We start from the raw sequence: 139,651 nt of genomic DNA on the forward strand, positions 1-139,651 counted from the left end.
AACTGTGTGAGCTTAGCCCTGTTTCAGCTGAGACAGGCACTGAGAGGCTTAACTGGCTGTCCATCAAGTCCACATCAATCAGTGAATTGTCATGTCTCTCTTTGGCTTTGTCTTAAGCACCTTTTAGAACAGATAAGAAGCAGTCTTTAGAATGTCAGCACAACTGAGGGGTGTAGGTGATCAAACCTCCGGGGGGCATATGACTAAGCTTTCATTTCTGAACAATTGTGATAACAACAATTTCAGAAAGTGCCATTTCTGGAGCTTTTACTTCTGACTCGAATATTTTGCCAAGAATTTACATGCGTCTTTATAGCCAGTGATCCTCATTTACAAGAGTGATGATCACTATTATGACCATTATTCAGAAGAGGCAGCTGAGGCTCAGTCAGGCAGGTTAATCACTGTACCCAGGTTGAATAGGGCACATCCACGGCAGAGCTATAGTATGGAATCGACCTGTCTGCTGAAAATACTCGTGTTTTTAACTGCTATGCAAAACAATGTATTTATTAAAGCAAAGCCATTTTTAAATCAGGTAGGAATATATACATTTATGGTCCATAAAACTTAGAAGTGTTTACCTATTGTTTCTTGAGTTTTGTTCTGGGGTGGAATCAAGGACACTGGCTCTGAGGATGGCCCTCCAGCTCATTGTCAATCCTATCTGTAGCCACTCCTCCACCCTCTGCCACAACCACCCTCAACCATTTATATTCCATCACACTTTGTGCCTTTGTTTAAACTGCACCATCTGCCTTAAATGTCTTCCTCCTGTTTCACCAGCCCAAATCCTGCTCATTCCTTACAGTCTGGCTCAATTGTCACCTTCACTCAGAAACTGGGAGCTAGAAGAAGGTTGAAGGATGGTTGTTTGAGTTGTGAACCTGGCATATATTTTGGTAAATCTGACACTGGTGTGAGTGAAGTTATACTGCATTAGAGAATCCTTGTGTTTGCTAAGTGAGGGCGGACCATTCTGATTTTCTGTATCCACTGTGATTCTCCAAGAGCAGAAGAGGATTTCTCTCTAGAACGGGGAAAGCAGGGCTGCAAAGCTGCCATTCCAACGGCGAAATCTGTAATTTCATTATATGCTAGATAAAATGTAAGCATGAAGGAAGCTGCTATGTTCTTACATATAAATGGGAAAAGTACTAAGAATGTTTAATAAATAAATCTTTGATCCCTCTTGAAATTGTTGATATTCTGCTCCTCTTTTTGCAGTTTGGATTTGTTAGAATTACCTGATCAATGGCATATTGGGTTTCTATGCCTTCTATAAGGAAAAGGAATAAGCTATACATGCATCTGTGGGTAAAGTATTGGTTATCACATTAGTCAGCTTCAGTGCAGTCATAATCCCTCCAAATCCCAGTGACTTAACCAAAACCACATGCTTGTCGCTTGACTTTGCACATTAGCAGTAACTCCTCATCTAGGCAGCTCTGCCTGATCAGTCTCATTGGAAGTTGAGAAGCGCTCATTCTGGGGACTAGGCTGAAGGAGCAGCCCTTATTTGAGATATATGGTCCTTGTGGCAGAGGGAAAAGAGTAAGATAGCTAAAGAAAACAATCAATGGTTCTTAAACTTCTGCTTGGAAGTGGAGTGTGCACATATGCTCACTTTGCACTCACCAAATCAAGTAACATGGCTGAGCCTGATGGCAATGGGGCATGAATATTTATCCCATCCATTGGAGGTACTGCCAGTCAAATTGCAGAAGTTGAGGACATAATCTTAAAAGAAGGGCAAGTGGCTAGGCATAGTGGCTCACGCCTATAATCTCAGCACTTTGGGAGGCCAGAGCAGGTGGATCACTTGAGCCCAGGAGTTAGAGACCAGCCTAGACAACATAGAGAAACTCTGTGTCCACAAAAAATAAATAAAAAAAAATCAGGCTGGACATGGTGGCTCATGCCTGTAATCCCAGCACTTTGGGAGGCTGAGGCTGGCGGATCACCTGAAGTCCAGAGTTCGAGACCAGCCTGACCAACATGGAGAAACCCTGTCTCTACTAAAAGTACAAAATTAGCTAGGCGTGGTGGCACATGCCTGTAATCTCAGCTACTTGGGAGGCTGAGGCAGGAGAATGGCTTGAACCTGGGAGGCGGAGGTTGCTGTGAGCCGAGATTGCGCCATTGCATTCCAGCCTGGGCAAGAAGAGTGAAATTCCGTCTTAAAAAAAAAAAAATTAGCTGGGTGTGGTGGCACGTGCCTGTAGTCCCAGCTACTCAGCGGGTTGAGGTTGGAGGATCACTTGAGCCTGGGAGATTGAGGCTGCAGTGAGCCAAGATCATGCCACTGCACTCCAGCCTGGGTAACAAAGCGAGACCTTGTTTCAAAAAAAAAAAAAAAAGACAAAAGAAGGGTCAGTGAGTTATTGTTAATGGTTATACAGTTAATCATGACTAACTTAGATATTACTTATAATGGGTGTGATAGCTATTAATGATTATCATAGCCTGAATTGTGTCCCCTCTCCAAAAAAAATTATGTTTGATATCCTAACTCTCAGTGCCAAAGAATGACTGCATTTCAAGATTGGACCTTTAAAAAATAAATAAGGTTAAATGAGTTTGTTGGAGTGGGCTCTAATCCAATATAACTGGTGCTCTGATAAGTAGAGGAGATTAGGACACAGGTGCAGAGGAAAGACCATGTGAAGGTGCAAGGAGAAGATGGCCATCTACTAATCAAGAATAAAGGCCTCAAAACAAAACAAAACAAAAGGCCTCAAGGTGTCAACCCTGCTGACACCTTGATCTTGGAGATCTGGCCTCCAGAATTGTGAGAAAATAGATTTCTGTTGCTGAAGCCACCCAGACTGTGGTACTTTGTAATGGCAGCCCTAGCAAAGTATACACTTGAGTAATAAATTAGTAGATTTGATGACATTGATATTTCCATTATTTATTTTATTCAACTAATACCTCTAATAACTATTATTATATTAAACACTTACTCTGGATTAAGTATAGCATGAAACATTCTACATACATTATCTGTTTTATTCTCTCAAGACAATTCTGTCATGTAAGTACTACTTTTTTCCACATTTTATATATGAGAAAATGTCACTGATGGCTAGAAGGGTTTCAGAAACTTGCCTAAGTTGACCTGCAGGTGGGGGGCTGTGGTCTGATCCTCAGTCATCTGATTCCAGAACCAGCTTTCCACCACCACCATCAAGGGACACTAGGATATTTTGTAGTGTTTATTAAAATCAAGAAAGTTAAGAGAATATAAATATGAGAGGTCCATGATGCCCGTCTTGAGGAGTTCACATTCAAGTTGACAAAACAAGAGAAGAAATAAGTATAATTCTAGAGAAGATAAGGTAAATGTCATGTAAAACGCTCTATCCAGAACTGATATTTATAACTTGGATGAGGGAATTGATGGCACAATTATAAATGTTGCTGGAGATGCAGCTGGAAGAGGCAACATTATTCCTTGGATAACAGACTCAGAATGTTTAAAAAATGATAAAAAAAAAACTACCTTGTCAGGCTGGAATGATTGACCAAATCTAGAGAAATGATGTGCAATGAACAAATAAACTTCCAAGTACAAAATAAGCTGGATCAGAACAATAACAAAATAATGTAGCCTGTTGTGTGAACAAAGGTCATTTTAGTTTTATATTAGTCAGCTGTGTCACTCATTGTGGACTGAGTCATTCAACAAATATGTATAGGGTGGCTCCTAGGAGCAAGTGGAAGGAAGTCACTGCTCTCAAGGAGCTGTCAGTCCAGCAGGGAAAGAGACAAGAGGAAATCATGATCAAAGAATCTGATGGGGCTGGGCAGGGTGGCTCACACCTGTAATCCCAGCACTTAGGGAGGCTGAGGTGGGCGGATCACAAGGTCAGGAGATCAAGACCATCCTGGCTAACACAGTGAAACCCCGTCTCTACTAAAAATACAAACAATTAGCCGGGCGTGGTGGCGGGTGCCTGTAGTCCCAGCTACTCGGGAGGCTGAGGCAGGAGAATGGCGTGAACCCAGAAGGCGGAGCTTGCAGTGAGCTGGGATCATGCCACTGTACTCCAGCCTGGGTGACAGAGCGAGACTCTGTCTCAAAAAAAAAACAAAAAACGAAAAACAAAAAACAAAAAAAAAACAAAAACAAAAAAGAATCTGACGGATGCTTTTAGATGAATCTGAATAAAGCACCTCGGTAAATGAGAGAGAAAGCAAGTAACTTTTTATAGGGTCATAATAGGAGTTGAGTTGGAAAGGAGTTTGCTGGGCAGAGAACCAAGTTCATGATAATCTAGGAGGAAGAACCAGTGAGTAAATATTCAACTGTATGCAAAAGCTCTGCCCTGTTTGAAATGGCTAACATTTAAGTTTAAACACTGGCAGAGGCATAGGATGAGGCTAAAATTTTGACTGGGACTGGGTTTTGAAGGGCAGTCCAGTTAGTGCTGCTGAGTTTGGCCTTCCTCTTGTATGCAACAACAGGATAATAAAGATTTCTAGAGAGGAAACATGACCACATTTGATTTTTTGGAAGGTAATTGTCGCAAGCAATATACAGAAAAGACTGGAGAGTGGAGAGAGCAGTTTCAGGGAGACCAGTTAAGGGGCCGTTGCACTTTCCCAGTAAGAAAAGTTGCAGCCTGAGGAAAGCAGGCTCTGCTAAAAATACTGATGCTAATGGAACAGCTGTGGCTCTTTCCACTGTCCTGGCTCAAAGTGAAGTTTTGAACTGTTTTAGTTTTTGTTTTTTGTTTTTCCGAAACCACCCAAGTTGAGCAGCTGGTTCTTTCTGCACTACCCAGTCCCGTCAGGCATTCACAGTTCTACCCTTTCTTTTAGGGGCCTTAAAAAGTGCTGGGTTATTGAAAAATATTTATAGTAGAGTTGAGATGGGCTGACTGAAACATCAGGATGTGTACGGGTCACATTTCTCCTGGGTGCTCATGGAGTGAGGTGCAAGCAGCGATCAGAGGAAGACCTTCACGGGGGGGCAATGAAGGCAATGCTGGCAGTTCTCCTGGCAGGACGGGGAAGAGCACCCCCCTGAACAGTGGTGGACAGACTTCAGCGTGGCTTGGTTCCATCACCTGCCCAACTGCCCTTGGTTTGGCTATAATGGTCTTCTTTAGGGCAGAAACTGAGTTCTTTCCAAGTATGATCTCTGCTCCTCTCTGTGTGATCCCTCCAAGCCATGCAGGTCATCCTGACCTCGTTCTTGTCGGGTTCTCTATCATCCTATTGACTCCCTGGAAAACCCCAATCTTAATTGTTTATTTGTAGGCTAATTTTATACCTTTATCTTTCAAATCTTTGCCTTTTGATTTTCAAAAATTATTCTTTCAAAAATCTTGGTTCTTATAAACTAACAGCTTTCCAAGCTATCATCTTTTATGTGGACTTCAAAAAATTGACTCTCTTTGTTTTTCTTTACTTTTTTTTTGAGACGGAGTTTTGCTCTCGTTGCCCAGGCTGGAGTGCAATGGCACGATCTCTGCTCACTGCAGCCTCTGCCGCCCAGGTTCAAGCGATTCTCCCGCCTCAGCCTCTCGAGTAGCTGGGATTATAGGCATGAGCCACCATGCTGGCTAATTTTTGTGTTTTTAGTAGAGACGGGGTTTCACTATGTTGGTCAGGCTGGTCTCGAACTTCTCACCTAGTGATCCACCCACCTCAGCCTCCCAAAGTGCTGGGATTACAGGCATGAGCCACCGCGCCCGGCCGACTCTTTTTCTTTGTGTTTGAGCTAAATAAACTTTAAACCTCTGTTCTCACATTCCCCTTAAAAATAACTCTTAACAGTTTGCATTCTCTTTGTGTTTGAGCTAAATAAATTTTAAACTTCTGTTCTCTCATTTCCCTTAAACTAGCCATTCGTATCCCTATATAGAGACATACATGATCAGACAGGTATGGAAAAGAAAAGCATACTAAATTATTTTCTAAATATAATTTATTACAATAATTCTTTTAAAAGCTAACTAAAATTATGATATCCTAGGAGGATAAACATTACTAAAATGGACTCAAGAAGAAACAGAAAAAAGAAAAGCCTAATTCAAATGATAGAGATGCCCAGTTTTATGCATGTAGCCTTTGAGGATTATATATAACACCTATGATTATTTTTTAAATTGCTCTGAAGCATTACTTTTCAAAATATTGGCTGGGCATGGTGGCTCACTCCTGTAATTCCAGCATTTTGGGGGAGGCCAAGGTGGGCAGATTACTTGAGCTCAGGAGTTCGAGACCAACCTGGCCAATGTGGTGAAAACCCATCTCTACTAAAAATACAAAATTCAGCTGGGTGTGGTGGTGCACGTCTGTAGTCTCAGCTAGTTGGGATGCTGAGGCACAAGAATTGCTTGAATCTGGAAAGTGGAGGTTGCAGTCAGCTGAGATTGTGCCACTGCACCCTAGCCTGGGCAACAGAGCAAGACTCCATCTCAAATAAATAAATATATATATGCACAATAATCACTTGGGGAGTTTATTAAACATATGAATTCCTTTCTCCTCTATCCCCATCTTCTCTTTGGGACTTTGATATAGTAGTTATGGGATGGGATCTGGGAATCTGAATTTTAAACAAACAGATGCTTAGAGAACCATACTGTCCTTAGAGAAACATTTTCTAAAGCCATAGTCTTTTTAAATATGAAGTTTGCACAAAAAATTCATTAGGATGGATTAAACAAATAGAACTTTAGTTATTTTTCCTAATAAAATAATAAATTTCAGTTTCACTTTAATAGCATTTAACTGCTTGAGCTGGCCCCCTCTCTAAGTTCTTATGTCAAATGGCCAATTCACATGCATGGTCCAACAGATATTCTTTTTTTTTAATTATACTTTAAGTTTTAGGGTACATGTGCACAATGTGCAGGTTTGTTACATATGTACCCATGTGCCATGTTGGTGTGCTGCACCCATTAACTCGTCATTTAATATTACGTATATCTCCTAATGCTATCCCTCCCCGCTCCCCCCAACCCCAACAGGCCCTGGTGTGTGATGGTCCCCTTCCTGTGTCCATGTGTTCTCATTGTTCAATTCCCACCTATGAGTGAGAACATGCGGTGTTTGGTATTTTGTCCTTGCGATAGTTTGCTGAGAATGATGGTTTCCACCTTCTTCTATGTCCCTACAAAGGACATGAACTCATCATTTTTTAGGGCTGCATAGTATTCCATGGTGTATATGTGCCACATTTTCTTAATCCAGTCTATTGTTGTTGGACATTTGGGTTGGTTCCAAGTCTTTGCTATTGTGAATAGTGTCACAATAAACATATGCGTGCATGTGTCTTTATAGCAGCATGATTTATAATCCTTTGGGTATATACCCAGTAATGGGATTGCTGGGTCAAATGGTATTTCTAGTTAAAGATCCCTGAGGAATCGCCACACTAACTTCCACAATGGTTGAACTAGTTTACAGTCCCACCAGTAGTGTAAAAGTGTTCCTACTTCTCCACATCCTCTCCAGCACCTGTTGTTTCCTGACTTTTTAATGATGGCCATTCTAACTGGTGTGAGATGGCATCTCATTGTGGTTTTGATTTGCATTTCTCTGATGGCCAGTGATGATGAGCATTTTTTCATGTGTCTTTTGGCTGCATAAATGTCTTCTTTTGAGAAGTGTCTGTTCATATCCTTTGCCCACTTTTTGATGGGATGTTTGTTTTTTTCTTGCAAATTTGTTTGAATTCCTTGTAAATTCTGGATATTAACCCTTTGTCAGATGAGTAGATTGCAAAAATTTTCTCCCATTCTGTAGGTTGCCTCCAATAGATATCCTTGAAAGAAAGTGTAGGTGCCACCTGGTCCCCTCACCAGTGTGTTTGCTCTTTAAACACTTCCAGTTATGTGGGTTATATCATATAGTTGTCACTAAAGGAATCCTCACAAAATGAACAAGTGGCATGATTATATTCCTGAAGAGAAGCCACAGATTGAAGACAGAGCACTACTAGATGATGCTTTTCCTATTTGTAGTTCAAGGAAAAGATTTCATCAGTCACATTACGAGTCAAACACAAGGATGATCTAATCAGGTATGAAAAGCATTGGCTCAGTAATCTTAAGTGATCAGAAACGTTACTGGAAAATAGAGATCCATACACAGTATCAGCAATAGCAAACCTTATCTTAATTGGATATTGTACCTGTGATTTAACTAATAAAAGGATGAGGTCGGCCAGGCACGGTGGCTCATGCCTGTAATCCCAGCAGTTTGGGAGGCTGAAGCGGGCGGATCACGAGGTCAGGAGATCGAGACCATCCTGGCTAACACGGTGAAACCCCGTCTCTACTGAAAATACAAAAAATTAGCTGGGCGTGGTGGCGGGCGCCTGTAGTCCCAGCTACTCTGGAAGCTGAGGCAGGAGAATGGCGTGAACAAGGGAAGGCAGAGCTTGCAGTGAGCAGAGGTCAGGCCACTGCACTCCAGCCTGGGCGACAGAGCGAGACGCGAGACTCCATCTCAAAAAAAAAAAAAAAAAAAAGATGAAGTCTTTAGGATGCTGAGCACTTAAAATCTAAGCATCCAGAATATTATTAAAATAATTTTAATTAGAGATATGATTTGTAAATAAATGAAAATTCACATATTGTGGTAATATTTCAACAGCATTTTTTTTGCTGATAAATGTGCATCATTAAACATATTAAGGGTCTTCTTTCAAGCAGCACTATTCAAAGTGTGGTCCATGGGCTTCTGGTGGTCATGAACTATTTGTTACAAGTTCATGATAAATATGGCAATGAGAGTCAGCATTTAGAGACTTTTACAGCAATTTGGTAGAGTAATTTAGTGTCTATTGAATGTAATCATAAAGAAATTAAACTTTTATTTCGATTGTTTGTGGCTTCTTATTTTACTTTTCTACTAATTTCTTTTTGTTTTGTTTTAACCAAAATAGCAGTACCTGATGGATGGGAAACTGCAAAAAAGGATTTCACACAGATAATTTGAAAAACATTGTTTTAAAGCATAGAAAACAATCCTAATTTAGGTATAATGTATAATATCCTAATTTATTTTATAAATTAGCGTAGTCCTGAAATCAAAACCTGACAAATATCCCACAATAAGAAACCTACAATTAGGTTATGAGTAAAATATTAGCAAATCCATCCAGTCTCTAATTAAAATACTAATATGCTATGACCAAGTTGAATTTTGTTTTTTTTTTCTTTAACTTTTAAACTGCAGTGATGGTTTAATTTTTAATAATGTGTTACTTATGTTATAGTATTGGCTTAAAAGAGACAATAATATAAGTACGCTGCTAAATATTCATGAAAAATTATTTCATCAAGAAAACAGGATATTAAGCAGTAATGAGTACAACTTTTCATAATCATATATTTACATAGTAGAAAAAAATCTGAAATATTATAAACTAGAACTTTTACAGTGGCTGTTTTTGATTTATATTTTCTTCTTTTGTTTATTGCTATGTTCTAAACTTTCAATAATACCTTTTTTTTTTTTTTTTTTGAGACAGAGTCTCACTCTGTCGCCAGGCTGGAGTGCAATGGTGTGATCTCGGCTCACTGCAACCTCCACCTCCCGGGTTCAAGCGATTCTCCTGCCTCAGTCTCCCGAGTAGCTGGGACTACAGGCGTGTGTCACCACGCCCAGCTAATTTTTGTATTTTTAGTAGAGACGGGGTTTCACCATGTTGAAGAGGTCAAGAGATCATGAGGTCTCCCAAAGTGCTGGAATTACAGGCTTGAGCCATTGCGCCCGACCAGTACTTTTTTTTTTAAGAGACAGGATCTTGCCCTGTCACCTAGGCTAGAGTACAATGGCATGATTATAGCTAACTGCAACCTTGAAGTCCTGGGCTCAAGTAATCCTCTTATCTCAGCCTCCCAAGTAGCTGGGACTACAGGTGTGTACCACCACTCCTGGCTAATTTATTTCTTTATTTTTTGTAGAGATAGGGTCTTGCTATGTTGCCAAGGTTGATCTCAAACTCACAGCCTTAAGCGATCCTCCTGCCTTGACCTCCTAAAGTGCTGGGACTAGAAGCGTGAGCCACTGTGCCTGGACTATAACATATGTAATTTTATGTAATAAGTTAAAAAATGTATAGTCATTATCAGTATAAAACATTGTGTGTGCCTGGAGTCTAAATTCCTATAAAACATGTAAGGATTTAATATTACTCACTTACAGGTTTACACGTTTTCCACCAGCTTGTTTTGGAAGTAATTTCCTCAATGGCTCATTTTAGTTTCATCTTCAGGAATGAGCAGTTTGTAATTGACAAAGAAAAGCAATAAAAAAAAAAACCCATTAGCATCTCTCAAACTACTGTGCATTACATGCATTTGCATTGACAAAGACAGACCAGACTTTTTGTTCTCTGAAAAGTATCAAGTCTTTTTTTTCTCCCCACCCTGTGGCCTTATTACTTATTTCCCAGGTAACAGGGTGGTAGGTCCGGTCTTCTTCCCTTGAAATTTCCCTCCCCCAATGGATCTGCCTTCTAGATAGTTCCTTTCTTTGTTTATGTGATTACTCTGAACTTCCCACCCTTCTTTACTGCCTACCTGTCGAATGCTCTTTCTAATAGTTCTAGTCATCGATAATCATCTTTGGGTTTGACTCATAATGTGATTGATGAAATCTTTTTTTTTTTGAACTACAAATAGGAAAAGCATCATCTTTTTTCTTTGAACACTTAAAACACATGATAGCATTATTTATTATAAAATCACTAATACTCTTTAAATGTCTTGCTGAAATAATTTAGTTCAGTAGTCCCTTTCCTTTCATGTGTATTTAGACTAGATTCCTTAAAGAAATCATAATTTCTTTTAGAAGAATACTTGTCACACACACCAAAAAACAACCCAAAGTGATTGTGTTGAGTGAAAAGAAGGTGAGAAATTGTGAATGTATTTAATAGTATTGCATCTTCATTCACTCTCTCAAAAGAATATTTGCTGAATATTTACTATGTGACAGTTACTGCTCTAGGAGCTGGTGATATGGCAATGAACATACAAGATGGGATCTTTGCCATCAAATTGCACACGTTTACATGCATGCATATGTGCATATGCATAGACGTAGAATAAAACATCAGTCTGCAACAAAACAGATTAAGAAAACAGAGGGTGTATACTGGTTATTCTTCATCTATCTAGATCTATTCTCTGCCCTTTGCTGCTTGGCTCTTCATGGCTTCTGTTTTCTATTGCTCATGAAGAGCGAATGCTCTGTTCTTTAGGAATACATTGTTGGGCTTTTAGATGGTGGGCCAGGAAGGCAGATCCCATTCTCTGTTATGTGACATTTCATCAGAAGTGAGTGGAGACTTGGAACTAATGGGACTTTTGCAGATTACTGACAGTTCTGGGGACTCAACAAAGATGTCAGTGGTGTGGCATGGTCCACATTCAGGAGAGGGGTGCCACATTTTAAACAAAGGAAACAGTCAAGGGAAGCTGAGATTTATGTTCAGTACAGAAGGCTTTCTGAGGAGGTGCCATGTAAATTGAACTCTCATTGAATTGAGAAAGTGAGTCATTCAAATATCTGAGTGAAGAGTGTTCCAGACAGAGAAAACCACAGTGAAAAGGAAAGTGAGGAGCAGCAAGAAAGCCAATGTGGCTGATGAAGTGACTGAGGGGGTAGTGATAGGAGTTGAGGGTGGAGAAGTGGCCAGAAGCTGGCTACATAGAGTTTTTTAGGCCATATTTTGAAGACTTAACAAAAAATTATGAGTGAGGTTGGAAGGCATTCGAAGGTTTCAACTTTGTGATTTGAAAGTGACAAACTATGACTTACATTTTAAAAAGATAACTGGTGGCTGCGTGGCAAATAGACTGTCAAGGGCAGAAGTGAAAGCCAAGAGGCCTATGACACTAGAAGACTAGGTGACCCAGGACGGAAACTTGTACCGGGGTTGCAAGTGGTGAAGGTCGTGACTGGTCAGATTTAGGAAATATTTTGAAGGTAGAGCTTGCAGGATTTGGTGGATTGAATGTGGAATGTGAGAGAAAAGTGCGAAGTTCAGGATGGCTATAATGATTTTGGCCTGAATAACTGGAAAAATGGAGTTGGTATTTATTGACATGGGGAAAACTATGGGAAGAATTTGGGTGGGAAATGAAAGTTCCATTTTGGACATATTAAATTTAAGTGCATTTCATATATTCAGTGCACGTGGAGAATAGACAGTTGAATATTTGAATCTGAAGTAAAATGGAGAGATTGGTGTTGAGGGTAAGATGTGAAGCTTGTTGCTGAATGTGGCATCTAAAGCCAATTGGGTTGGACGAGATCATTTATAGATGAGCACTGAGCAGGTGTTTTGCTGCATTCTGAGGATGGGAACAGGGCTTCATGGGCACAAGATCTTTGCAATCATGCAAGACCTCTTGCTTAGAAGGGCCCCATGCTTCGTTGAGTGCTCTGCTCTCACTATCTTGAAACTTTTAATAATTTTTGGAATAAGAGCCCTGCATTTTCATTCTGCACTGCACCCTGCAAATTATGTAACAGGTTCTAGTTGGGAACATAAAGATCCAGCCAAAGAAAGAGCCAATGAAGTAGACTGAAAACCAAGCAAGTGTGAGGAGGTGTCATAAAAGCCGAGGGAGTAAATTGTGTGACAATGGACAGCATGACCCACAGACTCAAAAAGATGCTGCAAGGTCAAATTACCTTAGGACTGAACATCAATGATTGGATTTAGCAACTTGGGTGTGCTTGTTGCCCATGTTGGAGTGGGTTGAAGAGAGAAGAAAAGAAAAAATGTTGAATGTGAACAACTCTTTTTTTTTCTTTCTTTTTTTTTTTTACAGTGGCCCTGCCTCCCCACAGCTTTCTTTCAGTTTTGGATGCAAAACAAAAAATTTTAAAGGAAAATGTGACTTCAAAGGAAAGGAACAAATTTCCAAAGACTTGGGGGAGTGAATGCAGAGCCTGGTGCGGAAGGACAAGGTCTGCAGACGGAGGGCAGAGGTGGTTGAAGGGGCCAGGGAGCTGCAGGCCTCCCCCTGGAACTGGGACTGGTGTCGGTCTGCTGACGTCAAGGTCAGCTCCCCCACAAAGCTGACTTCAACAGCCCACAGCTGTGGGGCTTCAGCAGCCACGCCAGCCCAGCCCAGCTCTCATTACGTTTGGTCTTTCATGCTGAAAAATAAATAATAAAGCCTGTCCCCTGTCTACTGCCTCCCCCAACTGCACAGACGCCAGCCTCTAGGTCTGACTGCCGGAGAGGTGGAAACACTGGCCACCAGCCCGGCAGCCCCTACAGGCCCCCCAGATGGGCTGCCTCAGTCCTCCTCTGAGAGCTGCAGATCCTCCAGCTCGTCCTCAGGCCCCTGGGCCAGCTGCTGCAGCTCCCCAGGGGCCAGCCCTGCCTCTGCGTCTGGGTCTCCATCTTCTGAGTTGCTGCTGTCCTCCTTGCCCTCCTCCTCGTCCTCTTCATCCTCTTCCACCCCATGCCAAGTGCTCAGGGGCCCCAGTATCCCTCTCTCCGAGAATCCCTCAGTGTCGTCCTCTTCAGAGCTGTTCAGGTCAAAGAGGTCTTTAAATTGCTTCCTGTCCTCATCCTTCCTGTCAGCCACCTTCCTTCGTTTGATCTCAGGGAAGTTCAGGTCTTCCAGCCGCTCTTTGCCACTGATCTCCAGCTGGATCTCCCGGTCACACAGCTTGTGCCAGTGGCTGTAGTACAAGGTCGGAGGGTACCCTCTTCCCGGGTCAGCTTCTCCCAGGCTTCCACTGCCTGCCAGTCAGAGACGCCGAAAGAAATCCTCTGGCAGTGGCTGCAGATGTGTTCGGAGTTCTCCTGAACCTTCCCAAGCAGCTGCTGCACCTGCCGGCAGTAGTTGGCCACCTTGCATTCCCGGAGGAATGATTTCAGCTGCAGGACCACAGGCAGCGCCAGCTCTGGGAAGCTGATGCAGTGTGCCTGGCTGTGCAGGTACTCCAGGGTGAGGTCGTACAGCTGCTCCACCAGGCTGTCCCGGTACACCTTCTCCTGCAGGTTGACATTGGACAGCTTCAGGATCACAGAGAAGTTAATGGGCTTGGAGCTCATGCGCCCCAGCGTCCTGTTGAAGTCGACCTGCTGGAACATCTCCAGGATGAAAGGCAGCACTGGGATGAAGGCCCCCGAGCTCCTGGAGAGCAGTGTCAGGGCACGGATGCAGTGCATTCGCAGTGGATAGAAGCGGGCAGTGGGGATGAGCTTGATACAGCCAATGATGACCTGGGCAAGGGGGTAGACCAAGTGCTGGAGGGCTTCGCTGGGGCCCACAGTGCTCAGGACCTGGCACCACAGGAAGAGGCAGTGCACGTCCTGCCAGTTGTACACAGACTGGTACGTTTCCTTCTTGCGGGTGGTCATGGCGTTGCGCAGGTGCATGGCGAGCTGGCGGATGTAGAGGAAGGCATGCTGGTAGGCCACACCCAGCTCCAGGGCCAGCAGCTCCGTCAGGGTCCGCTGCATGAAACTGATGAAGGGGAGGGCACCAGGCGAGGTGAACTTGCAGTTCCTCACATACGTGATGTACATTTGCTTGAGGACAGGGCCAAGGAAAGTGTCCTTCTTGTGCCGGCAGACTGCTGAGGACCAGGAAAGCCGGCACCTGCAGGGACTCCTCCCCTGTGCTCCATACGACCATCATTCTCTTAAGCAGCATGCGGCACTCCTTGGGGAAGGTCAGGAAGCAGGGCACCAGTACGCTGATGTGCCGCAGCACGGCCGCCAACACCGTTGTCTCTGCCAGACAGGACACCAGCTGTATGACTGAGCCCAGGTACGCCTTGATGTCCACACGGAGCTTCCCCCAGAGCTGGCTGCTGGACAGCTGCAGCATCCTGCTGCTGTCCTTTGCCACCTTTCCAAACAGCAGCTTCTGGAGACAGCCAATAAGGTCTCTGATGCAGAAGGTGACCAGAGCATTGAACACAGCACTGTCCGTGACCTGGACTTTGTTGGCCTCAGCACTTTCCTGGTCCCCTTGGGTGGTGGCCACAGCTGCTTGGAACGCCTGTATCACTTCATGGAACAGCTTTGGAGTGAGGCGTTGCTTTGCTGCCTGCTTCCATCTCTCAACCACGCCGAGGGTCACAGGAACACAATTCTTCTTCCCCTTCAGCCCTCTGGGGACTCTGTCCCCATCTGCCCCCTCCTCTGCTCCATCCTCCTCCTCACTGGCTTCCTCCAGCACATCTGGCAGGGAGTGGAACGGCTCCTCTTCCTCCTCAGAGCTGTCCGAGTCGCTGAAGTTTAGCAGGCTCTGGTCATTCTCCTGCAGGAACTTGTAGAACTCCGGGTCTCTATCCTTAAGCCGAAAGAGCTGATCTTTGTGTTCAGAGGCACGGCCTTTACGCCGGCTGGCCGAGGGGCTCCCGCCCGGCTCATCGGGACTCCAGGCAGCCTCGCGTGCCTCCCGCGTCTCCGCTTCTGGGGAGTTTTTGGACTCGGATTCGGACTCGGAGTCAAAGCCGGAAGCTAGGAACTCATCCACCGTCAGCTCCGCCAGGCGCCTCTCGCGGCTCAGCGCAGCTGCCGTGAACCAGCCCGCAGTGTGCGCGCCACTTCCGGCCCCAGAATGCCACGCGGCTGCGCAAGTCCACCGCCCAGGCACCGCCCCGTTCCCCGCCCCGCCGCGCCACGCCCAGCCGAGTGGCTCTAGGGTTCTCTGACCGCGGCGCCGGCGGCCTCCGGGCGGGAGGGTGCGTTCGCATGCTCGGTGCTGGCAGCCCCGGTGGGGCCCAGATGCGCCTCCCGGTCGGCGCCCGGCTCTGTAGGACGCGGCAACGCCAGTGTCCGCCCCCCGGGAAGAGAGACCAGGAGTCCCGCCACGCCCGCAGCCCACCCGGCGTTCCGAGGGCACGCTGCTGCGAGGACCGCCAGGCTGCGAAGGCGGGGCCCCTCTGCAAAGAGCTCCCACAAATCAACAATAAAAAGCAGAGGGTCCAGTAGAAAACGCGAGTGGCGGTGGGAACCGCACTGATGTCGCTAGCTCGACAAAAGACAGGCGACCCGAGGGCCAGGCTGGCTTCGCCTCCGATCCGCGGAGACCGGGCCAGCGCCACGAACACCACGCAGGGCGCTCGTCGTCCACGGCCCTCTGGGTGCCAATGGCGGCTCTTCCGCGGCCCTTCCCGGGGACGCCGCACGGGGTGAAGGCAGTGGGGAGGCCGGCGCCTTCCTTCCCGCTACCAGCCTGACACCTGGGCCCCTGAGCCTGGACAGCCAGACCCCGCGACAGGGGCGCCCCGGGGCGCAGGCGCGGATCCCCCAGACCTGGCGCTGAAGGGGCGAGTGAGGCGGACGCGGGCAGAGTGGCCTCGGGGTCCCATTCGGCCTCTTGGTGCTGCAGGGCCCTGGGGCTCCCTGGAGGAGAGCAAGTTAGGGGGTCTGGGGAGTGGGGATGGCTTCCAGGGGAGGAGGAGGACGAGGCCTGGGGGGCTTCTCGGAGGAGGAGGAGGGCGAGGCTTAGGGGGGCTTCCCGGGGGAGGAGGAGGGCGAGGCCTGGTGGGGGGGCTTCCTGGACGAGGAGGAAGGCGAGGCCTAGGGGGAGCTTCTCGGAGGAGGAGGGCAAGGCCTGGGGGAGCTTCCCGGAGGAGGAGGAAGGCGAGGCCTAGGGGGGCTTCCCGGAGGAGGAGGAGGGCTAGGCCTGGTGGGGGGACTTCCTGGAGGAGGAGAAGGGCTAGGCCTGGTGGGGGGGCTTCCCGGAGGAGGAGGATGGCGGGGCCTGGGGGGCTTCTCGGAGGAGGAGGAGGAGGGCGAGGCCTGGTGGGGGGCTTCCCGGAGGAGAAGGATGGCGGGGCCTGGGGAGCTTCTCGGAGGAGGCAGCGGACCCGGGGTGCAGCGCTGGAAGGATGTGCGTCCAACCTCTAGTCCCCGAAGCTTCTCGGGAGGTGGGGCGGGCAGCGCCCAGCGAATGTGAACAACTCTGGCAAGCACTTTTCTTGGAAATGGGAAGCTTAAAATTGGGTAGGAGCTGAGAAAGATAGAGGTTCAAGAGAGGGCTTTTTTAAGATGGAGGTATGTGTTATAAATGAGGGATTAAGTACCTCTTGTGGAGTCCTTAAGGAACATTCCAATAGGCTGTGGAGATGACATTGGGAAGGCATATGAATAAAGGATTTACTGTACTCACAGGTTCCAAAGAGGGAGGCACGACATACCTTGTGGGGATCACCTGGGCAGAGCACCAACAAAGCGGGCTCAGCCAAGCGGGTGGGGAGCCAAGGGCAAGCAGGTTCCTGTGGACAGTTGCCCTTATTGGGCATCAGGGTGGGGTTTACCAGCAAAGGCAGGAGGGGATATCACGGGTGTGCTTAAATGTCACTAGGCCATGGTCGGGGAGAGCAAGAAGGGGGACTTGTGACAGGGACCAGCCTTGTCACATTGGTGTACCTGGTCATCTGGGAAAGGTGCCCACAGCCTGTTTGTGGAGATATTGAGGAATCAGGAAAATGGGAAGTTTTTAGAAATTGCAATTCAAGATGTTACGGTACATCATTTTTCTTGGCAATGACTCATTAAAAAAGAAGAAAACACTAATGAGGCAGGAATGGAAATAATCCCAGGAACAAAGTCCTTTAGGAGGAATGGGGAACAGGATCCAGTGCAAAGTTGGGGGTTGGCCCTAGGAGCCAGGGAAAGCCGAGTGCATGGAGACAGATGTCTGTACAGGCCTGCTGCATTTTGTAGAATGATCCATTCTGATTTCTCCTGTGTCATAATTGAAGCCTTCAGCTGAGAGCGAGAAGCAGAGAGGAAATGTTGAGGTTTGAAGAAGAGAAGAATATAGAACGGTCGTCTAGGAGGATGGGCAAGCAAGGAGACCAGAACTGGCAGGCAGCGCAAGGGCTGCTGAACAGCCTGAGCAGTGAAGTGGCTGAAATAGGAACATCAGGTGTCTCTGGTGATTATTTCTTTTTTGTAGTTTTCTGATTTTCCAGATGTTCCCTAATAGGCATATCTTACTTCCACAGTTATCCTTTTTAGACTGTTATAGAGGGGTGAAAAATAGAACATATAACGTATGAGAGAGGACTTATGATTTGGGGAGGTGAGTGGGGAATCAGAAAGAGATAGAAGACCTCATTCTGTTTGCCTATAAAAACAATGCCTGCAATAGGTGAAGAGAAGTCCAGTTTTCTGCAGAAATGTACAAAATATTTTTGACCTTTTACTCCATTTCTAGGTCTGAGCCACCAGTTGGGTTTCTTCATTGAGTCTGAGTGTTTGATAGGCCAAGTGGTGGAAACTGTTCCCAAGTTCTGAAACTAGGGGAGCCTCCATTCTGGGCTCTGCAGTGGTGAGGTGCACTCTCATCCCTGCCACATTTTAGTGGGAAGCCTGGTGAGCCTCATTCAGGGCCTATGAAAACATCTCTTACACCAGAACCTCACTAATCTTGTAAAGTTTGCTTATTTGTTAAAATGATTAAAAGTAAACATTAGAAGTTGAGGTCCTTGATATCTGTTTTCAGAGTGTTTTAGCCACTCTCTATTTATTATGTCTTAATAGATTTGCCTGAGTTTTTTTTAGATTTCAAATCAAGGTCACTGTTGTGAAAGGGAATTTCAGAGATAATACATTGTTATGAAGGGCCGGGCGCGGTGGCTTACACCTGTAATCCCAACACTTTGGGAGGCTGAGGTGGGTGGATCAGGTCAGGAGTTTGAGACCAGCCTGGCCAACATAATGAAACCCCGTATCTACTAAAAATATACAATTTAGCTGGGTGTGGTTGTGCACACCTATAATCCCAGCTACTCGGGAGGCTGAGGCAGGAGAATTGCTTGAACCCCGGAGGTGGAGGTTGCAGTGAGCCGGGATCATGTCACAGCACTTCAGCCTGGGCGACAAAGCCAGACTGTGTCTCAAAAATAAATAAATAAATAAGTTCCTCTGAGTTATTTACCCTCATCTTTCTGTTGAAATCTTTATTGGAATTATAAATCTCAGCTTTCAGAACAAGATGTGGGAATTAAATCCTATGACTGTTAAAACACCACATGGAGCTCAGCTGTGTGGACGCAGAGTAACTCTGCCTGGGGTGTGAGGTAGGGTGTGTGTTTGGAACTCTAAGGGTGGCAAGTTGAAGATTTCAGAGACAAGGGAAGCTGCAGAAGTCCTGAGTTTTACACTAGAACAAAAGAGAATGGATTTTTCTCTTATGATGTAAAGAACATTTAACCCAGCAATATGTATTTAGATGATGTCATACTTTCTTCTTGAAATATACAAACTCTTTGATGAATTTCTTTCATCTTTAAACTCTTTCATAATGAATCTCTTAAATAATAAATCTTTCTAATGCATTTTTCAGTCTTTGTATTCATACACCAATGTAAATTCTTTTTTTTTTTTTTTTTTTTTTGAGACAGAGTCTCGCTCTGTCGCCCAGGCTGGAGTGCAGTGGCACCATCTCGGCTCACTGCAAGCTCTGCCTCCCTGGTTCAAGCGATTCTCCTGCCTCAGCTTCTTGAGTAGCTGGGACTACAGGTGCCCACCACCACACTCGGCTAATTTTTAGTAGAGTCGGGGTTTCACCGTGTTGGCCAGGATGGTCTCGATCTTCTGACCTCGTGATCCACAGACCTTGGCCTCCCAAAGTGCTGGGATTACAGGCGTGAGCCACCACACCCGGCTGTAAATTCTTAAAAAGACAGCATATTTATTCTAAGTTCATGTGTTATTACTATTGGAAACAAAGACACAGTAGATAAGGAGTATTGCATGAGCACTGGATCTGAGTTGAAAACTATGCTTGGAAGACGCTAACAGAACTATCTTTAAGTCCGTTGAAGGGAATTATTTGCAGCCAGGCATTTTTTTCCCTGAAGTAATATCTATGACTTCTTAGTAGATGGTCTGAAGTGGTAAGGTAGGAACTTCAGTTATTGTAGGTGAAAACCTCAAGCTATGGCTGGACATGGTGGCACATGCCTGTAGCCTGTACTCAGGAGGCTGAGGCGGGAGGATCTCTTGAGTTGAGGAGTTTGACGCCATAGTGCATTATGATCACTCCTGTGAATGGCCATGGCACTCCAGCCCGGGCAACATAGTGAGACCCCATCTCTAAAAAAAATTGAAAATTAAAAACTTTCAGATATGCTTAGAAGCAGATTTTTCAAATCCCATGGGGAAAGGCTTTAAGAACAGTATGATCAGTAACCAGCTAAACAATGATTAAAGCATCGTCTTTAGAAGATGATGAACTAAAGGAATCTAAATCTTATTGCCTGAAACTCTTTGCAGTCAGGCAGCTTAATTGGGTGTCTTTGAGAAAATTACTGTCTCATTTATCATATTTGTGCAATGAAAATAATACCTACATTGTACGCTTGTGGAATTTAAATAACAAAATATTTCATATATCTACATATCTCCTGGATATGGTACAAGTTTAAAACATTGTAGTTTATTATCTGTTTCCTGAGAGATGGCACCAATGGCAAAACGGTCACCAAAGCTATTCCTTTAGAATTAGAGGACAGTCTCCACTTCATGGACAACATGTGAGTCTAAGCACCCGTAGCATCCGTCAGCCTGTCCTCTCTCCTTTTTTAAAGAGCAAAACAGGAATTCTGTTGCGATTGAAGGACTTTCTGTCCATCCCTGGAATCCTAGATGCTTTGAGATACCTGCATAGAAGTTGCAGACTTTTCAAACACTGATGGAATAAAATACTGTCATTGCCTCCCTTTTTTCATAGCCAGCATAGAAGACTGATCTTTTGTTGGGGGGATTGGGTGGGTGGCAACCTCATCCCAGGATGGGGCTACGTAAGTCGTAGAAGACTTTGCCAATCCAGGTAGGTTGTAACTTTAGGCTCTGTGTGGCTGGTCAGGGAGTCAGTCACTGGCTTGACTCTGACCTTCCAGGGGCCTGGCAGTTGAAGAGGATCTCAGGGTGATCAGATAGAGAACTGCAGAAGGTGAGAGTCAAATTAGCCTCTTCTAGACTTATTATAGTCCCCTAAAGCATTAATGACCTTTTTGCCTAATGCCGATACATGGACATTTTTAGTTCATTGACCTTCAAATAATTACAGTTGTTTGGAAAGCTATTGGTCATAGAAACTGGTAGTACTTCCAAACTTTTCAGTGATGTTTATCATCTTTTTTTTTTTTTTTGAGATGGGGTTTTGCTCTTATTGCCCAGGCTGGAGTGCAATGGCGCGATCTCGGCTCACCACAACCTCTGCCTCCTAGGTTCAAGCAATTCTCCTGCTTCAGCCTCTGGAGTAGCTGGGATTACAGGCATGCGCTACCACTCCCAGCTAATATTGTATTTTTAGTAGAGATGGGGTTTCTCCATGTTGGTCAGGTTGGTCTCGAACTCCCAACATCAGGTGATCCGTCCGCCTCAGCCTCCCAAAGTGCTAGGATTACAGGCGTGAGCCACCGCGCCTGGCTGATGTTTATCATCTTAATAGCATCTGTCCTTTAATCCTGCATGCACACTCCAAAAAAGTTAACTAAAAGAGACAATGATTAATTTTATATTCTGATGTTTTCTTATGAACACATTTGTGGCCACTTTAGTGTCCAGCAAAGCATTTCTTTGGCGAGTGATTTAAGGAGGGGTGGAAAGTGGAATGGAAGAAGTCTCTGGAAAGTCTTTAACACTGAGTCGTATTTTCTCCCTGTTTGACTCCAAGGAATTTCCACTCATGGAATCTGGCCTACTATAAATAACTTTTTCCTTTTGTACTTGATTCAACTTAATAAATTATGTTAACCAGCTATGGTGAATGATGAGCCTTCCTCAAACCACAGAACAATAGACTTCATCGCTGAAGCTCTAAAAGAGCAGGAATCTATCTGTTCCAATTCTCTTCTGCTGGGCACCATCTTCTAGCTCTGCTGCAGTCTCTCATTCATAATTCTTCCCCTAGACCAAGTTCTTTTTTACTGACCTCTAGGACACCTGGCATGCATTCCTCTTCTGACTGCCTTTGTTGTCTGATTGCTGAAATAACATCACTGAACTAACCTCTCCTAAAGAAGACATTTGTCATTAGAGGGAAATCCTCAATGAGGATTAACCTGTCTTTAAAAGATCATGAGTAACTGGCATATGAGATGGCATGAGACTAAGAAGTGTTCCTTTGAGGTAGACCCACAATGGTCTGTGTGCTTGTCTGTCTGATCATATCACCAATTATCAAATCCTGGTGCACCATCGCATCCCATATTTCACACATCTGATTTTTCTTAAATAATTATACTGTTCCTTTGTGAGGATTAACCTATCTTTAAAAGATCATGCGTAAATCAGCACAATCTGAAAGATTCAGAGTTTTTTTACCTTTCTCTCGGCTGGGCACAATGATTGCCATCTCCAGCCTTGTTCTTCACAGTCATTCAATCATGGTCCTTGCAGTTTTGCTTCACTCCATATATACCATTTCATTTCCCTTCCCACAGTCACTTCCTAGAACAGATCCTGCTTTGCATGCTAATGAGGGACCACAGAAATGACTGCAAACAGAAAATGGAACGCGATCTCGTGCATCAAAGGGGAATATTCCGACTGTTCTGTGACTTTTAAAAATATTTTGTCAAAACATTAAAAACTATTGTAGGTTATACATGTACAGGAACATTTTCAAAAATACTAAAATTAATATTTATTATACTGTAATTTAAAACATCAGAAACATGAATCAATATTTTATTTCTTTGTAAAAATCTTATGGAGTATAGTTTGAAGGACGCTGGCCCTCCTCTTCTCGTAGTACTTACAGTGCAGAGTGAGCTATACCTTGACAAACGGTCATTCTCCTGCCTAAGTTTGAATCAGCTTCCAACTATTTATTCTTTGTGCTTTCAATGTCATGAAATATCTCTGATAATTCCTTTAATGTGAGTTTTGTTTGTTTTGTTTTGCCAGTGTCACTTTCCTGGGACATCTTTATCCTAAAATGAATGAACACATCTATTTTTATTTATGTTGTTAAGTCTGCCTTCCCTAAGTTCCTCTGGAATGCCTCAAACAGTGGCAAATTACCTCTGATAACTATTTCTTCCATAGCTCCATTTACACTCAATTTGAATTTCACTTTCAGAGTATATTAGTCAGCGTTCTCCAGAAAACAGTATATGCACACACACAGAGACATAAATATTTATTTCATCTTATATGTATGAAGATTTATAAGATATATAAAGATTTACATAGGTATATATGAAGATTTATTTTATTATGGAAATTGGCTTACACAATTAGAGAGGCTGAGAAGTTCCACCATCTGCATTCTGGAGAACCAAGAAAACCGGTGGAATAATTCAGTCCAAAGTCCAAGTCCAAAGGCTGGAGAACCACAGTGCCAGTGTCCAAGTGCTGGAGAAGATGGATGTCCCAGCTCAAACAGAGGGAGTAAATTTGCCCTTCCTCCACCTTCTTGTTCTATCAGATGATGCCCACATTGGTGAGGGTGATCTGATCTTTACTCAGTCTACTCATTTACCTGATAATGTCTTCTGCAAACACCCTCACAGACACACCAGAACTAATGTTTTACCAGCTGTCTGGACATTCCTTAGCTTAGCCAAGTTGATGCCATAAAATTAACTAGCATTCAGAGTTCTCTATTTTTGTTTATTTGCTATGCTTTTATCTTTGTGACACTTCACTGTTGGCCAATTTTCTCTTTTGATTAGACATTTTTGAAAATGTTATGCAGGTTTATCACTGGAAGAAAAGGAAAAAACACAGCTACATGGTTTGCTGCCAGTGTGTGAATTGAATAAAAGATGTGGGGCTGGGCGCTGTGGCTCACACCCGTAATCCCAGCACTTTGGGAGGCCAATGCGGGTGGATCACGAGGTGAAGAGATCGAGACCATCCTGGCCAACGTGGTGAAACTCTGTCTCTACTAAAAATACAAAAATTAGCTGGGCATGGTGGCACCTGCCTGCAGTCCCAGCTACTCGGGAGGCTGAGGCAGGAGAATCACTTGAACCCGGGAGGCGGAGGTTGAGTGAGCCGAGATCGCGCCACTGCACTCCAGCCTGGTGACAGAGTGAGACACAAGACTCCATCTCAAAAAAAAAAAAAAAAAAAAAAGATGTGGTGACCAATCACCAATAGATATTGAAAGAAGTGACATGATTGGTCACTGATCATAATGCACCTCTGGTATATATGTAGCAATTTATGGGTTGAAGGTCTAGCAGCGAAGTTTCTCCTTTATGCAACTATTCATAGTTAATAGACCATAGCAACTGATATCAGAACTATGTTGTTGGGGGACTGGTGTCATTGGACTAAACTGTGGTAACTGAAATCTGTCTAACATTGGAGCTGTGCTAAGCAAGGATGGACTGATTATTGCTAGGACAACTTTCTGGCTTCTCTTTTTATTTTTAGTGCATCTAATTCATCTGACATTTAATCGATCCAGATTTTCTTCCAGGATGATTAATACCTTAGTCATCTAACCACTCAAGGACCTCACAATATCTTACATGTAGTTTTCACCTAAACTAGGGTATAACAATTATAACCATCTTCCTGGTCATCCTAAGCATGTATACTGCAGTTATATCCTAAGATTTAATCTCTATTAAGCTCCAGGGAGTAATAGGTGTTCTTTAGCCCTCTGCAGGATTAGAGAATTGAGGCTGCTTTGTTACTGTTGTTGTTCACAATAAGCTTCCATAGGAAGTGAGTTACAATACTCTAGACCTTTATTAATCCTGAAATTTCTGGGCATCTCGTCTGAGTGATATATCTTCAGTAAAGTGTATCCTAGGAGCTGTCCTTTCTGTTTCCTTGGCCTTCTTCACAAGCTTGCTCTCCAAATATCCCCACATCTGGGAGACTGACTACCTCCCAAGTTGGAACACAGAGCTCTCAAGCTTGTTGCTTTGTAGGTGACACCAACAGAGGTACTTCTGCCTAATGTTCTATCTGCTAACTCCCAAATCAGAGTCTGGAAAGAGTAATCTTGCCTTGCTTATTTAGTCAAGGATACCCCTCTTCTTGGCACTGCTATAGAGGGATGTAAATGCCTCTTCTTCACAGTTGACTTCGGTAGCTGGGAAATACGACAATATCTCTAAATTTTTATTTGTATGTAACACAAAACTCCTGCAAAAGAATAAGAGATAAACAGGCAGAGACTGTTCTGCGTTTTTATTCTGAGCCCCCAAAGAAAAACCTGTAGTGTCATGCTGGGCAGAATTTTGTAACTATTTTGACAAATACAGTATAATGGAAGTAATGCCATGGTGTCCTCCAAGCTAGATGGTAAGAATGCCTTGCAGTTCTGCCTTGCCTACTTAGGACATTTGTTCTTAGAACCCATCTGCTATACATGCTGTGAGGAGGATAGAATAACCCATGTGCAGAGGCAGTTTGGCCAGTAGTCCCTCTGAGGTCCCAGCCAATAATCAGCATCAACTACCAGGCATGTGAATGAAGATACACACAGGTGATTCCTGTTCCCAGCTGCTGTAACACCTAAACTTTGAGTCTTCCAAGCAAATGCCCCAGCTGTGGCATAGCAGACATATAAGCAGTCTGCCGTGTGTCCAGACTAAACTCCTGACCCATAAAATCTGGGAATCCAAATGTTGTTATTTTAATACAATTGTATGGCATTGAGATTGGGGTGGTTTGTTATGCAGCAATTATAACTGGAACAAGAACTTGACCCTGTAAGACACTTGAAATTATATGAGTTATGACATCAGTAAAGTATCTTTTCTTATCTATACTTTCTATCGTAACCACAGTGCATATGGATAATTCGTGGAGTCAATAAGGACATGGTGAAGGACTGATTCCATGTGGCTGGGAGAGGGAAGGGTGTGCTGCATAGATTTCATGTCCTTAGATGCTAGTGAGAAGAGGCTGTAACACATTAATCACTCCCCTTCTCTCACTCATATAATGGTAGCACTAGTAGCACATTATCTTTTCTTGTGAAAGTGTTGCATTAAGAAATTTCTTTTGGAGTAGCCCCCAAACTGTAACAGAATGTGACGTGATAATTTCCCACCCTCTTCAAGTACTGCCAAGATGTAGAAGTCTCCTTACTCCTTGTAGACAAATGGTTGATCCTTGGAGGGGCCTATTTGAATTTTTTTTTGTTTTGTTAGTCTTTTTTTTTTTTTTTTTGAGACAGGGTCTCACTCTGTTGCCCAGGCTGTAGTGCAGTGATGCAACCACAGCTCACTGATGCCTCCACCTTCCAGGCTCAGATCCTCCCACTCAGCCTCCTGTGTAGCTGGGAATACAGGCATGCACCACAAAGTCTGGCTAATTTTTTGTAGTTTTTCATAGAGATGAGGTTTCCCCATGTTGCCCAGGCTGGTCTCGAACTCCTGAGCTCAAGCTGTCCACCTACTTCAGCCTCGCAAAGTAAGCCACCTTTCATCTCCCCATCTCATCTTATGACTCTGTGCTTGAACTGGTGTATTTAAAGATTAAGGACCTTTCTGACCAATGTCAAATGAGCCATCCAGATGGTTCTGGCTCTCAGAAAGATCAGAGGCAGTCTGAATAGCAAGTAAGGATCAAGTCAACCACCAGTTCACCAAAGAAAGCCAAAACATTGGTGTCAAGGAATAAGCCAATTGCTGACATAAGTACCTGCTGCCCCAGAAGTTACTTGTTTCAACTATTTGAGTTCAGCACATCATTGCAATTCTAAATACTTAAGTTATCTTCAGCAAGTGAATGCAACTTATAACTTATTCTTCCATCCTCAGGGAGGTGGGGGAACCATTTGCCATTTTCAGAGTAGATTCATCTGAGTTAGAAGGAAGCCCCCATAACATCAACAGAAAGCAAATTCTATAGTCAAGTCTCTCAACCATTAAATTTTAGGATTATATTCTAGTGGTACTTCCTAGAAAAATGAAAGAAGTAAAGTTTCACCTATGAGATAAATTAGAGGACAAAGTGTTACTTCCTGTCTTCTTGCAATCTTGGCCGGGCACGGTGGCTCACGCTTTGTAATCCCAGCACTTTGGGAGGCCGAGGCGGGCGGATCAGGAAGTCAGGAGCTCGACACCATCCTGGCTAACAAGGTGAAACCCCGTTTCTACTAAAAATACAAAAAAATTAGCCGGGCGCGGTGGCGGGCCCCTGTAGTCCCAGCTACTCCGGAGGTTGAGGCAGGAGAATGGCGTGAACCCAGGAGGCAGAGCTTGCAGTGAGGCAAGATCGCGCCACGGCACTCCAGCCTGGGCGACAGCGAGACTCCGTCTCAAAAAAAAAAAAAAAAAAGTTTTCTTGACCATCTTGGGATGAAATAGCTGGAGATTAAAGGAAGAAATGGCCTCCGGGCACAGTGGCTCATGCCTATAATCCCAGCACTTTGCGAGGCCGAGGTGGACAGATCCCAAGGTCAGGAGATTGAGACCATCCTGGCCAACATGGTGAAACCCCATCTCTACTAAAAATACAAAAATTAGCTGGGTACGGTGGCATGTGCCTGTAATCCCAGCTACTCGGGAGGCTGAGGCAGGAGAATCGCTTGAACTAGGGAGTCAGAGGTTGCCCTGAGCTGAGATCGCACCACTGCATGCCAGCCTGGTGACAGAGTGACACTCCATCTTAAAAAAAAAAAAAAAAAGCAGGGGCGGGGGAAGAAATGGCAAGGTTCTGGTAGGAATAAAAAGAGAAAAACAAAACAAAAGAAAGAAAATAACCAGAATTATATCTTTGTTAAATGAGGGGCCAAAACCAGAAAGCTTTAGTGTCTTGGCAGCAAGCATTGCCTTTACAACATAAAATGTCATTGCAATCATATGGTATCAGTAACAAATGAATTACGGCCAGAACACCTAGAACCTGTTCTTCTAGACTTTAGATGTGAGTTCTCCTTCTCACAAATCTCAAATACATGTTCATTCTGAACACTGGCTGGTTTTTTGACCCTTTTTGCTGACCTGAAAGGGTTATATAGCTAGAGTAAGACTGAAACTATTGCCTGGAACATCCCTCAGAGTGGCCAAAATATTTCCTTTATGATCATAAAGCAATTCCAATTCACATTGCTTTCTGTAATAGAGCTTTCCTTTCCTTCCTTCCTTCCTTCCTTTCTTTTTTTTTTCTTTTTTTTTTTATTATACTTTAGGTTTTAGGGTACATGTGCACAATGTGCAGGTTCGTTACATATGTATCCATGTGCCACGTTGATTTCCTGCACCCATTAACTCGTCATTTAGGATTAGGTATATCTCCTAATGCTGTCCCTCCCCCCTCCCCCAACCCCACAACAGTCCCCGGAGTGTGATGTTCCCCTTCCTGTGTCCATGAGTTCTCATTGTTCAATTCCCACCTATGAGTGAGAACATGCGGTGTTTGGTTTTTTGTCCTTGTGATAGTTTACTGAGATTGATGTTTTCCAGTTTCATCCATGTCCCTACAAAGGATATGAACTCATCCTTTTTTATGGCTGCATAGTATTCCATGGTGTATATGTGCCACATTTTCTTAATCCAGTCTATCGTTGTTGGACATTTGGGTTGGTTCCAACTCTTTGCTATTGTGAATAGTGCCGCAATAAACATACGTGTGCATGTGTCTTTATAGCAGCATGATTTATAGTCCTTTGGGCATATACCCAGTAATGGGATGGCTGGGTCAAATGGTATTTCTAGTTCTAGATCCCTGAGGAATCACCACACTGACTTCCACAATGGTTGAACTAGTTTACAGTCCCACCAACAGTGTAAAAGTGTTCCTATTTCTCCACATCCTCTCCAGCACCTGTTGCTTCCTGATTTTTAATGATGGCCATTCTACCTGGTGTGAGATGGTATCTCACTGTGGTTTTGATTTGCATTTCTCTGATGGCCAGTGATGATGAGCATTTCTTCATGTGTTTTTTGGCTGCATAAATGTCTTCTTTTGAGAAGTGTCTGTTCATGTCCTCTGCCCACTTTTTGATGGGGTTGTTTGTTTTTTTCTTGTAAATATGTTTGAGTTCATTGTAGATTCTGGATATTAGCCCTTTGTCAGATGAGTAGGTTGCAAAAATTTTCTCCCATTCTGTAGGTTGCCTGTTCACTCTGACGGTAGTTTCTTTTGCTGTGCAGAAGCTCTTTAGTTTAATTAGATCCCATTTGTCAATTTTGGCTTTTGTTGCCATTGCTTTTGGTGTTTTAGACATGAAGTCCTTGCCCACGCCTATGTCCTGAATGGTATTGCCTAGGTTTTCTTGTAGGATTTTAATGGTTTTAGGTCTAACATTTAAGTCTTTAATCCATCTTGAATTAATTTTTGTATAAGGTGTAAGGAAGGGATCCAGTTTCAGCTTTCTACATATGGCTAGCCAGTTTTCCCAGCACCATTTATTAAATAGGGAATCCTTTCCCCATTTCTTGTTTTTGTCAGGTTTGTCAAAGATCAGATAGTTGTAGATATGCGGCATCATTTCTGAGGGCTCTGTTCTGTTCCATTGATCTATGTCTCTGTTGTGGTACCAGTACCATGCTGTTTTGGTTACTGTAGCCTTGTAGTATAGTTTGAAGTCAGGTAGGGTGATGCCCCCAGCTTTGTTCTTTTGGCTTAGGATTGACTTGGTGATGCGGGCTCTTTTTTGGTTCCATATGAACTTTAAAGTAGTTTTTTCCAATTCTGTGAAGAAAGTCATTGGTAGCTTGATGGGGATGGCATTGAATCTATAAATTACCTTGGGCAGTGTGGCCATTTTCACGATATTGATTCTTCCAACCCATGAGCATGGAATGTTCTTCCATTTGTTTGTATCCTCTTTTATTTCACTGAGCAGTGGTTTGTAGTTCTCCTTGAAGACGTCCTTTACATCCCTTGTAAGTTGGATTCCTAGGTATTTTATTCTCTTTGAAGCAATTGTGAATGGGAGTTCACTCATGATTTGGCTCTCTGTTTGTCTGTTATTGGTGTACAGGAATGCTTGTGATTTTTGTACATTGATTTTGTATCCTGAGACTTTGCTGAAGTTGCTAATCAGCTTAAGGAGATTTTGGGCTGAGATGATGGGGTTTTCTAGATATACAATCATGTCATCTGCAAACAGAGACAATTTGACTTCCTCTTTTCCTAACTGAATACCCTTTATTTCCTTCTCCTGCCTGATTGCTCTGGCCAGAACTTCCAGCACTATGTTGAATAGGAGCGGTGAGAGAGGGCATCCCTGTCTTGTGCCAGTTTTCAGAGGGAATGCTTCCAGTTTTTGCCCATTCAGTATGATATTGGCTGTGGGTTTGTCGTAGATAGCTCTTATTATTTTGAGATACGCCCCATCAATACCTAATTTATTGAGAGTTTTTAGCATGAAGGGTTGTTGAATTTTGTCAAAGGCCTTTTCTGCATCTATTGAGATAATCATGTGGTTTTTGTCATTGGTTCTGTTTATATGCTGGATTACATTTATTGATTTGCATATGTTGAACCAGCCTTGCATCCCAGGGATGAAGCCCACTTGATCATGGTGTATAAGCTTTTTTTGATGTGCTGCTGTATTCGGTTTGCCAGTATTTTATTGAGGATTTTTGCATCAATGTTCATCAAGGATATTGGTCTGAAATTCTCTTTTTTGGTTATGTCTCTGCCAGGCTTTGGTATCAGGACGATGCTGGCTTCATAAAATGTGTTAGGGAGGATTCCCTCTTTTTCTATCGATTGGAATAGTTTCAGAAGGAATGGTACCAGTTCCTCCTTGTACCTCTGGTAGAATTCAGCTGTGAATCCATCAGGTCCTGGACTCTTTTTGGTTGGTAAGCTATTGATTATTGCCACAATTTCAGAACCTGTTATTGGTCTATTCAGAGATTCAACTTCTTCCTGATTTAGTCTTGGAAGGGTGTATTTGTCGAGGAATTTATCCATCTCTTCTAGATTTTCTAGTTTATTTGCATAGAGGTGTTTGTAGTATTCTCTGATGGTAGATTGTATTTCTGTGGGATCGGTGGTGATATCCCCTTTTTCATTTTTTATTGCATCTATTTGATTCTTCTCTCTTTTCTTCTTTATTAGTCTTGCTAGCGGTCTATCAATTTTGTTGATCTTTTCAGAAAACCAGCTCCTGGATTCATTAATTTTTTGAAGGGTTTTTTGTGTCTCTATTTCCTTCAGTTCTGCTCTGATTTTAGTTATTTCTAGCCTTCTGCTAGCTTTTGAATGTGTTTGCTCTTGCTTTTCTAGTTCTTTTAATTGTGATGTTAGGGTGTCAATTTTGGATCTTTCCTCCTTTCTCTTGTGGGCATTTAGTGCTATAAATTTCCCTCTACACACTGCTTTGAATGTGTCCCAGAGATTCTGGTATGTTGTGTCTTTGTTCTCGTTGGTTTCAAAGAACATCTTTATTTCTGCCTTCATTTCATTATGTACCCAATAGTCATTCAGGAGCAGGTTGTTCAGTTTCCATGTAGTTGAGCGGTTTTGAGTGAGTTTCTTAATCCTGAGTTCTAGTTTGATTGCACTGTGGCCTGAGAGACAGTTTGTTATAATTTCTGTTCTTTTACATTTGCTGAGGAGAGCTTTACCTCCAACTATGTGGTCAATTTTGGAATAGGTGTGGTGTGGTGCTGAAGAAAATGTATATTCTGTTGATTTGGGGTGGAGAGTTCTGTAGATGTCTATTAGGTCCACTTTGTGTAGAGCTGAGTTCAATTCCTGGATATCCTTGTTAACTTTCTGTCTCGTTGATCTGTCTAATGCTGACAGTGGGGTGTTAAAATCTCCCATTATTATTGTGTGGGAGTTTAAGTCCCTTGGTAGGTCACTCAGGACTTGCTTTATGAATCTGGGTGCTCCTGTGTTGGGTGCATATATATTTAGGATAGTTAGCTCTTCTTGTTGAATTGATCCCTTTACCATTATGTAATGGCCTTCTTTGTCTCTTTTGATCTTTGTTGGTTTAAAGTCTATTTTATCAGAGACTAGGATTGCAACCCCTGCCTTTTTTTGTTTTCCAGTTGCTTGATAGATCTTCCTCCATCCCTTTATTTTGAGTCTATGTGTGTCTCTGCATGTGAGATGGGTTTCCTGAATACAGCACACTGATGGGTCCTGACTCTTTATCCAGTTTGCCAGTCTGTGTCTTTTAATTGGAGCATTTAGCCCATTTACATTTAACGTTAATATTGTTATGTGTGAATCTGATCCTGTCATTATGATGTTAGTTGGTTATTTTGCTCGTTAGTTGATGCAGTTTCTTCCTAGCCTCAATGGTCTTTACAATTTGGCATGTTTTTGCAGTGGCTGGTACCGGTTGTTCCTTTCCATGTTTAGTGCTTCCTTCAGGAGCTCTTTTAGGGCAGGCCTGGTGGTGACAAAATCACTCAGCATTTGCTTGTCTGTAAAGTATTTTATTTCTCCTTCACTTATGAAGCTTAGTTTGGCTGGATATGAAATTCTGGGTTGAAAATTCTTTTCTTTAAGAATGTTGAATATCGGCCCCCACTCTCTTCTGGCTTGTAGAGTTTCTGCCGAGAGATCAGCTGTTAGTCTGATGGGCTTCCCTTTGTGGGTAACCCGACCTTTCTCTCTGGCTGCCCTTAACATTTTTTCCTTCATTTCAACTTTGGTGAATCTGACAATTATGTGTCTTGGAGTTGCTCTTCTCGAGGAGTATCTTTGCGGCGTTCTCTGTATTTCCTGAATCTGAATGTTGGCCTGCCTTGCTAGATTGGGGAAGTTCTCCTGGATAATATCTTGCAGAGTGTTTTCCAACTTGGTTCCATTCTCCCCATCATTTTCAGGTACACCAATCAGACGTAGGTTTGGTCTTTTCACATAGTCCCAAATTTCTTGGAGGCTTTGTTCATTTCTTTTTATTCTTTTTTCTCTAGACTTCCCTTCTCGCTTCATTTCATTCATTTCATCTTCCATCAGCGATACCCTTTCTTCCAGTTGATCGCATCTGCTACTGAGGCTTCTGCAATCTTCGCGTAGTTCTCGAAACTTGGCTTTCACCTCCATCAGCTCCTTTAAGCCCTTCTCTCCATTGGTTATTCTAGTTATCCATTCTTCTAATTTTTTTTCAAAGTTTTTAACTTCTTTGCTATTGTTTTGAATTTCTTCCCGTAGCTCAGAGTAGTTTGATCGTCTGAAGCCTTCTTCTCTCAACTCGTCAAAGTCATCCTCCATCCAGCTTTGTTCCGTTGCTGGTGAGGAACTGCGTTCCTTTGGAGGAGGAGAGGTGCTCTGCTTTTTAGAGTTTCCAGCTTTTCTGCTCTGTTTTTTCCCCATCTTTGTGGTTGTATCTACTTTTGGTCTTTGATGATGGTGATGCACAGATGGGTTTTTGGTGTGGATGTCCTTTCTGTTTGTTAGTTTTCCTTCTACCAGACAGGACCCTCAGCTGCAGGTCTGTCGGAGTTTACTAGAGGTCCACTCCAGACCCTGTTTGGCTGGGTGTCAGCAGCGGTGGCTGCAGAACAGCGGATTTTCGTGAGACCACAAATTCAGCTGTCTGATAGTTCCTCTGGAAGTTTTGTCTCAGAGGAGTACCCGGCCGAGTGAGGTGTCAGTCTGTCCCTACTGGGGGGGTGCCTCCCAGTTAGGCTGCTCAGGGGTGAGGGACCCACTTTAGGAGGCAGTCTGTCCATTCTCAGATCTCCAGCTGCGTGCTGGGAGAACCACTACTCTCTTCAAAGCTGTCAGTCAAACAGGGACATTTAATTCTGAGGAGGTTCCTGCTGACTTTTTGTTTGTCTGTGCCCTGTCCCAGAGGTGGAGCCTACAGAGGCAGGCAGGCCTCCTTGAGCTGTGGAGGGCTCCACCCAGTTCGAGCTTCCTGGCTGCTTTGTTTACCTAAGCAAGCCTGGGCAATGGCGGGCGCCCCTCCCCCAGCCTCGCTGCCGCCTTGCAGCTTGATCTCAGACTGCTGTGCTAGCAATCAGCGAGACGCCGTGGGCATAGGACCCTCCGAGCCAGGTGTGGGACACAGTCTCCTAGCGTGCCGTTTTCCAGGCCCGTTGGAAAAGTGCAATATTGGGGTGGGACTGACCCGATATTCCAGGTGCCGTCTGTTACCCCTTTCTTTGACTAGGAAAGGGAACTCCCTGACCCCTTGCGCTTCCCGAGTGAGGCAGTGCCTCGCCCTGCTTCGGCTCGCGCACAGTGCGCTTCACTGACTGTCCTGCACCCACTGTTTGGCACTCCCTAGTGAGATGAAAGCGGTACCTCAAGCAGAAATGCAGAAATCACCCGTCTTCTGTGTCGCTCAGGCTGGGAGCTGGAGACTGGAGCTGTTCCTATTCGGCCATCTTGGCTCCACCCTTTCTTTCTTTTTGACAGAGTCTCACTTTGTCGACTAGGCTTGAGTACAGTGGCACTATCTTGGCTCATTGCAACCTCCATCTCCCGGGTTCAGGTGATTCTCCTGCCTCAGCCTCCCAAGTAACTGGGATTACAGGTGCACGCCACCATGCCCGGCTTGATTTGGGGGTTTTTAGTAGAGACTGGGTTTCACTATGTTTGCAGGCTGGTCTCGAACTCCTGACCTCAGATGATCCACCTGCCTCAGCCACCCAAAGTGCTGGGATTACAGGCATGAGACAGGCATAAGCCAGTGCCCGGCCTTTAATAGATCTTTGTGGACTCTGAGTTCTGCAGTATTTTCCTGTATGATTATTTTCAATTTCTGTTTCAAGACTTGAGTTAGGCTCTTTCAATAAGGCCCAAACACACTACCAATTAATAGCGTTATGCTGAGCTTCTGATTTAAACTTTGGTCCCAGAACCCAGAAATGGGAGCCCACTTCTATTATCTATCTCATTTTTAGTGGTCTTTGTGGTCTGCATGGTGAAGATGTAAAAGTTTTAACTAAGATGTAGGAATGGAGGAAAGAAAACCAGGAGAGGACTTGCTTACATTCTAAAAAGTGGGTTGTAGGGGAAGAGGAAGCAAAGCTGAGACTTCTGAGTAACTGGACTTATGCTAAGATGCCTAACTGAGGTGGGGGATGATTTAGTTTTGGATGGTTACACGCTAAACTAAAGAAAAAAAAGTATTGAAGTGAGACAAACATCTAAAAACTTTATAATATCTTCATTTGATTTTTTAAAAATTATACTTTAAGTTCTGGGATAAATGTGCAGAATGTGTAGGTTTGTTACATAGGTATACATGTGCCATGGTGGTTTGCTGCATCCATCAACCCATCATCTACATTAGGTATTTCTCCTAATGCTATCCCTCCCCTAGCCCCCCACCCCCTGACAGGCCCCAGTGTGTGATGTTCCCCTCCCTGTGTCCATGTGTTCTCATTGTTCACCTCCCACTTATGAGTGTGAACATGTGGTATTTGGTTTTCTGTTCCTGTGTTAGTTTGCTGAGAATGATGGTTTCCAGCTTCATCCATGTCCCTGTAAAGGACATGAACTCATCCTTTTTAATGGCTGCATAGTATTCCATGGTGTATATGTGCCACATTTTCTTTATCCAGTCTATCATTGATGGGCATTTGGGTTGGTTCCAAGTCTTTGCTACTGTGAATAATGCTGCAATAAACAAACATGTGCATGTGTCCTTATAGTAGAATGATTTATAATCCTTTGGAAATTTAAATCCTTATAATCCCAGTAATGGGATGGCTGGGTCAAATGGTATTTCTTGTTCTAGATCCTTGAGGAATCGCCACACTCTCTTCTACAATGGTTGAACTAATTTACAGCCTCACCAACGCTGTAAAAGTGTTCCTATTTCTCCACATCCTCTCCAACATCTGTTGTTTTCTGACTTTTTAATGATCGCCATTCTAACTGACGTGACATGGTATCTCATTGTGGTTTTGATTTTTTAAAGAATTCTACATTAAACATCTTGATGAATTACTAAAGGAATTTCTGTTGGTAAGAGAAAAAGCATGACTACTTTCATGGAGAGTATTCAGTACTGTTCTGGTTTTATTCCCAGTGCAATATGACAAGAAAATATAAAATATACATACTAGAATTAAACATCAATTACACAGCCACTGATTTAATTTTCAGAAAATGAAATTAAAAACTAATAAAAAATGAGTTGAGGACAGATAAAAGATAAAATGAAACTCAAAAGAATTCTCATGAATCAAACTGAATCAAATTGAATTAGTACAAGCAAAAAGTTTCTATTCACATTGAAAACTCTAAAATATCTTGATATACACTTAGAAAAAGTGAGTATTCCTTATGCAGATGAATCTACAGAATGTTACTTGGACTACAAGAGTTAATTAATGGAGAGACATCATCTGACTAGATGAGAATATCCAGCATTATTTATATGTTGATTATCTCAGCCTCCTCCAAACTAAATATGTTTAATAAAATTTTAATCAAATTATTGTTTTTTTTTTGGAACGTCAGTGCTTGACTTCAGATTTCTTTTGGAAGAAAAATGTATATGAATACCTTATATTCGATAAGAATGTGAAAAGATTTGCTCTACTATGTATCAAAAAATGTAAAGCTAATCAAAACAAAATTAAGGGAAAAGCTATATTATAAATTTTGATTAAAATCATTATAAAAAGCTTCTTTAATGGAATAGTAGGCAAAGCATTTCAACAGACAAGTCACAAAAAAAGAAAGAAAAGTAGGCTCTTCAAATGAAAAGCTGCTCAACTTTCTTCCCACAACAAAGATGTGAAAAAGATAATTAGGGTTTGATCATTAGTTCTTTTGTTTTGTTTTGTTGGTTTCTCTTTTACATATAAGAGGTTTAACAATTTGACACCCAGTGTCTTTAAGACAGAAATGTCACTTATGTCAGTGGTAATGTAATTTCGGAGGAACAAACATTGGGCTGTATCTATAAAGTGTTCTTAGTTTTTTTGTTTGTTTGAGATGGAGTTTCACTTGTCTTGTCCAGGCTGGAGTGCAATGGCACGATCTTGGCTCACCAGAACCTCCGCCTCCCGGTTTCAAGTGATTCTCCTGCCTCAGCCTCCCCAGTAGCAGGGATTATAGGTGCACACCACCATGCCTGGCTAATTTTTGTATTTTTAGTAGAGATGGTTTCACCATGTTGGCCAGTCTGGTCTCGAACTCCTGACCTCAAAGTGATCTGCCTGCCTCGGCCTCCCAAAGTGCGGGGATTAAAGGCGTGAGCCACCGTGCCTGGCCAAAAGTGTTCTTAGTTTTTGACCTAGCAATTCCACCTGTAGAATTTTTTTTCTACAAAATAGACATATAAAAAGATCAAAGATAGGCTGGGCACAGTGGCTTATGCCTGTAATCCCAGCACTTTGGGAGGCTGAGGTGGGCAGATCACCTGAGATCAGGGGTTTGAGACCAGCCTGACCAACATGGAGAAACCCCATCTCTACTAAAAATACAAAATTAGCTGGGAGTGGTGGCGCATGCCTGCAATCCAAGCTACTTGGGAGGCTGAGGCAGGAGAATAGCTTGAACCCAAGAGGCGGAGGTTGTGGTGAGCTGAGACTGTGCCATTGCACTCCAGCCTGGACAACAAGAGCGAAACTCCACAAAAAAAAAAAGATATATTGCACAATGTTCACTGCTATATAGTGTACAATATCAAAAATTGGAAACTAACTTGTATGTGATCATTTATTTCAGTTATGAGTGGTAGAAAAACCATTGTAGCTCTTGTCAAAACCTGGATAGGCAGTCTAAGGTAAATATAACACTTGATTTTATCAGGGCCCGGGTTCCTTCTGCTTGTGGCCACTGTATGAGGTGCAACTCCAAGGTGGAAGATGGCAGTATGCATTTATACGCAGCAATGAGGAAGTGAGATAGGAAAGCAAAGTGTGTCCCTTTAGAAAAGATCTTGGAATCTGCCATGCCATATTTCTACTACATCCTGTTATTAAGAACTTAGGAACATGATCACGCCTTTATTGGTAGTCTCTATTCTGGGCAGCCATCTGCCCAGCTTAAAATGTGGAGGGTCCATTACCATAGAGGAAAGGGAGAATGAATTTTAGCAAACAACTAGTGGTTTCTGCCACATGACTAAATGACCAACAGCGAAACATATTACAAGACATCATACAATTAAATTCTATTCAGTTGTTACGGTCTCAAGCAACTCTACATGAATTGGCATGTGAACTTCTTGCAAAACAGGGTGTTTATTAAACAGTTTTTAAAAAGTGTGCAAAAAGCCGGCATATGCCCACCAAAAGACATGTAAAAATGCTTATTCCTTTATTATTTGTAATATCCCAAATTTTGAAATGCCACAAATATTCACCAGAAGTACAATGGATAAGTAAAGTGTAGCGTATTTATCTAGTAAAATACCATAGGTTATGGGAATGAACAAAGTGTTGCCAGATACAATAATATGGATGACTTCTAATGTGCAGCAAAAAGAAGACAGGCACAGAACATATAATTTACAATCCCACTTACATAAAGTTTAAAAACAAGTAAAATTAACCTACAGTGCTAGAAAGCAGAATAAAGTCAAGGAATGCTAGTGTCAGGAAAGGAGAAAGCAGCCTTCTGAGGGGCTTCTGAGGGGCTGCTAATGTTCTATTTCTAGAACTGGGTGTTGGTTTTTGGGGCATATTCACTTTGTAAAAATTCATCAAGTTACATGCTTGTGATTTGTGCAATTTGTTGTATGGATGTTAAACTTCAGTATGATTGCAGAAGCCTAGCTTATCTAACTGAGGCACTGACAGTAATTCTCAAAATGGTAGGTGGGCTCTCGTGCCTGGACAGATGTCCTCACTGCAAGCTGGCACGCAGGGACCAGGTGAGTGGCTTCTGATCACCAAGGGCAGCTGTGTCACCTGGACACGAGGGCAGACCCCAGATGAGAGCATCGGTAGGACAACGCTGTCTTACTTCCTGCAGTTCTGTGCTTGCAGCCACAGAAATTGATGGGGATGCTTCCAGCTTCAGTGCTTGTGTTTCTTGCTCACTAGCTGAGCTGGTCTCTAATAACAAAGAAATAAATAGTGGGGTGAAGACATATTCCACAGGATTCAGACTCTACTTACAAGTTCTTCACTTAAAAAGTGCACTCTGGGCCGGGCGCAGTGGCTCACGCCTGTAATCCCAGCACTTTCGGAGGCTGAGGCAGGAGGATCACAAGGGCAGGAGATGGAGACCATCCTGGCTAACACGGTGAAACCCCATCTCTATTAAAAATACAAAAAATTAGCTGAGCATGGTGGCACGCGCCTGTGGTCCTAGCTGCTTGGGAAGCTGAGGAAGGAAAATCACTTGAACCTGGGAGGTAGAGTGAGCCAAGATAGCGCCTCTGCACTCCAGCCTGGGCAACAGAGTGAGACTCTGTCTCAAAAAAAAAAAAATGGTGCACTCTGTCTGGTCCCGAGATTCCCGTGGTTCTTACTCCTGGATCCTATCACCCCTTCTGTCTCTACACAGACCCCCACTCCACTCCCAGCTGGCCGCCTACCCAAGCACCACTGCTCTTGGCATCATGGTGACTGCATGAGCAGGTGGAGTCTGACAAGTCACAGTGACCACCAGCAGTGGGAGGTCACTTGGCCTCACCTATAATTCACAGCCCTGACCACACACCCTCTGGCATGTGAGTTTATCCACAAGGAACGAAGCTGAGATGAGACAATTTCACTACATAACTTGCTCATGTGGCATCCTGTGGTATGCTAGCATTATTAACACTGGAAGTTGAAGATTTTGAAAGTTTGTCGTGAGATTTTTCCAAACTAAGTTCATGATATGGATTTTTAAATTGTATCTAATTTAAGAGACAGTTCAATTCAAATCTAAATCTAAAACTGACAGACCTGGTGATTTCAGGTAATTAATTCTTTTTTGTTTTGTTCGAGATGGAGTCTCGCTCTGTCGCCCAGGCTGGAGTACAGTGGCAAAATCTTGGCTCACTGCAACCTCTGCCTCCCAGGTTCAAGTGATTCTCCTGCCTCAGTCTCCCAAGTAGCTGGGACTACAGGCACCCACCACCAAGCCTGGCTAATTTTTGTATTTTTAGTAGAGACAAGGTTTCACCATGTTGGCCAGGCTGGTCTTAAACTCCTGACCTCAGGTGATCCACCTGCCTTGGCCTCCCAGAGTGCTGGGATTACAGGGGTGAGCCACCGGGCTGGCCTATTTAGCATCTTTTAACTGAATAAAAACATCCTATTTAAAAGACCAAATATATTACTTCATTTGAAAATTAAAATACAGGGTTGGGCATGGTGGCTTACGCCTGCAATCCCAGCACTTTGGGAGACCGAGCCAGGTGGATCACCTGAGGTCAGGAGTTCTCATGAGATCTGGTTGTTTAAAGGTATGTAGCATCTCCCCGCTGTCTCTCTTCCTCCTGCTCTGGCCACGTAATATGTGCCTGCTTCCCCTTCCACTATGATTGTTAAGTTTCCTGAGGCCTCCCCAGAAACAGAAGCCTGTACAGCCTGCAGAACCTGTAAGCTAATTAAACCTGTTTTTTTAAATAAATTACCCAGTCTCATGTAGTTCTTTTTTTTTTTTTTTTGAAATAGAGTCTTGCTCTGTCACCCAGGCTGGAGTGCAGTAGCGCAATCTCGGCTCACTGCAACCTCCATCTCCCGGGTTCAAGCAATTCTTCTGCTTCAGCCTCCCAAGTAGCTGGGATTACAGGCACACACCACCACGCCTGGTTAATTTTTGTATTTTTAATAGAGACGGGGTTTTACCATGTTGGCCAGGCTGGTCTCAAACTCCTGACGTCAGGTGATCCACCCACCTTGGTCTCCCAAACTGCTGAGATTACAGGCGTTGGCCACCGCGCCCGGCCTCAGGTAGTTCTTTATAGCAGTGCGAGAATGGACTAATACACTTGGCTATCAAAATGAAAACAATCACGAAGGCAGGGTCCCTCCCCACCTCTCCACATCCCTGTCTTGTCTGGAACTGCCTTGGGTAATGCTCAGCCGGGACCAGCACATTACACAAGGCAATGTCCACGTGCTGGGATCAGCAAGGATGAGCTTTCTGTCTCAGGGGTAAGAGTAAAGACTCTAATCCAGCACCACCTCGAGGGCTTCAGGCTCACTTTCTGTTTGCTTGAAGTCCGCGATGTGCTCACGAAGTCTGCACTCCTTTGAGGCCTCAGCAACGGTGTCCTTGAGCTGAGCTTCCAGCTACAAAACAAAGATGCACTTGTCATTAATGCAAAGTAAGCACGGCGTTACCAGTTAGATCTTCCCCAAAGGACTTGTAAGAGAACAAGACCTTAAAGGACCTTTGTATTTTTTCACCCTTTATCAAATCTTATCACAAATTAAAGCTTCAGAAATACACTGCAGGGCTCAGCTGAAGTGGTTGGTTAGTAATAAAACAAGTTTAAATTTGAATTTAAGTTGATATTTTGAGATGAGATTTCAAGAAAGGGTATTGACTTGTGAAAACAAGTACTTCTGATTTCTGTAGAACACTGATTCATTTTTTAAATGGACAATTTCAAACACACACAGAAGAACAGAAGAAGAGAGAGTAATGAACCTCCTGTGCCTGGCACCCAGCTTTGACAGTGAGGAGAGGACCTTTTTTTTTTTTTTTTTTTTTAGACAAGAGTCTTGCTCTGTTGCCCAGGCTGGAATGCAGTGGTGTGTGATCTCAGCTCACTGCAACCTCCACCTCCTGGGTTCAAGTGATTCTTATGCCTCAGCCTCCAGTTTACCTGGGATTACAGGTACACACCACCTCGCCCGGCTAGTTTTTGTATTTTTTTTTAGTCGAGATGGGGTTTCACCGTGTTGGCCAGGCTAATCTCAAACTCCACCTCAGGTGATCCACCCACCTCAGCCTCCCAAAGTGCTGGGATTACAGGCAAGCCACCGTAGTCGGCTGACAGTGAGCAACCTGAGCTGAGCTTGCTTCATCTCTGCCTACGCACAAACCATTTGAGAGCAAATCCCAGGGAAGGTATCACTGCAACCGATGTGGAATGGTAATCCTTAGTTAGGGGTTTCATTAACTTGAGTTGTAACTGGCTACAACCACAAATATATTTAGGTTGCCAAATAAACTAAGAAGAAAACAAACAGGTATCCTGTGGCTAAACAGCAAAGAGCCCTGAACTTGAGCATGTGCTTTCAGACCTTCTCATTTGTGGGATTCATTAAGTAAATTTTAATAGAATTTTTTTGAGACAGATTCTCACTCTGTCGCCCAGGCTGGAGTACAGTGGCACAATCTCGGCTCACTGCAACCTCCACCTCCCAGGCTCAAGTGACCCTCCCACTAAACCTCCTGAGTACTTCATACTAGATGTGCATGCCACCACACCCAGCTAATTTTTTGTGTTTTTGGTAGAGATGGGGTTTCACTATGTTGCCCAGACTGGTCTTGAATTCCTGAGCTCAATCGATCGGCCCACCTTGGCCTCCCAAAGAGCTAGGATTAGAGGTGTGAGCCACTGCCCCTGGCCTTTCATCAAATTTTAAAGTAAGCATTGCTTAAAACATGTCACTCATCAACAGCAGAACATTCAGAATACCTAGGGCAGCAGTTCTCAAATTGTGGGCTGAGAACCTTGGGATCCTGAGACATTGTCAGATAATAAATACCCTCTACTTACTGAAAAGGGAATTTTTAAAACTTAGTACCACATGAACCTCTTTTAATAATTAATTAGCTATCTGTGGGAACCAGGAGTTCTTTATGTACTTCATCCGGAACAGTGTATCAAAACAGATTGAGTGCAGAAACAGACATGAGAACCCGAGCACGTTCTATTAAGCCAGATATTAAAGAAACATTAAAAAATGTAAAAATGCGGCTGGGTGCGGTGGCTCATGCTTGTAATCCCAGCACTTTGGGAGGCTGAGGAGGGCAGATCACCTGAGGTCAGGAGTTCAAGACCAGCCTGGCCAACATGGTGAAACCCCGTCTCTACTAAAAATACAAAAATTAGCCGCGTATGGTGGTACATGTCTGTAATCCCAGCTACTCAAGAGGCTGAGGCATGAGAATCGCTTGAACCCAGGAGATAGACGCTGCAGTGAGCGGAGGTTGCACCACTGCACTCCAGCCTGGGTAACAGAGCAAGACTCCATCTTAAAATTAAAAAAAAAATGTAAAAATGCCATTCTTCACATGGATACATATGTAACAAACCTGCACATTGTGCACATGTACCCTAAAACCTAAAGTATAATAAAAAAAATCAATAACATAAATATTCAATTAACATATTTTGTATGTTATATGTATTACATATGGTATTTTTACCACAAAATAATCTGGAAAAAAAATAAAATGGTCCTTAATTCTTTAAAAAAAAAATGCCATTCTTCTCACTAGATTTTTAAAGAAATAGTTACTTTTCATTACAAATGTTATGTTAACATGTAATGGGTTTTTGTTGTATTGAAAGAATTCTCAGTTTTGATTTCTACCATGGTGCATATTGAGAGCTGTAATCCACATAAGTAGAAGCTCTTTGGGATCCCCAATAATTTGTAAGAGTGTAAAGGAGTGCTTAGGCCAAGACGTTTCAGAAGCACTGGTCTAAAGCAAGTGGCTTGAAGCGTGCTAGACTATGATTTGCCTTTCTACTGCCATTGGCCCCTTATGGACTGCAGGGGCCATATCACAGCTCAGCATAAATACCCTCTACTTACTTAAAAGGGAATTTTAAAAACTTAGGAATAGGAACCTCTTTTAATAATTTCACAAATAGATATTGAGGGATGAGCACAAAATAAACGCTTGGCAGATCAACTTACTTGGGTTCACATAAAACTTAAGATGATTTTAAAGTAATATACATAATGCAGCCCAAGTTTTCAAAGATGTTTTATTAAGGTCATACAAAAGTCCAATCAATACCATCGCTGAAATATCTAAATAGCTTCCTCCTTTTTTTTTTGAGAGAGAGAGTTTCACTCTGTTGCCCAGGCTGGAGTGCAGTGGCATGATCTTGGCTCACTGCAACCTCCGCCTCCCAGGTTGAAGCAATTCTCCTGCCTCAGCCTCCCAAGTAGCTAGGATTACAGGCGCCCACCACCACACCTGGTTAATTTTTGCATTTTTAATAGAGACGGGGTTTCACCATGTTGGCCAGGCTGGTCTCAAACTCCTGACCCCAGGCCATCCGCCCGCCTCGACTTCACAAAGTGCTGGGATTACAGGCGTGAGCCACCGCGCCTGACTAAACAGCATCCTCCTCTTTCTGAGCTTCTTGGATCTTCAGATCTCCTGCCACATTGTGTGAACTTTCTGCATGGCTACTTCCATCTCCTCCTTCTTGTCCCACACCTTCTGCTTCTGGGAGTAGAGCTCTGCCATGAGCTCATTGAGCTCCAAGAACTCCTGCAGGGCCAGCTTTTGCTGCCAATGGGCATCTTTCAGTTCTCCGGCTTGGGGTTTCAATGTCTCTGAAGCTTCAACCAATTGCTGAAAAAAAATTATAGATGTTTTATGTTTGCTTAACAAAGGTCTGGAAGGCTGGACATTTAGTCTTACACTATATTAAAGAGTTACAAGTGACAGCCAGTGCTGGTTACGGATTAAAGCCACACAGATGGGAGAAATCCCCTGCTTGGAAAAAGCCCTGTGCTCACCTCACCCCAGCCAAACATTCAATGGGAAGACCACCTGGGCTCAGGTGCTGAGCAACAACCCCACACCAAGAAAGACCCTGCAACTGCACGGAGTAGCTTACAGCAGGACAGCTGGCTCTGTAACACCAACCTCTGCCCGAGGTCTTCTACAGAATTGCAAAGGTGAATAAAGCATTTGGGCACTCAATCTAGTTACTTAAATACAAGCAGACACAGAAAAAAATACATAGGCAAAGTGCTGAAGATTTAAATCAGGCCAGGCACTCATGCCTGTCATCCCCGCACTTTGGGAGGCTGAGGTGGGAGGATCACTTGAGCCCAGGAGTTCAAGACCAGCGCCTGGGCAAAATAGTGAGACCTCATCTCTTAAAAAACTAAAAAAGAAAGAAAAGAAAATTAAGAAGAAAGAGATTTAAATCAAAGACTCCCTGGGTGGAGGGCCACAAGTAGGACTTACCACAAGTTCAGCTGCACTGACAACCCAACCTTACCACTTGCTGCACTGATGACCCTGGCCTCCCTGCAGCTGATCTGGCCAACAATCTGGCTGTTTAGTCACTGTCACACTTGCTGGACTAAGACTGGAAGTGACGAGACCTGGAGCAAGCTGGCAGGGCGGCTCCCACATTGGGAGGAAAGGCCTCCGCAGGCCTCTCTGGGTCCAGCTCAGAGTCACTGTGAATGTGTCAAGCAATGAGACACTGCCCAGCCTACACTGCACTCCCAGACAAGTCGTGCAGGGGGACGATACCACAGATGATCTTAAGCAATGTGGGTTTAAAATGTGCCACCTTTTAGAGGACAGATCACAAACTACAGGTCCAAGGACTTCAGTGCATAAATGAATGTATTTTAGAAAACAGAGCCTATGCAGTGAGCTGAGATCGCATGGCTGCAGCCTGGTGACAGAGACTGTCTCAAAAAAAAAAAAAAAAAAGAAAAAAAGAAAAGAAAAAAGAACCTAATTTTGTTATTACCATACTTAATGGCATTTGAATATAAAGTTCACATACCTTACTAAAAACCAAATTTATAAAGGAGTTATGGGGGAATCAGCCACATTTTAACATATGTCCTCTTTTGCAGTTCCCTGTCATTACTAAGATGCCCCTTCTAAGAGCAGGGGGCATGGTGTAGAGAGAAGGGCGAGGTCACTGGTGTCAGGTGCAGCGTGTCACTGCAGATAACACAGTGCCCTCTGGACATCGTTCCTCATTCAGAACGGGTGGGGGTGGGGGAGTTGCTGCTTACTCTGCGGGGTTGAACTGGAGATGGCAGATGATGACTGTGAAGTGGGTGCCTGCTGCAGGCAGCATGCTGAAAGGCACCCATGGCAGGGAGCCAAGCCCAGCTAGCTGACATGGGCCGTGTAGCAACTGGGCACGGCAGGGGCCCTAGAACCAGGCTTGGCCCTGGTGTCCTGCATGCAGCAGGGACAGTCCATGAGCGGGAGTCCCAGGGAGGTCTTTAAACATCTGTATGAACTGAACCTTACAAAACTCTGCAAAGCCTCTTAAGCCTTTCTCACCCAGAATTGAGCTGCCTACCTTGTGCGGGTCCTCCTTCTCCTGCCTCGCCATGAGGTGCTGCTTCTCTGGCCCCCGTAGCTGCTGTGTGAAATCTTGTCGAGGTGCCGCCTTGTCCTCAAGTTGTCACTCAAGCCTGTTTGAATATGAGCAAAAGAGGAAATAATTTGTGTTCCTTTCTGTGTAGCAACTATATGTAAACGTTGTTAGCTGACTTATTGAAATGATTTAATAATTCACAGGACTCTTTTTTTTAGTGCTGTATACTAAATGAATACACAAGGCAGCAATACTTAGGGGCCAGAAACACTGTTTACTACAAGTCAGTTATGGAATCGTAACTTACAGTAAAAATGGGCATATCCAAGGCTCAATTTTTCTTTTGTCATTTACAGTAGAATAAATAGTTTGTTGCTAATTTTCTACACTCTCTACTGGGAATATGTGTTACTTTTAGAATCAGAAAAATAAATATTGCAGTCATGTAGCATATAATGATATTTCGGTCAACGACAGACAGCCTATATATAACAGTGGTCCCATAAAGTTATAATACCACATTTTTCCCGTAGCTTTTCTGTTTTTAGATACACAAATCCTTGCTGTACAGGTCTGTAGCCAAGGGGCAATATGCTATACCATGTGGCCTAGGTGTGCGGTATGCTGCACCACCTTGGTTGGTCTAAGTACACTCTGTGATGTTCTCACATCAACAAAATTACCTGATGATGCATTGTCGAGAACGTATGCCAGCCGCTGAAGGACGCATGGCTGGACTGAAGAGCACCGTGTGATGCGGGCTACAGCTGAGTTCTGTGCATCATGTGGTTGGAGCCCTGAGGAAGGGTAGGGCTATGGACTGAATGGTGTCCCCCTCTGCCAATATTAGACGCCAAAGCTCTAATCCCCAGTGTGACTGTAGTTGGGGACAGGGCCTATAAGGAGATGATGAAGGTTAAGCGAGGTCATAAGGGTGGGCCCTGATCCAACAGGATTCGTGTCCTTATAAGACACCAGAGAGCTTGGGTGCTACCTCCCCGTGGGAGGACATGGTGAGAAGGTGGCTGTGTGCAAACCAGGAATAGAGGCCTCTGGGACTTTTAGCCTCCAGAACTGTGAGAAAATAAAACCCTGTTGTTTAAGCCACTCAGTCAGTGGTATTTTTTTAGGGTGCCTGGGGCTAATACAGAAGGATTCACCCTCCTGGGGAGAAGAGGCAGGGGGCCAGTGGCCTCCTCTGATTTTCCTGGCTGTCCGCAGAACTCCGTCCCTGCCCCTCCTCCTTTTGCCAAAGCAACTTTCTAAGGGAAGATTGCACTGTTCAGTGGTCCCCAAAGGCCACAGAGAAGTCTCAACTCCTGGACCTCGTGAGTCCCATCCCACTGGGGGAGCTACCTCTCTCTTCTCCGCTCTCCTCTCAGGAGGGAAAGTTAAGGGCCTGCTTAGCCACCCTCCAGGGAGATGCCATGATGGGATGCTGCATCCTAGTGATGAGCTGGGGGTAAGCCAGCATGTCTCCTCCAGGGCTTTTCCCAGACCTGAATACACACTAAGATGATCTTTATGGATGGAAGAATCAAACTGGGAAGAATCACACACCTGTAGTCCCAGCCTACAAAAAAGGCTGAGGCTTGGGGATCACTTGGGCCCAGGAATTTGAGTCCAGCCTGGTCAACATAGTGAGAACCAGTGTCAAAAAAATAAATAAATAAAAAGGAAGAGTCAGGTGACTGTTCCAAACTCCTCCAAAATGGGTATTGGGTCCCCACTCTGCTCTTCCCGGGACAGGGGTGTGCCTTCCCCTTGCCTGTTGGCCATAAACCCACTCCCTCTCACTAAAGAAATAAGAAAAGAAAAAGTGTTCACAGCACTTTGAGTTATGTGAGGTGTGCAGAACTTATCAGGCCCAGAGAGACAGGAATATGGACTTCAGTTACACCCCTTGTACTCATGCCCTGGGGTGACTGCTTAAAGGCATTCTGCTCCTGACTAGCTCAACCCATTATCTTCCTGTTCCTGGAATTTGTGATATGAAAGACAATGTAGACAATGTAGAGACCATAAATAGCTTTTTTTTTTTTTTTTTTGAGACAGAGTCTCGCTGTGTTGCCCAGGCTGGAGTGCAGTGGTGCTATCTCAGCTCACTGCAAGCTCCACCTCGCGGGTTCATGCCATCCTCCTGTCTCAGCATCCAGAGTAGCTGGGACTACAGGCACCCACCACCACGCCTGGCTAATTTTTTGTATTTTTAGTAGAGACGGGGTTTCACCGTGTTAGCTAGGATGGTCTCGATCTCCTGACCTCGTGATCCACCTGCCTTGGCCTCCCAAAGTCCTGGGATAACAGGCATGAGCCACCGTGCCCGGCCTTCTTTTTTTTTTTTTGAGATGGAGTTTCACTCTTTTGCCCAGGCTGGAGTGCAATGGCATGATCTCGGCTCACTGCAAACTCCGCCTCCCGGGTTCAAGTGATTATCCTACCTCAGCCTCCCAAGTAGCTGGGACTATAGATGCTCACCACCATGCCTGGCTAATTTTTGTATTTTTAGTAGAGACAGGGTTTCATCATGTTGGCCAGGCTGGTCTCAAACTCCTGACCTCAAGTGATCCTCCCACCTTGGCCTCCAGAGTGCTGGGATTACAGGTGTGAGCCACCACGCCTGACCCAATAAATAGCTTATGTTATTTTAATATAAATTCCTCAGGCTAGGCCAGCTGAGGTGGGAGGATCCCTTCAGGTCAGGAGTTCAAGACTAGCCTGGACAATACAGCAAGACTTCCTGTCTAATTTCAAAATTCTTGGTAAACAACTTAGGAACTGCCTCTTCTTTTCCTTTAAAAACCTACTTACAACTGCTGCTAATATATTAAGACAACTTGCATCTCCAGGGTTGCACTTCTCAAACTTGGCCCAAATAAACTCTATCTTTTTTTTTCAAGATGGAATTTCGCTCTGTCGCCCAGGCTTGAGTGCAGTGGCGTGATCTCAGCTCACTGCAACCTCTGCCTCCCAGGTTCAAGGGATTCTCCTGCCTCAGCCTCCTGAGTAGCTGGGATTACAGGCATGCGCTACCATGCCTTGCTAATTTTATTTTATTTTTTGTATTTTTTGTAAAAACGGGCAAGGTGGGTCTCACCACGTTGCCCAGGCTGGTCTTGAACTCCTGACCTGAAGCAATCCTCCTGCTGTGGCCTCCCAAAGCACTGGAATTACAGGCATGAGCTGGTGTGCCTGGCCCAACCTCTCCACTTACGTTAATTTTGCCTCCTTTCTTCCTTTTTTTTTTTTTTGAGACGGAGTCTGGCTCTATTGCCCAGGCTGGAGTGTGCTGTGGCCCAATCTTGGCTCACCGCAACAACTGCCTCCCAGGTTCATGCGATTCTCCTACCTCAGCCTCCCGTGAAGCTGGGATTACAAGTGCCTACCACCAGCCCGGGTGATTTTTGTATTTTTAGTACAGACGGGTTTTCACCATATTGGCCAGGCTGGTCTCGGGAACTCTTGACCTCAGGTGATCCACCCGCCTCGGCCCGTGCTGGGATTGCAGGCGTTTGCCATCGCGCCCGGCCCGTTTTCTCCTTTTGGGTCACAAAAGTGATTGAATCCTGCCACTTCCCGGGTGCTGGGTGGGAACAGGGAAGAGGGGGATAATTGCGGTGCTGCTGTGACTTGGGTAGATGGCAGGAAGGCCTCTCAGACGCGGCCCTGTTTGCAAAGATCTGAATTAGGCAGGGAGAGGAGCGGGCCTGCGGCAATCAGGGAGGGGGCAGTGGCACACTGGGAGCAAGGCAATGTTCTGCGACCCACAGAGGCAGTGCAGTAGCTGTTCCAACCCTGGTCAGAAGACACCCCGGAAATGCCTCAGCACCCGCGCAGCCTTTGATGACCCCGCTGCCTTCCCGCCAATCCTGCATCCAATCAGAGAGCATCCCCACTACACGTGTTGAGCAACGGCCAATCAGAACTGGGGCCCAGCCCTCGGCCCGCCTCCCAGGAACTCTGAGCCAATGGCGGCCTGGCATCGGCGTGCCTATCCGGTGCAGCGCGCGCGGGCAGGCAGTTGCAGTTGGGCGCTCAGCAGCGGTGGCAGCCCGCTGGGGTCTGGAAGTAGCATTGGGCTAAAGCAGCAGAGTTCGCCATGGTAAGGCCTGGGTCACTCCCGCCCCGCAGATGCCCAGGCAGACGAAGTTGGCCTCGGGTGGACAGAGGGATGTTGTTGGGAGCTGAGTGGAGGCCAGAGAAGGACGCAGGGTCTAGTGCGGGACAGGAGGACACGGGATCGTCTCCTGGATCTGCGGGTCCCAGGGCAGGGACGGTGGCTTTTGTTTTAGATGAAGCTGCCGGCCTTCAGTGGACGGGGACCACTGACAGTGTCCCGTCCCCCAGAGAGCAAATAGTGGCGTCGCCTCTTGAAGACGGGAGGGCGCTGCTCCCGCTTCACATGTCTTTGTGCTACTGGAAACGACTGAGGAGCCCCAGGAGCCTTCGCTGACGGGGGTTGGGGCTGTGGACATTGGTCAGATTAGGAATTAAGGCTCAGACACTGCTGCAACTTGCCTCGTTCACCTAAAGGCAACCGTTAGGCCAGGCGCAGTGGCTCACGCCTGGAATCCCAGCCCTTGGGGAGGTGGAGGCGGGCGGATCACCTGATGTCTGGAGTTCAAGATCAGCCTGACCAACATGGCGAAACCCAGTCTCTACAAAAAAATACAAAAATTACCTGGGCATGGTGATGCGGGTCTATGGTTCCAGCTACTCGGGAGGCTGAGGTGGGAGGATCAGCCCAGCCTGGAACTTTGAGGCTGCAGTGAGTTGTGATGGCACTACTGCACTCCAGCCTGGGCCACAGAGACCCTGCCTCAAAACAACAAACAAAAAAAACAGCCTGTTAACAGATTCCCAAGTCTGAATAGCTGTGGTTTGTCAGTTATCCTTTTTTTCCTTTCTTTTTCTTTTCTTTTCTTTTTTTTTTTTGAGACAGCACTCAACAAATGCTCTGTTGCCCAGGCTGGAGCACAGTTGCAGGATCACGGCTCCCTGCAACCTTGAACCCCTGGGTTCCAGCAGTCCTCCCGCCTCAGCCTTCCAAGTAGCTGCTATTACAGGTGTGTGCCACCACACCTGGCTAATTTGTACATTTTTCGTAGGGACAGTGACTCACTATGTTACCCAGGCTGGTCTCAAACTGGTGCCAAGCGATCCTCTCACCTCAGCCTTCCAAAGTGCTAGGATGACGGGAATGAGCCACCACACCCGGCTTGGCAGGGTTTAAAGAAATCACCAAAGGACAGTGCAGTGTCCCAGCACTGATGACGTCTGGGAGCCATTACACCCGTAGGCTTCAAGGGGTAGAGAGAGGGAGTGGTTACAAGAAATTGAGAGGGTAGTTTTATGAAGAGGGCAACCTGCCAGAAGTGTGGCCTTGAGAGGGATTCAGGTCACCCACAGCAGCTGAGCAGGAAGGGGCCAAGGAGGGAGTACCCTGGCACTGCTTTCCTCCAGCTCCCCAGTATCCCACTGCTGCCTGCCATTGACCAAACCAGCAAGAAGCCAGAGGGCGAGGAAGGCCTCTGATGCTGTTCTCAAGGGTCAGCCTTTGAGAGCACAGAGCAGGTGGTGAATGATGGAGGGGGTAGATCTGGGGGGCAGAGAGAGGACACACACTGAGCACCTGGGCTTAGACCATGGTGACCTGGAACCTACTCTGTATTTCCTTACTCAACCCAGCTACCTTATCCTTTGATCAGGACATAATCAAAAACTGCTATATATTCTTCAGAGAATTACTGTGACTGGCTATAATGTGGGGTTGATTATTGACATTACATGGCTTCCAAGTTTTAAAATAACCTAATTTTTGTGTAGTGGCAAACAGGTTCTAGGGCTGCCTCTAGAACTTAGTAGCTAGTGTGGTTTACAGCAAGTTAGTTTTCACAGGGATAAAGGGATCAGTCACCTAACGCTCCTAGGAAATATCAATTGTGAAAGCGCCAGATACTGAAGCACCATATAAATATTAAATTAGAATATTTTGCATGCCATACAGTTTCAAGTTGCCTTGAAATGAATGGGTTCACGTTTATGTTCCGGTTCACAGCGCGAGTGTATCTCTATCCACGTGGGGCAGGCGGGTGTCCAGATTGGCAATGCCTGCTGGGAACTGTACTGCCTTGAACATGGAATTCAGCCTGATGGTCAAATGCCAAGTGATAAAACCATTGGTGGCGGGGACGACTCCTTCAACACGTTCTTCAGTGAGACTGGAGCTGGCAAGCACGTGCCCAGAGCAGTGTTTGTGGACCTGGAGCCCACTGTGGTCGGTAGGTACCTAGGCACTGGATGGCAGCTTTCCTGAGAGGGTGGGAGAGGATTGGTAAAGCCCCGTGTGGGCTCCTTTGAATCCTGCTGAAAGGATGGGATAGACAGGCATATGCCCATGGCATTGTTAGGAGGGAAACTGAAAAGTTTGTGATGAAAGTGTCTGTGAGACTCGGCTCCTAATTTAGGAAAACCTGACCTACAGGGAAAAGCTGCTTTGCCAGCAGTAAGATGGGCTGTGAGGAGATTCCCTCGTGGCTGCCTCAGCCCTGCAGGTGGCCCTGCCTGCACTGTGCAGTGGCATTGGTTTCCTCCTGAATGCTGTGCACTCTCTTATGCTGGTGCACGAGAGTCTCAACCTGCATCTTAGGCATAGAAGGTAAGTACAGGACAGTCATTTGCTTCCTTCAGATTAGCAGCCTGAGGTAGTTTCCAAGGAGAGCTACAAAGAGGCAGCACCTTTCAGTGGCCCCCCCAGGAGATGACAGCATCACCTGAAAGCCTGTGGGACCCAGGTCATCCAGGGTGCCCTGATGGGACTGCCCTGCAGAAGTCACACTGACCTGGTGACTGCCCAGGTTGTAAGAGTTTTTAACTTACAGCCTTTGATGTAGCTACACGTAGGAAAGAATTACGTACCTGCATAGGAGTGCAAGAGCTTATTTCCTTTCACTGGGAACTGGTGCTGACATTTATACAACGCTGAGTTTAACTTCGTAGAGTCATAAATTGCATCTGCAGTTTGGTTATCACACAGAGACATTTTCTAGCAGACACTGCCACTGTTGACCTATGACATGTAGGTCATGTACTTTGAACAGCATGTACTCTGTAGAAGTGAACAGTCCTGGAATGTGTCCATCTTGGTGAGTACAGGCCTTAAAAATTCACAGCACACACTGTCTCTTTTGTAGATGAAGTGCGCACAGGGACCTACAGGCAGCTCTTCCACCCGGAGCAGCTGATCACCGGGAAGGAAGATGCAGCCAATAATTATGCCAGGGGCCATTACACCATCGGCAAGGAGATTGTTGACCTAGTCCTGGACCGGATCCGCAAACTGGTAAGAAGAGAAGGTTTCATGTGGCCATTGTCTTGCATGGGAGGGTAGTTCTTAGAATGTGAAAGGGAAGTCATTTTATCAACACTTAGACCAGCATCTTGGCCGGGTGCGGTGGCTCACATGTGTAATCCCAGCACTTTGGGAGGCTAAAGCAGGTGGATTACCTGAGGTCAGGAGTTTGAGACCAGCCTGGCCTACATGGTGAAACTCTATGTCTACTAAAAATACGAAAATTAGCTAGGTGTGGTGGCACACACCTGTACTCCCAGCTACTTGAGAGGCTGAGGCAGGAGAATTGCTTGAACCCAGAAGGCGGAGGTTGCAGTGAGCTGAGATTGCACCACTGCACTCTAGCCTGGGCAACAGAGCAAGATTCCATCTCAAACAAACAAACAAAAACTTAGACCAGCATCTTGAGTCCTACTGAGTCTGCAATGGTGATTTGTCCGTAGATCTTTGCTTTTCTTTGCTTCAAAGTGTACCGCGTGTTTATTATGGATGATTTGAATCCACATCAAGTCTTTAGAGGCAAAGAGAAGTGGCCCTGGCTTGTTGGAGGTTGGTGGTGTGGCTTCCACGGGCATTGGCTCACGTTGTCTGGTTTCTCTCAGGCGGATCTGTGCACAGGACTGCAGGGCTTCCTCATCTTCCACAGCTTTGGGGGCGGCACTGGCTCTGGGTTCGCATCTCTGCTCATGGAGCGGCTCTCAGTGGATTACGGCAAGAAGTCCAAGCTAGAGTTTGCCATTTACCCAGCCCCCCAGGTCTCCACGGCCGTGGTGGAGCCCTACAACTCCATCCTGACCACCCACACGACCCTGGAACATTCTGACTGTGCCTTCATGGTCGACAATGAAGCCATCTATGACATATGTCGGCGCAACCTGGACATCGAACGTCCCACGTACACCAACCTCAATCGTCTGATTGGGCAGATCGTGTCCTCCATCACGGCCTCCCTGCGATTCGATGGGGCCCTGAATGTGGACTTGACGGAATTCCAGACCAACCTAGTGCCGTACCCCCGCATCCACTTCCCCCTGGCCACCTACGCCCCAGTCATCTCAGCCGAGAAGGCCTACCACGAGCAGCTGTCTGTGGCTGAGATCACCAATGCCTGTTTCGAGCCAGCCAATCAGATGGTCAAGTGTGACCCTCGCCATGGCAAGTACATGGCCTGCTGCATGTTGTACAGGGGGGACGTGGTCCCCAAAGACGTCAACGCGGCCATCGCCACCATCAAGACCAAACGCACTATCCAGTTTGTGGATTGGTGCCCGACTGGATTTAAGGTATGACTGGGTGATGTGGAGGCCTTTCAGCAAGCAGCAGATGCACAAAATAACAATGGCCCTGAAGGCCCACATCCTTTGGGGAGACTATCCCTGTTCCATGGGCTAGGCATGTGGGCATAAATTAGTGAACCAGAGTTGATAATTGATTCAGTGATTTTTTTTTTTTTTTTGAGACAGTCTTGCTCTGTCGACCAGGCTGGAGTGCAGTGGTGCGATCTCAGCTAACTGCAACCTCTGCCTCCTGGGTTCAAGCAATTCTCCGGCCTCACCCTCCCAAGTAGCTGGGATTACAGGTACCCGCCACCATGCCCGGCTAATTTTTGTATTTTTAGTAGAGATGGGGTTTCGCCATGTTGGCCAGCTTGGTCTTGAACTCCTGACCTCAGGTGATCTGCCTGCCTCAGCCTCCCAAAGTGCTGGGATTACAGTCGTGAGCCACTGCACCCAGCTCAGTGATGTCTTTTGAACTCTTTCTGAGTCATCACACTATATATCTGTGGTGAGCTTTATTGATTTATTTATTTTTTGAGACAGGCTCTCGCTTTGTCCATCAGGCTGTAGTAGTGTGATCTTGGCTCACTGCAACCTCTGCCTCCCAGGCTCCAGCGATTCTCTCACCTCAGCCTCCCAAGTAGCTGGGACCACAGACATGCACCACCATGCCCGGGTGATTTCTTTTTTTTTTTTTTTTTTTTTGAGACTAGCTCTGTTGCCCAGGTTGGAATGCAGTGGCGCGATCTTCACTCACTGCAACCTCCACCTCCCGGGTTCAAGCAGTTCTCTGCCTCAGCCTCCTAAGTAGCTGGGATTACAGGCACCTGCCACCACGCCTGGCTAATTTTTGTATTTTTAGTAGAGATGGGATTTTGCCATGTTGACCAGGCTGGTCTCGAACTCCTGGCCTCAGGTGATCCACCCGCCTTAGCCTCCCAAGTGCTGGATTACAGGCACGAGCCATCGCACCCAGCTAATATTTGTATTTTTAGTAGAGATGGGGTTTGGCCATGTTGGCCAGGCTGGTCTCAAACCCCTGGCCTCATGTGATCTGCCTGCCTCAGTCTCCCAAAATGCTGGGGTCACAGGCTTGAGCCACCACATCTTGCCTGATGTGGTCATTTATAGAACAAGTTTGCTGATCCCTGCTCTGGTTGACCCTGTGCACTGCTGCCAGGACCTCAAGTCGTGTTATTCCTGAGTTCTGAAACTTGGAATGCTTCCCCTTTGGTTACTACCTTGGAATGTCACCCCCTACTTAGGCAGGCACATGGACCACTTCGACCACTTCCTGCTGCTGTGGTAGCAGCATTCATATGACTCTTGACCCATGCTCTGCTACCTTTGCATATCCACAGTGGCTTGTTTTGTGGGTCAGAAGTGGGTATGATGTTCCTTGTGAAAGCATGGGGAAGAGTTGTATACTCTGAATCTATCTGGGTGGAAAAAGTTTAGCTACAGAATTTAATTGTAATCTACAAAGAAGACAAGCAGCATACATTTTCAGAGGGAAGACTGTCTTCACCTGGGCACCTATCACATGTCACAGGTACTAGGACACAGCCCTTTAGGTAGCTTGGGATCCCACCAGGGTGGCTACTTCCAAGGTTCCTTCTCTATTCCTCGTCTGGAACTATCACCCCGCCTGGCGCAGAGAAGGGCTTAGTGACGTTTGTGAGGTGAATTGAGCATTCTCCTTGTCACCTACAGGGTGTCTTCTGTTTGAGGAAAAGTAGCTACCATTTCTAGGTTTGATATAAGCTTCATGGACTGCTTTCTTTCCCTTCTCCGGCAGGTGGGCATTAACTACCAGCCCCCCACAGTGGTCCCCGGGGGAGACCTGGCCAAGGTGCAGCGGGCTGTGTGCATGCTGAGCAACACCACGGCCATCGCGGAGGCCTGGGCCCGCCTGGACCATAAGTTCGATCTCATGTATGCCAAGCGGGCCTTTGTGCACTGGTACGTGGGCGAAGGCATGGAAGAGGGAGAGTTCTCTGAGGCCCGCGAGGACCTAGCAGCTCTAGAGAAGGATTATGAAGAGGTGGGCGTGGATTCCGTGGAAGCTGAGGCTGAAGAAGGCGAAGAATACTGAGGGGAGGGTGTGGTGGGTTCTCCCCTGCCACCCCCAGGATGGCTACTTTCAAGTTGTTTGCAATTAAAGGTTCTGTATAAAACCAAGACCTCTGTGTGTCGTGCAGCTTAGCTCTGCCTACAGGAGCCGATGGGACCCCAGAGCCTGCATGGACAGCGGTGGGGTGCCAGCCTGCCCTGCTGGCGTGGGGTTTGGTGCAGCAGGACTGTACATAAGCAGCTGCCATGGAAGTAACCTGACCAGGGGAAAACAGTGTTTATTCAAAGCCAGGCATTCAATGTACAGATTTCCTAAATTCTAGGAAAGCAGAGTCAGGGTTTTCAACTGAATTTGCGATTTTTCGGGCTTATTGATGGGTCATGCTGGCTAAAAGGGAGACTAGAAGTGTTGGAGGTCTGTGGATGGGGCTTGTCCATGAAGTCTCTAAAGCTGTGGGTCAAATCTGTAAGGTCAGGACATCTTAAGAGAGGGAAAGAGTATTAACCGAGTTCCGCACAGCATTCATGACCCACAGAAGGTTACAACTCACCCATGCTGACCCCAGTGCTCCACGGTAACCTGGAAGGCAGCGTTTGCCCTCTGTGCGCACATACAGCCACCCTGTCCCTCAGCATTGCCAACTGTCTTGGTAGAAAACCTCCCATGAGGTGGGAGATCGAGACCATCCTAGCTAACACGGTGAAACCCCGTCTCTACTAAAAATACAACAAAATTAGCTGGGCATGGTGGTGGGCACCTGTAGGCCCAGCTACTTGGGAGGCTGAGGCAGGAGAATGGCATGAACCCAGGAGGCGGAGCTTGTAGTGAGCTGAGATCACACCACTGCACTCCAGCTTGGGTGACAGAGCAAGACTCCGTTTCAAAAAAAAAAAAACAAAAACAAAAAACAAAAACAAAAACAAACAACTCCCACATTTCACTTCCAGTGAAGCTTGTTGACGCCTATTTATAAAAGACCTGGCAATCCAGACACCTTTTCTCAGAACCCAAATCAGGTTCAGGAAGTTGACCCATGGTGAAGGGACCTGGTTAGTTCACTGTGGCACAACCAGGCCCGGCACAGAAACTTCATTCTAAGTGTGCCTTAATATCAAAAAAAACACGGTAGAGAACGTCTGACCTGGACCCTCTGCATCTCAGAAAGGTTTATTATCAACTGAAGGAGATAACACGTAGCCTTTGCTGGGGACAAAGATGTGACAAGTCTCTGCCCCATCCTAGGTGCTGCCCTGCGTAGGGCTCTTCCCAGGCCCGCCCCCCTTGGGCAGCCTGGTAGCGCTGGGCTGGCGTGGCATCTTCTGGCTGGATCCTTCGCGGCTGCTGCGTTCCACCAGGGCCAATGCTCCCCCGAGGGCAGTGCTGCCTTTGTTTCTCCCTAAGGAGACATAAAGCACAACGATTAGGAACGGGTGCACCCGTAACTGCAGCACCTGCTGTACTCGTACTCCTTGGGCAACATTTGGGTCTACACATTTCCATCAAAGTCGCTTCAGCTAGAGGCCCTGCATCAGCCCCAAGTCCTGAGACTCAGAACCACTAGACAGGTCATGCCCCAGAAGCCCTTGGCAGTGTGCAGGGGACCCTTTAGGATGTGTCTGAGGAGTGAAGCCATGCAAGGAGCACACTGCCAAGGGAACATTTTAAAAGGACACATGCCACATTTTAAAAGGGAACATTTTAAAAGGGCCCATTTAGGGAAAGGTAGGTGCGCTGGTCCACACCTAGCCTGGTCAGCAAACCTAGTCTGCCCTGATGGTGCCATCAGCGGCAGCAGCAGCAGGGACGCGCTGCCTCATCCTCAAGGTGTGTTCATGCTGGACTGTACATCTGAGCTGCCCCAGATGGTGACACGCAGGAAGTACTGCAGTCACCAAGTCCTGGAATTGGGTTTCTGATTTTGATCTTGGAAGCTCTTTCATTGTTTCCTACCTACCCGAGTGTTCTGCAGTGGTCAAGCCTCTTGCTTTTGGGTTCAGCTGCCAGATTCCATGACAGGGTTCCTGCCACGGTCTGAATGCTTGAGACTTTCCTTCTGACCACCAGAGGCTCTCTCGGATGAAGACCACCGGTTCAGAGTTTCTTTGATTTGTAATTTGCTTACTTTACTCTTTAAGATAGCCAAAAAAGATCTGCAACCACACTTGGGCCAGAGCTTTATTTTAATGGGATGGATTTCCCTGGGCTCAGGGTGTTGACAGCATCAGCAAGACTGAGAGGACCCTCCAAGGTACAAAAGTGCCGGGTAGCAGGCTTGCCCATGGGGTCACAGCCCCCCATGCGGAGTGCCTTGGCCAGGGCTCTCCCCTGCTCTGGCCTGGCAGGGTCTGGCCCATGGGCTCTAAACAGGGCATGTGTCCCCTGCCTGACTCAGTGTTGGGTCCCCCATTTTGTCCCCCTAGCGCTTCCTTTGTCCTGACTGAGGAAGTGCCTTGATCACTCTGACCTAATCAGCTACATGTTCCCCTGCAGGCTCAAATCCTGGCTGGGGCTTGCATGTTCCCAGACACTGATACACGTTTAGGTTGTTGCCTGGAACACTGAAAGATCTGACATGTTGCTAAGCACGTGGAAACTGGTCCCACCCGAGCCAAATTCCTTGCACCCTCATAGAAACTCCACACCCCACCCCCTCAGTGCGGTGTGCCTAGGCACAACCTCTTTCCTGGCTGTCCCTCATGAGGGCACACTGCAGCCCCCTCTGTATGTAAGTTCCCTAACAAATGCTTTGGACTGACCACCCTGACATTAAGTGTTTCTTCCTTTGGAATCCCAACTGGCTCTCATCCTGGAAAGGTCTGGGGCAGTCCCCTGCGGGAACTCCCCTGCCACCACTTTTAGGGTGACTCCAGACAAGGGTGCAGCCAACAGAACACCCAGCCTCAATCCTGGTCCTTCCCTGGCCTCTTAGCAAGTGTAGTCAAGTACCCTGCAATGGGAAACTGGATTCCTGGAGAAAAGATGCAACCGGGTGTCCAGGGATCCATTAGGTCATTTCTGTTTCACCATCTGTCACCTTGAACAAGCAGAGACTCCTGTGTCTGAGAAGCCGTGGACCTCCGCTCTTCCAGAGGTACCTCCAGCTCCCTTTCTATGCTAATACCACAAAATTCTCCCCATACCCTGCAGGGATAGAATGGCCCTCATGAGTTTCCGGGGAGTTCTTCCTCAGAGAATGAGATCTTTGCTCATTCTTGCCTGGTGGTGGTGAGGGTTACAGCGGTGTCATGCTTGGAACTCTGTCAGCTTGGCACACTTGACTCAACAAAGATGGAGTCAGGGTTGCCCTGAGCCAAGGAGGAGCGCAGTCAGGAACACGTGGTGGGCGATGGTTGGCCACCTCAGCCCAGCAGTGACTCGTGAAACAGGCACAAAGCAGACAACGGCCACCACGCATCTCTTGTGGTACGAACTGCCATTATTCTAGTCCCCACTGACTGGTCAAGGGGCAAGGATTCTGTCTTCCATGAGCAGACGGGCCTCGCCACCCTGCAGCAGCTCCCACACTGGGCCAGCATCCTCCTCTGAGGCCACAGTCCCTCTGCAGGCCAGGCCAGACAGAGTCAGATCTTCTGTAGCTGCGGCCTAATCTGGGTGCTTAGATGCCCATGCACTCTCAGCTCCCCACAGCACGTGGCATGGCAAGCCGCAGACTTGGGCCTGACTCTGAGCCGGCTTCCCTTCAGCTTGCCACCATCTGAGCTTCCTCTCCTCCCCTCAGTAATGACCCAGTCCTTTCTGGAAACAAGGATGAGAGGGAAGCAGAAAAAAGCAAATAATGCTTTTTTTTTTTTTTTTTTCCGAGTGGTGGGGGAGAGGGGTTTAGAGACTGAGTCTTGCTCTGTCACCTGGGCTAGAGCACAGTGATGCAATCACAGTTCATTGCTGCCCCAAACTCACTGCCTCGAGGGATCTTCCTGCCTCAGCCTCCAATGTAGCTGGGACTACAAGCATGGGGCCACACCTGGCTAATAATGCTTATCTTTAAATCTGACAGGGTTGACAAACCCTGGAAATGTGAAGCCAACATAACTTTAGGCCATAACTGATATTAAGAAAATCCTGGAAATCTTCAGGAATTGCATGCTCTCGGGGTTAGTGGAGAGCCCTGTTCAGGCCTTCTCACTTTATGAAGGATGAGAAGGCCCAGAATAGAAGGGCCTGCAGTGCCTTGCAGTGGGAAAACCAGCTTTGCTTAGCCCTGCTCCCTCGGGAGGGGCTACTGAGTCAGACGGGCTAGACAGTGGGATTGAACCAAGTGTGGCTGCAGGTTGGGGTGTGAGGGCGGGGTGACTGACGCCCCTACACCTGGTCCCTGGAGGGCCCTCCAAAGCGCCAAAGATAGTCAATGACCATTGAATGTTAAAAACAGCCTGGCTCAGCAGGGGTCCGTGGCTCATGCCTGTAATTTCAGTGCTTTGGGAGGCCAAGGCAGGAGGATCCTTTGAGGCCAGGAGCTAGAGACCAGGGGGACAACACAGTGAGACCTCCATCTCTACAAAAAATTAAAAAATTAGCCAGGTGTGGTAGTGTGCACCTGTAGTCCCAGATACTCAAGAGGAGGTGGGAGGATTGCCTGAGCCCACGAGGTTGAGGCTGCAGTGAGCCACTGCACTCCAGCCTGGGTGATAGAGCAAGACTGTCTCAAAAATAAATAAATAAATAAAAGGTAAAAGAAAATGCAGAATTAGCGCAAATACTTTAATTAATCTAAAATATCCAACATATTATTTCAATATGTAATCAGTACATAAGTTATTCATAAGATGTTGCATTCACCTTTGTTCTTTTTCTTGTTTGTTTGTAGAGACGGGTGGGGTCTTGCTATGCTGCCCAGGCTGGTCTCAAACTCCGAGCTTCAAGTGATGCTCCTGCCTCAGCCTCCCAAAGTGTTGGGATTACAGGTGTGAACCAATGCCCAGCCTCATTCACTTTGGGGTTTTTTGTTTATTTTTGAGACAGGGTCTCACTCTCTCACCCAGGCTGGAGTGCAGTGGTGCAGTCACAGCTCACTGCAACCTCAACCTCCCAGGCTCAAGCAATCCTCCAACCTCAGCCTCCCAAGTAGCTGGAACTACAGATGTGTGCCACCATGCCCTGCTAATTTTTGTATGTTTTGTAGAGATTGGGTCTCCCTGTGTTACCCAGGCTAGTCCTGAACTGCTGAGCTCAAGAGATCCAGCAGCCTCGGCCTCCTAAGGTGTGGTGGGTTTTTTGCATTCCCTTTTGTACTAGTCCTTTGGCATCTGCTGTGCATAACACACGCAGTGCAATGACCACACCAGCCATGTGTGGCCCGAGATTCCTGTATCAGGCAGCACAGCTCAGGTGAGACAGCTTCCACACTCCAAATGTCATCTTACACACATGCTCTGGACAACTTTTAAAACGTATAGTTTCCCTAAACTTAAATAGAACGCTTGACTGAATTTATTTTTCCCTCAATGACTCCAGACTCTCACCAAGACAAGCATCACCCCTCTGTGCTTCTGGGGTTTTCTGTTTCCCCTTCCCTATGGGTATGAGTGAATCTGGTGGTGGTTGTCCCCACAGGCCGTCTGGATGGCTGGGGGACAGGCATCCAGAGGACCCAGGGTGCCTGCGGCAGCTCACAGAGGCAAGCTCGAGAGGGCCTGGTCTATAGCCTGCAGAACTCCACACCAGAGTCCTGTGGGAAATCTATGGCCTCCATGCCCCCCAGCTGGATCACTCTGACAATCCCCCTTATGTCCTCCATCCCAGATTCTGCCATTACCAGGGCAGCCGGAGCTCTGTGTGGTCAGATGCTGTAACATGTGGGCCTCAGAGAGCTCTCAGCATTCCATCTGTGGCCTCTGCCTCTCACTCCGCAGCACACTCCTGGTGTGGCCCCACGTCTGCCCCATTCCCTCCACCTCCTCCTCAGGTTCCACTCTATCCCGATGGGGCCTCCATGCCCTCATGTCCTGGCTTTCTGCCACCCAGCCTACAGGACCTGGGCTATGCTTCCAGGACAGAGCCCTCAAGGAACAAATGACCCTGAGGGGCCCCGCACTCCAGGCCACTCCTGTCCTCGGGTAAATTCTCTCGGAGCCCCCATTCGCTCACACGGCACCCCCTAATCCTCCCGGCCCCTCTATGCCTGCATTTCCAGTGCCACAACCCCCACATACATCTTGACTGTACCTCCCACCTGCCTCCTCCCGCCCCAGGCCTACCAGCACCTGGACAGCACTCTGCCTCACCCACCCCCTCCTACTGCCCCAGCCCACACCTGTGGGGCTCTGCCGACCCCCCTCCTGCTCCGCCCTGTGTAACCCTTGCTGCTCTCTTGGCTCTGAAGCCTCCTCCCATCTCCATTGCTAGCAGTTTTTCTTTTTTTTCTTTTTTTTTTTTTTTTCTGAGACAGGGTCTTGCTCTGTTGCCCAGGCTGGAGTCCAGTCACAAGCTCTCGGCTCACTGCAACAACCCCCTCAGGCTCCGGCGATCCTCCCACCTCAACCTCCCAAGTAGCTGGGACTACAGATGGGCGCCACCACCACGCCCACCTGGCTAGTTTTTTTTTTTCTTTTGAGACGGAGTCTCACTCTATCCCCCAGCCTGGAGTGCAGTGGCGCGATCTCGACTCACTGTAAGCTCCACCTCCCAGGTTCACGCCATCCTCCTGCCTCAGCCTCCCAAGGAGCTGGGACTACAGGCACCTGCCACCATGCCCGGCTAATTTTTTTTGTATTTTTAGTAGAGACAGGGTTTCACCATGTTAGCCAAGATGGTCTTGATCTCCTGACCTCGAGATCCGCCCGCCTCGGCCTCCCAAAGTGCTGGGATTACAGGCGTGAGCCACCGTGCCCAGCCCTGCATGGCTAGTTTTTGTATTTTTTGTAGAAATGGGGTCTTGCTATGTTGCCCAGGCTGGTCTAGAACTCCTGAGCTCAAGGGATCCACCTGCCTTGACTTCCCAAAGTGCTGGGATTACAGGTGTGAGCCACCACACTGGTCTCGCTGGTGGTTTTCCTCACTGCCTCTCACTGGACTGAGTGTGATCATCTCACTTCCCTGCCACGCCCTCTGCCCTGAGAGCTGGGCCTGGCACCCAGAGCCCTGAGTGAGTGCTGAGTGAGCAGCAACATCCCCTGGAGTGACAAGGACTCTGTTCCAAGTTTCTCTCTCCTGCTGGACGCTTGCCCCTCAACTGCTCATCTCAGCCTGCAGTGCATACACCCCTACTACAGGCCTCTCCCTCAGCCCCTCTCCACCCTCTCTTGGGCCTGAGCTCTGGGTGGCAGTGAGGTGGGTGCTGTCAGGAGGCGCATGCAGGAGGTGCAACCAAATACCCTGGGCTCTCACAGGCCCCTGGCTCTGGGCCCCTGATCACACCTGGTGACACCTGGAAAGTGTTCCAACTCAGGAGTGAGGCAGGCAAGGGGGCTGAGTACTGGAGTGTGGCCATGGGACCAGCACATGGCATCTGTGTGGCACTGCCCAGGAGACTCTGGGAAGGTGGGAATCTCTGTTTCAGCCTCCAGACTTCCTGTCCAGGTAGGGGACAACTTCTAAGAGGCCGAGGTGTTTGTCACGCCTGGGGCCGTGCTCTCCAGCACAGCACACTGCACCCGGCCAGCTGTCTTCCCCTGGAGTGGGGCTCTTTACACTCACCACAGTTCGCCTCTGGGGTGTGGGGGTGTTGGTCCTGTCTCCGGATGCCAGCCCGACTGTGGGGTCTAGAGACTGCCACACCATGTCTCCAATAAACCAAGTCAGAAATTGTGCCCTTTGCTAAGCGGCAGAGCAGCGGTGGCCTGCATGGTCCTGCCCTTGCAGCTCAAAGCTGCTTGGGCCTCCTGGGGCCAGGCAGTTTCCATGGAAACAAGGGAGAGCACCAACCCCCAGAGATAAGCCAATAAACGCAACCTGCAAAAGGAGAGAACAGGCAGCAAGAGAGGCGGAGGGAACCCGGGGGGCCTGGAGAGAGAGGCGAGTGTGTGGCAGCCGGGCTGTGGAGCAGAGCCGGAGAGGCCGCAGGCTGCGGGCTGGAGGAAAAGGAGGGCCTTGCAGGGGGGCTACTGTTCCTGGCAGAGAGAAAGGAGGCCTCTGGAGGTCAGAGAGAGACACAAAGAGAGCAGACAGAGCGAGGGTCAGTGAAGAGGCCAGCACGCAGGTGCCCGGGCCCTCTTGGGTCAGGGGGCGTGGGTGCCCAGGCCCTGGCACTCCCCCCATGAAGGCAGCCTGCTCTCCATGCCTTCTCAGGATGCCTGTGCGGGTCTCCTTGTGCTTCCAGGCAGGGAGCCAGCTCTGGGCCTCCTTCCATTGGCCTGGGAGGTTGTGCTGCATTTCAGAGAGAGCCATCCGGAGCAGATGCAACATGCGGAGAGGATGAGCAGGGACGGAGGCTCCACCATGACACTCTCAGTCCCAGCATCTCCTCAGCCCAGTCACCACACTGGAGAGGGAGGAGGCCCTTCAGACCCCGCAGGCCTCTGCACCCTGGGAGTTCTGCGTCTGACTCTCTTCCTGCAATCATCAGAGGGAAGCTGACCAATACTGGCCAAGCCCCTGCGCAGGAACTGGGCCCAGGTGGGGTAAAGGCAGGAAGACCTCTGCCTGCCCTGCTCCCTGGGCACTTCCCTGGATGCTGTATACCACAGGGCAGAGATAGAGACTGTCTTTTGAAAAACATTTAGAGACAGGATCTCACCCTATCACCCAGACTGGTCTCAAACTCATGGACTCAAACGATCCTCCCGCCCTGGGGTCCCAAAGATTATAGGCGTGAGCCACGGCGCCCAGCCCCAAACCGTCTTGATTCCCGACTTTGTAGGAAGAAGGCCTGAGTGAAGAGGTGGGAAGGAGCTAAGCGGAGGAGCCCTACCCAGCCTGGACCACCCTGGGGCACGCACTCTGCGTCCACCTGACCTGGATGTGCCTCCTAAGGCTGGCAGCGAAGACCGGGAGCAGAGCCCACGGATGGGCCCTGCAGGTGCTGGGCCTAGACCGACAGACAGGCCTGGCCACTCAGGGCCACGCCGCCGCTGTGCCGCGCCTGCCCCCTCCCCGCCCGCCACCCCCGCCATTGGGGCAGGGACAGCGGGCCCAGCTCTGACCTCGAGTCTCGGGCACGCTCGACGTGGGCAGAGACACGGCCGCAGGGTCCTGGGGCTCGCTCGCTAGCCTCTGCCCGGCACACATGGACTTGAGCATCTGGAAGACGGCGAGGGGGGCCACGTTAAGCTTCAGCAGGTCCACCAGGATCCTGGCGGGGACAGACGCGGGGCCGGTGAGCCCTCTCCGCCCGGCGCGGCCACCTCCCTGAAGACCCGACAAGGACGGGGGCGGGGGGCGGGGGGCCGGGGCTCCTCTCGACCAGCGGGCCGGGCGTACCCGGAGAGCAGAGGTCGGGGGTGTCTAGCGAGTATGCGGCCCCCACCCACTCCGCTCACTTGAACACGTCGGGGTCGATAGCGCCGCCCGCCGCCTGCGCCAGCTCGTACAGCTCCATCTCCTCGGTGCTCAGCACCTTCTTCCGCCGCAGCGCCAGCTTCTGCCGGGCCGCCTCCAGCCCCGGGGGCGCCGCCGACCCCGGCCCAGGACCTACGCCCTGCGCCGCCATCCACGCGGCCCACGGAAAGGTGCGCCCTGCGCCGCCCGCCCCCTAACGGCTACCCCCACCGCCCTCTCCCTGCAGCGCCAGCGTCTGGCCTCCCGGGCTGCCCGAGCGGCGGGAGCGGCGGGAGCGCGGGGACGGGGCTGCCTCCGCGGCGTCATTGGAGCCCAACAGTTATTGGGCGCTCACGGTGTGCTGAGCGGCGCTCTAGGCGTCGGGAGTGGCATGGCGGACTGCAGGGGCCCGCTGCTTGGCGATCTGGGCCTCCCTGATAGACTGCATTGGTCGTGCTCGCGTAGGTGGCAGCCCAGTGCCAGGCATACATTGGGCGCTCAGTAAATGCCTCTTTCAAGAAAGCGTGCAATTTTCTGGTCCGCGCCGGTGCACCACTATGGGTCGCTTTTCGGGGCGGGGGGGGTCAAGGGGGGGCACTAATCTACAACCCTGCTTAGGCGCACGCGCATTCCTTGCTGGGGAGAAAGTGCGTGAGCCCTACCTTGGGGCGCCAGAGGCCGCCACAACGCAGGCGCATTCAGCTACAGACCACCCCCTCCTCCACACTCCTGCCTCTCCACTTCCCTTCTCCGCCCGGCCGGCCTTCGCTTTGCGCACGCGCCTTTTGAGGTAACGGCCCAAAGAGGTAGAAGCGCTTTTCCCGCCCGGCCGCGGGGCGTGGCTCTGCGCGTAGCTTGATGACGACATTTCGGCGCCGTGGCGGAATGGCGGCTTCCACCTCTGAGGCGGGCGACGCTATGGGTCCCACAGGTGAGTGGGGCGGGACGGGCGCGTGAGACGGTCCGGCGCCCTGGGGGCTTCCCCGAGCCCCTGCGGAGGGCATCTCCGTTCCTCCGCGAGCCCCAGGACTCGGGCTGGCCCGCCGGCTCTGCCGGCTGTGCCCAGGCCGGGCAGGCTGGGGAGTGGAGGGCCCCGCTTGAGTCTTCTTGCCACCCCTCTGGGCCATGCCTTTGTGCCACCTTCCCGCGCGGCTCGTACACTCTGTCCCGGTCCGGTAGGTGTTCGTTGAAGGTTAACCTTCGTTGAAGGAATTGAGGGAAGGAGAGCTTTCTGTTGAAGTTGAGCCTTGGGCTCAACAGGCGGTGTGGGAGGAAGAGCCGGGTGTGGGTCCCAGCTCGACCCCTTCCCCTGTTTGCTCACTTCTCCGAGCCTTGGTTTCGGAGGCTCCCGAAGCCCAATTCGCAGGAGAGTTGGGAACAAGTGAGCGCGTGCTGCTGAGGGAGGTCTTGGCATGACAGAATTTGCTTGGAATGATTGGCGTTGCCCAAGGGCTGTCGCTGTCAGAAAAACAAAACAAAACAAAACAAAAAAAACCAAACGGGGTCTGAAGCAGCTCCTGGAGAAAATAGGTGTTGGAGAGTCGCGATGAAGTGGACTCTAGGTGCACGGCACGCAGAGACCTGTGACGGGGGGGGGGGGGGGTGGCCGTGGCAGGGTCAGAGAACAGGGGTGTGGGAGACACCTCTTGGGAATTCTCGGGTTTGAATTTCCTCTTTTGGAAATTTCCTAGAAATTCCTCTGGGCCTCATTCTTTCAGTCGCTGCCCATGAAAGCTTCTTCTGAGCAGAGATGCTCTCCACTTCATCATCTCTAGAGCTCCGCACTTATCCAGCAGTGCACAGTTTAATGCTGCTTTGATCATTTTGCAGTAGTGCAGCGTTATCTTGACCAGGTACCTTAGGACTGAGGCGTTTTTCTTTAACACTGCAATTGATAGCTAGGTTAAGAATTGAGGCCGGGCGCAGTGGCTCACGCCTGTAATCCCAGCACTTTGGGAGGCCAAGGCGGGTGGATCACGAGGTCAGGAGTTCAAAACCAGCCTGGCCAAGATGGTGAAACCTCGTCTCTAGTAAAAAATACAAAAATTAGCCGGGTGTGGTAACGGGCGCCTGTAATCCCAGTCACTTGAGAGGCTGAGGCAGAGAATTGCTTGCACCCGGGAGAAGGAGGTTGCAGTGAGCTGAGATCGCGCCACTGCACTCCAGCCTGTGCCACAGAGCGCAGAGCGAGACTCCGTCTCAAAAAAAAAAAAAAAAAAAGAAAGAAAGCTGGCCGGGCTCGGTGGCTCACGCCTGTAATCCCAGCACTTTGGGAGGCTGAGGCAGGTGGATCATGAGGTCGGGAGATCGAGACCATCCTGGCTAACACGTGAAACCCCGTCTACTAAAAATACAAAAAACAATTAGCGGGGCGTGGTGGCGGGCGCCTGTAGTCCCAGCTACTCGGGAGGCTGAGGCAGGAGAATGGCCTGAACCCGGGAGGCGGAGCTTGCAGTGAGCCGAGATCGCGCCACTGCACTCCAGCCTGGGCGACAGAGCGAGACTATCTCAAAAAAAGAAAGAAAAAAGAAAAGGAAAAAAAGCGACTGGGCACGGTGACTCACCTCTGTAACCCCAGCACTTTGGGAGGCTGAGGCGGGCTGATCACGAGGTCAGGAGTTTCAGAGCAGTCTGGCCAACATAGTGAAACCCCATCTCTACTAAAAATACAAAAATTAACAGGACGTGGTGGCATGTGCCTGTAATTCCAGCTACTCGGGAGGCTGAGGCAGGAGAATTGCCTGAACCAGGGAGACGGAAGTTGCAGTGAACCAACATCATGCCATTGGACTCCAGCTTGGCAACGGAGTGAGACTCCATCTCAAAAAAGGATTGAGAAAGCCTGTACTTTGGGAGGCTGAGACAGCCGATCATTTGAGGCCAGGAATTTGAGACCAGCCTGGCCAGCATAGGGAAACCGGTCTCTACTAAAAATAGAAAGATTAGCCAGCCTGTGGTGGCAGGCCCCTGTAATCCCAGCTACTCGGGAGGCTGAGGCACGAGAACCGTTTGAACTTTGGAGGTGGAGGTTGCAGTGAGACGATGGAGTGAGACTCAGTCAAAAAAAAAAAAAAGAGGCTGGGTGCGGTGGGTCATGCCTGTAATCCCATCACTTTGGGAGGCCGAGGCAGGTGGATCACGAGGTCAGGAGATTGAGACCATCCTGGCTAACACGGTGAAACCCCGTCTCTACTAAAAATAGAGAAAATTAGCCGGGTGTGGTGGCCAGCACCTGTGGTCTCAGCTACTCGGGAGGCTGAGGCAGGAGAATGGCGTGAACCCAAGCGGAGCTTGCAGTGAGCCAAGATAGCGCCACAGGACTCTAGCCTGGGCGACAGAGCGAGACTCCGTCTCAAAAAAAAAAAAAAAAAAAAGAATTGAAAAAATTTGGGAGATGTTCCTGTTGCCGAGAGGCAGAGATTCCTGTCTCCTCTCACTCTACAACTGCCTACATGGCCTCTTTACACCCAGCCTCTCTTCCTCCACAGACTGCCAGGTGCCACCCCAGTGCCTTTATTTGTGCAGTGGGCAGAGCTGGGCCAGGAAAACTAACTAGCCCACCAGTGGGACTTGGCAGACTTCCTGTCTGTGAAGTCTAGGTCTGAGCATTTTTCATTTCTGACCTGGGTGAGCTGAGAGGTAGGAATCTGGAAAGCTGGTCTTAGTTTTCTTTCTTTTTTTTTTTTTTCCATTTTTTGAGACAGAGTTTCCCTCTGTCACCCCGGCTAGAGTGCAGTGGTGTGATCTTGGTTCACTGTAACCTCCGCCTCCTGGGCTCAAGCATTTCTCATGCCTCAGCCTCCCGAGTCACTGGGACTACAGGTGCCTGCCACCACACCCAGCTAATTTTTGTACTTTTAGTAGAGATGGGGTTTTGCCACATTGGCCACACTGGTCTCGAACTTCTGGCCTCAAGTGATCTGCCCACCATGGCCTCCCAAAGTGCTGAGATTACAGGTGTGAGCCATGGCGCCCGGCCTTTGATCCCAGTTTTCTGATGGCTTATTCAAAGGTTCCCTTCGCAGAGCTTGCTCTTCCCCTCCGTTCATTGCATAGTGTACAAGTAATATGGAGGGGATTTGCCCCTGTCTCAGAGTTTTGTGAGGCGGTCGTTGTATTGGAATCTTGGTTCTGCCACTTACTAGCTGGGTGGGGGTAAGTGAGTTATCCCATTTCTGCCTCTCCTTCATCATCTGTACTGACCTGCAGTCATTGTACATCTGTACCCATCGGGTTGTTGCGAGGTTGGTTTTTCTATTCTTGAATGACAAACTTAGCAGCTTAAACCAGCACCCGTTTATTATCTCATAGTTATGTATGCAGAAGTCCGGGCAAGCTCAGCTGTGCATTACAAGATTAAAATCAAGGTGTTGGCAGCTTTGCTCTTATCTGGAAACTCTAGGGAAGAAGCTGCTTCCAGGTTTATTTAGGTTGCTGGCAGAATCCAGTTCCTTGGAGTTGTAGAACTAAGGTCTTTGTTTCCTTGCTGGCTGTCAGCTGGGGACTACTCTGTAACTTAAGGTCCACTAACTTAGGACTCTAATTGGATGTGCAAAATGCCATCACAGCAGTACCTAGATGAGTATTTCATTGAACAAACAGGGGTCGGGAATCTTGGGCTGCTATCTTTAGAATTCTGCCTACCACTGAGGATTAAATAAGGAGATATATAGAGAGCATTTAGAGCAAGTCCTGGTATATAACAAATGCTGTACAAGCATTACCAAGAATTCAGTACCACAAACTCGGCTCTGAAGCTGGCCACTATGGGCTGCAGGAGAACAGTATTTCTTTTTCTTTTTCTTTTTTTTAATTTTATTATTATACTTTAGGTTTTAGGGTACATGTGCACAATGTGCAGGTTTGTTACATATGTATCCATGTGCCATGTTGGTTTGCTGCACCCACTAACTCATCATTTAGCATTAGGTATATCTCCTAATGCTGTCCCTCCCATCAGTATTTATTTTTTTGAGACGGAGTCTTGCTCAGCCTCCCAGGCTGGAGTGCAGTGGTGTGATCTCAGCTCACTGCAACCACCTTCTCCTGGGTTCAAGTGATTCTCTGGTCTCAGCCTCCTGAGTAGCTGGGATTACAGGCACCCGCCATCATGCCCAGCTAATTTTTGTATTTTGTATTTGGGGTTTCACCATGTTGGCCAGGCTGGTCTTGAACTCCTGACCTCAGGTGATCCTCCTGCCTCAGCCTCCCAAAGTACTAGGATTACAGGCGGGAGCCACCGTGCCTGGCTGAGAACAGTGTTTCTATAAAAGATGAGAATTGCTGGCCAGGCGTGGTGGCTCACGCCTGTAATCCCAGCACTTGGGGAGGCTGAGGCGGATAGTTCGCTTGAGTCTGGGAGTTCAAGAGCAGTCTGAGCAACATGATGAAACCCCCATCTTTACAAAAAGTACAAAAATTAGCTGGGCTTGGTGATGTTTGCCTGTAGTCCCCGCTACTTGGGAGGCTGACTCAGGAGGATCACTAGAGCTCAGGAGTTTGAGGTTGCAATGAGCTATGATCACACCACTGTACTGCAGCCTGAGCGACCAAGCAAGACCCTGTCTCTAATCAATAAATAAGAGATGAGAATTGGCAATGTAATGTGTGTTGCGAATTGGTAATGTAATGTGTGATATTCTCCTGGACATTGTGAAACTATATAATATTTTGTTAGGGCCAGGTGCAGTGGCTCACACCTGTAACCCCAACACTTAGGAGGGCAAGGCAGGAGGATCAGTGGAGGCCAGGATCCTGGGCATCACAGCCTGACGAACTAGCCTGGGCAACGTAGTGAGACCCTGTCTCTAAAAAAAAAAAGAAAATTAGCCAGGCATAGTGGCACGTGCCTGTACTCAGGAGACTGTCATGGGAGGATTGCTTGAACCCAGGAGTTTGAGGTTGCAGTGAGCTATGATCGTGCTGCCGCATTCCAGCTTGGGCAACAGAACAAGACCCTGTGTCTAAAAAAATAATATAAAAAGATTCTGCAGTGTTACAGATGTTGAGATTTTGTCTTTGTTTTTCCACAGTGGTTTGCTAAGAAGGCCATTTTCAACTCTCCACTGGAGGCTGCTATGGCGTTCCCTCACCTGCAGCAGCCCAGCTTTCTACTGGTAAATGTCAACTGCTTGCATGAGTGTCAGTGTGGCCATAGTTCTCTAGCTGTGGGACTTGAGTGTTCTTCCCATTGACTTGAAGAACTCTGTAGTGGTTGTTTTTTAGGGGCATGTGATGGAAACAATGGCAGACTCCTTAACTTGACTGTGCCTCCTTATTACTACAGGACCTTGGGGTTACTCAACCTCTGGGCTCTGGGTTTTCTCATACAAATTCATTCAAATTCTATTTTCTCTACTTCCCAAGGGTATGAGGAGGAGGAAGAGCAAGTGAGAAGGATGTATATCAGAATGTTCATGACTTGTAAATTCTTAAATAGATACGAAGCATTCTAATAATCAGTCATAACTGTCATCAGTGAAAAATGGAGACCCTGTTGTGCTGGGGGCTGCTAGGTTGCACTTTAAGTATTAAACATGATGCTGAGAACTGGGGGCAGTGGCTCATGCCTGGAGTTCCAGCTACTGAGGAGACTCAGGCAGGAGGATTACTTGAGCCCAAGAGTTTGAGACCAGCCTGGGCAACATGGTAAAGACTCAAAAAGAAAAAAAAATGATACTGAGAAGTTAGATATGAGGCAAGTATTGGTGATGAAAGTTCCTAATTTTAGTTCTTAGGAGGTGTTTTTGTAAACATTTATGTGGAAGGACATTCTTCCTCAGTGCACCCCACTAGAGTCAACAGGCCTGGCCCATGGCCAGACAGCTCAGATCTCCATCTCTGTCTCAAGCACTGTGAAATCCACCCTCGTTTGGAGGTAGACAAGGCTTTAGATATCCTTTGGCAGAGCTCTCTAGGTTGAAATTCTAGCCGTTTCTCCTTATCTTAATCCATTCGCACAGACGCCCTTTTTCTCCTTGTAGTCAGGGTGCTTTCCTCACATCCCACGACTAGATTTCATTAGTCCTTGTCCTGAGTCTTTTCTGGCCTCTCCATTGCCTTCATGATTAGTGTCTACTTGGCTGAAGCTGTCTATAATTTTTGTCTGCCCTGTGTTTTAAGATCATTGGTTTAGTAGATTCAGTGTCTACTGAATAAAGGACAGCTCATTTAAGAGAGCTTCTGCCATAGACATGATGTTGTTGGGCGTTCTTACTGATGATCACAGCGGTGTAATCATGGTGGTCCATCAGGCTGGAAATTTCCAGTTGATGCGTACAAACTCAGTGGTACTCTGTGGTTTGTGAGGGGTGCCCTTGCACAATCAAGATCCTCTTCTGGCTTTGGGGCTGACTCTGGGACCAACCCCTACTTATGGATTGGTAGAAGTCAATCCTGTTCTGATCATGTGCAGCACTCTGAGGGGGTACTGGGAAACAAGGCTGATAGTTCCTGGTCCAGAGAGCGTAGAACTACGGCCTATCCTAGTAGTGCTCTTCGGGCCACTGACACACATGAGGGGCTGGGGAACCAGGCCATTGGTTATGGGTCTGACTCGTAACGTATTGCTTGGATTTCTGTTTGACTCAAGCCAGAGTATCACTAAAAGCTGCAGAGTGAATGTCATCGTGATTTTTTGGCTTTGTTCTGTCTTCTAGGCTAGCCTGAAAGCTGACTCTATAAATAAGCCCTTTGCACAGCAGTGCCAAGACTTGGTTAAAGTCATTGAGGATTTTCCAGCAAAGGTATAGCTCTGCTAACGTCTCTCTTTGGAGCATGTCTTATACATTCCTTGAAAAACTTTATTATAATTCCTAATTTCCCTCCCCGCCCCAACCCCGAGCACTGCCTGGCACAGAGGCCTGGCCATTATCATGACCATTATGTTTATGGACACATTTAAACATGTGAACTTGTAGATCGGGGTTCTCAGCCACAGGTGCTCTGTCCCTCAGGGGACATTTGGCAATGTCAGAGACATTTTTGGTTGTCACATCTGGAGGTAGATGGGGAGTGTGTGCTACTAGCATCTAAGAAGTAGAGGCCAGGGTCGCTGGAAACATTCTGCAAAGCACAGGACAGCTCCCTGCAACAAGGAAATATCTAGCCCAAAATGTCAATAGCCCCAAGGTTGAGAAACCCTGATGTAAATACTAAAAATATGTATTTAAATCACACCTGAAATTGTCAGGCCCAGGAAGCTGGCCTAGACAAGGAGTTAATACCAAATGGCAATAGGTCAGTTAGGTTTCAGGGGCTTCACTCTGGAAAGGATGTTGCTTTCCTTTCTGATGGAGCATCCTTCAAGTCAGAAGTTTCCATCACTTTTTGAAGAATCTTTTTTTGTGGTGGCTCATGCCTGTAATCTCAGCACTTTGGGAGGCCGAGGTGGGAGGATCACTTAAGCCCAGGAGCTCAGAAGCAGTCTAGGCAACATACTGAGAACCTATCTCTGCAAGAAATTTAAAAATTAGCTGAGTGTAGTGGTGTGTGCCTATAGTCCCAGCTACTCAGGAGGCTGAGGTGGGAGGATTGCTTGAACCCAGGAAGTCAAGGCTGCATGCAGTAAGCCATAATTGCACCACTGCACTCCAGCCAGGGCAACAGAGTGAGACTCTGTCTCAAAAAATAAGTATTTTGTTTATTTTTTTATTTTATATATTTTTATTTTCTTCGTTGTTTCTGTTTATTTTTTAAATTTATTTATTTTTCTTAATTTAGTCTTCTATCACACACAAAAAATGTATTTTGATCGGAGGCTGACTTACTTAACTGGCCCAAGTCTAAAGCAACACTGCTTGGTATGCCATGTGCCCCATTGGAAGAACCCAAAGCTGCTCTCGTCGTTGGCACCATAGCACCAGGCTTCCTTTGGGTGCAGGGCTGATCCCATAGGTCTCAGCCAGGGAGTGGCTTCCTCAGAGGGAGCTGAGCAGCAGGTAGTGCAGGACTAGAGCCAGGGCAGGAGTAGGTGCTGGTCCTGCCCGTGGCCTCACCACACGTTGTTTCAGGAGCTGCACACCATCTTCCCATGGCTGGTAGAGAGCATTTTCGGCAGCCTAGATGGTGTCCTCATTGGCTGGAACCTCCGCTGCTTACAGGGGCGCGTGAATCCTGTGGAGTACAGCATCGTGATGGAATTTCTTGACCCTGGGTAGGTAGGTTGGTCACTGGAGAGAGGCTGGGCGATTCCTCATGGTGATTCCACCTTTAAACCACTCTCTGAATTTCTTAAGATTAAGAAACAATCAAAGCAAGATAATTTGGAGTTCATTTGCCCTGTTTTTGTTTGTTCAATTTCATGTTCAGTGGCCCAATGATGAAGTTGGTTTATAAGCTTCAAGCTGAAGACTATAAGTTTGACTTTCCTGTCTCCTACCTGCCTGTAAGTAAACCACAGTGGTGAGAGTGGTGCTCGGGGCAGTGGGCCTTGCACAGCCCTGTGGTGATGGGCAATCTCCTCCAGTCCTCTAAGGGCAAATTGAGGAGTGATTCGTTCCGGGGGTATGAGAGGCAAAGGAAATGGGTATTGCATTTCTGCTACCCTTGTTGTCTGCAGCTTTTTATGAGATGGTAGGAGAAGTTCTAAGCAAAGACTTGTTCAGGCACTGCTCAGAGGCAGAGCACTGTCCCCACAGGTGGGTTCTGTGTGTGAGTCTCTTCCTCAGCAGCCTTCCCAAAGTGCTGCTATGCATGTGGGGCACTGCGTATTGGGCACTACTCACCAGCACCTGCCCACAAGCCTCACTGCCTCTCTCTGCAGGGTCCTGTGAAGGCGTCCATCCAGGAGTGCATCCTCCCTGACAGTCCTCTGTACCACAACAAGGTCCAGTTCACCCCTACTGGGGGCCTTGGTCTGAACCTGGCCCTGAGTATCCTTTGGTGGCCCTGAGGTAGGGAGGCTTTGGGTGGCCCAGCACTTGACCTTGGCGGGACTGGGGGTGGTGGCTCATCAACCCTGCGTGTTTGCCCCTGACGCTGCTGTCAGATCCGTTCGAGTATTACATATTCTTCTTTGCTTTGAGCCTCATCACTCAGAAGGTAGGGAAGGGATGCCTTTTGCTGGGAGAGGTGAGGCCACGGCCCAGGGCTTCCCTGCACTTGTTGGTGCTTGGTTGCCTGGCAGTGTCCAGAGCCCACGCTAACAACTAGCTTGGTTTTCCAGCCACTCCCTGTGTCCCTTCACGTCCGTACTTCAGACTGTGCCTATTTCATCCTGGTGGACAGGTACCTGTCATGGTTCCTGCCCACTGAAGGCAGTGTGCCCCCGCCACTCTCCTCCAGCCCAGGGGGGACCAGCCCCTCACCACCTCCCAGGTAAGGCTGCCCTTTGTTAAGACCTGGCCCTTCCATAAGGGAGTGGCCTGGTCACTTGCATCGCCCACAGGGACAATGTTGCCACCCTTTGTCCAGGGTTCCCAAATTTTTCTTATGCCTCATTCCCCACCCCCAGCTGTCTTAGCACAGACTGGAGGGTGGGGGTGTGGAGGGCAATCTGTCCTTAGTGTTCAGTGTCTTTGGCCATCACTGAAGCTATCAGGTCCCTGGAGGCCTCCACGGCCTGCATGGGAATGGGCTGTGTTGTGTGTGGAGCAGCCCTCTCCACAGGCGGTGTCTGAGTCAGTGAGAGGGTGGAAAGGTTGTCCTATGAGCAAAAAAAATGGAAATCTCTATGGGCCCCAGGAGCAGGTCTTGAAGGGGAGGCCCTGGGCCAAAGAGCCTGTTTTGCCAGTCCAAACAGACTAAGCCTGATGTGCGCCTGCACTGGTCGGGAGTGTGAACCAGGGGTTCTCATGCCTGGCTGTCCTGGGTCCTCAGTGGGCACTAACGCAGGGCCTCTTGGCCGACTTCCCAGGAGACCCTCTTGCCCCAGCAGCAGCTGCCTGTGCACCTCCGACCCTCCTTAATTTCACTGGCCCATCGCCTTCCCCAGGAAGCTGCATGCAGGCCCCTTCCTGCAGATGCTGGCCCACCCCAGATCTGCTAGCATGTGTAAGGCAGGCCAGGCCTTTACCTACAATTCACATGTGGACAGATTCCCCAGCGGGTGGAGGGGAGAAAGGGAGCGGCAGGGAGGAGATGCTGCCCAGGTGGCGGCAGTGATCAGTGACCCTGAAATGTTGCTGATCCTGTGGAGGACTTGGAGGTGAGGCAGATTCACACCCTCTTAGATGCAGAATTCAGCTGCCAAGCAGTTTTTTTGATGCCTGGTTTTTTTGCTTGTTTTAACTTTTTGGGTTTTTTATTTTAATTTTTTCTATTAGAAATTATATATGTAGGCTGTGAGTGGTGGCTCACGCCTGTAATCCCAGCACTTTGGGAGGCCGAGGTGGAGGGATCGCCTGAGGTCAGGAATTCAAGACCAGCCTGGCCAACATGGTGACACCTTGTCTCTACTAAAAGTACAAAAATTAGCTGGGCGTGGTGGTAGGCGCCTGTTACTCGGGAGGCTGAGGCGGGAGAATCCTTTGAACCCAGGAGGTGGAGGTTGTGATGAGCTGAGATCGCACCACTGCGCACACACATACACACAAAAAAAGAAAAGAAATTATATATATATGGTTTGGGTTTATTTATTTATTTTATTTTATTTATTTTTTTTTTGGAGATGGAGTCTCGCTCTGTCACCCATGCTGGAGTGGTGCAGTGGCACGATCTTGGCTCACTGCATCCTCTGCCTCCTGGGTTCAAGCGATTCTACCGCCTCAGCCTCGCAAGTAGCTGGGATTACAGGCACAGGTCAGCATGCCCGGCTAATTTTTGTATTTTTAATAGAAACGGGGTTTCACCATGTTGGCCAGGCTGGCCTCAAACTCCTGACCTCAGGCAATCCGTCCACCTCGGCCTCAAAGTGGTGGGATTACAGGTGTGAGCTACTGCGCCCAGCATTTTTTTTTTTTTTTTTTTTTTTTTTTTTTTTTTTGAGACAGGGCCTGGCCGGTTTGCTCAGCCTGGAGTGCAGTGTTGTGATCACAACTCACTGCAACATTGACCTCCTGAGATCAGTGATCCTCCCAGTTCACCCTCCCAAGTAGCTAGTACTATAAGCATGCACCCCCACACCTAGCTTTTATTTTATTTTTTTGTAAGATGGGTCTTGCTATATTGCCCAGGCTGCTCTAGAACTCCTGGGCTCAAGCAATCCTCCTGCCTTAGCCTCCCAAAGTTCAGAGATTACAGGCATGAACCACCACACTGGTCCATTGTGGGCTTTTTTTGTTTTTTTTGTTTTTTTTTTGACAGGGTCTTACTCTGTTGCCCAGGCTGGAGTGTAGTGGCGCTGTCTCTGCTTCAAGTGATTCTCCTGGCTCAGCCTCCCAAGTAGCTGGGACTACAGGTGCCTGTTACCACACCCAGCTAATTTTTGTATCTTTAGTAGAGACAGTTCACCATGTTGGGCAGGCTGGTCTTGAACTCCTGACCACAAGCGATCTGCCCGCCTCAACCCCCTGAAGTGCTGGGATTACAGGCGTGAGCCACTGCTCCCAGCCTAGCCATTATGTATGTTTAAAGACGGTCTTACTCTGTCACACAGGCTGCAGTACAGTGTCACAATCATCACTTGGTGGCACAGTCATCACTCAAGCCAGCCTGTCACCTCAGTGACTATAGGCATGCATCACCACAGCCAGCTAATTTAACATTTTTTTTTTTTTTTTTTTTTTGCGGAGATATGGGGATGCCTAGCTGTGTTGCCCAGGCTGGTCTTGAACTCCTGGCCTCAGCAATCTTCCTGCCTCAGCTTCCCAAGTAGCTGGAATTACAGGTGCAAGTCACCACACCTAACTTTTTATTTTGAAATAACTTCAGACTTACAAATAAGTTTCCACGCATAATAAAAATAACTTGCAGGCTGAGCACGGTGGCTCACGCCTGTAATCCCAACACTTTGAGAGGCCAAGGTGGGAGGATCGCTTGAGGCCAGGAATTCAAGACCAGCATGGGCAACATCGGGAGACCTCATTTCTACAAAAAAAAAATTAGCCAAGTGTGGTGATATGCAACTATGGTCCCAGCTACTCAGGAGACTGAGGTGGGAGGATCACTTGTGCCCAGGAGCAATAAGCTGTGAGTGTGCCACTGCACTCTAGCCTGGGGTAACAGAACAATATCCTGTCTCAGGGGAAAAAAAAAAAGAAACTTTCATAGACCCTTCACCCAGATTTCCAAATTGTTAACACTTTGCTGCATCTGTTGTTTTCCACCTCTATTGTATGTGTTGTTTTTTTTTCTCTAAGCCAATATGAGTAAGCTACAGCATATGACACCCCTTGACCTCTTAATATTTCAGTGTATTTCCTAGAAGCGAATGCATTATCCTATACAGTCACAGTGCCTGTAACCACACCAGGAAGTTAGTATTGCCACCAGGCCACACACTGTGTCCAGTGATGTTTCAAAGGCTCACCCACTGTAAACAGTGATATTTCTAGTCCCCTTCAGTCAGGAATGGTCCCTTGCCTTTCTGTCTTTCCTGACCTTGACCCCTCCAGAGCGTGCGGCCGCCCCTCAGGCTGTCTGGTATTTGCTGGTGACTAGGCCCAGCATGGGCTTTGTTGGGAGGAGCACCGTAGTGGGACATCTGGTCCTTGCTAGGTGCCCTTTTATCACCGGGTCAGGTTTTTCCATTGTAAAATAATTACTTTGTGCCCAGATTAAATAGTAATGAGGCTGGGCGCGGTGGCTCATGCCTGTAATCCCAGCACTTTAAGAGGCTGAAGTGGGCGGATCACTGGAGCTCAGGAGTGTGAGACCAGCCCAGGCAACATAGCAAAATCCCATTTCTACCAAAAATTTAAAAATTAGCCAGGCGTGGTGGTGTGCACCTGTAATCCCAGCTACTTGAGAGGCTGAGGTGGGAGGATTGCTTGCACCCAGGAGGCGGAGGTGGCGGTGAGCCAAGATCATGCCCCTATACTCCAGCCTGGGCTACAGAGTGAGACCGTATCTCAACCAAAAAAAAAGAAATTAATAGTGAGTGCCTGGGCAACATAGCATGACCTTGTTTCTACTAAAAAGAAAAACATCAGCCAAGCATGGTGGTGTTGGTCCCAGCTACTTGGGAAGCCTAAGTCTAGGAGGCTGAGGTTGCAGTGAGCTGTGATTGCATCAGTGCACTCCAGCCTAGGTAACAGGGTAAGATCCTGTCTCAAAAAAAAAAAATTGATAACGAGAATTTACTGGGAAGATGTATGGAGACTATGTAATTATCAGTAGTATTAACATCCACTTTTGATTCTCCCCTTTTTTCAAATTGATTTTATTTGCAGACAGGGTCTTGTTCTCTTACCCCAGGCTGGAGTGCAGTGGTACAATATCTGCTCACAGCAACCTCAACCTCCTGGGCTCAAGTGATCCTCCTGTCTCAACCCCCGAAGTATCTGGGACTACAGGCAGGCATCACCACACCTGGCTAATTTTTGTATTTTTTTGTGGAGACAGGGTTTTGCCATGTTGCCCAGGCTGGGAATTTCTTAGTTTTTTAGAAACAGGGTCTTGCTCTGTCACCCCGGGATGGAGTAAAGTTGGTACGATCATTTGTCACTATAGCCTCAACTCGTGGGCCCAGGCCATTCTCCCTCCTCAGCCTTCTAAATAGCTACGACTACAGGCACATGCTACCAGGCCCAGCTGTTTTATGTTTCAATGTTTTTGTGGAGATGGGTTCTCACTTTGTTGCCCAGGCTGATCTCAAATGCCTAGCCTCAAGAAATCCTCCTGCCTTGGTCTCCCAAGGTGCTGGGATTACAGGTGTGAGCCCCCATGCCCAACCTCACTGTTGGTTCTTGACCAAATCAGCCATTAATAGGGTGGTTACCAAATGGTGGTTCTCTAACTTCATCCCTCCTTCATTGATTAGTGGGTCAGTGGTCACTCTGTGGTAAGGAAGACTTCTCTCTTTGCTATTTATTTTTTCAGGTATATCAGTGTGGATCAGGGGCCTGGGGGGAGGTATGCGTTGTGCTATTGAACAAGATGTAATCTGTCCCTGCTGTCGTTGATTTTGATATCCAGATTGCCCCTGGCTAGGCCAACGGGAGCCTGTAACTCGGGCCTGTTTCTGTGTCTCCCTCAGGACACCAGCCATGCCCTTTGCTTCCTATGGCCTCCACCACACCAGCCTCCTGAAGCGACACATCTCTCATCAGACGTCAGTGAATGCAGACCCAGCCTCCCACGAGATCTGGAGGTCAGAAACTCTGCTCCAGGTGAGAGTTGAGCTGGTCAAAAGAAACTGTTCAGCCAGCCGGGCACAGTGGCTCATGCCTATAATCCCCAGCACTTTGCGAGGCCGAGATGGGCAGATCACCTGAGGTCAGGAGTTTGGGACCCACTTGGCCAACATGGTGAAACCACATCTCTACTAAAAATACAAAAATTAGCCGGGCGTGGTAGCAGGCGCCTGTAATCCCAGCTACTCAGGAGGCTGAGGCAGGAGAATCGCTTGAACCTGGGAGGTGGAGGCTGCAGTAAGCTGAGATCGTGCCATTGCACTCCAGCCTGGGTGACAGAACTGGACTCCATCTCAAAAAAAAAAAAAAAAAGAAAAAGAAACTGTTGCCACCTTCCACTATGGGGCAGAGTCCCAGAGGCGGCCCCTCAGCCCGGGGCTGATTCTAAATTGATATTTTCCTGCTGTGACATTTAGAAAACGTGAAAATAAATCTGCCCACCCTTCTAACTTATATGTCATTGACGGTGTTTTTCATCCCAGGATCCCCTGTCCATGGAAGTTGTTTCGTTTTGCCTGTGGTGATATAATTGTTGCAGAGTCTTTTGGTTTCCATGACACTGAATGGTGAGGGGTCTGTGCAGCCTCCATAGGCCTTCCATTGATTCAGAGGATCCAAGTAGAAGGTGACAGATTTCCTTGTCTGCCCAGAGGGGCTCCAGCCTGTCAGGATGGTATGGGCTGGCTCACTTCCTGAGTGCTGGCCAACTCCCAGGTCCTGGCTGTGTCTTCTAGGCACACATCAGAGAGATTCAGCAGGTGCTGCTTCTGACACTGGATCCTGGGGCTGACTTGGTAGCCACAGCCTTGCTTTTGACAGCCTGGCATGTAGATAAGGTCGGATTCTATCTCCCATCTTGTGTATAACTCCTAGTATTTGGGGTGCTGCACTTTTTGAAGTCTCCATACCATTTCACAGCATCCTTGAAGGGTGGAATGGTAAGAACCGTTGCCCCTGTTCACAGAGGGGACCATGATGCCCAGATGGCTCTTGGCTGTGTGGACGGTGGGCTGTGCTGGCCATGAAGAGGTCAGAAGATCATGACACAGGGCTTATAGGGCAGAACTGGAAGGTTCTGCTGTTCCCTGGACTGAAGCATTTTTTTTTTTTTTTTTTTTTTTTTTTTTTAAGATGGAGTCTCCCTCTGTTGTCCAGGCTGGAGTGCAGTGGCACAATCTTGGCTCTGTGCAACCTCCACCTCTCAGGTTCAAGTGATTCTCCTGCCTCAGCCTCCCGAGTAGCTAGGATTACAGGTGCCTACTGCCATGCTCAGCTAATTTTTGTATTTTTAGTAGAGATGGGGTTTCACCGTGTCTCGAATTCCTGACCTCAAGTGATCCATTTGCTTTGGCCTCCCAAAGTGTTGGGATTACAGGCATGAGCCACCATGCCCGGCCCTTTTTGTTTTTTAATTAAGAAAAAAAATTTAATTACAAGATACACATAACACAAAATTTATTGTCTTTTTTTTACAATTTTATTATTATACTTTAAGTTTTAGGGTACATGTGCACAATGTGCAGGTTTGTTACATATGTATACATGTGCCATGTTGGTGTGCTGCACCCATTAACTCGTCATTTAATATTAGGTATATCTCCTAATGCTATCCCTCCCCCCCTCCCCCCAACCCCAACAGGCCTTGGTGTGTGATGTTCCCCTTCCTGTGTCCATGTGTTCTCATTGTTCAGTTCCCACCTGTGAGTGAGAACATGCGGTGTTTAGTTTTTTTGTCCTTGCGATAGTTTGCTGAGATTGATGATTTCCAGTTTCATCCATGTCCTTACAAAGGACATGAACTAATCATTTTTTATGGCTGCATAGTATTCCATGGTGTATATGTGCCACCTTTTCTTAATCCAGTCTATCGTTGTTGGACATTTAGGTTGGTTCCAAGTCTTTGCTATTGTGAATAGTGCCGCAGTAAACATACGTGTGCATGTGTCTTTATAGCAGCATGATTTATAATCCTTTGGGTATATACCCAGTAATGGGATGGCTGGGTCAAGTGGTATTTCTAGTTCTAGATCCCTGAGGAATCGCCACACTGACTTCCACAATGGTTGAACTAGTTTACAGTCCCACCAACAGTGTAAAAGTGTTCCTATTTCTCCACATCCTCTCCAGCACCTGTTGTTTCCTGACTTTTTAATGATGGCCATTCTAACTGGTGTGAGATGGTATCTCATTGTGGTTTTGATTTGCATTTCTCTGATGGCCAGTGATGATGAGCATTTTTTCATGTGTTTTTTGGCTGCATAAATGTCTTCTTTTGAGAAGTGTCTGTTCATATCCTTTGCCCATTTTTTGATGGGATTGTTTGTTTTTTTCTTGTAAATTTGTTTGAGTTCATTGTAGATTCTGGATATTAGCCCTTTGTCAGATGAGCAGGTTGCAAAAATTTTCTCCCATTTTGTAGGTTGCCTGTTCACTATGGTGGTAGTTTTTTATGCTGTGCAGAAGCTCTTTAGTTTAATTAGATCCCATTTGTCAATTGCGGCTTTTGTCGCCATTGCTTTTGGTGTTTTAGACATGAAGTCCTTGCCCATGCCTATGTCCTGAATGGTATTGCCTAGGTTTTCTTCTAGGGTTTTTATGGTTTTAGGTCTAACATGTAAGTCTTTAATCCATCTTGAATTAATTTTTGTATAAGGTATAAGGAAGGGATCCAGTTCCAGCTTTCTACATATGGGTAGCCAGTTTTCCCAGCACCATTTATTAAATAGGGAGTCCTTTCCTCATTTCTTGTTTTTGTCAGGTTTGTCAAAGATCAGATGGTTGTAGATATGCAGCATTATTTCTGAGGGCTCTGTTCTGTTCCATTGGTCTATATCTCTGTTTTGAATGAGTACCATGCTATTTTGGTTACTGTAGCCTTGTAGTATAGTTTGAAGTTATGTAGCTTGATGCCTCCAGCTTTGTTCTTTTGGCTTAGGATTGACTTGGCGATGCGGGCTCTTTTTTGGTTCCATATGAACTTTAAAGTAGTTTTTTCCAATTCTGTGAAGAAAGTCATTGGTAGCTTGATGGGGATGGCATTGAATCTATAAATTACCTTGGGCAGTATGGCCATTTTCACGATATTGATTCTTCCAACCCATGAGCATGGAATGTTCTTCCATTTGTTTGTATCCTCTTTGATTTCATTGAGCAGTGGTTTGTAGTTCTCCTTGAAGAGGTCCTTCACATCCGTTGTAAGTTGGATTCCTAGGTATTTTATTCTCTTTGAAGCAGTTGTGAATGGGAGTTCACTCATGATTTGGCTCTCTGTCTGTTATTGGTGTATAAGAATGCTTGTGATTTTCGTACATTGATTTTGTATCCTGAGACTTTGCTGAAGTTGCTAATCAGCTTAAGGAGATTTTGGGCTGAGATGATGGGGTTTTCTAGATATACAATCATGTCATCTACAAACAGGGACAATTTGACTTCCTCTTTTCCTAATTGAATACCCTTTATTTCCTTCTCCTGCCTAATTGTCCTGGCCAGAACTTCCAACACTATATTGAATAGGAGTGGTGAGAGAGGGCATCCCTGTCTTGTGCCAGTTTTCAAAGGGAATGCTTCCAGTTTTTGCCCATTCAGTATGATATTGGCTGTGGGTTTGTCATAGATAGCTCTTATTATTTTGAGATATGTCCCATCAATACCTAATTTATTGAGAGTTTTTAGCATGAAGGGTTGTTGAATTTTGTCAAAGGCCTTTTCTGCATCTATTGAGATAATCATGTGGTTTTTGTCATTGGTTCTGTTTATATGCTGGATTACATTTATTGATTTGCGTATGTTGAACCAGCCTTGCATCCCAGGGATGAAGCCCACTTGATCATGGTGTATAAGCTTTTTGATGTGCTGCTGGATTCGGTTTGCCAGTATTTTATTGAGGATTTTTGCATCAATGTTCATCAAGGATATTGGTCTAAAATTCTCTTTTTTGGTTGTGTCTCTCCCAGGCTTTGGTATCAGGATGATGCTGGCCTCATAAAATGAGTTAGGGAGGATTCCCTCTTTTTCTATTGATTGGAATAGTTTCAGAAGGAATGGTAACAGCTCCTCCTTGTACCTCTGGTAGAATTCGGCCGTGAATCCATCAGGTCCTGGACTTTTTTTGGTTGGTAAGCTATTGATTATTGCCACAATTTCAGAGCCTGTTATTGGTCTATTCAGAGATGCAACTTATTCCTGGTTTAGTCTTGGGAGGGTGTATGTGTCGAGGAATTTATCCATTTCTTCTAGATTTTCTAGTTTATTTGCGTAGAGGTGTTTGTAGTATTCTCTGATGGTAGTTTGTATTTCTGTGGGATTGGTGGTGATATCCCCTTTATCATTTTTTATTGTGTCTAATTGATTCTTCTCTCTTTTCTTCTTTATTAATCTTGCTAGCAGTCTATCAATTTTGTTGATCTTTTCAACAAACCAGCTCCTAGATTCATTAATTTTTTGAAGGGTTTTTTGTGTCTCTATTTCCTTCAGTTCTGCTCTGATTTTAGTTATTTCTTGCCTTCTGCTAGCTTTTGAATGTGTTTGCTCTTGCTTTTCTAGTTCTTTTAATTGTGATGTTAGGGTGTCAATTTTGGATCTTTCCTGCTTTCTCTTGTGGGCATTTAGTGCTATAAATTTCCCTCTACACACTGCTTTGAATGTGACCCAGAGATTCTGGTATGTTGTGTCTTTGTTCTCGTTGGTTTCAAAGAACATCTTTATTTCTGCCTTCATTTCGTTATGTACCCAGTAGTCATTCAGGAGCAGGTTGTTCAGTTTCCATGTAGTTGAGTGGTTTTGAGTGAGTTTCTTTATCCTGAGTTCTAGTTTGATTGCACTGTGGTCTGAGAGACAGTTTGTTATAATTTCTGTTCTTTTACATTTGCTGAGGAATGCTTTACTTCCAACTATTGGTCAATTTTGAAATAGGTGTGGTATGGTGCTGAAAAAAATGTATATTCTGTTGATTTGGGGTGGAGAGTTCTGTAGTTGTCTATTAGGTCAGCTTGGTGCAGAGCTGAGTTGAATTCCTGGGTATCCTTGTTAACTTTCTGTCTCGTTGATCTGTCTAATGTTGACAGTGGGGTGTTAAAGTCTCCCATTATTATTGTGTGGGAGTCTAAGTCTCTTTGTAGGTCACTAATGACTTGCTTTATGAATCTGGGTGTTCCTGTATTGGGTGCATATATATTTAGGATAGTTAGCTCTTCTTATTGAATTGATCCCTTTACCATTATTTAATGGCCTTCTTTGTCTCTTTTGATCTTTGTTGGTTTAAAGTCTGTTTTATCAGAGACTAGGATTGCAACCCCTGCCTTTTTTTGTTTTCCATTTGCTTGGTAGATCTTCCTCCATCCCTTTATTTTGAGCCTGTGTGTGTGTGTCTGCACGTGAGATGGGTTTCCTACATACAGCACACTGATGGGTCTTGACTCTATATCCAATTTGCCAGTTGTGTCTGTTAGTTGGAGCATTTATCCCATTTACATTTAAAGTTAATATTGTTATGTGTGAATTTGGTCCTGTCATTATGATGTTAGCTGGTTATTTTGCTCATTAGTTGATGCAATTTCTTCCTAGCCTTGATGGTCTTTACATTTTGGCATGTTTTTGCAGTGGCTGGTACCGGTTGTCCCTTTCCATGTTTAGTGCTTTCTGCAGGAGCTCTTTTAGGGCAGGCCTGGTGGTGACAAAATCTCTCAGCATTTGCTTGTTTGTAAAGTATTTTATTTCTCCTTCACTTATGAAGCTTAGTTTGGCTGGATATGAAATTCTGGGTTGAAAATTCTTTTCTTTAAGAATGTTGAATGTTGGCCTCCACTCTCTTCTGGCTTGTAGAGTTTCTGCCGAGAGGTCTGCCGTTAGTCTGATGGGCTTCCCTTTGTGGGTAACTCGACCTTTCTCTCTGGCTGCCCTTAACATTTTTTCCTTCATTTCAACTTTGGTGAATCTGACAATTATGTGTCTTGGAGTTGCTCTTCTCGAGGAGTATCTTTGTGGCGTTCTCTGTATTTCCTGAATCTGAATGTTGGCCTGCCTTGCTAGATTGGGGAAGTTCTCTTGGATAATATCCTGCAGAGTGTTTTCCAACTTGGTTCCATTCTCCCCGTCAGTTTCAGGTACAGCAATCAGACGTAGATTTGGTCTTTTCACATAGTCCCATATTTCTTGGGGGCTTTGTTCGTTTCTTTTTATTCTTTTTTCTCTAAACTTCCCTTCTCACTTCATTTCATTCATTTCGTCTTCCATCGCTGATACCCTTTCTTCCAGTTGATCACATCGGCTCCTGAGCCTTCTGCATTCTTCAGGTAGTTCTCGAGCCTTGGTTTTCAGGTCCATCAGCTCCTTTAAGGACTTCTCTGCATTGGTTATTCTAGTTATCCATTCGTCTAATTTTTTTTTCAAAGTTTCTAACTTCTTTGCCATTGGTTTGAATTTCCTCCTGTAGCTCAGAGTAGTTTGATTGTCTGAAGCCTTCTTCTGTCAACTCATCAAAGTCATTCTCCTTCCAGCTTTGTTCCATTGCTGCTGAGGAGCTGCGTTCCTTTGGAGGAGGATAGGCCCTCTGCTTTTTAGAGTTTCCAGTTTTTCTGCTCTATTTTTTCCCCATCTTTGTGGTTTTATCTACTTTTGGTCTTTGATGATGGTGACGTACAGATGGGTTTTTGGCGTGGATGCCCTTTCTGTTTGTTAGTTTTCCTTCTAACAGACAGGACCCTCAGCTGCAGGTCTGTTGGAGTTTGCTAGAGATCCACTCCAGACCCTGTTTGCCTGGGTATCAGCAGCAGTGGCTGTAGAACAGTGGATATTGGTGACCCGCAAATGCTGCTGCCTGATTGTTCCTCTGGAAGTTTTGTCTCAGAGGAGTACCCGGCCGTGTGAGGTGTCAGTCTGCCCCTATTGAGGGGTGCCTCCCAGTTAAGCTGCTCGGGAGTCAGGGATCCACTTGAGGAGGCAGTCTGCCCGTTCTCAGATCTCCAGCTGCGTGCTGGAAGAACCACTACTCTCTTCAAAGCTGTCAGACAGGGACATTTAAGTCTGCAGAGGTTACTGCTGTCTTTTTGTTTGTCTGTGCCCTGCCCCCAGAGGTGGAGCCTACAGAGGCAGGCAGGCCTCCTTGAGCTGTGGTGGGCTCCACCCAGTTCGAGCTTCCTGGCTGCTTTGTTTACCAATCAAGCCTGGGCAATGGCAGGCGCCCCTCCCCCAGCCTTGCTGCCACCTTGCAGTTTGATCTCAGACTGCTGTGCTAGCAATCAGCGAGACTCCGTGGGCGTAGGACTCTCCAAGCCAGGTTCGGGATATAATCTCCTGGTGTGCCGTTTTTTAAGCCCGTTGGAAAAGTGCGGTATTAGGGTGGGAGTGACCCGATTTTCCAGGTGCCGTCTGTCACCCCTTTCTTTGACTAGGAAAGGGAACTCCCTGACCCCTTGCGCTTCCCGAGTGAGGCAGCGCCTTGCCCTGCTTCGGCTCGCACACGGTGCGCTGCACCCACTGTCCTGCACCCACTGTCTGGCACTCCCTAGTGAGATGAACCTGGTACCTCAGATGGAAATGCAGAAATCACCCGTATTCTGCATCGCTCACGCTGGGAGCTATAGACCGGAGCTGTTCCTATTCGGCCATCTTGGCTCCACCCAAATTTATTGTCTTAACCATTTCCAAGTGTACAGTCAGTTGTGTTAAATACAGTCATGTTGTTGTGCATCCAATCTCCAGAATGCTTTTCATCTTGTGAAACTGAAACTGAACCAGCCCAGGCGCAGGGGCCTCACACCTCTAATCTTAGCGCTTTGGGAGCCCAAGTAGGGAAGGATTGCTCAAGGCCGGGAGTTCAATACCAGCCTGGCCAGCATAGTGAGACCCCATTTGGGCTCTTTTAATAAAAAGCAAAGAAATCAAACCATTAAACAATCCCCCACCCAGCACCTGGCAACCACTATTCTGCTTTCTGTTTCTATGGATTTGACTCCTAGATCTTATACCAAGAGTATTTGTAGCACATAGTACTTATTTGTGTGTGATTAGCATGCTTCACTTAGCACAATGGACTAAAGATTACAGCATGTGTCAGAATTTCCTTGCTTTTTAAGGCTGAATAGTGTTCCATCGTGTGGATGTACCACATTGTGTTTATTCATTCATCCCTCAGTAGACACTTGAGTTGCTGCTTTTTTTTTTTTGAGACCGAGTTTTGTTCTTGTTGCCCAGGTTGGAGTGGAGTGGCGTGATTTTGGCTTACCACAACCTCTGCCTCCTGGGTTCAAGCGATTCTCCTGCCTCAGCCTCCCGAGTAGCTGAGCTGGAATTACAGGCATGCGCCACCATGCCCGGCTAATTTTGTATTTTTAGTAGAGACACGGTTTCTCCATGTTGGTTCAGGCTGGTCTCGAACTCCTGACCTCAGGTGATCCATCTGCCTTGGCCTCCCCAAGTGTTGGGATTACAGGCGTGAGCCACTGTGCCCAGCGCTTTTTTTTTTTTTTTTTTAATCAGAGTCTAACTTTGTTGCCAGGCTGGAGTGCAGTGGTGCAGTCTTGGCTCACTGCAGCCTCAAACTTCTGGGCACAAGCAATCCTCCCACCTCGGACACCCAAGTAGCTGGGATTATAGGTGTGATGCCCCACCACACCCATCTGATTTTTGTATTTTTTGTAGCGACTGATCTTCACTATGTTGGCCAGGCTGGTCTGGAACTCCTGGCCTCAGGTAATCCAGCCACCTTGGCCTCCCAAAGTGCTGGGATGACAGGGTTGAGCCACCATGCCTGTTGGTTGCCTTTTCACTCTATCAATAGTATTTTTTCCTGCTCAAGAGTGTTGATTTTGATGAAGTCTAGTTGCCTATTTTTTTTCCTGTTGTTGCCTGTGCTTTGGGCGTCATATCTAATTAATCATTGCCAAATCTAGTGTTATGAAGTTTTCGCCCATGTTTTCTTCTGAGAGTGTATGGTTTTAGTGCTTATCCTCAGGTCACTTACCCATTTTGAGTTATTTTTTGGCGATGGTGTGAAGGAAGGGCCCAGCTTCACTGTTCTGCACATGGGTATTCTGTGTTCCCAGCTCTGCTTGTTGGAGACACTGTCCTTTCCCCACTGGATGGTCTGGCATCATTGTCGAGAATGGTTTGACTAGCTAATGCTTTTTTGCAGGTTTTTGTTGAAATGTGGCTTCATCACTATTCCTTGGAGATGTATCAAAAAATGCAGTCCCCTCACGCCAAGGTATGTTTCCACAGTTTTTCTTCCCACCTCCTGCTTCTGACCCTGCTCAGCCTGCTGCTTCTTATCCTGCCTCTGAGTGAGTTTTCACAGGCTGGATGGTGGGAAGCAGAAACCCACCACCCACCTGTCACTCAGAAACCGAATAAGAAGTGGGCATCGTTCTCTAGTTTCCGGTGGCGGGCAGAGGGCATTGCACCCTGACGTGTAGACACTTGAGGCGTGGAAGTCTGGCCTCTCCGGGGCCCTCCCTGTGCAGCTTCCTGAGCCCCCTCCCTGGCAGCGGGAACAGATGAGGTTGTGGTGCTCTTGCTCTGGGGGCGGGGGAGCTGCGATGCCTCTGGGAGCCACTTGCTCGTCTCCTCGACCATCAGCAGTGCCTTTGTGCTTTCCCATGCAGGGGTGGCCTGGAGCCTCCTTTGCCTCCTCCCCCTACTCTCCCACCTCCTCCAGAGCATGAGCAAGCAGCCCTTCTCGTGGCGAGTGTCACCTGGTGCCCCCCTGCATGCAGCCTGGCTTGCCTCCTCTCCCTCCGCCTCGCCTGTCCCCACTCTCTCTCTCTGGGCAGCACGCTGCTTTCAGGTGCATGGAGGTGGCGGAGGCCCTGGGTCGTTCCTGCTGTTGCTATTCCTGGAGCTAGCACCACCCCTGGACTGGTCAGAGTGAGAAAGCAGCTAGGTGAACCTTAGATCTCCAGTCAGTCATCCTCCATGGAGCAGCTTGACTCATGCCCATCCAGGCCCTTGCCTGAAGTGGCATCAGCCACGTAGTCTGGTGCCCATGGCGTCTGTGCATCAGTATGCTTGGGAAACTTTGGCTTTGTCACTGACAGAATTATTGAGGGCGTCCTCCAGAATGTGGGTGATGGAGTTAAACTTCAGAAGAGCATCCTGTCACTTTTCCTCTGGTTCTGGCGAAGAGCTGTGGGTCTGCTTCTGCCACAGTCTCTGCAGCCAGTTCCATGGCCCCATGCTTTGCCATGTGGAGGCTCTCAGAGCATAGGGTCCCCAAATCCTCACCCTCAGAATCACATGGGTGGAGAATGGGGAAAAGCTGAGGACCCCATCTTGGGCCTCCTGAGTCACAAAGAGCCTGCAGTGCCCTTCCTGCTTCCAGAGCAGACTTGCTGCATGTCACTGGCTGGTGCCTGGGGGCCTGGTTATTCCCTGGGCCTGCTCCTCCCGCGGGGCTCTGGGACACTCACTCAGCACTCGTGCATGTGGTGTGGCATGGCCTGGCAGGGGCAGGGGCCACTGCACTGCATTGTGTTCCTGTTGCTCCTCCTGCCTTCTGAGGGAGTGGAAGCACACCTACTTTCAAGAGTCAGCCAGAAGGGCTCTTTTGGGCTGTCACCTGTGAGGATTCTTTGTCCTAACGGGCCAGAGGAAGGGCAGGGGGCTGTCCCTATGGAGGGCAGGAGGTGCAGTTCCTTCTTCCCCACATTTGCTTCCTCTTAGGGTGGGTGGGCCCTGCTCAGAATACCTTGCAGTGGCCGGACCAAGTACCCAGAGATGCTCCACTCTTCGCCTCTTCCAGTTCAGGCAAAACACAAGAAAACTTGGTGGGTGGGAGCCAGAGAAAGGCAGCTGTGGAGGTCTGTGTCTCCTAAGGCTTCTTGCCAGTTGTCCAGGCCTATGCTACATGTACTGCCATGCAGAAATCCCTGCCCGTCCCCACTAGCCCTTATTTTAGATGCAGGAAGTGAGGCTCCTGGGGTCATCCTCCTCACGCTGCTTGAGTCCAGGATGCGTGCTTGCCCCCCAGTGGCCCTGTGGGCAGTAAGGATGGCCATGGCGCTGTAGGCCACTGTGTTCCTGCAAGCAAGGGCAGAGCCACACTGGGGAACTATGTGTCTGATTCCTTCCTGAGCCCCAGGTCTGGCACAGAGGAAGGCTGTGGAGGGCAACACCTCCCTGCCCTGCTCTCACACTCCCTGCTCTGCGTGTAATGGCGACTGGTGTGTGTTCTGATTTCTCCTGTGTGGAGCCCAGTGGGTGTGCTGCTTGGGCAGGAGGCATGCTGCTGGCGAGGCAGGATGTGTGCCAGGCCGGCTCTGGCTGCACTGGGCTGAAGGGGTGCTTCGGCAGGCCGTGGTGCTGCAGGGCAGTAGGTTGGAGGGTCCTGGCTAGGACCCAGCTCAGCCTCAGGTTCCTGCTGCCTCTGGGTGTGTGTGGCTGTGACCACATCCTTGGGGGCTCCCGCCCTTGGGAACCCACTGTACCTGGAGGGTGGGAGTTTCTGGTGCGGTAGGAGAGGCTGCCTCCAGGAGTCAGAGCTGTTGTGCACACCACCTTAGCTGACGTCCGCACTGTGAGGGTGGAGGGCAGGGCCTGGGGGCCTGAGCCTGTGCTCCTCGTCTCTGTGGTACCCTTGGGGACCTGTCCTTGCCCTCAGTTCTCAGAGAGCCAGTCATGGAGGGGACATTGATTGAGTTTTAGACACGTAGGAATTGATCATGTCTTATACCAATTTGGTAAATTTCTTAAGGCAACCCAGGGAAATCCAGTCAATTCCACATGTGTCTTTTCTGGGCAGAGTCCGCCTCCTGGAACATGCTCTGCTGGTTTCTTTTCTGAGCCTCAGGATCTTGAGGTCTTGGTGGCTGGCAGCATGTCCCAGTGAGGGCCCTGGGCTCTTGGAGGGCTCTGGTGTGCATGTGCCACAGATAGTGTGACAGAGTCACTGGGGAGAGTGGGTCCCATCTTGAAGGGCAGTGAGTTGGGCCCTTCCAAGGAGCTAGAGAGGCCTTTAGGCCCCAGCAGTACTGAGGGGCCACCCAGGTGACCTGGAGGGTCCCTCTGCCCGGGCCTCCCAAGCGAGGAGAGTGTGGCCACAGCCCTGGCCTGGCTGCAGAGGGGGGTGCTGTGCTGGCCCGCGGCTGCTGGGACTGCAGTTGTTTGGATTGTCACTGACCGTGCTTTTGTTTTTGTTTTTTTCTCCTCACTCCTGGGCTCGTTCTCATTGCTTTCTTTCTCTCTTCGCTTCCCCCTCCCATGTCTGGTCCTATCTCTCCCCTTCCCCACCCCATCCTCTTGTCCTCTGCTCTTCTGCCTCTTCCGGCATCTCTCTGTTCCTTGTCTCAGCTGGAGGTTCTGCACTACCGACTCAGTGTCTCCAGCGCCCTCTACAACCCTGCCCAACCCAGCCTCCAGGCCCTCCACGCCTACCAAGTACTGGCTCATTCGTTCCCTTCCCCCTGACCAGAGTGCATGTCCATGCCTGGTAAAGCAAGGGGCCGCCAGGGCCGGCCGCTGGTGACTCAGAGGCTAGTTCCAAGCAGAGCGAAGCCCCTGTGTCCGGGGGAGGAGGGGTCAGCCTCCAGCCGGGCTTGGCCCCTGGCTTTGTAGACTAGCTTGGTTGGGGGTGGGGGTGGTGGCTGTGTGGCAGAATGAGGCATGTGGGCATGTGGCCCTGGCTGTCCAGGCTCCTGGCAAGTGGAGGTTTCACAAGCTCTCCAGTGTTGGAGGCCTCGTGCTTGGCCCTGGTTTGAAGAGCTGGAGTCCTCAGGCCTCAGCAGTGGCTGGGTTCACTGAATCTGCAGGGTCTGGCGCTCAGGAAGGAGCTGAAGACGCAGAGGCCTGGGACTTATGGGTGGTGTGGGTTCTGCCTTGTTCAGAACTGTCACCCAGCCTGGAGGTGCTGTGACCCAGAGCCTGCGTGTGAGGCGGGGGGGTGGGAAAGACCTGGGGCTTGACCGTATAGCCCACAGAAGCTGTCAGTCCTTGACAGCCCAGCCAGGACCTGGCGTTTACCTGGAGAACCCTGGCCATTCATACACACCTCCAGAGGCAGATTAGAGTGGGTGGTAACCTCATAGAGGTTGTGGCTGCCTAGGCAGAAATGACAAGTGTGTGGATGGATTTGAGGTCAGTGAAGCAGAGTTCAGACCTGTGGGGGACTTCAGGGTTGACAGAGGAATCTGTGAGAGCCGGGGGAGATGGGTTGTGCTCACAGCCGGTGATCTGTCCCGTTCACCTGGGAAGGAGCACGCATGATTGAACAGGAATTTGAACATAAGACGAGAAAATGTGTTGGCTTCTGAGTGCTGGTGGGCTGGGATGGCGGCCACAACACACGGGGGCACCTCATTCCACAGGAGCCACTGCAGAGGAGTGGAGGGACCTGAGGGCTTGTGCCAGGGAGGGAGGACAGTGTCCAGAAAGCATCTGACAAACCCCATGGTGGGAGGGGTGACCAGCGAGACCCAGGTGGGGTGAGCTGAGGTGCTGTGAGTCTCAGCCCAGTGGGAAATGTGTGGCTTTGGGGACACATCCTTAAGAAGCAAGCAGGTGTGACTGTGGCCAGGGACTCCATGTGGGAACATGGCCCAGGAGGGGTGCAGAGCTGAGGGAGAAGTTTGGCTCAGCAAACCTGTGGGAAAATAGCCTGAGAGGGTTCCGTGAGACTGTTGGGGGCAGGGGCAGACAGTGGGCCCTCCAGACCCTTCGGAAGGACCAGCTGAGGTGGGGCAAGTGCACCAGCAGGGGAAGGCAGTTTTCCAGTTCCCATGTGGAGGTCGTCCCCTCCCCTGAGCTGCAGGGTGGATGTTACGGCTCAGGATCCCAGGCCAGGATTGGAGGGACGGCCTGGGCTGAGACTGGAGGAGGAGAAAGACCCTGGTCTAACTTCCCACCCCACTGGTGCCCTTCTAGTTGGGCAGTATAGGTACAAGTATTACGTCTCATACTTTTCTCCTTCCGTCTTTTTTTTTTTTTTTGAGATGGAGTCTCACTCTGTTGCCCAGGCTGGAATGCAGTGACATGGTCTTGGCTCACTGCAATCTCCACCTCCCAGATTCAAGTGATTCTCCTGCCTCAGCCTCTTGAGTAGCTGGGATTACAGGCATGTGCCACCCACCTGGCTAATTTTTGTATTTTTAGTAGAGACGTAGCTTCACCATGTTGGCCAGGCTGGTCTCAAACTTCTGACCTCAAGTTATCCGCCTGCCTTGGCCTCCCAAAGTGTTGGGATTACAGGCGTGAGCCACTGCACCTGGCCCTTTCTTCCAAAACAATGCAAATTCATTGCCCAAAGACTTAACGATACAGATAGTGGAAAATAGCCAGCCACGATGGCTCATGCTTGTAATCTCAGCACTTTGGGAGGTTGAGGCAGGCGGATTGCTTGAGCTCAGGAGTTTGAGACCAGCCTGGGCAACATGGCGAGACCCCTGTCTCTACAAAGAAATACAAAAATTAGCCTGGTGTGGTGGTGTGTGTGCCTGTGTTCCCAGCTAACCGGGAGGCTGAGGTGGGAGGATCCCTTAAGCCCTGGAGGCAGACGCTACAGTGAGCCGAGACCACGACACTATACTCCAGCGTGGGTGACAGAGTGAGACCCTGTCTCAGAAAAAAGAAGAAAATGCCTCCCACCCCATAGCTCCATCTTCAGACTCAGCCACTGATTTCTGGGATGTGTCACCCGGACCTGTGGGGACAGTTTCCTGACGGGGAGACTTGAGTGGGTAGCAATATGGGCAGTGGCCCCTGCGGGGTCTACAGCACCCCAGGATATACCTGGAGGCTGGGCCCTGCACCAGCCTCAGCAGCACAAATGTGTTAAGGCCCAAAGGGCTAGGGGACAAGCGTGGAGAGGCGAGCATATCCACTCAGACTCAGGATTCTGCCCTCAGCGCCCCCACTTCCCTGCCCTCGTCTACTCTCGATGCTCCCACCTGCCCTCCCAATGGCTAAGCAACCAGAGGAAGCCCATGGCCACCAAAAAGGCTTTCCACTCCGGCTAGATCTCCAGGATCCTGCTTGTATGTTACAAATCAAAAGTTTGGCCTAGGCTGGGCGCAGTGGTTCACGCCTGTATTCCCAGCACTTTGGGAGACCTGAGGTCTGGCCAACATGGTGAAACTCCATCTCTATGAAAAATAAAAATTAGCTGGGCATGGTGGCACACACTTGTCGTTCCAGCTACTCAGGAGGCTGAGTCAGGAGAATCGCTTGAACCTGGATGCGGAGGTTGCAGTGAGCTGAGATTGCGCCACTGTGCTCCAGCCTGGGCGACAGAGCGAGACTCCGTCTCAAAAAAAAAAAGTTTGGCCTAATATGCTTGACTGCTTTTGTCTTGGAGTTTTCCTGACCACAGGTCCCTGGGCAACAGAGGAAGTGACGCCTGGGGCTTCTACTGGGCCGAGTTCTCACCTGGCTGTGTCCAGGATGAGGAGCAGGTGGAAGGAATTGGGGAGAAAAGTGAAGCCATGGAGTTCTTATTTTTGAACAAGGTCTTATTCTCACCCAGGCTGGAGTGCAGTGGCATGATCCTAGCTCACTGCAGCCTCAAACTCCTGGGCTCAAGTGATCCTCCCACCCTAGCCTCCTGAGTCATTAAGGCTATAGGTGTGCACCACCACACCCAGCTAACTTTTAAAAATTTTTTGTAGAGACAGGGTGTCCCTATGTTGTCTAGGCTAATCTCGAACTTCTTCTTAGCGATCTTTCCGCCTCGGCCTCCCAAAGTGCTGGAATTACAGGTCTGAGGCACCACACCTGGGTTCCATGTGCTTTCTGCACACACTTGGGAGGCAGGTGGGAGACCCTGGATCCAGAGCTTGTGGATGATGCTGGCTTTCTCCTGCCCTGGGGATCAAGACAGGCACCAGTGCCCAAGGGCACAGCCTGTGCCACCCGCCGCGGGTTTGCAGGGGTGCAGAAGCAGGGCTGGGAGGCCCTCTGCAGATGTGTCTGTCTTAGTGAGGCCTCCCCAGGGTGGGCTGTGTGGGCGGCGGGCCAAGCACTTCCCTACCACAAGCTGGTCACAGTTCAGACCAAACAGTGCAAGGCATGTCCGCTGGGTGCCAGGCACAGTGGTGCCCCAGGGGGTGGCACTACTCCCGGCCTGGCTCGTGCCTCCCGTGGGGAAGCAGAGCAACTGGCTTGGGGCGGGATGTCAGACCTGGAGGCCGAGTGCTATGGGTGCCGTGTTCCTTCCCAGGCCCTCACCCCTCCTTCTCCACCTAGGAGTCGTTCACGCCTACTGAGGAGCATGTGTTGGTGGTGCGCCTGCTGCTGAAGCACCTGCACGCCTTTGCCAACAGCCTGAAGCCAGAGCAGGCCTCACCCTCCGCCCACTCCCACGCCACCAGCCCCCTGGAGGAGTTCAAACGGTGGGTGGCCCTTGCGGCTTCCCACCGCTGCTGTCTCCCCCACTTTCCCCTCCTAAGGTGTCACCCACAGCGACCTCTCCCCAGGGCATGGAGGGCAGGGAGAGAGGAGTCCCTTTCTGCTCACAGAGCACGTGAGGCCTCTCCAGGCCTAGGAAGGTGCCCTCTCACCCTGCCCAGTTGTCTCCCAGAGCCTCTCTCCAGACTGGCCAGAGAGGCCCTATTGTGCTGCTATCTCTTGCATCTCATATTCTTCAACCCTGTCAGAAGAGCTGGGGCAGCCCTGACTGCCAGGCCCACCAGGGCCAGCAGAGTGGGCTGTTTGTATGGGACTGAGGTGAGAGGTGTGCAGGAGCTGCACTGACTCGGCCGCCTGCGTGCTGTGTGTCCTTGGGATGTTCCCTAACCTCTCTGGACCTTGGTTTCTTCCTCTGAAGAATGGGGCTGAACCTCCCGGAGGTGCCCAGTGCTCTCTCCCGGCAGAGCCAACCCTCACTGATGGGAGCGCTGTGCTCATCTGTGAGCAGGGCCTTCTTACTGGGCAAGCAGCAGGTGACCTTCCCCATCCCTTGCAGGGCCGCTGTCCCGAGGTTCGTCCAGCAGAAACTCTACCTCTTCTTGCAGCATTGCTTTGGCCACTGGCCCCTGGACGCATCATTCAGAGCTGTGAGTGTTGGCCCCGTCACATGTGTGCCTGTGTCTTCTGTGTGCCTTGAGGTGGGAGGTTCTCTGGGGCAGATAAAGGAGGAGAGCAAGTGTTATCACAGAGGCCTTGGCAAGCAGAGGGTCTTGGAGGGCCACATTGTTCTTTCTGTTTCAGTTTCCAAAGCCAACCCTCAGGAAAGCCCTGCCCTGTCCCACCTGTCTGGTGCAGGGCAGGTTCCTACGCTTACCTGACCAGGGAGCACTGTGCCCCCTGGGCTGGGAAAAGCCCACCCTGGCTTCTGGAGGGCCAGCAAGAGAGCCAAACCTCACAGGGCTGTGCACGTCTCTCCTCCGCCCTCTGGGGGAAGTGGGAAGAGTCAGTCCCACCCAGCTGCCGCCTGGTACCCGGGCTTCAGGCCACGGGAGGATTTGACCCCCAGCCACTGAGCCCTCAGCACACACCTCCCCCACAGGTCCTGGAGATGTGGCTGAGCTACCTGCAGCCGTGGCGGTACGCACCTGACAAGCAGGCTCTGGGCAGCGACTCCCAGCCCCGGTGTGTGTCGGAGAAATGGTGAGCCTCAGCCCCTCTCACAGACATGCCACTGGCTCCCCCAGGTAGATATTGCTCCAGTGGGTGGAGGCCAAGCCAGTGGCCTGTGCTGGGGTCAGCCTGGCCCTGGCTCCGGCTCCCTCCCTCCTGAAGTCCTCTCCCAGCCCCTGCCGAGTGGAACACAGACCAGCCCTTCCTAGGCTCAACTTTGCCAGGCCCTAGAATTGGTTTCTCATGGAAGCCGTGGATGACCCATCCTGCCCTTTCCCCCTCCCTTCTGTCCCAGATGAGTGTTCAGCCACCCCCAAACTATCCATTGACCTTCATCAGCACAGAGCAGAGCAGCGGTGATCAAGCAGGGGATGAGGGAGGCCGTCTTCCCCTCATCCCCTGCTTGATCCTCAGAGCAGACGATGAGGGAGGCCGTCTTCCCGTCATCCCCTGCTTGATCCTCACAGCAGACCCCCAGGCTTCCATGGCATCTGGCATGGCCACTGACCCCTCCCCTCCTTGCCCAAGGCATTCCCCTTTGGACCCTCTAGGGGATCCTCCCTCAGCCCCCTCAGGCTCTGGGCTGGCCTCTGCCATGGTGGCCTCCATCCACTTGGAAAGGGGCCTCAGCCTTGCTAAGGATGTGGCGTCCTCAGAGGGCCTGGGTCTTACCTGCCTCTGTCCTGCCCTCCTTGCCTGCCTATGGCCCCCTGAGCTGTCATCTGTGACAGCTTGTCACCTTGGCCAGGGAGAGTCTGAAAGCCCAAGGGTGAGCAAGGGCATTAGAGGCATGGACCAGCACAGACCCCGCCTCCAGTTGGAAGGCTGGCCCCAACCTGCCACCTCGGTCCCCAGGGCGCCCTTTGTCCAGGAGAACCTGCTGATGTACACCAAGTTGTTTGTGGGCTTCCTGAACCGCGCGCTCCGTACAGACCTCGTCAGCCCCAAGCATGCGCTCATGGTGTTCCGAGTGGCCAAAGTCTTTGCCCAGCCCAACCTGGCTGAGATGATTCAGAAAGGTAAGTCCTCAGCCTGGGCCAGCCAGGTAGATGTCGACCCAGCCAGACCAGGGCCAGGCCCTTAGCTGGTGGTGGCTGGTCTTTAAGAGGGACCCACCCGCCCAGAGTGGGTCCCGGCAAAGGGTGCTGTGGAGACTCCTGGGACACATCTGTGCGGTGAAGTCTGAAACCAGCTGGATCCTGCCTGCCCTGCAGGCACCAGGCACTGGGTGGGGGATCGCAGGTGTGCCCACAGAGGGGGGGTGCACGGTCCAAGCTGCGGCCCTGTGACCCCGCCGTTTCTCCCTGGCAACTCGTGGTGGCCGCTTCAGGAGGTGAGCCTGGTCTCTGCCATGCATTCATCCTGGCTGGATTGTGCGTTGGTTTCTGTCGATCCTGCTGTTGTTTACCTCCTGCAGACACTGCTGCGGGCTCTGAGCCACCAGCTCCCCCATCCGCCCTCCCCATGTCAGCCACCTACTGTGTGGGAGATGCTGCCAGGCAGGGCCTGAGGAGGACACCCCTGGGTCATGGCTCCCCAGACACCTCGGAGGCACCCCAGAATCCTAAGGGCAGCAGTCGGGTACTCTGCCCCCGGGAACTGGGTGCCAGGTTCGTCTCCTGCCTTCTAGGTGAGCAGCTGTTCCTGGAGCCAGAGCTGGTCATCCCCCACCGCCAGCACCGACTCTTCACGGCCCCCACCTTCACTGGGAGCTTTCTGTCACCCTGGCCACCAGCGGTCACTGATGCCTCCTTCAAGGTGAAGAGCCATGTCTACAGCCTGGAGGGCCAGGACTGCAAGTACACCCCGATGTTTGGGCCCGAGGCCCGCACCCTGGTGAGTAGGTCGGTGGTGCCTGTCCTCAGGGCCCCTGGAGCCATGGGGCTGAGCAGAACCCGGGAAGTGCTGTGATCCAGCAGGAAGGAGGGAGGCTGGGTATAGATTTGACACCATATCTCCTTCCCCCGTTTTAGTAAAGTCTAATTTTTTCCTGATAACGAAGGCAGTGTTTGTTGGGAAATTTCAAATGTAGAAGATCATCCTTTAGTCTTTAAAAGTCCTCTGGCAGAAGCCACTCCTCCTGACGCTCAGCAGTCTGGCTGTGCATTGCTCTTGGGGCCCCTGGCTGGCCTGCCTGGGTGGCAGCACAGGCCTGTCCTACTGGTGACCTGCCCGCACCTCCCTTGCAGGTCCTGCGCCTCGCTCAGCTCATCACACAGGCCAAACACACAGCCAAGTCCATCTCGGACCAGTGTGCGGAGAGCCCGACTGGCCACTCCTTCCTCTCATGGCTGGGCTTTAGCTCCATGGATACCAACGGCTCCTACACAGCCAACGACCTGGACGAGATGGGGCAAGACAGCGTCCGGAAGACAGATGAATACCTGGAGAAGGCCCTGGAGTACCTGCGCCAGATATTCCGGGTACGAGCTATGGGGCCTGCCCCATGGCCATCAGGGTCCCCTTCCCTGAAGGATCCACTCCACCCAGCCTGTGGTCAGCCACGTACCAGTCCCAGGCCCCACACATATGGACCCAGTGTTGGGGGAGGCAGGCCCACACCCCAAGCGTCATATCTGGGTCCCCTTGTTGCCACTGTTGTAGGCTGGTGGGGTGAAGACTGGTCCCCTCCCTTCATCTTGATGCTGAGGGCAGTGGCACTTCTCTCTGGCAGCTCAGCGAAGCGCAGCTCAGGCAGTTCACACTCGCCTTGGGCACCGCCCAGGATGAGAATGGAAAAAAGCAGCTTCCTGACTGCATCGTGGGTGAGGACGGACTCATGCTTACGCCCCTGGGGCGGTACCAGGTGAGAGGCCCGTGTCTCAGAGGTGCATGGGCTGGGCCCTGACCCGTCCCCAGCTCCCTCCTCCCTCGCGAGCAGAGGCCATCACGCTCCTCTGAGTTGTGTGCAGGGCTGTGTTTTCTGACCTGTCCCCATGGCCTGGCTTTCTAGATCATCAATGGGCTGCGAAGGTTTGAAATTGAGTACCAGGGGGACCCGGAGCTGCAGCCCATCCGTAGCTATGAGATCGCCAGCTTGGTCCGCATGCTCTTCAGGCTGTCGTCTGCCATCAACCACAGAGTGAGTGGGCAGGAGGGCCGGCCTGGCCTCTTGGGAGAGAGGGTTCTAGATGCCCCTCCCTGGGGTGCAGTCCCGGGGTGGCCTGTGAGGGTGGGGTACTGCTCTCCTGAGGCCTGTGGTGCCACCACCCCACACCCCTGTTCCTCTGTCTGTGCTTCAGTTTGCTGGACAGATGGCGGCTCTGTGTTCCCGGGATGACTTCCTCGGCAGCTTATGTCGCTACCACCTCACAGAACCTGGGCTGGCCAGCAGGCACCTGCTGAGCCCTGTGGGGCGGAGGCAGGTGGCCGGCCACACCCGTGGCCCCAGGCTCAGCCTGCGCTTCCTGGGCAGTTACCGGACGCTGGTCTCGCTGCTGCTGGCCTTCTTCGTGGCCTCTCTGTTCCGCGTTGGGCCCCTCCCATGCACGCTGCTGCTCACCCTGGGCTACGTCCTCTACGCCTCTGCCATGACACTGCTGACCGAGCGGGGGAAGCTGCACCAGCCCTGAAGGTGTCAGCTGCCTTCAGAGCAGGCTGGAGGGATTTGCCACACAGCTCCACCCTTGGGCCTGAGAGGACCTGGGAAGCCCCTCCAGGAGGGAACACGGTCATCCTCGGGCTTCTGAAGCGGGGTTCCTGCAGCCGCAGAGGCATCTGGAGGAAACGCAACCAAGAAGGGAAGGCAGGTGGGGCCCAGCAAAGGAGTGGCTACCAGGGCTCAACAGCCACACTCTGTGACAGCGCAGAGCTCAGCGCCGGCCTTTCCCTCCCTCTGCCAAGGACTCATGGCCAAGCCAGCTCTCGGGGCCTTTTTTCCAGTGCCCATTTGGGTACTCTGCTGCACCAAGCTTGGGAGCCAGCCTGCCAACAGCCGCCTGGGCCTGGCCTCCCCACTGGCTGGCCTTGAGGTGGGCAGAGTGGGTTGTGGCGCCTCCTCTCCCTGTGTGGGACCAGGACGGTGGCTCAAGTCTCCACTCCAGGAAAGAATCAAAGTTTCTAGAGGTGTGAGAAAACTAGAGTGGCTCTCCTGATTCTTCACTGTGAGGGGCATTCTTCATGTTCTCCCAGCTGTTCCAAGACTGGGCCATAGAATTCCATGTTTCAGGAGCCTAAGACCCTCCCAGAGCCCAGGTGCTTCACTGCAGACCCCAAGCCATTGAGCACATCACCCAGAGCAGTGGCCAACATTGCGGACCCCTGTGCCTTGCCACAGATGGGTGCTGGTCCTCAGGCATTGGGGACACTGCTGGGTCGATGGGCTCGGATTCTGCCAGTTTCTGCTCTGCAGCCAAAGATGGTCAGAAGCATTGTCACTTCACTAACATCAAGTGCTCAAAGACATGGCAACCGTTCAGTGGTACTTATGTATTCAAAATATACGACTACAGATTCTCTGACAGAAACCAGCACGGGGTCTTCACCTTCATTCACCCCACAGACGACATGTGAGGGAGAACAGCATCTCAGTGGTGATTTCCAAACCAAGCCTTTGTTTTCGGTGTGGGGCTTTGGGGGTTTGCTTTAATGTTTTTCAAATGTGAATGTTGGGCTTTGTATTTTGATGTAAACTGAGAATAATGGCATTTTAGGGCCTGTGACCAAAAATCAAGTTTGTAACGACCATGGATCTGAATAAACCTGTCCTTGCTTCTGAGTCTTCTGGCACCTGGGCTCAGTCTCTAGGAGGTTCACCTGTACAGAGTCCCTGAGCACACAGGGGCTGCAGAAACAACTGTTGGGCACCCCGTCGGCCCCTCCCCCCAGTGTCCACAGGCCTGGGCCTCTGGCTTCCTATGCTTTCCTCTCTCAGAGGCACAGTAGACTTTGCTCTGTCTTTACAAAAGATTGAAAAAGTTAGGCGTGGTGGTTCACGTCGTGTGGTCCCAGCTACTTGGAATGCTGAGTTTGGAGGATCATCAGGGTCCAGGAGGTCAAGGCTGTAGTGAGCCTTCGTCATGCCACTATACTCCAGCCTGGGTGACAGTGAGATCCTGTGCTCAAAGCTGACCACCGGAACATGTGCTGCCAAGTCTGTCGCTTCCAGAAGCTCCGAGGATTGCGGGAGTTGCTGGGGGCTGAACTGTCTGGCCAGGAGCTGGGGACAGACAAAAACACATTGAGAACCCAGAACAGCAAAGCTGAGTGAGGGGTCAGGGTCTTGGTGGCCGGGACCTGGACAGCGATGGCCACAAGGCCAGCTGGTGCTCAGTGGCTTCTGCCTGGGGAGTGAGGGCAGCAGCGGGGCAGCTAGGTTCCAGCCACTTCCAGGTAGAGGGGTAGGGACCTCGCCAATAAAATGGGATTTAAATTTTACCAAGAACTCTCACTGTAGAGAAAATGGGACTGCTGGGACGAGAGCAGAAGCAAAATGCAGCTGGGGGGGCCCGGCCAGGAGGCACTTGTGAGGGACTTCTGGGGAAGGACTAGAGTTGGAGCAATTCAGGAAGCAGTTCTGTCTGGGGCACAAGGAGGGAGGCCAGGCTGGAGGCAGAAGCTCCTGCACACTCTCGTCTCCACCCCTGGACGCTTCCAGAGTGGTTTGCCCTAACTGCCACCACCACCGCCTCGTCAGCTCCTAGGATGCCCTTGACTTTTTGCCATTGGGCCACACTCCCCTGCTAACAGGCCAAATCCAGATGCTTTTCTGACCGCGTGGCCCAGAGCCTCTGGCAGTGCAGCTTCAGGCTGTCCTGACACCACCCCTGCCCCCTGCACCTCTGCATCTTCCTCCTTGCCCCAAGACAATCCTGTTCCCTGGATCCCATTTGTGGCCCACTCCCTTCCACGACCAACACATTCTACCGCTAGGATATACCAGCGCCCCCGTGATCCGAGGTAAGTCAGATTCTGATCATCTTGTGCAAGCAACTCACGAGCAGAGGCCCTGTGCAGTCAGGAGAAATCTATACCTTTCCCCTTGGACATCCAAGAGCAAGTTAGATCCCCTAAAGGCCAGCTCTCACCAATAACCCTGACATTTCCAATATAAATGAGAGAGAACTCTCTTTTTTTTTGAGACAAGTTCTTGCTATATTGCCCAGGCTGGAGTGTACTGCACCATCACGGCTCACTGCAGCCTCTAACTCCTGGGCTTAAGCAATCCTTCTGCCTCAGCATCCCAAGTAGCCAGGACTACAGGCATGCGCCACTGCACCCTGTTAATTTTTAAATTTTTTTGTAGAGACGGGGTCTCACTGTGTTGCCAGGCTGGTCTTGAACTCCTGGGCTCAAGTGATCTGACTGCCTCTGCATCCTGAAGTGCTAGGGTTACAGGTGTGAGCCGCCACGCTGGAAAGAGGACTCTTATGTAGCCTTCACTGTAAAAATTAAGCTAGCTTCCCTTGACTCCCAAAACCAGAATTCTGAGCATAATTTTCTCAAGTCACAAGGTGCCAAAATATATCAAATTATTTCCCGGTCAAGAATTCCTGCTTTTGGCCAGGCACAGTGGCTCAGGCCTGTAATCCCAGCACTTTTAGGAGGCTGAGGCGGGAAGATGACGACGTCAGGAGTTTGAGACCAGCCTGGCCAACATGCTGAAATCCCATCTCTACTAAAAATACAAAAATTAGCTAGTGTGGTGGTGTATGCCTCTAATCTCAGTTACTTGGGAGGCTGAGGCAGGAAAATCGCTTGAACCTGAGATGTAGAGGTTGCAGTAAGCCGAGATCGCACCACTGTACTCCAGCCTGGGTGACAGAGACTCCTTCTCAAAAAATAAATAAATAAAAAATAAAAGTGATAAATTGGCAGCTGGCGCCAGGGAGAGGCCGTTTCCTGATGGGCCACACCTAAAGTGTTAATTGAATGCGGATTCCACGGAGAAGCAACTTCCCAGGCATGTGCATTAAGAGACAAAGTGGTGGAGTATGACCCTCGGGGGGCACCCCACCCAAAAACCTCAGATGGGCATGCATACAGTTTCCTAAACACACTGCATGTGCTCAACTCCTAAGGGTAAGGAGGGTACTGTACATGTGGGCAGCCCACCCTAAGGGAAGGATCATGGGAAAGGGGCCAGTCTAGAAAGTCCTAGGATCAAGGTTAAACACCACACTTGACTTTCATGTGCCCACTTAGGTCTCTTCCAAGCGTACTTTCCTCTCTTTCCTGTTTTAAAGCCTTTTAAAATACACTTCCACTCCTGCTCTGAAACTTGCTTCGGTCTCTTTTTCTGCCTTATGCCCCTCAGTCGAATTCCTTCTTCTGAGGAGCCAAGAGTTGTGGTTGCTGATTCACTGCCAGTGACTTGGACACCTTCCACTGCTAACACTATTAACTCGGACACCTTCCACTGCTAACACAATAACACTTGGTTATTGTGTTTATTTGGAGAGTAAGTATGGTTTAAGGAGATGTGTATGGGTGCCAGGTTGACAAGGGATAGACTTGTGATGGTTAATTCTATATGTCAACTTGTCTGGGCCACTGGATGCACTCATATCTGGCTACACATTATTTCCTGGCAGGTCTGTAAGGGTGTTTTCAGAAGAAATCATTTAAATTGGTGGTGCAAGCAGCCATGCATGCATTTCTGGAGTAGCTTCCCTGTAGCTTGCAGGAACCAGAGTGGGCAATAAGAGCCCCATCCTCCAAATACTGGGGATCTGTGCTCTGATTGATGATGGCTGCTATTGATTGTGAAAATGCAGACAAAGAGGCAGGCAGCCACTGCTGCAATCTCCACTGTTATGTTTGCAACCTCCCTCCTCAACCCTCACCACCGCCCTGGGGACACCTTCCAGGAGGTTTTTATGGATCGGCACCTCCTACTGCCTTCATTTTTCTTTTCTCCTTCTTGGGAACCAGATGCTTAGGACTAGGACATTCAAAAGCAACCATATACCAGGCACAGTGGCTCATACCTGTAATTTCAACACTTCTGGAGGCTGAGGCAGGAAGATTGCCTCAGCCCAGGAGTTTGAGACCAGTCTAGGCAACATAGCAAGACAAAAAAAAAAAAAAAAAAAAAATTAGCCAGGCATGGTGGTGTGTGCCTGTAATCCCAGTTACTAGGGAAGCTGAGGCAGGAGGATGGCTTGAGCACAGTAGTTCCAGGCTGCAAGTGAGCTATAATTGCACCACTGCACTCCTGCCTGGATGAATTTCTCTCCACTCAGGGTATCCTCCTTCCCAGCAATAATATTGCTGCCATTCATTCCAGCTATCCATAAACCATAATTACTGAAAACATGTTGCTATAATTTTTTTGAACAACCTGTCATCTGTTAAAAATAATAATACAAGATTATATTTTATCTTAATTTATTCCTTCTCTAATGCACTTCCCTTTTTTTAGATCCAAATTTCCTATATCATTTTCCTTCTTTTTTTGAAACAAGATCTCTCTCTGTTGCTCAAGCTGGAGTGCAGTGGTGCAATCACGGCTCACTGCATCTCAGCCTTCTCAGTAGCTGGGACTGCAGGTGTGCACCACCATGCAGGTGAATTTTTTAGTTTTTTGTGGAGACAGGGTCTGGCTATATTGCCCAGGCTGGTCTCCAACTCTTGGGCTCAAGAGATGCTCCTGCTTTGGCCTCTCAAAGTACTGGGATTACAGGCATCAGCCATGCACCTGACTTTTCATTTCTGTTGTGTTTTTGACTTCTTACATTTTCTTTTTGTTTTTTGAGACAGAGTCTCACTCTGTTGCTCGGAATGGAGTGCAGTGGCAGGATCTCAGCTTGCTGGAAACTTCACCTCCTGACTTCAAGCAATTCTTCGGCCTCGGCCTCCTGAGTAGCTGGGATTACAGACATGCACCACCACGCCTGCCATTTTTTTTTTTTTTTTTTTTGAGATGGAGTCTTGTTCTGTCGCCCAGGCTGGGGTGCAGTGGCACGATCTTGGTTCACTGCAAGCTCCACCTCCCGGGTTCACGCCATTCTCCTGCCTCAGCTTCCTGAGTAGCTGTGACCACAGGCGCCTGCCACCATGCCCGGCTAATTTTTTGTATTTTTAGTAGAGACGAGGTTTCACTGTGTTAGCCAGGATGGTCTCGATCTCCTGACCTCGTGATCCGCCCACCTTGGCCTCCCAGTAATTTTTGTATTTTTAGTAGAGATGGGTTTTCACCATGTTGCCCAGGCTGGTCTTGAACTCCTGACCTCAAGTGATTTGCCCACCTTGGCCTCCTAAAGTGTTGGGATTAGAGGTGTGAGCCACTGTGCCTGGCCAACTTCTCGCATTTTCTTTCTTTTCTTCTTCTTCTTCTTCCTTTTTTTTTTTTTGAGATGGTGTCTTACTCTGTTGCCCAGGCTTGAGGGCAGTGGCATGATCTCAGCTCACTGCAACCTCCACTTCCTGGATTCAAGTGATCCTCCCACCTTAGCCTCTCAAGTAGCTGGAATTACAGGTGCGTGCCACCACGCTAGCTAATTTTTGTATTTTTTAGTAGAGATGGGGTATCACCATGTTGGCCAGGCTGGTCTTGAGCTCCTGACCTCAAATGATGTGCCCAACTCGGCTTCCCAAAGTGCTGGGATTACAGACATGAGCCACCCTGCCTGGCCTTCACATTTTCTTTAGATTATTTCTTAGAATGTCTACCCCTCTGTTCCCATTATCAGTCTGTAATCTCATGTTGTCTACTTTTTCCATTAGAGCACTTAGCGCATTAATCATAGTTGTATTCCATTTCTTGGTCTGATAATTCCAACATCTCTGCCTATTTAAGTCTGGCTCTGATGTTTGCTGTGTCTTCAAACTGTGTTGTTTTTTTATTATGCCTTGCAAGTTTTTGTTGAGGGCTGGTCGTGCTCAACCAGTAAGAGGTAAATGGACTTTCTGTGTGAAGTTTTATGTAGGTCTGGTTAGGGGTTGGACCATATGTGCTGTTTGTTAACCGGAGGTGTCAGAGCCTTAAACCTCCTCTAGTGTCTTAGTTTTTGTCTCCCTGTTGTCTTTACGGTTTCCTAGAGATTTCTCGAATAAGCTCTGAGATGAGAAGTTCTTTCACTTGTATCCCCTGTTATTATACAGGAGCCCCATTGATGTGGCAGTAAGATGTGGGGAAGGGGAGCCAGAGCAGGCTGGGGTTAGCTACGTTCCCTTCCTCCAGGTTTGTTGGTATCTGGCAAAATTACGATTGGCCTGGCTGTGATTTTTTTTTTTTTTCTTTGAGGGCAGGCCTTGTAAAAAAAAAAAAAAAAAAGACTTACTTCTTTTTATTTTTATTATTTTTAAATTAATTAATTAATTAATTAATTTATTATTTTTTGAGATGGAGTCTCACCCTGTTGCCCAGGCTGGAGTGCAATGGCGTGATCTCGGCTCGCTGCAACCTCCACCTCCTGCTTCAAGTGATTCTCCTGCCTCAGCCTCCAGAGTAGCTGGGATTACAGGTGTGAGCCACTGCGCCTGGCCTCTTATTTTTAGGCAGCATCTCACTCTGTCACTTAGGCTGGAGTTCAGTGGTACCATCATAGCTCACTGCAGCCTCGACCTCTGGGGTTCCAGCAATCCTCCCGCCTCAGCCTCCCGAGTAGTTGGGACTACAGGCGCAAGCCACCATGCCCGGGTTTTTTCTGTTTTAATTTTTATAGAGACGGGGTCTCACTTTCCATCCAGGCTGGAAAGGATGCCTGGATGCCTTTTATTATTATTATTATTATTATTATTATTATTATTATTATTTTTAGATAGAGTCTCTGTCGCCCAGGTTGGAGTGCAGCGGTGTGATCTCGGCTCACTGCAACCTCTGCCTCCCAGTTCAAGCTATTCTCCTGCCTCAGCCTCCCGAATAGCTGGGATTACTGGCTCCTGCCACTACGCCTGGCTAAATTTTGTTATTTTTAGTACAGTCGGGGTTTCCCCATGTTGGTCAGGCTGGTCACGAACTCCTGACCTCAAATGATCTGTCCTCCTCGGCCTCCCAAAGTTCGGGGATTACAGGCGGGAGCCCCCGCGCCCAGCCCTGGATGCCTTGAAAATGACTACTCACCCAGGAAGAGGCAGCGACAGGCCCCGCCCCCGCCAACCGCCTCGCGCCCTCCGTCGCCCGGTTTCCATGGTGACGGGGCGCCAGGCTAGGGCGGCCTGGCCACTGAGCCGGGTGCAGTGGCAGCAGGAGGGTACCTGGCGACGGCGATATGAGCGGTGCGGGGGTGGCGGCTGGGACGCGGCCCCCCAGCTCGCCGACTCTGGGCTGCCGGCGCCAGCGCCCCTCTGTGGGCGTCCAGTCCTTTAGGCCGCAGAGCCCGCAGCTAAGGCAGAGCGACCCGCAGAAACGGAACCTGGACCTGGAGAAGAGCCTGCAGTTCCTGCAGCGGCAGCACTCGGAGATGCTGGCCAAGCTCCATGAGGAGATCGAGCACCTGAAGCGGGAGAACAGGGGTGAGCCGGCGCGGGGCCCTAGGCCGGCCCTGCCTCCCCAGGCACACTCAACACTGCCGCTCCCGCAGCACAGAAACACAGCCATGAACTCCAGCACACGCCTGGGCTCAGGGGGAACACAGGACAGCAAGCCCGCCCTGGGTCCTGCCACTCTGAGCTGTCCCCTTCTTCCAGAGGGAGACCCGCGTGGCCCCCGGGCAGTGCCGACCCTGTCTGCTTGTCTCGTGGGGCAGCATCATTTCAGATGCTGACTCCACCAGTCCTCTCCTCTCCAGGAAGGGTCCGACACACCTCTGTTAAAAACTTTATAGAGGGGGCCGGGCGCGGCGGCTCACGCCTGTAATTCCAGCACTTTGGGAGGCCGAGGCGCGCGGATCACGAGGTCAGGAGATCGAGACCATCCTGGCTAACATGGTGAAATCCCGTCTCTACTGAAAATACAAAAAAATTAGCTGGGCGTGGTGGCGGGCGCCTGTAGTCCCAGCTACTCGAGAGGCTGAGGCAGGAGAATGGCGTGAAGCCAGGAGGCGGAGCTTGCAGTGAGCGGAGATCTTGCCACTGCACTCCAGCCTGGGCGACAGAGACTCCGTCTCAAAAAAGCAAAAACAAACAAACAAAAACTTTATACAGGGAAACGTGCACAAGTGCGAGTGCGCAGCTCAGTGAATTTATTCCAGCTAAACACATCGGATCAGGAGCAGGCATCCCCCCGACCCCCACCCCGTCCCCGCTTCGCCTGTGCCCATACTGTCCTCCCGCGGGGCCTTCCCAACTGCACCCTTAGCTGCTCCTCACCCCCACGCCCCCCCTTCTCCCTCCCTCCTCCCCCACCCCTCCTGCCCCGAGCAGAAGGAGGGCCCGCCAGGATGTGGGATGTGGCTCCGCTCCTCGCTCCTGCTTCAGGAGGGCTCCAGCAAGGACACCAGTGCCCGCGGCCTCGTTTCCCGCCCCGTTCCCCGGTGCTGCCTTACCTGAGTGCCGAGTATCCCATCACCAGGCGTCTGTTTTGTCAGGACCCCCCTTCCCCATGTCTTCTTGAGCCTCAGGACGCCGCGTTCCTCATGTCTTCTTGAGCCCCCCCCCCACCAAGTCCCTGATGCCCACGGGATCATAACACCGCCATAGCCAGGGGTTCCGGAGTTCACCTCTGTACCCCTAAAACCCAGGTCCTGCCTGGCAGTGTGGACGCCCTCCAGTCATCTCAGATGGATGAGGCCGATATGCCGGGTGGGCTCTGCCTACGGAACAGGCTGGGCCATTCCTGGCCTGCCGCCCACGGCAAAGGCGTGGTGGAGAGCGGGATCCACGGGGCAGGGCCCAATCAGCCAGTGGGGGGGGCAGGACTCTCGGGCTCAGCAGCGGGGAGAGGACAGGCCAGGCTTCTTCTCAGAATGGAGGTGGTTTCACAAGTGCTGAGGAGAGCGTGTACTTGCTTTCAGATCTCCATTACAAGCTCATAATGAATCAGACATCACAGAAGAAAGGTGAGAATTGGGCCCTTCAGTGCCTGATGGGATGCTCTTGCCACCCAGGGGAGTCCCTCCAGACTGTCCTTGCCCACCTGGCTGCACTGGCCCCTGTATGCCAACCCAGTGGGGACAGGTTCTGGGGGACCTGGACAGATGCCGCTACCTCTAGCCGTGGCTGGACGATGTTATGCAGCCAAGCACAGCACCTGCTGCTCTCAGTAAGCCCAGGGCCTGAGGTCATTGCAGTGGGGAGGTGGGCACAGGGTGCTTCCCAGACCCTCCCTCCTCCAAGTAGAGCTGAAATGAGAAGGAACCCCTGGGACAGCCCCTGCCCTGCTAGGTCTTTGCCTCAGATTGCTGCTGTGGCCAGGCCCAGGATTCCAGCCCCATGGCTCTGAGTCCTGACATGCTGGGGGCCCCAGGGGCTCTGGACACACTCCATCCAGGGATCCCTTCCTGCCATCTGGGCAGCAACCATGGGGACAAAGGGAGGAAGCAGAGTCCTGTTTCCTTGCCACTTGTCCAAGGCACTTCCCCATCCTGACAGCGGCCCCCACCCAGCCCAGGATTCTGGGTTGTGGTCTCAAGCTCACTTCCCGTTATCTCTGGGGCCGGGGCTGACATCAGGAGGACATCTGACTGGTGGATGGAGCCAGCCTGGGAACATCGCAGCTGGGGCAGTGCCTAGGGCTCTCCCTTCCCAGGGAGACATGGAGAATGGGGTCGAGGGAGGGCCCTTCCCTAGCCACTGTGGCAACTCCAGTGAGCTGTTCTGGGCAAAGTGTGGCCCAAGTCAGCAGCCCCAGCCCTGCAGTGCCGGGGACCCTGACAGGACCCGGGAAAAGGCCATGCCCTCCCTTGGGACCTGCTGTTCCATGTGTCCCAAGCCCTCCTGCTTTCCAGATGGCCCCTCAGGAAACCCCTTTCCGGGGCCTCTGCTCCCTTGGGCGCTCGCTGGGTCTGCATCAACGGAGTGTGGGTAGAGCCGGGGGGACCCAGCCCTGCCAGGGTGAAGGAGGGCTCCTCATGGACACACAGGCCAGGAGGCAAGTGTGGGCATCTTGCGGGCGGTGGCGCCAACACTGTGCGCTCTCCTGCAGACAGCCTCTCCACGTCAAGCTTCCAGTCTGTCAAGTCCATCTCTAATTCAGGTGAGCAGGCTGGCGTCCATGTGCTCACAGGAGTGACTGCCCCACGGGGACCCCAGCCTGGGTGGCCTCTAGGGCTGCTGACCAGGCGCCCTCTGCTGGGCCAAGCTCCAGGATTTGGGGGTGAAGGTGCAGCTGAAAAGAGCCCTGGAAGCTGAAGCCACCGGGAGGGGATTAAGGGGGCGTGGGCAGGACCAGGGACCAGTCACAGGGCAGTAAGGCCTCACAGCAGGCACCCCAGGGTGGGGCAGCAAACAGGCAGGAGGGGCCTCCCCGGGTGGCCTTCTAGGGAGGATGTACCCTGGCTGCCCAGCAGAAGCCCTGCTTGGCCGTGTCCCTGCCACAAGCAGGCAGGACACAGGAGGGATGGCACTGCCCACGGAGCCCTGGGCTCATGGCACCTTCTGCAGAGTGAGCCAGGAGCAGAGAGCCTCTTTTCCCCTCTGTGAAGCCGGGCATTTTCTTCAGCCCAGCCCTAACCTCCACCATTCCTGTGATGGGCCCAGGCGCTAGACAGGCCTTGTTCTTGCTGAGGAAACCCATGCAGGCTGGGTCCCAAGCCTCTCACGCAGTTTCATTTTACCCAAAATGGGGCCAGCTTCCACTATATTGATTGTTCTAGAATATTCACAGGCACCACCCATGGGCTTCACCCTCAGAACCTCATTGATTCCCCCCAGAACCCTCCAAGGCAGGCTGCCCTTTACAGAGGAGGAAACTGAGGCAGGGGCAGGGGCTTCTTGGGTACACACAGCTGATCCTGGAAAACTTGGGCAGTGACTGTTGGTGCCTGCAGTGACCGGCCTTGTAGGGTCTGACTTGCGGCCAACTCTCAAGGCAAGGCCAGGCCCCAGCCCGGCTCCTTCAACAAGCAAGATTTGAAAGCTGACGTCCCCGAGAAGGCGGACCTGGAAGACGAGCCCCGACTTCACAACAGCAAGCTGGACAAGGTTCCTGGGGTTCAAGGGCAGGCCAGGTAAGGCTTGGGTGTTCCTGGGGTGCAAGGGCAGGCCAGGTAAGTCTTGCCTGCACCCTAAGGGCCCCATGACTACATTTACTAGGCTCACGCCCTGCAGTCAGCCAACTGCTCTGCCCCTAGCTCCAGGGGCCTGTCTCCAGGGCTCATGATAGCAGATGACGGCCACGCTCTACCCATCGGTGGGCACTGTCTTCCTCCCCTCCCCGGGGGGTCCTGCAGAGTACCTGTGCTGACCTGAGCCCACAAGGCGGGCCAGTAGCAGCCCCTAAACCACTTCCTCAGAGAAAAGTGAAGTAATATTCTTACCAAGAAAAGTGAGTTGCATTCCTGCTGCCCCTTGCCACAGCCTGCCTTTGGAGGGCACTAGGCCAGCGGGTCAGAGCAGGACCAGGTTCTGGTGATCCCTGAGTTTCTGGGACTGCCCTGGGATGCTACAGAGTGCACACTTTCAGCAGCACAACCAGCAGGACAGGCTCCTGCGTCTGCACATCCAGAGACCAGGCCTGGAGCAAGATGCCCCACTGGATGTGGGGTCACGACCAAGAGCAGCCTGGCAGCTAGCTGGTCACCCACTGAAGCCCATCTGACCCTTAGGACACCTTCAGAGGGGAGAAAGGGACAGGCCCCAGTCCCAGAGACCCCCACCTGGTGCCCAGAGCACCCTGCTCAGTGGGAGAGGGGAGCCAGGCCCTCTTCCCTACATTGGCCTGGGCGCTACCTGGGGAGGTATGCTGGTTGGGTGGTTAGATGCACCTAGGCAGGTCACCTCTGGCTGCTGCAATGACTGTTTCAGAAAGGAGAAAGCAGAAGCTTCTAACGCAGGAGCTGCCTGTATGGGGAGCAGCCAGCACCAGGGCAGGCAGATGGGGGTGGGGGCACACCCCCCAATGATCCTGCCCCTTCCCCTGCGAAAGCCCACCACACTTAGGCAGTGTGAAGTGCTCATCCGCGAGCTGTGGAATACCAACCTCCTGCAGACCCAAGAGGTGAGGCCCTGGGTGGTGGGGGTGGCCCTGGGCAGTCTGGTGCCGCCATAGGCCCCACCATGCCCCTGCCCCTGCCTTTCAGCTGCAGCACCTCAAGTCCCTCCTGGAAGGGAGCCAGAGGCCCCAGGCGGCCCCAGAGGAAGCTAGCTTTCCCAGGTGAGTGCCTCGTGCACCTCTGCCCCATCCCTGGGGGCCTATCCACAGCTCACTGCTGACTCTTCCTTCACCCAGGGACCAAGAAACCATGCATTTCCCCAAGGTCTCCACCAAGAGCCTCTCCAAGAAATGGTAAGTCCCACAGGCATAGGGACAGTGGGGCAGCCCTGCAGCCTGGGCCCCAGGGAGGGAGTGGGGAAGGGAGGGTGGCGGTGCAGAAGCAGAGCACGCGGGGGCCTCTCTGGGCCCCCGTGAGGGCCATGCAGGCCCCACTCACGGTGACAGTCCTTCTACCTGCCCCCAGCCTGCTTCTGAGCCCACCTGTGGCGGAGCGTGCCATCCTGCCCGCACTGAAGCAGACCCCGAAGAACAACTTTGCCGAGAGGCAGAAGAGGCTGCAGGCAATGCAGAAACGGCGCCTGCATCGCTCAGTGCTTTGAGCCACCCGCATCTGGTCAGTGCCAGGCCCACCAACCTGCAGCTGGAGACTGGCTCTCTATAGCATTTCCTGATACTTCCACTACTTTTAGGCCTGGCTGAATTCCAAATTCCAAGATAGATGACACTCAAGACAGATAAAGTACTTGATCTCCAAACTGACAAACTGTTTATTTTCTAGCTGTTATTTTGCTATTTGGCATTTACATAAAAGTACATGATGACGTAGGTATCGCCTTACCTGTTAAAACCGAAAATAAAGCTTGTTTATTTCCAAGTTGTATGCCTGGTTCCTCACTGGCTATCAGGCATCGCGTCCCTTCCCAGTCCCAGCCCTTGGCCCCTAGCCCAGCCCCCGCTGTCTGCAGGGACCTGCCTGGGCAGCCCAGTCTTGCTCATCCTGGGACCTGCCAGCGGCCCTGGGAAAGAGGCATTGGCAGAGCCGTGCACATCCTCCCTGGAAGCGGGAGGGCTTTTCTGGTCCCCTGGCTGGGCTGGAGCTGCGTTCCAAACAAATGATCACTCTATCTCTTGCCCAGACTGCACACTCCTGGGGGCAAGAGGCTGTCCTCTCCTGCCCTGACACAGCACCACAGACAGGGGGTCCAGCCTGGCTCGCCCTCCTCCTCGGAGGGCTGTCTCGAGTGCCATGGCCATGTCCGCACCACCCCCTCCACCACAGCACAGCCATGTCCACTGTCGGGGGTGGGGTGGCCAGCTTAGTGCCCACCCTCAGCCAGCCACACAGTCTTCCCAGGCCCACGGCCCCACTTCGTTGGCATTAATCTCAGCCTCTTCCTGCTTCAGGGAGCAGGAACTTTGCCAGGAAGCTGGGGGATGAACCAGGCCAAGGAATGGGACAGTGTGTCAAAGGACAGCCGAGGCCCAGGGGCTTACAGCATCCTAACAGGACAGTAGGCCCAGTTTCATGGAGCGGGGGACACAGTGACAAGTCCTGACAAACACAGGAATAACAAGATTATAACAATCACAGATGATGGGCTAGTACGCATAAAAAGGGGGGACTCTTGTCACCAAAGGGCTGCTGGCCAGTGCCTAGGGTAGCGGGCAACACAGGGAGGCGCTCACTGCATGGCCCCACCCACCGCCAGGCCCACTCTCTCTGGGTGGTGCAGCGCGTAGTGTTCTGAGGACGTGGGTTGTGAGGGCCTCGCTCTTCATCCTTCACAATTGGGACACAGCCCTCACACGAGTGACACGGGTGCTGGCAGCAGGATCCCTCATGCCCCTGCTCCCTGGGGGCCCCACAGTGCTCAGCAGGAATGCCGTGAGGGCTGAGGCCCAGCTGGTGGTGGGGAGCTGGCAGCAGCCATGGGCCAGCCCTCCCTCCGATAGGCAGCCTGTGCCCTGGACTTAGGGGCTTCCCTGGGGGGTGCCCCACCTGCCCAAAGCAGCACAGCCTGAACCCAAAACTGTGAGCAGAGAATCCGATGTGTGTTTGAAGGGTTTCCTATGTCCTCTGTGTTCTCCTATAGAAAGGAGCAGGGGTGTGTTGAGCACACACAAGACGCTCTAACAACACCCCGAACGCACCCTCATGCTGCTGAGACGGACCCGGACCCTGGACAGGCCACGGCGAGCAGCCCGCTCCACCGCGCCCATCTCAGTCTGTACAAGTGTGGGATTTCACTTGGCAGATCCCCAAGGCAGGAGAGAAAAGGAGGAAAGCTAACCTAACTCCAGGCTCCCCATGGACGCCAACACCTAGAAGTGTCTGAGAGGAGGCAGGCGTCCTTGGCCCCGATAAGGCTGCGGGCCATCCCTGCAGTCCTGGCTAGGCAGCCGAGAGGCAGGCCTTGTGGATGCTCCGGGCACAGGTGTTGAGCAAGGTGGTAACCGAGTGCTTGTCCGGGAGCCGCGGCCGCCTGCAGGTCACGCAGTGGTGCATCGACCTGAGGAAGGGGTTGGTGCCTGCAACAGAACAGTGGGCATGAGCCTGAGGCAGCCGGTGCTGCACCCACGCCCTGCACACCCGGCAGTGCTCCGGGAAGTGGCAGCCCCAGGACTGGCTGAAGCACCAGGAGGAGCCCTGCACGCTGCCTGCCTGGCCGTCGGGCTCTCCTCCCAGAGTCTCATCATCAGTGAAGAACTGAATCTGAACGGGATTTGGAGCCCAGGGCTTTGCCTCTGACAACCTTGGGGACCCAGCCCTGGCTCTGCTGTGTGCCAGCTCTGGGCTCAGGAATACTGACCCCTGCCAACATGACTCTCTGGAGCCACATCACCCAGATGGGGCCTTGTGTGCCCAAGCTACTGGTAGGACCTGTCAGCTCCGCTGAGCTCCCTGGTGGCCTCTGAGAAAAGCAGGGTCTGTCTTTGAGCCGTAGTCTTTCTCACCCCTCAGCCACTGAACACAGCCACCCTGGACAGCTGACCTGACACAAGATGAAGGGGCAAAGGGACACAGAAGAAGAGCAGAGACTCCTATTTCTCAGGTGACCATTGGAAAACCCGCTCCTGCCCGCACAGGGGAAGTCAGAAGAAGGGAGGAAGGGGCCTGAGCCGGGGAGGGGCACAGAGGCTGTCCCTGCAGCACTGGAAGCCTGGTTTTCCAGAATGACCGCTGCCTGCCGTGTGTCCCCAGACAGCTCCTCTGGGTCTGCCCACTGTGCAGCCACTGCCGGTCCATCCACAGTGGACTCTGGGTAGGGTAGTCGGTGGGCACATGGTGGCACACTTGGGAGGTCCTTGTCGTTTGCAACACACAAGGCTGCACCTGTGACCCAGACAAGCCCTGGCCTGCCCCGCCTCACAGCCCTGCTCCCGAACAGGACTCTTCACACCCCGGGAGGTTCTGGTCAGGCTTGTGGTAAAGCCTGGATGTCTCTGACTCTCGGACTTCCAGACCTGAAGCCCAGAGTGACCTGCATCGATGGGTGCCCACAGGTCCTGCCTTCCACCTCCCTAGGGCCCCAAGCAAGCAGAGCTGCATCTGTGTTGGGAGGTGAGGGTGTGTGGGCTCTGGGGGTGGGGGCAGAGGCAATGGCCAGTCTGTCCTGGGCTGGGTGTATGTGAAGACAGAGCAGACAGCCTGCCGGGACATGAACACAGGATGGGGTCTGGGCACTGTGCCCTCCGGCTTGGACAGCAGAGGCCTGGGGCTGTGGTCGGGGTTGCTCTCCTGCGCCAGCCTGGCCCTCCTGGACACTCGCCCAGCAGATCACGCAGATGGTGCCACTGTTGCTGCAGCGAGAAGGGTCCAGGTTTATCATGCACTTGTGGTCTAGCCTGGCCACCAAGCCCTGGAGCATGCTGGGGATGCTCTGCCGCTGGTTGTCCTCAAGCCTGTGCTTCCGGATGCATACCACCAGGGCCTCGAGGAGGCAGCATGGTGACCACATTGGATACACACGGCCCAGGGCTGGCCAGCTGCCCTCTGCGAAGCCCAGCCCAGCTGGAAGTACGTGATGAGTGGGTCGTGGATGGCAGTCATGGCTGGAGTGAATGTGCGGTACAGGGAATGGTTGAAGAGGGTGAGTGGATGTTGGCCAGGACAGCATCCAGGAGCTGCTGGCATAGGTACTGCTGTTTGGTCAGCGGCAGCAGGGGCAGTGGGCTGGAGGTAGGATGGGCACGGTCAGAAGCCCAGGACCTGAGAGTTCTCCATTTATGGGGCCTTCCCACCCCAGGCCAGTCTCCACTCACAGCCAGATTCCCAAGGCCTCTCTCAGAGCCTCCACCCTCGTGCAGACAATGTTGGCTGATCCTGGGTATAACCCCCCACTCCCACAGCCTTGTCCTCCCCAGAGTCCCTGCCCCCTGTGACCCATGGGGGCCGCAGACAGAGGGTGACTTCTCCCATGTTCCCACCCAGCACAGCGAACCTGGCCTGGAAGAGGCCTGGTGGGCAGGGTCTCAGGTCAGGCCCAGCCCCCACCCAGCCTGACCGTGAAGGCCCCTCCAGTGGTGCTCCCAGGAGCTCTTGGGGGAGCCCCGGTTCCCCCAGGGGTCCCCAGCATCCCACTCACCACCGCCATGTCATTCTTGAGTTTCTCCAGGGTGATGTCACACTTTGGCAAGGTCTTCAGGGGACCTGCAGAGATAGTGGACTTGGGTTGAGCTCTGTGCTGGAGGGCTGGGAGACATGGCAGGTCTCAGGCTCGGATCTGGGATCCCAACCACTGCCACTGGGCCTCGGCCCTCAGAAACCTCTGCAGGAGCTCCCTTCAGCTGACCAGCTGTTCCCAGACCCAGAGTCTAGGCAGGCGGCCCTCACCCCCAGGAGTGCCCATCCCTGTTGGCAGTGAGGCAATGGGTCAAGAGAAGGGACCATGGCCAGGCCCCTGACCAGGCTGGGAAGGCCTCAGTTGCACCTAGGCTAGTCCCTGTCTTGCTCAGTCCTATAATCCTAACGAAGAATCAACTCAAGAAGGCCTGGAAGACCACGCAATAGTGACTGGCATTCTATCCGGACAAGCAGAACAGAGAGACACTTCTAGATGGGGTGGGGGGACAGCCTGAGTTTAGGTGAGAGGGAGGTATAGGCCAACGCCCATGCAGTTCTGAGGTGCTGCCCGAGCTCACAGCAGCCCATGGCCGGTGGCCCTGCCTTCCACCTGCTTCTCACCAGCACCGTCTTGTTTCATTTTCATGACAGCACACGTGGGCTGCAAATGGGGTAACTGAGATGCAGTCGCCTGCCCATGGTCACCGGGAAGTCAGGGGCAGAGCTCCAGGTCATGCTCAGGCCCATCACGGCCAGCTGATGGTCAGGCCATTGCAAGCTGGGCCCCCAACTACTGGCTGGATGAGACCTGGCTGTGATGGGCCAGCATGAGGGCCACAGCAGTGGTCAGGAGTAGGGCAAAGGCTGGGCACTGGCCAAGATGAAGCCTGGGCTCAAAGCCCCAGCACACACAAGAGTGGAGTCTTGGAGGCCTCTGTCCAGGGCCCAAAGAGCTGCCTGGGGCCTTTGCTAAACCCATATCATCACCAAATGCCCATCCATGGCTGGGCGACCCACGCCCTTGTGGACCCTACGTTGGCTGTGGGCAAAACTCACTGCTTGGAGGTCTGTCACAATGTCCAGAAGGCTCTTCATCTTGCTCAGGCCCTTTTTTCTGTCTGGGACAGCAGAGGGGACCCTAAGACATGAGCCCGGTGGCATCCCCAGGGCACTGGCCCCCACCCTGGCCGCAGCCCACCTTCGTTCTTCTCGATCTTGTTGACCACACGGTGCAGGGGCTTGACGTGCTTGGACAGCTGCTTGAGCGTGTCCCGGTACAGCTGCTCCTCGCCCGGCTGGAGCCAGCTGGACTCATGACAGAGCTGGGGTCACTGCAGGACTATGGGCGGGTGAGGCCACAGCCCTAGACCCTCAGGTGGGGAGCTTGGGCTCTGAGGGCCCCAGAGCTCGCACGAATGGTACGACCTGAGGCCTTGTAAAGGTGAGGGGTGACCTAGCACCTCAACCCGCCAGGCTGTGTACAGCTCACACGATGGAGCTGTGGGTCCCATGCCTGGCTTACCAGGTGTGTGTAAAGGCCTAGGGGAGGGGACATTGGAGTTCTGTGGGGTTTGTGCTGCTTCTGGGTGCTGGGAAGGCTGTGGTGTGGGGCTGGGCAGGAAGCTATGGGGGACAGGGCAGGGCTGGAGTTGCAGCCAAGCGGGAGAAACATGGGAGCTGGGCCCAAGCAAGGCAGCCACCAAACTCACTCTGCAACAAACTACAGTGGTGACCACTCTCCATCCTCCTTCCCATGCCAGCCGGGCAGGGACCTCACCCGAAACAAGGGGTGGGAAAACTGGCAAGACGAGCACCAGAGCACAGGCTCACCATGGGCCAAGAGCACACACAGCTGGTGTCCTGCTTCTGGAAGGTGGTGGGATGGCAGCGAGACTGCAGGGCGGACACTTCTTTCAGCTAGAAGCCTTACGAGCATACCAGCTGGGTTTGCACCAGCTGAAAACACCGGCTGTTCCACGGCTGCTCACTTTCCAAATACCAAGAAATGGAAAGAAAAGGGAAGTTCGGCCGGGCACAGTGGCTCATGCTTGTAATCCCAGCACTTTGGGAGGCTGAGGCAGGTGGATCAGTTGAGGTCAGGAGTTAAAGACTAGCCTGGCCTGTTTCTACTAACAAAACAAAAGAAAAATTAGCTGAGCATAGTGGCGCGTGCCTGTAGTCCCAGCTACTTGGAAGGTTAAGGCAGGAGAATCGTTTGAGCCTGGGAGGTGGAGGTTGCTGTGAGCCGAGATCGCACCGTGATCTCTTTTCTTTCTCCACCGTCTTTCTTTTCTGCCCACTGTCTTTTTGCAAAACCTTGTCTTCCTCCCGCTGGCTACCCTTTTCCCTTCCCCTACTTGTTACCCTCTTTTCCCCCTCCATCTACCCAAAAACTTTTTTTCCCACCATCTTTTCCCCACTGTCTTTTTGCAACGCCTTCTCCTGCTCGCTATCCTCTTTACCTCCCTCCATCTATCCCAAAACTATTTTCCTCCTCCTACCGCTGATGCCGCACTGCTTTCTCCGTCGCCATCACCACCAACTGCAGCGAGGCGAACCACGCTGCCGCGGCTCCAGCCTCCAGCGTACGGCCTGTGATTACCCATTCCCAGTCCTCTAATCTGGGCACTGAGCAGCTCTACAGGAAGATACGGGAACCTGGAAGGACCTGCCTTCCCTTCAGGATCATTCATATACTGAGGTTATATATATATGAGGGTTCCTGGACTGCATGTTCTGATTGGATGAGAAAAACCCTCCAGGGTTACTCGGATTGGACTTTATTATCATGTTCTGATTGGATGAGAGCAAGTCTTAAGCTGACCAATCACAGCATGAAAATAAAGTCCAATCAGAGTAGGCCTAGAGGTTTTTCTCTCATCCAATCAGAACATGTAGTCCAGGAACGCATGTGCGTAACCTCCATATATAAAGCACGGTGAGAGCGGCTTCAGGTCATTTCGGGGGCTTCAGTGGCGGTGTTGGGTTCTGTGGTTAGAGGACTAGGAGAGGGGCCGCCGTCTGGTGCCGGCTAGAGCTTGGGTGCTGGGTCCGTCTGGTTGGCGGTGGCGACGGAGCGGTAGGAGGGCGGCTGGCAGCGGGAGCTTCTCCTGCCAGGCAGGAGGAAGAGTAGAAGGGAGAGGCACCCACGCATGCTGGAGGCTGGAGCCTGCGCCATGGCGGCTCACCTCGCTGTGATTGGTGGTGAAGTGGACGCTGCACCTCGGCCAGAGTGGTAGAGATGTCGTTGGGTGAGTGAGTTTTGGGTGTCATTTTGGGGCTCACTGCCCTAGGCTGCACTGCCTGTGGCAGGGGCTGGTTGGGGGTGCACTCTGGGGTTGTATTGCTGGCGGTGGGCAGGTTGGCTGGTTATCGGGGGCTACATTGCCCACGGTGGTAGGGGGAGGCAGGTTGTGTGCACTAACGTCCACTGCTGTTGGTGGGTGACGGGGGAGGGGTGCTATTTTCTGCTCCACTGTCTGCGGCAGGGGGTGGGTTGGGTGGTTATCTGGAGCTACAAGGCTGGCAGTGGGCGGTGGTTTAGGGGTGTTAGAGTGCTGCACTGACCTCACTTGGGGTGCACTATCAGGAGTTGCACTGCCTGTGGGGGGTGGTGGGGGCGGCAGGTTTGGGGCGCTGTCTAGTGCAGCAACACCCATGGCTGGGTCAGGCTGTGGGCACTGCAATGTGCTACACTGCCTGTGGGGGGGGGGTGGCTTGAGAGGGGTACTGGGGTTATACTGCGTGCAACTGGCACAGGATGTGTTAGGCGTGCTAACCGGGGGCTACACTGCTGGTGGCAAGGAGGTTAGGGGTGCTGTCAGGGGCTACGCTGCATGGCATTGATGGGCTGCAGAGGTGGCAGCAACAGCAATCGTGGTGCCGCCTCCTTTCTCCTTCCAGTGACCATTCTTCTTTTCCCAGATTCCAGACTCTAGAGGGTGATCTCTCCTGCTCATGCAATTGTGAGCATGGCAGGGCCCCCACACGCACTGTGGTTCTGTGGCCCGTGCCTCACGCTGTGTGTTTCGGAGACCACCTGGGACTGCTGGGCAGGGAGGGATTGGTGGGCATCATGGGGCACTGTGGGGCCAGGGCACTGTGGGTGGAGGCGTCAGGAACAGGAACCAGCACTTGGGTGGGGAGGGCTGGCTGGGTCTGAGTTTCTCCTACTCCTGCTGTTGGAGGAGTGCAGCCCGGGTGGGCCCAGCAGTTTCTGGCCAGCTGCACCTGGATGGGAGCGGTTTCGGCAAAGGCCCTCACACCCACTCCAGGCCCCAGTTCCTGGCCAGCTTTTGCCAGAAGGAGAGGCTGGACTTTGGAGGGTGGGTGTGAGTGCCTTCGCTGAAACTGGTCCTTGCCACCCAGTGGCCAGCGTGACAAGGTGAGGCTCTAACACTACCACTCCCTGCATCCCATTCTAGGCTTTTCTGGCTTTGCCCTCCCAGCTGCTCCAAGCCAGGCTGGAGGAGGAGGAGAAGGAAGAGTCACCTGTGGTAAACTGGAGCCTGCATGTGGTGTGGCTCTGCAGCTGGTCTCATGAGATTGATGGCAGTGACAGAGACTGCAGCTCGACTGGAGTGGTAGGAGGGTGCCCGCGGGGGCAAGGTGGTAGGAACCTTGTAGGGTGGGCTGCTGCATTGAGGGCGGCAGCGGTTGTATTGGCATCGGTGCTAGTGGTGGTAGCAGCAGCAAGTCTGTGGGTTGGGAAGGGGGCGTAGGAGCATTGCAAGGCCCAGCCCGACCTGGGTGGGGGTGGGGAGGAACCTGCGGGTACTGTACTGGGCCTCGGTGGCAGTGGTGGAGGCGCACCTAGGGAAAGGAGGAGTCCTCCCCCTTCTCCTGCAATCTCTGGAGGGTGCCCTCCTCCTGCTGGTGACCGAGCCAGGTGTGAGGGGCAGAATTGTCTCATTCTTAACAAAACTTAAGGGGTGATTATTTGTGTATCTTTTTTGTTCCTTTTTTGTTGTGGTAGTCTCGGACTTTTTCAAATTTCATGAATTGGGGAAGGGGATAAAAGGTATAGTGATAGGCCTTCTAATTCCCACACCTGCTCTTTTTTCTAGTCTGTATTGCCTTCTCATCTTCTTGTTTCTCTTCATTTTCTTTTGATGCTGCTTCTATTTCGTGTTTCTATTGTGGTTTATTTTTCTCTTTTTGTTTTCTTTATGCCAAGCAATGGCCTTAACAAACAACAAACCGAAACTGAGTTAAAAAGAAACTGCTTGTTTCTGTGTTGTATTTTTAAAATAACTGGTCTCTTACTATGTTTTAGAGGTGAGGAAAAAAATCAGTTGTATTAGTTACTTGAATAGGTATGCTTTCATGATCGTGTTAACCCACTTATGCCTAGTGTTCCGTTATTAGAATGCTGAGCATGAGGAAGTTACTTAACATCTTACTGCTCAGGGTCATCGACAAGGTCTGATTTTTCACTCATGCAAAAATTCAAAAAATTGCATCCTCTGGCATTAAGTGGGCTAATCGGTTGTAAGTAGTTACTCAAGGAATCAAAAAATGAAGCATCACATAAAATACTGGTAGCAAACAGCCATTTCATCTCACATTTGTCTGGAGCTATGCAAGAGTCATGGGGGTAATAAGTTCCAATTTATGAGATTATTAAGTGAACTGTATTCTCTTCATTTCATGTCTCTGCCACCATTTTCTTTTTTTCTTTCTTTCCTTTTTTTTTTTTTTTTTTGAGACGGAGTTTCACTCTTGTTGCCCAGGCTGGAGTGCAATGGGGTGATCTCAGCTCACAGCAACCTCTGTCTCCTGGGTTCAAGTGATTCTCCTGCCTCAGTCTCCCGAGTAGCTGGGATTACAGGCATGTGCCACCATGCCCAGCTAATTTTGTATTTTTGGTAGAGACGGGGTTTCTCCGTGTTGTTCAGGCTGGTCTTGAACTCCTGACCTCAGGTGATCCACTTGCCTCAGCCTCCCAAAGTGCTGGGATTACAGGTGTGAGCCACCACACCAGGCTCGCTGCCACCATTTTCAAGAGTATTGTCACCTGCATGAGCAAACTGGTTCATCACCACTTCTTTGCAAGAGAAAAAGGAAGGGGGGAGAATCTCGTGTAACTTTTTTTTTTTTTTTGAGATGAAGTCTAGCTCTTGTCCCCAGGCTGGAGTATGATGGCGTGATCTTGGCTCACTGCAACCCCCACCTCCTGGGTTCAAGCAATTCTCCTGCCTTGGCCCCCTGAGTAGCTGGGATTACAGGTACCTGCCACCACCCCCGGCTAATTTTTGTATTTTTAGTAGAGACGGGGTTTCACCATGTTGGTCAGGCTGGTCTAGAACACCTGACCTTAGGTGATCCACCCTCCTTGGGGAACAGATGGTGTTTGATTATATGAGTAAGTTCTTTAGAGGTGATTCATGAGATTTTGGTACACCCAACACCTGTGCAGTATACACTCCATTTGTAGTCTTTTATTCCTCACCCCCCCACCTTTTCTCCCAAGTCCCCAAAGTCCGTTGTAGTATCCTAATGCCTTTGCATCCTCATAGCTTAGCTCCTTCTTACTAGCGAGAGCATACGATGTGTGCTTTTCCATTCTTACGTTACTTCACTTAGAATGATAGTCTCTGATCGGCTGGGAGCGGTGGCTCACGCCTGTAATCCCAGCAGTTTGGGAGGCTGAGTCAGGCGGCTCACAAGGTCAGGAGATCAAGACCATCCTGGCTAACATGGTGAAACCCTGTCTGTACTAAAATACGAAAAAATAGCTGGGCATGGTGGCGGGCTCCTGTAGTCCCAGCTACTTGGGAGGCTGAGGCAGGAGAATGGCATGAACCTGAGAGGCAGAGGTTGCAGCGAGCTGAGATCATGCCACTGCACTCCAGCCTGGGCGACAGAGCAAGACTCCGTCTCAAGGAAGAAAAAAAGAATAATAATAGTCTCTGATCCCATCCAGCTTGCTGTGAATCCTGTTATTTTTTTCCCTTTTTATGGCTGAATAGTATTCCATGATGTATATCACAATTTCTTAATCTGCTCATTGATGAGCATTTGGGCTGGTTACATACTTTTGCTGTTGTGAATTGTGCTGTTACAAACTTGCGTGTGCTGGCATCTTTTTTATATAATGACTTCTTCTCTGAGTAGATACCCAGTAATGGAATTGCTGGATTAAATGGTAGTTCTACTTTTAGTTCTTTAAGAAATCTCCACACTGTTTACTATAGTGGTTGTACTAGTTTATATTCCCACTAGCAGTATAACAGTGTTCCCTTTTCACCAAATGCCCACCAGTATTTTTTATTTTTTGATGTTTTGATTGTGGCCATTCTTGCTGGAGTAGGCTGGCATGGCATTTGTGGGTTTTTTTTTTTTTTTTTTGAGATGGAGTCTGCTCTGTCGCCAAGCTGGAGTGCCGTGGTGTAACCTTGGCTCACTGCAACTTCCGCTTCCTGGGTTCAAGGGATTCTCCTGCCTCAGCCTCCTGAGTAGCTGGGACTACAGGTGCCCGCCACCACTCCTGGCTAATTTTTGTATTTTTAGGACAGACGGGGTTTCACCATGTTGGCCAGGGTGGTCTCCATCTCTTGACCTTGTGATCCACCCGCTTCAGCCTCCCAAACTGCTGGGATTTCAGGTGTGAGCCACCGCTCCTGGCCTGACATTGTGGTTTTGATTTGTATTTCCCTGATTATTAGTGATGATGAGCATTTTTTCATGTTTGTTGGCCATTTTTTATATCTCCTTTTGAGAATTGTCTATTCAAGTCCTTAGCCCATTGTTTGAAGGGATTGTTTTTTTTTCCTGTTAATTTGAGTACCTTGTAGATTCTGGATATTAGTCCTTTCTCAGATGTATAGATTGTGAAGATTTTCTCCCATTCCGTGGGTTGTCTGTTTATTCTGCTAATTGTTCTTTTGCTGTGCAGAAACTTTTTGGCTTAAGTAAGTCTCACCTGTCTATCTTCATATTGTTGTTGCACTTGCTTTTGGGTTCTTGGTCATGAAGTCTCTGCCTAAGCCAATGGGGTTTTCCAGTGTTACCTTCTAGAATTCTTATGGTTTCAGGTCTCAGATTTAAGTTGACTTTTGTTTAAGGTAGGAGATGGGGATCCAGTTTCATTTCTTGGGATGTGGCTTGCCAATTATCCAAGCAGCATATATTGAGTAGGGCGTCCTTTCCCCACTTTATGTTTTTGTTTGCTTTGTCAAAGACCAGTTGGCTGTAAGTATTTGGATTTACTTCTGTGTTCTCTATTCTATTCCATTGGTCTATGTGTTTATTTTTATACCAGTATCATGCTGTTTTGCTGACGATGGCCTTGTAGTATAGATTGAAGTCAGGTAATGTAATGTGTCCAAATTTGTTCTTTCTGCTTAGTCTTGTTTTGGCTGTGCCGGCTCTTTTTTGATTCCATATGAATTTTAGAATTATCAGGAGTCACCGGGCGCTGCGGCAGCTTCGGGATAACTTGAGGGCGCATCCTGGGGAAGAAACACCTCCTGTCCATGGCACTGGCTGCTGAGGACAGCACTTTGGTGTGGCTTCTCCATGGCCCAGCTTCTTTGGAGCGTTTTTCTTTCATGGTGAGTACAGAAGCTTTCGTTTCCTGGAATGTTCTGTGTATTTCTGCTAGATTCTCACTCCTTGTTTCTCTCTTGATATCTTACCATTAATTTTACAGTAGTACTCATTCCCTGAGGGCTTTTGAGGTTGGACCGTGTAGGAGGCTTTAGGGCTGTTTCTGAGGGAGACTCCCCCTGTAGACAGACAGAGAGGAAAGCTCTGGCTGTGGGAGGAAGGGGAAGCCCAGCCTAGGTGGGGTGTAGGGGCCAGGCCCCAGTTTGGCTGCCTTGCTTTCAAGCCTCAGATGGAAAGGATCCAACTTTAACCTCCAGGGTTTGCTGATTTTTTAAATTGTTTTTTTTTTTTTTTGGAGATACAGTCTTGCCCTGTTGCCCAGGCTGGAGTGCAGTGGTGGATCTCAGCTCATTGCAACCTCCATTTTCTGGGCTCAAGGGATTCTCCAGCCTCAGCCCCAACAGTATCTGGGCCTGTGCCACCATGCCCAGCTATCTTTTTTTTTTTGTATTTTTGGTAGCGACAGGGTTTCGCCATGTTGCTTGGGCTTGTCTCAAACTTCTGAGCTCATAGCAATTCTCGTGCCTCAACTTCCCAAAGTGCTGGGATTACAGGCATTAACTACCGCTCCCGGTCTGGTGAATTTTTAAGTCTGTGTCTCTGCCGTCGGGACATACGGGGTTGCATTTCTCCACTCCCTGCAGTGCTTGCCTAACTCTGTTCCTCTAGTCATGGCCACCTGACCGGGGGAAGGGACCCTTTGTGTGGTTTACTGTCCTGTGCAGAAATGTCTATTCAGAGTCCCTGCTCAGTTTTGGGTGGATCATTGGTTTTTTGGTTGCTACTTAGTACTGGTAATGTGTTGCATATTTGCTATAACAACCCCTTAGTTAATGTTATTAATGTGATTCCTCAAAACGTTCTCCCAGCTTTTCTTTTTGGGTTCATTGCTGCCTTTTCCTTGGAAAAACTTTTCACTTTGATATAGCCATGCGTGTTCTTTTATGGCCAGGCATGATGGCTCATGCCTGTAATCCAAGCACTCTGCAAGGCCAAGGTGGGCAGATCACTTGAGCCAAAGAATTTGAGACCAGCCTAGGCAACATGGCAAAACTTCATCTCTACAAAAAATACAAAAAAATTAGCCAAGCATGGTGGTGTGTGCCTGTAGTTCCTTCCAGCTATTCAGGAGGCAGAGGTGGGAGGATCACTTGTGCTGGAGAGGTCAAGACTGCAGTGAGCCATGATCATGCCACTGCACTCCAGCCCGAGTGACAGAGTCCCTATAGTTATCACTTCTATGTTTCCCTCAAATTTTCCAACTTTTTTTTTGAGAGAGTCTCATTCTCTCACCCAGGCTGCAGCACAGCGGCATATCAGGGATTGTGAGTCCTACAACTTAGTTTCTATTTCTCAGGATTCCTTAGACATTCAGGGCCATTTGTGGTTCCATGTGATCATCAGCATTGTGTATTCACATTTCTTAAATTTCTGTGCATCATAAAGTATATAATTAGAGAGTCTGCTGGGACTGTTGTTCCTCTGGGACGTTTCTATTCATGTATATTTTTAGTAATGATCAAATCAGGGTACTTGGCATATCTGTTCTCTCATACAGGTATTATTATTCTTCTGTGAAAACATTGGAATTGCTCCCTGTAGCTTTTTTGAAAAATACAGTATTAACCAGAATCACCGAGCTGTGGTATAGAGCACAAGAATGTATCTGTCCCAACTAACTGCAACTTTATTTCCACAACCAATCCTCCCATTCCCTCCTTCCCCTCTCCTCAGAAAACCAATACTTATCGAAGGCAAAGTTTTATGGATTCCGTATAAGTGAGATGAATCTGTGCTTGTTTTTCTATGTCTGGTTTATTTTATTTAACATATTTTCCAGGTTCATCCATATGGCTCCAAATGAAAATTACATTACTTTGTTATGGATGAAGAGTATTGCGTTGTGCAGATATACTGCAGTTTCCTCATCCCCTCATCTGGGTGGACAGGTAGGTTGATTCCATATCTTCTATATTGTGAATACTGTCATGAAACATGGGAAGGCAGGTAACTCCTTAAGGTACCGGTTTCCTTTGCTTTAAATGCGTATGCAGTGTGAGGAACATCCCAACTTTTTCACAGTGTATTCGCTAATTCACATTGGCATCAATAGCGTATAAGAGTTTCCCTTTCTGTAAGTCTACACTGGCTGCTACCTTCCAAAAATGTTAATTGCTGTTTTGGGTAATATTCATTCTCAGTGGAGTTTGATGGTATCTGATATTGGAGTGTGATTCTGACTTACATGTTTGGAGTGATTAGTGATGTGGAGAATCTTTTTTTTTCACCTATGAATCAGTTTCATGTCCTTTGCGGAAGCGATTGTGCAGGTCCTTTGGATATTTTTAGCTTGTGTATTTTTTTAATCTTTCCCCCACTTAGTAGCTTTAGTGCTTGAATATGTTAGATAACAACCCCTTCCAAAATTACGATTTTCCACAATTTTAACCCAGTCATCCTTTCCGCCAAGGTAAGATGCTTTCTTTTTGGGTTCATTGTTTTCTCCCCCATGCAGAAGCTCTAAAGTGTTGGTCTCACAGTTTTTTATTTGCTTTTGTCAGCAGGGATTTCAGTGTCCAATGAGAGAGAGAAAAAAGGGATCACAAAGTCATTGTATGGTGTATAGGTATTTTGCTTGTAAGCGAGACCATGTGGTGTTTGGTTTTCTGTTAGATTGTGTTAGTTTGCTTAGCATAGTGACCTGCAGGTTCATCCTTGTTGCTGCCAAGGGCATGAATTTTTTTTAAGCTATGTAGGATGTTGTGGTATCCATGTACAGCAGTTTTAAAACATGTAATCAACTGTTAAGGGGGGACATAGGTCAATGTTATTTTATATTTCCATGTGAACAGCACTTCCAAGAACATACCCATGCCTGTGTCATTTTGAAAGGAGGATTTATGATTTATTTTCCTTTGTGTAGATACCCAGTTATGCGATTGCTCGTTTGGATGGTAGTAGTTAAGTTCTTTGAGGAACCTCCAAACCACTTCTCATAGTGTGAGAACGTTTTTATTCCCACCAAGAGTGTAGCAGTGTTTGCTTTCCTCCACTGCCTTGCCAGCATGTGAATGCTTGGACTGAGGACAAATGGCCATTCTGACCGGTGTGAGATGGTATCTCAGTGTGCGTGAGAGTTGCATTTCTCTGATGATGAGTAACGTTGAGGTGTGTGTTCATGTTCTCTACCCATTGTTTGAATGGTTTGTTTTTCTGCCTCTTGATTTTTTTAAGGTCATGTTAAGAGTCTGGCTATCAGACCTTGGTGAGAAGCATAGTTTGGGAACATTGTCTCCCATGCTGTAGCCTGTGTGTTTACTGTGCCGGTGATTTATTTCGCTATCTGGCAGTATTATTGTTTCTTACGACTAGCTTGTCCTATTGGTTTTTCTTGCTGTTGCTTTTTGTTTAAATGCTTTTCCAAAGCCCGTATTGAGAAAGATACGTCCTAGGTTTCCTTGTAGGGCATTCATAGTTTGAGGTCTTCTGCTGAAATCTCCCATTCATCTTGGGTTAGTTTTTGCATCTAATGAGAGTTAAGGCTCCAGTGTTGTTCATCTGCATGTGGCTAGCCACCTAGCCCAGGGCCCTTCATTGCATAGGGAGCCTTTTGTCCATCTGACCTTTGGTGTTTCGGCATGGCTTTGGAGTTTCAGGGCGTTTTGTGGTCCCACGGGAATTTTAGCATTGTTGCTTTATGTTGTTTTTAAGAAACAAAATTAGCCCTGTCCTAAAGATGTACAACTAGACGGTAGAGTGGGACATTTGGTTCCATGCATGCATCATATAGGGATGAAATCAGGGTATTTAGCGTCATTTTTTGCCTTGTAGAGTTTTCATGTCTTTGAGTGAGGAGAGCGAGAACCCTCCTTTCTGGCTGTCTTGAAAACTACACTTTGGTAAAGTTTTCGCTAATCATCCTGCTGAGGAATAGAACAGCAGGTTTCATTCCTCTTACGCAATGTGTCACTTGGTACCTGTTTCCTATGCCCACCCATGCCCAGCCTTCTGTTCCAACCCTGGCAAGCACGATGGTGCTTTGTAGGTCTGTGTGAGATAAAGTTTCCTAGATTGCTCATGAGTGAGATGATGCGAGGTTTGTCTTTCTCTGCCTAGTGTGTTTCATTTAACATAATGTTCTCCAGGTTCCACAGTGTTGCCACGGATGACCTGATTTCAGTACCCGTGTCTGGCTGAAGAGTATCTGGTTGTGACTGGATACTGCAGTTTCTGGATCTCATCCTCTGTGGGTGGACAGGTAGGTTGATTCCTTATCTTGGCTATTGCGACTGGATCCACAGTCAGCGTGGGAAGGCAGCTGTGTCTTCTGTGTACTGATTTCATATGATTCCAGTAGCAGCACAGCTCAGTGAAATGGTAGTTGTAATTTTAGTTGTCTGAGGAACCTCCAGGTGGCCTCTGTAGTGTGCATACTAATTTACCTGTTAACAGATGTGGATAAGAAAGCTCACTTCTCTGGAAATTCAGAGCAGCTTCTTTTAAGATACACGAAGGTCTTTGTAATACTCATTCCACCAAGAGAAACACAGTATCTGAGTCTTGTTCTGATTTTCATTTTTGCCATGATTAGTGATGTTAACCAGGTGTTAACAAGCATGCTTGTTTTCAGTTTTATGTGTTCTTTGCAGAAAAGCCTCTTTGGTTTCTTTATCCAGTTTTGGTTTGGTAATTAATTTCTGTTTTCTGGTGTTTTTTGCTAGTTAATAATGTTACTTACACGTTTTCCAAAAAATGCCTCATCAGCTGTGTTTTTCTTCAAACGCTTCTTATCATCTTTGGATGTTTCTTTCTTTTCATTCATTCGTGTTTTTCATTCTTTCTTGCCCACAAGTCATGTAGTCTGATGCAGTTTCAGGTGTGTGCAGTGTTCTGGTTTTCCCTTACGTTGGTGACTGATGAAGTTAAAGAAATTCACTAGCTTATCAATCTGTTGCCAGTGAGTTTTGGTTGTTGCTTGTTTGTATTCTTTTTTGTCTTCATTTTTTTGTTTTCATTTTTGCAAACCATGAGCATAGATCCAAGTTGACCCTGGTATCTGCACACTATATGCTTTCTTCTTAGTGACTTTATCAAGTTATGGGTATAGGTCTTTCATTCATGTTTAATGAATTGTTGCGAATTTCACACAATAAGGACCCTGTGTTATTTTGCCTAGGGATATCCAGTTCCCCCAACACTGTATTGGACAGACTCTCCCTTCCCAGGGTGACTTGTGGTTCTTTCCAAACATGTGCTTTCTGTTGTGTTGTGAAAGGAAAATATCTTGGTCCCCTAAAATCACTAAGGAAAACTCAGGCTGGAAACTGCTTAGGGCCAACCTGCCTCCCATTCTATTCAAAGTCAGCCCTCTGCTCACTGAGATAGATGCATATCTGATTGCCTCCTTTGGAGAAGCTAACCAAAAACTCTAATGTAATTATTTGTGTATCACTTATGCGTGACCTTGAAGCTCCCTCCCTGCTTCTAGTCTTCCTGCCTTTGCTTAAAGTTGTTCCACCTTTCCAGAACGAACCTATGTACTTCTTAACATGTATTGATTGTTGTCTTATGTCTCCATACAATGTATAAAACAAAGCTGTGCCCTGACCACCTTGGGCACATGTTTTCATGACTTTCTGAGGCTTTGTCATGAGTGTGTCCTCAACCTTGGCAAAATAAACTTTCTAAATTAACTGAGACCTGTTTCAGATTTTCTGGGTTCACCTTTTGGTAACCACAGGGGGATTCTGAGTGGAGATGCCCCTGACCTTTGGCAAATCTCCTGTCAGTGCTTGGGACCAGTGTGAGCCCACTTTATGACCCAAACCAATAGGACAATTTGCTGAGGTCTGAGAGCACCCCCCTCCAGAGAATCCCTCATCTCCTAAAACTTTGGCCAAGATCTAGAGTTTTACTTGCGTCCAACAAGACAAGTTTTCATACCTCCATGATGTTGGCAGGCAGGTACTTTATGGAGTTTGAGCTCACTTTTTCTAATAGGCAAATTTGTTTTGTTTGTTTCTGCTTCTAGGATAGTAGAGAGCAGTTTACAGCCTGAGACCCATCACTAGGTAAGCAACCAGTTTTGGATTCTGTCTTGCAAATTCCTTTTCAAGAATAAAGTTAACGTTTAACAACCAGCCGGTGTTAGAGTGCTCAGAAATCATATGATTTGTGTGACCATTGTTAGTTTAGCAGCATTTTGTCCTCGCTGAAATATGGTAATAAGATTAAGAGTTTTGTTTAAAGGAGCACAATTGTGTAAAAGTCAGCTTAATTAAAAGGGTAACATCCAGATGTGTGTGCATGTGTGTGTGTTTGTATTTGGAAGACCTTCATGGTTTTGGTTTTTTTGTTTTTTTGACTCTCCTAAGACCTTGTCTTTTTGTTGTTGAGCAAATGTGTTTTTTTTTTTCTTTTTTTTCTCAGTTGAGAAAATACTATTCTGTTTTCACCTGATTTTTCTTGACTAAAGTAGTTATTGCAACAGAGGCTACTCTTGGGTTTTTAAGGAAGAGTGTAGTTTAATTTTATGTTTAATTTGGCTCAAAGAAAAATATTAGTGTCTCCCTCTAGCAGCACGAGACTCTTTCTGTGCTTTATGAAGTAAATTTTGCTATTTGATTTTCACCTGAGTTGTTTCCCTTAACGTTCAGATTTAAGGCTGTTTAGTTGACAGCTGCCTAGGGTTGTGAAACAAGTTATCAAGAATCTGAAAGTCTAAGACAGAAAAAAAGGGGGAGGTCTTTAAATCTATAGAATGTACTGTGACAGCCCAATGCGTTCACCTTGCCCTCTGCCTAGAGAGAACCGATTTATCAAGATAGAGGAATTGCAGTGGAGAAGGAGTAACTCACGCAGAGCTGGCTGTGTGACAGACCAAAGTTTATTACTCAAATCGGTCTCCCCAAGCATTCGGGGATATCAGAGTTTTTAAAGATCTTTGGTGGGTAGGGGCTTGGGAAGTGGGGAGTGCTGATTAGTAGTCAGGTTGGAGATGGAATCATAGGGGGTCGAAATGAGGTTTTCTTGCTGTCTTCTATTCATGGGTATGACGGCACAACTGGTTGGGCCAGATTACCGGCCTGGGCAGGGTCTGCAACACATGTCAAGCCCTGATCTGAGGTTTTCCAGGAGTGATGTGATGTCACATGTCAAGCCCTGATCTTAGGTTTTCCAGGAGTGATGTGATGTCACATGTCAAGCCCTGATCTTAGGTTTTCCAGGAGTGATGTGATGTTACCTGCAGGAGCAGTTTGGGGAGGTTCAGACTTTCGGAGCCGGAGACTGCATGATCTCTAAACTGTACATTCTAATCTTGTAGCTAATATGTTAGTCCTGCAAAGGCAGACTGCTCCCCAGGCAAGAAGGGATTCTTTTCAGAAAACGGCTGTTATCAATCTGCTTTCAGAGTCAAACCATGAACTAAATTCCTTCTCAAAGTTAGTTGAGCTTACACCAAGGAAAGAGCAAGGACAGTTTAAGGATTAGAAGCAAGATAGTTGGTTAAGTCTGATTTCTTTCAGTGTCATAATTTCCTTAGTTACAGTTTTGCAAAGGTGGTTTCAGTACTTCCATAGATATGCCTGATAGATTTTTAGATGTATTTATGTATTGTGTGCAGAATGTTAAACTACTAAAAATATATAAAAGCTCTAATTAATTGGCTTAAAGAAAAATAAAAGCACTTAAGTTAGATACTAAGAAAGACTTGTCAAATGCTTTTTCAGCTTTATGTAACTTAAGCAAAATCTTTAATAAGCTAGCTTTAAAATTATTGGTAAAATAATATTAGAAATATCTTAAAAATTGGCAGCATACATTTTTGTTTGCCTTTAGTTATCAACAAATTTCATACATATTCCTGCCAAATACTATAAGGTGTCAAAATTTGGCATTGGGGTTTCAAAAGTATAAACCCAGCCCAAAACAGAATGATCTTTACTTGTGTAATTTTTAATAAGTAAGACATTGATAGGAGTTTAATAAAAACAGCTGCATGTTGAATTTAGTAAGATTACCAGCACTTCTAATTCTGTGGCGTTTGGCAGTCTAGTCCACAGACAATAAGGAAAGGACTGTGACTGCCTTTGTTTCAAAGCTAAACTATAAACCAGTTTCCTCCCAGTGTCAGTTCGGCCTATGTGGAGGAATGAACAAGGACGGTTTGGAGGTTATGAGCAAGACGGAGCCAGTTAGGCCAAATCTTTTTTCACTGTCCCAGTTATAATTTTGCAATGGCGGTTTCATAACTTTAAATCATGACTATCACAGATTTCATAAATAATCTAGGTAAACAATTAAAATAGGTAAATGTAATGGGATAAATACTTGTAGACAAACTGGTCATAATTTAGAATATAAAGTTAAGTTAAATAATAGATATTTCATTATTTGGGTATTTTCCAATAAACATATATTGTAGGAAAACATTCTTGCTAAAAAAGTCTTTTTTTCTAAAAAAAAAAAAAAAAGATGAACAAGTTTTGTCTAATTCAAAGCTTATTTAAAGTTATGTATAAAACAAGGTAAAAGGAACCAGGAAATAAAAAAAGTAAAGAAAATTATAAAGAGGTAGTTTTTTAGGTAAAAAGAGCTTAAAGAGAAATACTATAAGAAAGAATCCTGTATAGTAAGTTTAGTCCTAAAATAAAATAACTGGTTGTTTAAAAAGAAGGGATGTTCAGAACAAATCAGAAAGTCTGACCATGTCATGAACAGTGTAAGTCACAATAAGGATTTACATATTTAAAAAATCCAAAAACTTTTCTATAATAAAGTTGTCATATTGAATTTTGGTTTACTTAGGAAAAAAACTGAGATTTTTTAAAATTGAGGTTATTACATCCATGCATCTTCCTGTACATGCTTTCAAAATCCTTGCAACACTGAGTTACAGGGCTTTTTAACTCCTATGTCTAAAAATGAAAACCAAGTCCTGCTAAACATCCACTGCAATTAAAGCCTCATCTTCAGGCCTGATAGAAGACGCCAATTTAAATAAATGCTGCATTCCTGAGACACAGGGCAAGAAATGAAAGCTATTCGACGCCTCAAGACCCAGGGACTATTGTAAAAGAGGTGGGAGCATAAGAATGTAAGGGCCGATTTTGAAAGATAAAGTTGGTTCAGTTTCTCTATACATTAATTATTAATGTCAGAGGCACACTGATGCAAAACCAGTAAATGGACGCCTGTGTCAGATTAACAAGGTTTTCTTGAAGCATTTACCAACTCCTTAGTACAGGTTATAAAAGGCTTATGGAAGTTATATTTTATAATCAAGATTACATTTTATAGATTGTTTAGAAGATTTTTAAAAACAAATGTAATTGGCTTCATGCTGTTTTTATTAGGGCTTCTTGTTTAGAAAATTAAGTCTCCTGTCTCAAAGGATGAAGGTTTTCACTTTAAAAAAAATCCTTGAATTATCACTTTGGTTAAATAAATGACTTTACAATGACCTGTAGTCCTCTTTTTTAATATCAAGTGTTTTAAACATTTTATATTTGACAGTTTCCAAAATCAAATTTATATATTGTGTCTTTTTCTATCCTAAATAGAACATTAGTTTCTCTAAAGTCTAAAAATGACATAATTTGGCTTATCTGGTATAAAATTTATACAGGAAGTATTGTCAAATAAGAAATGGTGTTTGGCTTTCTTTCATATCCATTTGTATAAGTATGTTATTGGTGTGTGTTCCAAAATGATGGGAAACTCCTGTAATTCTGATATAACTTAGTGTACATTATTCATAATAATCATAATTGTTATGTTAAAATTATCGTGTGCCACGGAGGTAACAAATTCACTTGTCAATTGTATCTTTTAACTACGGCTGCCTTTACTTTTTTTCATCCACAGACAGTTGTCTTGTCTTGTTTCAAACCCTCTTTATAAGGTGGGTTTATAATCAGCTGTAGGACTCTAACAGGTGCACTTAAATTCAGGTTTTCTGATAATTTTGGAAATTGTTACATTGGAATAAAGCAAAAAATTTTGGAACTCTTATGGAGAGCTGAAATGTTTATGACTATCAAACAGAACAGGAGCTAACTGAAATAACTGAACCAATAGAAAACTGAAGTAATCTTTGCTTTTTTGCTTAAAACATTGCGGATACTTTGTTTTTCAGAGTTAAGAAAACTTTAAGTTAGTTGCAGCTTTTAACAATAAAGTATATTCCTGTGAACAAAATTTGGAGCATATTTGTTTTTCTCTACCTAATTTCTCCAGAATTTGGAAATGGGGGGTATTCTTAATTTATGGCAATATAGTTATTTGCGTAAGTGCAATAAAAATCTGTTTTATTTTGCAATAGGACAGTTGGAGAATTTGGTTATTTTATCAAGGGTTTGACTGAAATGGTGTGCTTTCCTTCAAGGAATCAAATCTGACTTACAGAAGCCAATAAAGCCATTGGAAAAACTGGCCTCATGTTTTGTGTACACAGTCCCTGTACAGGGTTTCTGACCTGTGGTAAATAAAGAATGTCACTTTCTGACAGGTGCAGAAGCCCCAGGTTTATCTTGGAACCTCAAGAGGAGAGGAAATTCACTGAAATCATAGGTATTTGATGGCAGAAATCCATGGCTGGGCTTGGCTTTAAAAAAGTCTTGTCTAAGATTCCTCCCATGGAACAAAGTTCCATCAAAGCCAATTTAAAAGCCTGTGTAAAAAATAATTATTGTTGCACTGTATGCAAATAATTAGGCCAAGAATAATAAAGCAAATCAGTTCTAACATGATTTATCTTTAGTAAAAATGGAAAACTGCAGAGAAAAAATTATGTTTCAAAACTACAGTAGACCTGTTTTTAGATTCTAGTCTTGCCTAATGTTTTCTCAATTTTTATTATTTTCTACATTTGGGACCGAATTCTAATTTTTCTTGGCCACAAGTCTTTAATGTTTTCAATTTTTTTTTCAATTATTCCTAACGTGGAGTCACTGAAAACTAAGCTGTGCTTTCTTAAAACCCTGCGAACTGAAGCCAGACAACTTAAACTTCAGAAGAAAATAACAAACAACCTATTTACATACATAAGCCACTTTCATACCTGCCTACTGAGGTATGGACTGCAGAGTAATGTGGCTTACATTGATTTTTCCAGGTTGTTCTTTTGTTGTTGTTGTTGTTTTCTCCCTTCCTCCCCCCTATTTTAACTTCACAGGATGTGAGACTTCACAACTTGCTAAAAAATGAGGTTTTGGGACCTACCTATCTAGGAATAAACTCTCCTAGCCATGAGAGATCAGATGAAACCCAAGACCAGAGACTCATTTGCTTGTAAAATGCTTTTTCCAAACGATTTTTTTAAAAAGAAAGGGGGGAAATGTGAAAGGAAAATATCTTGGATCCCTGAAATCACTCAGGAAAACTCAGGCTGGAAACTGCTTAGGGCCAACCTGCCTCCCATTCTATTCAAAGTCACCCTTCTGCTCCCTGAGATAGATGCATATCTGATTGGAGATGAATCAGAAACTCAGAAGAATGTAACCATTTGTGTATCAGTGATCTGTGACCTGGAAGCTCCCTCCCTGCTTCCAGTCTTCCTGAGTTCGCTTCAAGTTGTCACACCTTTCTAGACCAAAGCAATGTACTTTTACATATATTGATTGATGT

The 139,651-nt window shown here is 48.7% G+C and overlaps 5 protein-coding genes and 2 pseudogenes across 12 annotated transcripts; 3 read left to right on the top strand and 4 right to left on the bottom strand.

Moving 5' to 3' along the window:
* Positions 1-12,808: 12,808 nt before the first annotated feature.
* On the bottom strand, positions 12,809-22,175 carry LOC100587940 (annotated as a pseudogene). Its single transcript, XR_004027295.1, has 3 exons — positions 22,116-22,175; positions 15,975-16,607; positions 12,809-15,878 (listed from the first exon to the last, which is right to left on the bottom strand). The product of XR_004027295.1 is annotated as a nucleolar complex protein 2 homolog pseudogene (transcript).
* A 15,614-nt stretch (positions 22,176-37,789) lies between these two features.
* LOC115831799 (serine/threonine-protein kinase MRCK beta-like) lies at positions 37,790-46,022 on the bottom strand. The gene is made up of 4 exons (XM_030801103.1): positions 45,990-46,022; positions 44,138-44,275; positions 40,929-41,016; positions 37,790-38,841 (listed from the first exon to the last, which is right to left on the bottom strand). The coding sequence occupies exons 1-4, from the start codon at positions 46,020-46,022 to the stop codon at positions 38,630-38,632; spliced, it is 471 nt and encodes a 156-aa protein (XP_030656963.1). The 3' UTR covers positions 37,790-38,629.
* Positions 46,023-52,152: 6,130 nt separating this feature from the next.
* Positions 52,153-57,450, top strand: TUBA3E (tubulin alpha 3e). The gene is made up of 4 exons (XM_030801375.1): positions 52,153-52,288; positions 53,201-53,349; positions 53,961-54,641; positions 56,434-57,450. The coding sequence occupies exons 1-4, from the start codon at positions 52,168-52,170 to the stop codon at positions 56,728-56,730; spliced, it is 1,248 nt and encodes a 415-aa protein (XP_030657235.1). The 5' UTR covers positions 52,153-52,167; the 3' UTR covers positions 56,731-57,450.
* Positions 57,451-57,846: 396 nt separating this feature from the next.
* MZT2B (mitotic spindle organizing protein 2B) lies at positions 57,847-66,669 on the bottom strand. Of its 3 annotated transcripts, XM_030801381.1 has the most exons (4): positions 66,144-66,669; positions 65,808-65,956; positions 64,618-64,797; positions 57,847-58,105 (listed from the first exon to the last, which is right to left on the bottom strand). In XM_030801381.1, the coding sequence occupies exons 1-4, from the start codon at positions 66,311-66,313 to the stop codon at positions 57,948-57,950; spliced, it is 657 nt and encodes a 218-aa protein (XP_030657241.1). In that variant the 5' UTR covers positions 66,314-66,669; the 3' UTR covers positions 57,847-57,947. The 3 variants fall into 3 exon arrangements, with proteins under 3 accessions (XP_030657241.1, XP_030657242.1, XP_030657243.1); XM_030801382.1 differs by lacking the exon at positions 64,618-64,797; XM_030801383.1 differs by lacking the exons at positions 64,618-64,797; positions 65,808-65,956 and having other exon boundaries at positions 66,144-66,390.
* Positions 65,833-103,591, top strand: SMPD4 (sphingomyelin phosphodiesterase 4). 5 transcript variants are annotated; one of them, XM_030801376.1, is made up of 20 exons: positions 65,833-67,072; positions 72,174-72,257; positions 73,800-73,886; positions 75,153-75,295; positions 75,451-75,526; positions 75,905-76,013; positions 76,130-76,182; positions 76,307-76,458; positions 81,218-81,350; positions 90,505-90,576; positions 93,657-93,743; positions 97,542-97,687; positions 98,260-98,350; positions 98,803-98,903; positions 99,729-99,892; positions 100,504-100,709; positions 101,063-101,296; positions 101,548-101,679; positions 101,827-101,955; positions 102,116-103,591. In XM_030801376.1, exons 2-20 carry the CDS (start codon positions 72,219-72,221, stop codon positions 102,443-102,445), a joined length of 2,484 nt encoding a protein of 827 aa, XP_030657236.1. In that variant the 5' UTR covers positions 65,833-67,072; positions 72,174-72,218; the 3' UTR covers positions 102,446-103,591. The 5 variants fall into 5 exon arrangements, with proteins under 5 accessions (XP_030657236.1, XP_030657237.1, XP_030657239.1 ...); XM_030801377.1 differs by having other exon boundaries at positions 66,260-66,332; positions 102,116-103,590; XM_030801378.1 differs by having other exon boundaries at positions 66,757-67,072; positions 100,504-100,631.
* A 6,416-nt stretch (positions 103,592-110,007) lies between these two features.
* Positions 110,008-115,723, top strand: LOC115831899 (coiled-coil domain-containing protein 74B-like). The gene is given in 9 exon segments (XM_030801384.1): positions 110,008-110,396; positions 111,710-111,754; positions 112,643-112,657; positions 112,660-112,890; positions 113,725-113,863; positions 114,795-114,852; positions 114,935-115,008; positions 115,084-115,140; positions 115,313-115,723. Coding segments are annotated over 9 exon segments (1,125 nt in total). The 5' UTR covers positions 110,008-110,026; the 3' UTR covers positions 115,449-115,723.
* A 1,518-nt stretch (positions 115,724-117,241) lies between these two features.
* LOC100598436 lies at positions 117,242-121,246 on the bottom strand (annotated as a pseudogene).
* Positions 121,247-139,651: the final 18,405 nt, after the last annotated feature.

This window comes from Nomascus leucogenys, chromosome 20, assembly GCF_006542625.1.
Source record: "Nomascus leucogenys isolate Asia chromosome 20, Asia_NLE_v1, whole genome shotgun sequence".
In the NCBI taxonomy this organism is placed as follows: domain Eukaryota; kingdom Metazoa; phylum Chordata; class Mammalia; order Primates; family Hylobatidae; genus Nomascus; species Nomascus leucogenys.

What these genes read in the sequence shown, in the direction of transcription:
- LOC115831799 (XM_030801103.1), bottom strand. Translation starts at nt 46,022, where the DNA reads ATGGCGAGGCAGGAGAAGGAGGACCCGCACAAG. An exon ending in AGAAGGAGGACCCGCACAAG is followed by an intron (nt 44,276 to 45,989) that starts GTAGGCAGCTCA and finishes ATTTTTTTTCAG; the next exon opens with CAATTGGTTGAAGCTTCAGA. An exon ending in GGACTTCAAGCAAACAGAAA is followed by an intron (nt 38,842 to 40,928) that starts GTGAGCCTGAAG and finishes CTTTGTTATTAG; the next exon opens with AGACCAGCTCAGCTAGTGAG.
- TUBA3E (XM_030801375.1), top strand. Translation starts at nt 52,168, where the DNA reads ATGCCAAGTGATAAAACCATTGGTGGCGGGGACGACTCCTTCAACACG. An exon ending in TGGACCGGATCCGCAAACTG is followed by an intron (nt 53,350 to 53,960) that starts GTAAGAAGAGAA and finishes GGTTTCTCTCAG; the next exon opens with GCGGATCTGTGCACAGGACT. An exon ending in GGTGCCCGACTGGATTTAAG is followed by an intron (nt 54,642 to 56,433) that starts GTATGACTGGGT and finishes CTTCTCCGGCAG; the next exon opens with GTGGGCATTAACTACCAGCC.
- MZT2B (XM_030801381.1), bottom strand. Translation starts at nt 66,313, where the DNA reads ATGGCGGCGCAGGGCGTAGGTCCTGGGCCGGGGTCGGCGGCGCCCCCG. An exon ending in ATCGACCCCGACGTGTTCAA is followed by an intron (nt 65,957 to 66,143) that starts GTGAGCGGAGTG and finishes TGTCCCCGCCAG; the next exon opens with GATCCTGGTGGACCTGCTGA. An exon ending in GAGCGTGCCCGAGACTCGAG is followed by an intron (nt 64,798 to 65,807) that starts GTCAGAGCTGGG and finishes TCTGACCTCCAG; the next exon opens with AGGCCTCCTTTCTCTCTGCC.
- SMPD4 (XM_030801376.1), top strand. Translation starts at nt 72,219, where the DNA reads ATGGCGTTCCCTCACCTGCAGCAGCCCAGCTTTCTACTG. An exon ending in TTGAGGATTTTCCAGCAAAG is followed by an intron (nt 73,887 to 75,152) that starts GTATAGCTCTGC and finishes ACGTTGTTTCAG; the next exon opens with GAGCTGCACACCATCTTCCC. An exon ending in CGGTGTGTGTCGGAGAAATG is followed by an intron (nt 98,904 to 99,728) that starts GTGAGCCTCAGC and finishes CTCGGTCCCCAG; the next exon opens with GGCGCCCTTTGTCCAGGAGA.